Source organism: Chlorocebus sabaeus, chromosome 14 (assembly GCF_047675955.1).
Source record: "Chlorocebus sabaeus isolate Y175 chromosome 14, mChlSab1.0.hap1, whole genome shotgun sequence".
Taxonomy (NCBI): Eukaryota; Metazoa; Chordata; class Mammalia; order Primates; family Cercopithecidae; genus Chlorocebus; species Chlorocebus sabaeus.
In genome coordinates, this window is record NC_132917.1 from 65,468,764 (window position 1) to 65,612,942 (window position 144,179).

The 144,179-nt window shown below is 41.6% G+C and overlaps 1 long non-coding RNA gene across 3 annotated transcripts; it reads left to right on the forward strand.

The window, feature by feature from the left end:
* The first annotated feature begins 20,658 nt into the window (after window positions 1–20,658).
* LOC103220145 (uncharacterized) lies at window positions 20,659–105,587 on the forward strand. 3 transcript variants are annotated; one of them, XR_012095336.1, is made up of 4 exons: window positions 20,659–20,886; window positions 85,365–85,539; window positions 96,720–96,897; window positions 104,144–105,587. It is a non-coding gene; the product is annotated as an uncharacterized lncRNA (long non-coding RNA). The 3 variants fall into 3 exon arrangements; XR_012095335.1 differs by lacking the exon at window positions 104,144–105,587 and having other exon boundaries at window positions 96,720–103,328; XR_492260.3 differs by lacking the exons at window positions 20,659–20,886; window positions 104,144–105,587 and adding an exon at window positions 68,821–68,878 and having other exon boundaries at window positions 96,720–103,328.
* The last annotated feature ends 38,592 nt before the right edge of the window (window positions 105,588–144,179 follow it).

The following is a 144,179-nucleotide window of genomic DNA, read 5'->3' on the forward strand; positions in this document are numbered from 1 at the left end:
TCTCTACTAAAACTATAAAATTAGCCTGGCGTGGTGGTACATACCTGTAATCCCAGCTATCGGGAGTCTGAGGCAGGAGAATCACTTGAGCCCGGGAGGCAGAGGTTGCAGTGAGCCAAGATGGCGCCATTGTACTACTCCAACCTGGGCAACAAGAGTGAAATTCAGTTTCAAAAAAAAGAGCTGGTGGGGTGGGTCCCCTCCTATGGTAAGGGAAATCATCACTGCTGAAAATTTTTCCCTGCTCTACCAATTGTGACACTAACTATGCTCTGAGGCTTCCAGAAGTTGCCTTTTGATATAAAAACTGAGATTTTAGAATTTCAAAATTTATCTCTCAAAAAAGTGTCTGCTATGTGTCTACAATACACATTCTGAAATCAATTATATTCTTCATCCTGAACTACATAGGCCTCTCTTTAGACAGTGAGCTTAGAAGGCGATGGTCTGTTGCCCAAAGTGAGGGGAGAGAGAAGGGGATGAGGAGGATGGAGGTGAGGGGAGGATCTGATGCCATCCTGACGGTCACGTTGCCTCTGGCGCTCCATTGCAGTCTTCTCGCAGGCGGGCTCTATATCTTCATCTTATACACCAGACCTAGGCTGGCACAATAGCAGCTACTAAAAAAGTGTTTGAATCAGGAATGAGTAAACATGTGGGTGATTTGACCTCTTTGTGTCTTCCTACCTTTAAAATAAGGTTAGCAATTCCTGGGGGTGACCCCAGGCAACACTGTGAGCCAAGCCAGGTTTCCTCCATTCCCCGTGTCTTCCCTGGGGGTGGACCATTTCCCTTCCCTGCTAAACACTGCCCTCTGAAAAGCCTTCCTGCCGGCTTTGCCCCACATTACACACTGGTTGATGGATTCTCTTTCCAAAGGGTATTTGTTTCTTGAGCCTCATCTGTCTTGTGAAGTGGAAGGGTAGTTTTCGTTAAGGGGATTTTCAGGTGTAGTTTGTTGGGAGAGGTTCTCTGAGGCGGTCAGTCCCTTCCTGGGCCCCCGGGTCTGCTGGGTACATAATCTGCTCTGCTTACACTGAAGGCTGGCCCTGGAATCCCTGCCCCACCTGTATCACCAGGCTGTCAGGGGGATAAAGGGGGATGATGGATGGAAGAGGACTTTGAAAAGTTAAAAGCTCCTCACAAGCATGAGTTGTTATTGTTGTTAATCCACAGCCGTCGGGGAGGTGCTCCTCTTGAAGAGTCCCATCTCTAAGGAGACTGGGGGCAATTTGGAAAGAGGTGGCATTTATGGGTTTCTTGCTTTAAAACAAAACAAAACAAAAAACATCGCCCCCCAGTGTATACCGTGAGTGAACAAGATGAACAGTTATTCTTAAAATCAGAATGGAGAAGGGTTCCCTCTGACCCCCCACCTCCCATCCTACTCTAAAGCCTCTAAAAACGGCAAACTTTGTTTTGGCAGGTTCACTGCCAAATGACAGAAAGCCTATAGCTTTAATCTTTCTCTCTGTTCCCACATCTCCTCGCTACCCTTCCATCCCCCTTCCTTTATTTTAGAACAAGTCTCGGCTTGGAGCTGATTTTTAACTTCTGGAAACTGAATTGGTTCTGTGTGTATTTGGCTTGGCTAAGTGAGGGGAGAAAGGCTTGCTTTTGCAGGAAGAGGAGAGGGGTGCATGCTGGGGGAAGTCTGGGAGCTGGGAGGAGACGGGAGACCGAAGTCCAAGTTTGCACCCTGTCTTCTTAGGCCTGCTTCCGTGTGGGGCTCACAGCATTGTCAGCCAGTCCTGGGGGTGGTGAGAGTGCGTGGGGAGGCAGGAGGGAGGGTTTGAGGTGGTCAGGTCCTGGGTCTGATGATTATTCTCACTGCTGTTCAGATTTTGCTAAATGTGGGCCAATTGCTGGAAAATAAATCACGAAGGTGAGAGGTGGCGGTGGCTGGTGGGTGTTTATGGGGGTGATTTGTTGTCCTATAGGGAGGTGACGGTTTCCATTACTCTTTTGAAGTGGAAGGGGGATGTCCCTGGCTGCCTTTGCCTCCTTGCTGGCTATTTTCATTCTTTTCTTGGGGGAGCGTTGAATGTGCTCAAGTATTAGCTAGAGGCCACGGATTGGCCCAGATTCCCACGACTGGGTTGGGCGGCACAGGAAGACCCCTGAGCTGGGGAGTTGAAATTCCATCCTCTGCCCTCACCAACGGCTGGCATATCGAGCCCTTGTGTTCCCTGAGAGCAGCCCTGAGTGTGAAGAGCCTCTCTGAAAGCGGCCCGCGGGATGTGGCCGGGAAACAGGACTTTGTTTCTGTGTGGGGTATAGGAGAAATGATTTTGTATACTCTGGAATCTTCAAGAGCTTCACCAGACATTCCCAGAATATGGCTTCTCTCCTGTTGTTCTTCCCATTGAGTAAAAAACCCTTCCTTTCTTGCTCCTCCTGTCTAAATCCAACTCAAACTCCAGGGCACTGTTTAAATCCCACCTCCTCCTGTGTTTCTAGAATAGTCGTTTCTTCACTGCGTGAGCGCCCAGAACCCTGTTTATGCTCATCACAGGAGCAGGCATTTGATTACCTGAAATTACATATATGTTAGCACTTGGCCATTTATTTATCTTGCCAGTTTATGATGTATACCTTAAGACTTGCTCTCTGTCTGTATGTCTCATGTTCTTCTTGAGATTATTAACTTCTTCAGGACAAACAATACAGCCTAGTCCTTTGATATGCTTTTAAATTCTAAACTTTGTAAGCATTGTCTTTATTTTTTTTTAATTTTTTTTGAGACAGAGTCTGGCTCTGTTGCCCAGGCTGGAGTGCAATGGTGCAATCAGAGTTTACTGCAACCTCGACCTCCTGGGCTCAAGTGATCCTCCTGACTCACTCAGCCTCCTGAGTAGCTGGGACTACAGGTGTGCACCACCATGCCTGGCCCTTTGTAAGCATTTAAAAATCCACTACTTCTTTTCTTTTCTTTCTTTCTTTTTTTTTTTTTGTTTGTTTTTTGAGATGGAGTTTTGTTTTGTTGCCCAGGCTGGAGTGCAGTGGCACGATCTTGGATCACTGCAACCTCTGTCTCCTGGGTTCAAGTGATTCTCCTGCCTCAGCCTCTTGAGTAGCTGGGATTATAGGTGCATGCCACCACGCCTGACTAATTCTTGTATCTGTAGTAGAGACGGGGTTTCACCATGTTGGCCAGGCTGGTCTTGAACTCCTGACCTGAAGTGATCAGCCTGACTTGGCCTCCCAGGGTGCTGGGATTACAGACGTGAGCCACTGTACTCGGCCCCCATTACTTTTTGTGTGTGTGAGTATAATTTATGTGAAATGAGGAGGGCAGACATTGGAAGGGAGGTTGCATCCTCAGGAGTAGATGAGGTTCTAGCCTCATCTATACCCCAGGGATGTGCCTTTACTTCCTCCTCCTGCATTAGGCATCAAAACTAGATCATCACACTCTCCTCAGTCTGACACCTCTTTCCATCAGAGCCACTATAGATCAATCAATCACAGCAGGCTCTTGTCCTGAGGCATTCATGGGGAGCATGTGGGCTCTTGTGCAATTCCTACCCTTCATTTCTCTATCTTCCCTGAGCTGGCCAAAGTAGGTGAGATGTAGTCTACACAGGAGTCGGAAGGCAGGAGGGTGTCTTGGGCATGGGAGGCAGTCCCTTAAAATTCTGCCACACTGTGTGAGCTGGATAGTCATGCTTGCATGCTGGTCATGAGGGGAGGTGATCAGGTGGCATGTTGAAATTCCATAGGTGCTTCAGGACAAAGCACTGGGATACGCAGGTGTCCAGGTCTCACACTCTTATTTCCTGGTCCAGGTGTGACAGTCGATAAGCAGACTTTACATTTTAGTGTTTCCCTGCATAGTAGGTACAATCAGTGATGGGGTTGTTTTACTCTCCCCCATTCATGCCAGCTTCTTTAAGATTTTAATATTAAGAATTGTTTTATGAAATTAATGTTAAACTACTACAGTGTTCTCTTCCCTGGGGGTGCAGTAGACAAGTCAGTGTTCCTGGGATTCCTTCACCAGTTCAGAGTGCCCATGATCCAGCCTCACTTCCCTTTGCCTCCAGGCTAGCCCCAGTGGCCTTCTATGGAGGATGACCTTGGGCCCCTGGAGCTGCTTGGGGAAAGGTACAGAGAGCCAGAAGTGCCTGGGGGTTTACATTCGCCCTGAGGTGGCCAGTAGCAGAGAACTGAATGTGGGAGTGACAAAGGTCAGTGGCATTGCTTCAATGTGTGCCAATTTATGCTCTGGAATCTGACAGAGGCTGGGCTGGAATCTCACCTGTGCTTGGCTTTTTCCCCATTTCTGTTCTGCTCCCCTCATCCCCTTCCCGTTTTCTCCTGGGAGCACTTTATTGATATATAACTGGCAAGTGAATTGTAGTCTCCAGATCTGATTCTGGGGGACCCATTGTAAGATGGGGGTGGCAGAAGGTGGGGGGATGGCACGAGAGTGTGGATCATAGATAATCCTAATCACAGCTGAAGTAAAGCTGCCCTGTGGGCACAGGATCCCTGCATAGAGGCCCATGGGATGACTGGAGTGCCCATTTCCCCAGTAGGGCCTGGTGAGTAATACATGGGGCTGGGCTGCCCGTGTGCTCCAGAGGAGGACTGAGACGGCGTCTGAGAATCTGAGTGGGCCACAGTCATTTATGCAGCTCAGGCTAAACCACTTCTGGATGCTGGAGAGTTGGTTGTAGTTGATCTTTTCAGTTTCTGAGATTGGAAGTTGGCATCACCCATGAGACACTCATGATGGCCTCCAAGGACAGGGAGATTTTGAGTGTGCTCTCACCCCTGCTCTGCCGTTCTCCCCAGTGCCAAGGTAAAGGGATGCATTTGGCTTTTCTTTCCCTTATGGAAAAACCCAATTCGCTGCTTTTCACTGTGGTTGCAATGTGGAAGTACTCCTTCTGGGTGAACTAAACGGAAACAGAAGCAAACATTTTCCAGAAATTCTAAGTTGAAATGAAAAACCTATTGGCCTTGGCTAAGCAGTTTATCTTCTCTTTCTTTCTCCCCCCTCCTTCCACCACCCTTGTTGGATTTTTTTTTAACACTATCATATGAGTCAGAATAGGTGTATCACTTTTAATTACTGTTGATTACCATTCGTGTTGGAACAGCTACCTTGTAACGCCATCTCCTATCAGGAAATAAATGCCGACTTAGTGACCTGCATGAGATAGCTAGCGACCCATCCCACTGGGGAGATGGCGGGCAGCCGCCTGGCGCTTGTTGAATTAAGAAGTGTGACTACAGTAATTAGCAGCAAGTATCCAGCACAGGATAGAGCAGATTCAGGGCAGAGCTCAGTCGTCATACAGGTTGACCTTGGTGTGGGAGAAATGAGGGATTTGGAATTGGGGCCTGGAGGGTTGGGGCAGGGGTCACAAGAAAGAAGGTCAGTAGCAGAAACCAATTTGACATCTCTGAGCTTTTGTAATAGGATTTACCCCAGGCTTGTAGACCTGGGAAGTGTCACCTATGCAAAAGCTTGTGGCTAATTCTGCAGCCCTTTAGTGGGTATTTGGGAATGGAAGGGTTAAGTCTTGACTGCTTTGCCTCTAGTATGTGCTTAATGGAACACAAACAAAAAGGAAGAGACACAGTGTTAAAATAGAACTGGGGCACAGATTGAAATGATACGTGATTACTAGCAGTTGTACAATTTATGGAAAAAATGTGCATGCAGGTCTTTTAGGAAGTGTAAATAAAACAGATGGATTTATGGGGGAGGGAAGTACGCTTTACACACCCAGCTCCTAGATCAACAAATGTTGCCCTCAAGGTAAATTTCTGAAAAATGTTCTAAGCTTGTATTAGTCACACCCATTTATTTTTGGCATAATTTGTGCACTCTTTGGAAGTTGGCAAGAACAGGAATGTTGGGGCCAACATTTGGTCTTGCTTCAGGAGTTTCTATGAATATGAATGCCTGAAGTTTACATAGGCTTATGCCGTCTCTATAGCAACGTGTGTTTGTTGTGAAAATCTAGCCTTTTAAAGTCAAAAATCCATATGTTAACCTCAAATTCAGCACGCTATCTAATTCTGGTGTTTTAAAAACTCTTTTAGGACTGTTGCACTTTTAATATTGGATTGGATTGGAGGATGAGTTCATGGGTGTCCCTGCACACATACACACACACACAAACGCGCATGTGTGCAATGTCTGTGCAAGGTGGACCTCTTGCTTATGGAAGTTAACCTTCATGTACCTCCAAATGGAGCCAGATGAGAGGAGCTTCAGATGATCATGGAGCAGCCCAAGGGAATCTGAGAGTCACGTTTGAAGCACCAAAGGAGAAAATGACTTGATAGATTGTACATTTTCCACTGGGTGTTTAGAACTTGGGAGAGAACTTGGGAGGACCATCAGGCTGGCTCTGGTCTTCCCCACCCTAGAGAACAGAAATGAGGCTGTGGGGAAGCTGGCAAGAATGAGGCCACAGAGCCTGAGGCATGGAAACTTATCTGTGCAGCTCAGTACCTGTCAGATTTTCACAGGGTTGGAATTGTTCTTGCCCTTAATGGGATTCTTGGTTGAATTCCAGTCAGATAACAGTTGTAGGTGGGAAGCTGAATGTATTTACTGCTCTCTTCAGGGGAAAGAGCTGGCTTTTTGCAAAATTATGGTCTCTGGGTTCTGATGCCCTGCATTTTTCGGGGTTGCTCTTTCCTGAAATCCGGTGCTTCCTAGGATCCTCATGCTCTCCCCTCCCCAAACTGGCTCTGAGAATAGCATAGGCTCAATTCTTTTAGACTGATGTTTAAGAGGAAGAGTAGTGGACTTGGAACAAGGATTGTGTTTCCTGTTAGAACCTGGGGCCTACCTCTTAAGAGTGGCCATTGAACAATTTGCAGATACTCTTAAATCCTCAATTTTGGCATAAAGAACACCAGCTCAAATGAGATAATGGATGTGAGAGAGCTTTGTAAGTTCTCAGCTCCTATTCAAATGCAAGTTTATTATTACAATCAATTTAATAAGGGATGGCAAATAGTGTTCTACTCAGATCCCAGCTTTGCTCAGTGGGTTGTAGCTGCTTGCAGTGTTGTGCTGAGAAGGATTCTGAGATTCTCTCACAAGCAAGAAGTGCTGAGATTGACTAGTGATGTCTGTCATGGGCACCAGAGGCCTGGAAGGGTCCCATCCAGTGTCAAGTGTTGGCACTTCGAGATCCATTTGCTTTTTAAGAGGGATAGAGAGTATGAAATAAGGAGATAAATCTTTAACAGTAAAATTTTAGCTATCAGTGTGTGGCAAAGGCATTGTTTTGAGGAAGTGAGCTTCTTAATGCCCAGAATCAAGCTTGTATATAGTTCTGACTCTGTCATTGGAAGACAGTTCTCATATTATTTCCCAAGGCTGTTTCCCTGGTTGTCTGGTTAGGGAGGTGCTAATAATTGGGACATGTGTTTCTTTTTCTCTTTTTGTTGTCCCATTAATCATACTGTCTCTTTCATATATTTTGACCTTTGATAAGATTCAGTTTAGCACTTGGCTCATTGTTGTTCTCTGTTAGCACAGCATGTACAGATTTTATATGTACAAATGTTTTAACCATAGGTGTAGATTCATCTGTGAAACTATAAATTGCTTGAGGGAAGGAATTATGTCCCACATTTTCTCTCCCCTTGATTCCCAGTCTAGTGTAGGACATATAATAATTTGCTAAGTAAATTCTGAATTGCTCAGTAAATTTTTTTCTGATTATATGTTAGTTTTGGAAAACTTGAAAAAATATAAATAAGTAAATTTAAAAAAATGTTGAAACATTAGTACTAGAAGTAATTACCGTGACCGTTTTGGTGAGTTTCCTGCCAGCATTTTATTAAATGTACATATTTACATATAAATTTTAAAATAATTTAGAGCAGGCCGGGCGCGGTGGCTCAAGCCTGTAATCCCAGCACTTTGGGAGGCCGAGACGGGCGGATCACGAGGTCAAGAGATCGAGACCATCCTGGTTAACACAGTGAAACCCTGTCTCCACTAAAAAATACAAAAAAAAAAAAAAAACTAGCCGGGTGTGATGGCGGGCGCCTGTAGTCCCAGCTACTCGGGAGGCTGAGGCAGGAGAATGGCGTGAACCCGGAAGGTGGAGCTTGCAGTGAGCTGAGATCTGGCCACTGCACTCCAGCCTGGGCGACAGAGCGAGACTCTGCCTCAAAAAAAAAAAAAAAAAAAAAAAAAAAAAAAAAAAAAAAAAATTTAGAGCATTCTTTATAATTATATGATCTGGATTTTCCTTTTATGCTACATTATAACTACTTCTCTGGATCTTTAAAAGAGTCTTGGCAAATATTAAAATACTTGAATTTTAATTTTGAAACTTCAACTATTTTTTATTAGTTTGTGATTTCAACAGTAATGCATGTAATGGTAAAAAAAAAAGTTGAAGATATGAAGGATATGGAATGAAAAGTAAATATCCTCTCTCCTCTTCTCTCCTTTTTTTCACTCAGTTGATGTAACTCCTTTTTAGCAATTTCTTATATTTCCATTCAGACATTATTTTTGCATACATAGGCACAGAAAACATGGGTTCATATTATTCATACAGTTTTGCGACATTTTTGCACATATTATATCTTGGACATCTTTTATGTTACTCCATACAAACCCACTTTATTCTTTTAAACTACTACAAGGGTATTCCATTCCAGGAAAATCTCATCTTTAACCAAACTTCTACTGATAGCTATTTAAGTGGTTTTAAAAATTTTTTTTTTGAGACAGGGTCTCACTTTGTTGCCCAGGCTGGAGTGCAATGGTGTACTCACAGCTCACTGCAGTCCCAAATTCCTGGGCTCAAGTGATCCTTCCGCCTCAGCCTCCTGAGTAGCTGGGACTATAGGCTCATACCACCATGCCTGGCTAATTAAAAAAAAAAATTATGTATATATACACACACACACACATATGTATATATGTATATTTGTAGGGAAAGGGTTTCACTATGCTGCCTAGGCTGTTTTCAAGCTCCTGGCCTCAAGCAATCCTGCCTTGGCCCCATAATGTGTTGAGATTATAGGCATAAACCACATGCACAGGCTTTTTTTCCCCCTCTTATAAACAATGTAGCATCAGGCATCTTTGTGCATATATTTCTGTGCGCATCTTTGCACATATGTTTCAGTATGCAAGTGTTTATGTAGGATTAATGCCTGAAATGGAAATTCTGGGCTAAAGGGAGGGTTCATATGTAAAGTATTAAAAGATATGGGCAAGTTGCTCTCCAAAAGTGTTTATGCATTTACATTCTTATCAGCCATGCATAATCTTTCTGGTTTCCCATACTCGTATCAATAATGGGGACAAAAAATGAACAACAAACACATACACAAAAACCAACCAAACAATAATCTCACTGTTTAAATTTACACGTCATTCATTATGAGTGAGTCTGTGCATTTATTCACACATTTATTTAGCCACTTGTATTTTTTATTCTATAAACTGCAGTTCACATACTTTGTATATTTTTGTATCATGTTATTGATAAGTTTCTAATTGATACATTATATGTCTTTAAATATTAAGAAAATTATTTGTCGTATGTGATAGCGTAGTTCCACAATTTTTTTTTGTCTTTCTCTGACCTGTTATGGTGTTTCTACAGCAGTTAAAAAGGTTTATGTACTCAAGCTTGTTAGTCTTTTTTCTCAATTATTTTATTTCATGTTAAGAAGAGTCTAATTTGTTCCAAGATAATTTAGACAATTCAACTATCTTTCCTTTACCAGTTTAAAAAATGTTATTATTTTCATGTTATAAGATCATGTTATTTTCATGTTTAAATTAAACAAAAATGTAATATAGGGCACTGGCATAAACTTTTCCCCGAACATTTAACTAGTTATCTTACACCATTTGTTGAATAATCTATATTTTCTCTTCTGATTTGAAATGCTACCTTTATCATATACTAAATTTGTATATATGATTTGGCTTCCTTTGAACGTTCTACTCTTTCTAGTCCTACATTTGTACCTTATTGTTTTAATTACTGTAGTTCTAACGTATGTTTATAACAATGAGGTCTAGACTATACTTGTTAATCTTCCTTTTAAAAAACGTTTCTTGGCTATTTTCACATGGCCTATTTCTCCAGATGACTATGGAATCATTTTGTCAAATTTCTACTCTCCCAACAAAACAAACAAAACTGTTTTTGAGATTTTGATTGGGATTATATTGAATTTATAGACTAAGATGGAGAGAACTGACATCTTTACATTACTGAGACTTTCTATCCAAGAACACAGTTTTTATTTCATTTTATTCATATCTTTTTTGTGTTTCTCAGTAAGCATAACTTTAAAGGTTTTACAATACTTTGCCTATGAATTTACCATAATTTATATGACTCTTCCCTTATTGCTGAATCAGTTCCCATCTCTTTCTAGATTAAATGATGTAACAGGGAGCATTAGTATGCTTTGCTCTTTGACTATGTTTTGCCAATTTCCTTAGAATACATTTCCAACGGATCAAAGGATCTAGGCATTTTAAAGGCTTTTGGTAGCTATTGAGAGATGGCCTTTTAGAGAGGCTCAAATAATTGACCCTCCTACTGGCAGTGTCAGAGTACCTGTCCGGCTGAACTCTCCCCAGCATTTTGAGTATTAGTATTAATAGTATCTTTGCTAAGGTGGTGTGAATGAGTTAAGAGGTGGGTGGGACACAGCACTGGATGGCTGCCTCTGCCTGTCTGTGAATAGATTTTTAGAAATTTTCTCCTTTGCTACATGCTTTTCTCTACAGAATGCTCAGTGGGCAGTTTTCACTCCTTTTTTTACCTTTGAGCCAACTTTGAAGACGTTTACTTTAGCAATTTCTTAGGTCTTTTGGAAATTTCATTTGTCCACTGATATCTGGGAATGAAGGGTAAATTTTGAGAGGCATGTTTCCATTTTGTTGTGATAGACTTGTCTAATACTAGTCAAGACAGACGAGACCCCCCAACCCCTACCTGCCCCAACACACATACACACAAGTGACTGAGACTCTGCAAATTTCAGCTGAGCAACTTGGGGTTGACTTGGGCCAAGGTTGAGAGAAGGTGTCCAAATTTCATGCTCCAAATAGGTCTCTGGAACAGAAGAGTTCTTCTTGCTTTCCAGCTGCAAATGTCATTTGGATTTCCCAAGCTTAGGAACCAGAAGTGTTCTTTTGTAAAGAAGCAAATGCCAAATTTACTAGGAAGGCCTCAGATGGACAACCAGACAACCATACTGGTAATGCTTCTTTGCTTTGGGGTTACTATCGCTCCTGTATACTTTGGCAGGCTTTGAGCATGGGAATCAGACATTTAAAATGCTCTCCTTTCCATCCAAAAACCCCCTTTGCTGCCACCACCTTGCTGTAGAACCCGCTCCATCAAGATTTTTTGGTGGAGTGGGTCATGCTTTTATAGGGCTGTTTCTTTCAGGGTAAGCCTATTAGGCTTCTAGGATGTTTTAATTGGGGCAGTGTAATTGTAGGGTGCCATAAAGGCCCTGGCAAGGGGTACTTTATAAATCAGATTATTGTGCTTAGTTGTGTTAATGGACATTTATATGCCCTAAATCCTTCATATAGCAATGAGATAATAGCCCTTAAGGCCATAGTTACTATTTTGGGTAGGACTTACTTGTAAAACTGGATCTTTTTATTGTGAAGCTGTTTTCGGTTAGAGAGTACATAAAACCCTTTGAAAGACAGAATTTCAATTTTGTGGTTGCTGTCTTCTATAGCTTAAATGGTAAAATCATTACACACACACATGCGCGCGCGCGCGCGCGCACACACACACACACACATATATGAAAGCTTTGAACCAGTTAACATTGTGCTCCTGAAGCAGGACTTCTTAATAATGGGGAACTACAAAACCTTAGAGGAATTTGACCAAATGTCCAACCTTTCTCCTGACCAGTAATAATGTTAACTTTCGGGAGACAGGTTCTCTCTGGTTTTGTTTTGTTTGTTTCTCAGTGGTTGCAGCGGCCCAGGGAAGGTTAGGAAGCTATGTTCCAGTGACAGTCAGTGATACAGACGACAGAGGACACAGGTTATGTGGCTACGGTAGAGAGTCTGAATGCACTGGTTGCATTAACAAGGATTTTCCAGTGCATTTCCATTCCTAGGCTTGAGACTGTTGGACAGAGCACCCAACTGGCTTGACAGGAAGTCCCCTGTCCCCCGGGAGCCTGGGTACTTTGTTTGGAGGTTCATAGTAAGCAAACTGGACAGACTGTGGGTAGCTCGCTGTGCTACTTTGTGATGTGTAGATATGGCTGGAATTAGATAAGACTGAAAATTGCATGACACAGGGGCAATGATCGTTTCTGCAACAGAGAGGATCCAATGCAGTGGGGACATCCCAAATTGACTGCAAATGCTTTCCCCGCCCCTGCCATTGCCTCACTTTTCCCAGATCCTTTTCCCTTTATTTACAGCTAGAAGGCTTCCTAAGTTTCAAGAGCACACACCTGCTTGGTTCCTAGGGTGGCGACTGGGACTATTTGGAAGAAGCTACTCTGAGGGTGGAAACTTGTCCCAGACACCCCAGAGGACCAAATAATCAGATTATGGGAAAAATTCTCACATTCCAACTAGGTACTTTTGAAACTCACCCGGTGTCTACGATTTCCTTTCCTCTGTTCTCCTTTGCTCCCTGTTCTGCTTCTGGTGCCAAATCTGTTAGTCTGAAGGATGAGCCATCAATGGCAGTGACTTCCATGGAACCATTCGGGCTGCTTCCAATCTCCCCTCTTTCCCTGTATAAGCCCTGCCAGAACCCATCTCACCTTTGCTCTGACCTTTCTCTTCTAAGTGACCCTGGACCTCTCATCTGTCTTCTTCCTTCTTACTGGTCCACATCAGTCTTATTTCCTCTTTGGAACCTTTCTCGCCACTCCAGATGTTGGTAGACATTAATCGTATCTGTTGTTTGGGGTTTATACCACCCTGCTGCCCCACCTAGGGTATTCATAAAGCAAAGAGGCAGTATATATGATGGTTAAGAGTTTGGACCCTGGAGTCTTCACCTGGTTTGAGTCCTGGCTCTGACCCTTGCTGATGTATGGTTCTGACATGACAGTTCACTCCCTGAGCCTTGGTTTCTCACAGAAGACTAGAGCACACCTCATTAGGTAGTCATGAGGCTTATACACAATTCAAAGCCATTGAAAGCTCTTCTTATGGTGGTGGTGGGTAGTAAGCACTCAAGAAGTGTTAGCTGCTGTCATTGCTGTTATTATAATGATTTTGATAGATCATCACGCCCCATTGTAAGGTCTTTGACATCTTCCCAGTATCTACCAGACCTGTGTCTACAGGTAATGAGCTGTCCCAGGGGAGGATGAGGATGGCATAAGCCTCATGTCCTCCCCATGCTGACCCTTTGGCTCCCAGGACAGGATGTTTGGCAGCACAGAGGTCCTGCCAAGGCTGTTGGCGAATAAACACTAGCATGTTCTTTAGGAAGCCAATAAGGTGACCTGCAGTTTTCTGTGCAGAGGGTGGGGTGGGGAGGAGGTGAGTGTGGCAAGAGGCTTTGCAGAAGTGTGAAGAACTGGGAGTCACTTCTCCTTTGTCTATCCTGTAAACTTGCTGTTTCTGGAGGAAAGGAGTTTAGAGGAATGAGGACTGTGTTGGAGTAAGAGGCCAGGGTTTCAGGTCCTAGTTCCGTCACTTGCCAGCTATGTAAGACTGGGTACATCACCGTCTTTGGGGCTGCAGTCTCAGCATCTGTAAAGCTGGGATGATGTACTTCTCAGGAGTGCTGGGGAAATCAGAGAGCAAGTCCCTGTGTAAGTGCTGTGTGAAAAACTACACAAATATTAGTTGTCATAATCAGACACACCCTGTATTAATAGCTTTGATTTCACTATTGCACCTTACTTGTTCCCCCTTCTTTGTCCTTCTGTCCTGTTCTTCCCCTCCTATTTATTTGCCCTGTGTTTCTGTTTCCCTCTTTGGTTGCAAGGGCAGATCTTTATTTAGTCTGCAAGAAAACAGCAGAGGGGAGTAGAGTTCCAGGTTTCTGGCTAGAACCTCTGCTTTCACTTTTTTTTTTTTTTGAAACAGGGTCTCACTTTGTCACCTGCGCTGGAGTGGCACAATCATAACTCACCACAACCTTCAACTCCTGGGCTCAAGCGATCCTCCTACCTCAGCCTCCCAAGTAGCTGGGACTATAAGCATGTGCCACCATGCCCAGCTAATTTTTAAATTTTTAATTTTTGGAGAACAGGTCTCAGTATATTGCCTACGCTGATCTTGTGCCCCTGGACTCAAGAGATCCTCCCGCCTCGGCCTCCCAATGTGCTGACCTCACGTTGAACCACTTTCCTCTACAGCTTTCAGACGGGCTTAGTGCTGAGGCCAAGGTTGGGATGTTCCAAATCCCTGCTCAGAGTTCCTTCTCTGTTCACATGCACTCTTGTCTCCACAGCTGGAGACTAAACTTGTTTAGGGCAAATATTATGGTTTGTATTGCTTTGTACAAAGGCAGGTACACAGTAGGCAATCTGTAATTGTTACTCAGTGGTGCTGCTTTTTGGGAAGGGATAAGAAAAATGGGACAAATACTCTTGTAGCCTGTGGGTCAGTACCTCTTAGAGGGCACACTCGAGCAGTGGCCCAAAGGGACATGGGCTCAGGCTTCTGGCCTGAAAGAGTATAGGGCTGAAAGCTGGTCTCCAGGATGGGGTGGTGGGTGAGGTCCTGGTCATCCACATGCTCTGGGCTGAAGGTTAGTCTTGTTTCCTAGCCAGCAGAGGAGAGTTTGGGCAGGCTCATGGTCTGTGGGTTAGCTTGTTTGAAATATGCCTCCAGCTGGTGCATGGTGCCATGCACCTGTAGTCCCAGCTGCTTGGGAGGCTGAGTTGGGAGAATAGCTTGAGCCCCAGGAGTTCAAATCCAGCCTGAGCAACATAGTGAGATCTCATCTCTTAAAAAATAAAATAAAGAAAGAGATAAAGAAACGGCAACCCCAATGATAACAGAACAATGTGGTGTTATGGTCGTGGGGAACTTCATTTGTTGTTTGTGGAAAACCAACCAACTGGACCTCTATCGTGTGGCTTAGAAGCATGGAAACTTAGACAGTTGCCGAACGGGGCCTTAGATATTTTCAGACAGCAGAGGAGAGCTGTTTAGCCATAACAGAAGTCCGTGTGGTTGATTCATTCATTTATCCGTAAGTCACTTCTCAGTTAGTTGACTGTGCCCTCCTTGGTGGACTCAGGGTGACATAGGGTAGAGCATCCCAGAAACTGTCACAATTTCTTGGGAACTTATAGTCCATCAGGAAGACAGATACATTATGAATAGTTACCCAAATGTATATAATTACGGTAAGTAACATAAAGGCAAAGTATGGAGGGGTCATGACTTGCAGGGAGACCTGACCTAGTTTGGAGGGTCAGGAAAGGATTCTCCCTCCACATGACACTTAAGAGATCCAACAGATGAGCAGTGGAAGGGTGTTCAGACAGCCCTAATGCCAGCTAGCGCAAAGACTCTTTGATAATTAGAAGAACACAACTCTTTAAGCCAGTTTATTGCTGAATCATTGTAGTAATTCTGCGTCTGTGATGCCAGTGAGGCAAACGGTGTTCCCTGGAGTTGTGCAGTGCATGGCTGGTACAGTGCAAGGGAGGCTCTGGCTTCAGGAAGAGGAATGGCCCCGGGGTGAGCAGGAGCTCGGGCTGTTAGAGGAAAGCTCTGTGCAACCAGCTGAATGCAGGCAAACCAGGGGAAAAGAGAGAGTGAGGAGTGGGAAGAGGTGGGCCAGGGTTGAGACATGTAGCACATGGAAGTCTCTGTTAAGGATTTGAAGGATTTTAAGTCATTGAAGGGTTTTAAGCAAAGAAACAACTTGGTTATTTTTATATGTTAAAAAGCTTACTCTGGTTGCTGGATGGAGAATGGTTCAGAAGGCCAAAGTAGATGTGGAAAGACCAGATAGGAGGATTTTACAGTCCTGTGCTTGTGGGTAGAAGTACAAAGATTAGAGAAATATTTGGGAGGTGGAATGGATAGAATTTAGGGATGGATGATGTGCATGTGGGAGGCATGAAGGGGAAGGAGGAGTCAACCTTTAAAGACTGTCCTGAGAATCAGGAGCTGGCTAAGATGATTGCAAGGAGCATTCAGAGAGAGAGAGGACAGTGTCCTGGATGCCAAGGAAGGGTTGTCTCTAGAAGGAGGGATCCATGGGTCACTGTGTCAAAAGCCACAGATGTATCTGTGAGGGGCAACTTGGACTTGGCAAAGTCAGGCTTGGTGGATACATAAGTGTGAGAGTCAGGCTGGAACAGGCTGAGGAGTAGATGGGAGATGAGGAAGAGGAGAGAGTAAATGCAGGCAACTCATGAGATGTTTGTGAAGGAAAGAAGTAAGAGTGGGTGGTAGCCAATGGGAAATGTAGGTCTGGGGGGTCAGGTAGGGAGGATAACGTGGGAGAGAGTAGGATGGAAGGATCTAGTGGAGACAAAGAAATAGAGAGATACAGGACACAGAGAGGGCGAGTGATAATGAAACGTTCTGGAGAAGGCAGGAAAGGGTGGGAGCCAGTTATCTAAGGCAAGATTGGCTGTGGATAGGGAGTAGGTGTATCTCCATGGAAACAGCAGTGAAGGCGGAGAGGATGAAGTAGATGCAGGTAGGTCTGTCAGTTTGGTGGTGGGAAGCTGGTAGAGTTTCTTTCATGTGGGTTCTGTTGACTCTCTGGAGTAAGAGGCAAGATTGTCTGCTGAGAGGCTGAAGGTGAAATTTATGTGATGGACCAGCACCGGATGAAGCACGAGAAATTTGCAGAAAGAACAAAGGAGTGAGTGGAATCACTCACATCCACATAACATTGTATAATTTACAAATCACCCACACATAGTTTGTTTCATTTAAACCTTATTTCAAACACATGTGTTGGTTGATATTATCCTCTATCTTTAGATGAAAATAAGGTCCAAATGGGGTTCAAATTATTCTGGGACCTGTACCCTCCCAGAAGGATGCTGAGGAGCCCATTCTGCAATCCACCCTAACCAGCTTAGTGGTTTTTGTCTTTTTAGGTCTGTGCTGCATGGGAATCCCCTTCCTACATTTGAGAAACTTCCCACCATGTGATTCTTAGGGTGAGCAGAGCTAGCCTTTCAGCAGAGAAGCCTAGAAGGCCAATCAATACCTGCCCTCCTGAGCCCCCCGGGTGTCTAGGATGCAGGCAAGCACTGATGCTTCGGCAATTGCATGACACTGCCTGAGGCTCTGAATTGAGAGCTGGTGAGGCCAAGAAGTGGGGATGATCCCGCTAGGGTGATGGCAGCAGCAGCAATGGCAGTGACATCCGGTTTCCAGGGTCTGTGTCACCAAGGAAAGCACTTGCAGTGGTGACACAGGCTCAGGTGAACTCTTCAAAATGTGCCTGTAGGGAATCTGGGGCTATGGTTCCAGGACCCGGCTTTCTTTTGCACCTGCCAATTCCCTGAACCTCTTTCTCCAGGCATTCTGGAGTCTTTGAGCTGCCCTTAGTAAAGTCTTTGTTTGCTCAGTTCAGGCAGAGCCATTTCTGTTGTTTATGGCCAACAACCCTGACTGGTACACCTGCTTAAACCAAGAGCATAGTTATATGTGCAAGAAGAGCCTGCAGCTCACAGTGGTGTATTTAAGTTCTCAACATTCAAGTTATGTAGAAGACTCCAAGTTGAGGAGTGGGCATTCATACTTGTTCTTCTTGCTCAGGAAAATTAACCTCATTCAGACTCAGGAGAACAGAAACGCTTTGAGAAATCTCACAAAATAGCTGGGTACCTTATTCACATGCTAGGGGTTTTCATGTTACTGGAGGAGTTTGGGCATAGAGTGATCCTTGTGTCCAGAGCTTTGGAGCCAGTCAGAAATCAATATTGAGCCATTGGGTTGACTTTGCTACCTAGAATTCAGAGACAGTCCTCAGTTTCTTAGATATGCCTTAAGTCTCAAAAGTCAGGGTTGGTCAGGCGCAGTGGCTCATGCCTGTAATCCCAGCACTTTGGGAGGCTGAGGCGGGCAGATCATGAGGTCAGGAGTTCTAGACCAGCTTGACCGATATGGTGAATCCCTGTTTGTATTAAAAATACAAAAATTAGCTGGGTGTGATGGTGCGTGCGTGTAATCCCAGCTACTCAGGAGGCTGAGGCAGGAGAACCGCTTGAACCTGGGAGGCGGAGGTTGCAGTGAGCCAAGATTACGCCATTGCCCTCCAGCCTGGATGACACAGTGAGACTCCATCTCAAAAAAAAAAAAAAAAAAAAAAAAAAAAAAAGGCAGGGTGGCATTTATTTGCTGTTGATACAAAGGTTGCCAAAAAAGCTCATTCTGGCTTCTGGAGGGCTACCTAAAGAGTGATTGATTGGTGAGATCTACCACTGCTACAAAGATGGGGCTTGTGCCCATCCCCGATTTAGATTCAGATGTTGGAGGCACAAGCTCCTGAAGGGCACATCAAGGTTAACCCTACCTTCACATAGACTTACAGGTTTCCCTTGGGCAGATGAAGTAGCCAAGATATTATGTTGCCACTTTGGAGCCCTCAGTCCAAGCCAAGATTGAGTGAGTATGGGCCTTGAATTTCATTCATTTCCTAGTATGAAATCCCTTTGATTTTAGGGGATCTGACAAATTATTCTGTGTTACTTCTGTTGTTACTCTACAAAATATTCTTTTTAAAAGACATTTATAAATCAACAATAATAGTTATCTTAAGACACCAGGGTTAGAAACTATAACTCAAACAAAAGTAAGCAGAGGCATAGATAATTTGATGAATATAATAACAAGCTCATGCTATTAGAATTATGTAGAGCACTATGCACAACAATAGAGATACATTTTCTTTTGGAGCACGCAAGAAACATTTGTAAAAACTGGCCACATACCAGGCTGCAAAGGAAGCCTCAATAAATTCCGAGGAATGATAATTATGCAGATTATGTTCTTTGAATATAACACTAGAAGACTAAAAGTTACCTAGAAAAATCCCATCAGAATAAAATTAAAAAATGAAAAATCTCGTATGTCTGGAAACCAAATAATATTACTAAGAAATTATTCAATTAAAAGGGAGGCTTACTTGTTAAATTCCTAATGAGTATAAGAGAAATTAATAAAAATAAATAATGATTAATGCTAAATGACAATAAGAATCCTTCCTATTCAAATAAACAGGACATAGCTAAAACACAAAAAGAAAAAAATCACATAATTATCTCAGTAAATGTAGAAAATATTTGATAAAATTAAATGCCTATTTATATTGAAAAACCTAGAACACAAATCATACTTAATGGAGAAAGATGCATTACATTTTAAGACTAGTAGTAAGACAAGGATACCCATTACCCCCCATTGTTGTTAGCACAACACTGGACTTTCTAGACAACTGTAAATGAAGAACAAAAAGGATGGGAATTAGAGGGGAAGGAATGAAACTATCACTATTTGCAGATAATGTGATAATCTACATAGTAAAAATGGCAGATCCTACCATTAGAGTTAAGCAAGGTTGCCAGATGCAAGATCAGCTTATGCATTGCAATAGAATTTCTCAATACCAGCAAAAACTGATTAGAAAATATAATTTAAAAATAATATTCATGAAAGCAACAAAAACTATTACATATTTAGGAAATAAACAAGATCTCTATAGGTAAAATATTAAAACTTTTAAAAGCTATAAAAAGAAGCATGAATAAATGGAGTAATTTTTACATATTTTAGTCAGATGACAATATAAAGTTGTGTTAATTCTCCCTCAATTTTTTGATTTTTGAGACAGAGTCTAGCTTTGTTGCTCAGGCTGGAGTCCAGTGGCATGATCTTGGCTCACTGCAACCTCCTCCTCCTGGGTTCAAACGATTCTTGTGCCTCAGCCTCCTGAGTAGCTGGGATTACAGATGTGCACTACCACTGACCTGGCTAATTTTTCTAGTTTTAGCAGAGATGGGGTATCACCATATTGGCCAAGCTGGTCTCAAACTTCTGACCTCAAGTGATCTGCCTGCCTTGGCCTCCCAAAGTGCTGGGATTACAGGTGTGAACCACTGTGTCCGGCCACAATTCTCCCCAAATTAACCTATAAAGTCAAGGCAATCTCAACAAAATTCCAGTAGGATATTTTTAAGGAGCTTGATGATGTATTTTAGAAGTTGTATGGAAGATTAAGAGGTTCATGAATAACAACTTTGAGAAAGAACACAGGGAGGAATGTTGCCCTATCAGATATTAAGATATATTGTATCAAGATATTAAGACATAGCCTTGTTGTGGCAAAATAGAACAGAGTAACAGAGTAGAGCACTCAGTTGACAGACCCATGTGTGTAAGGAATTTAATGAATGATAAAGATGACCTACTAAGGGAATTGGATCCTGTGGCATATTCCATTCCCAAAGAGGATTGCAGCGTTATCTCCCTCCCATGTGTGCTTCGTTACAAAGTGACTTTGAGCCTCTTCCTATTAGAGGTGAAATGTATGTTTCCTCGCTGTGATTCTGGGCAGGTTTGTGATGACAGTGGAAGTCATGCTAAATGATTTTTGAAGTTATATATAAAGCTAATATAGCCTGAGCAAGTGATGTTAAGGTTTTATAAAGTCATACAGCTTTTGAATTTTTCTTTGTCTTGGAACTCAGCCATCATAATGTGAAGAAACCCAAGCAGCCTGTGCAGAGGCGCTAGTGGAGAGGAACTCAGGTGCTCCTGCCCTCAGTCTTAACTGAACTTTCAGCTGACAGCCATCACCAACTTGCCAGCCACAGGAGTGAGCCAACTTGAGGGTGGATCTTTCAGTCCCAGTGGAGCCATTTCAGCTGACACTCCATGGTAAAAAGATGAACCATCCTTGCTGATCCTTGCCAGTGCTGCAGGTACATGAGCCAAATAAATGTTTTTGTTGTTTTAAGCCACTACATTTTGGAGTGTTTTGTTATACTGCTGTGTTAAACAGGTCTCTGTATCATACCATATACATATATTGGTTCTAAATGTTAAAGATAATACAGTTTGTGGAATATTATATAATAGACTATCTTTGTAACATAGGAGTGGGGAAGGATTTCTTAAGCAAAATCCTAAATTCACAAATCATGTGCCCAAAATGGATGACTTTGATTAAATAGGAGGTAAGCAATTTTGCCCAGTGAGAAATTGATAAAATGAACAGAAAGATAATTGTTCGGGTGACTCTAGTTGTAAATATCAACAGTCTAATATTTGGAATTTATGAGGAACTGTTGCAAATCAAGAAAAAAAAAAAAAGCAGCCCCTATGAAAAAGCAATCAAAGACTGAAAACTTTCAGTTTACAAGGAAGCTCATATGACTAAAAAGCATATGAAGTATGCAAACTCACAAATGAGTAGAAAAAAAAATCAATATTTTATGTTACACCTAGCTGAGTGGCAGAACTTGGAGAGTAGAGGGTATTAGTTTCTTAGGGTTTCCATAGCAAAGTACCAAACACTCGGTGGCTTAAATAAGAGGAACTTATTTGCTTATAGTTTTGGAGGCTAGAAGTTCAAAATCGAGGTGTCAGCAGGGTTGGGTTCTTTTAAGAGGTGTGGGAAAGAATCAGTTCCAGGCTTCTCTCCTAGCTTACGGTGGTTTGCTGACAATCTTTGGCCTTCCTTGGCTTGTAGATGCCTCATCCCAATCTCTGCCTTCATCTTCACATGATGTTCTCCTGTGTCTGTCCATATGGTCTTCCCTCTATACATGACTGCCTTTGGATCCAAATATTTTCCTTTCTACAAAGACACCAGTCATGTTGGATCGGGACCCTTCCTAATGACCTCAACTTGACTGCATTTTAAAACGTGGTCACATTCTGAGCTACTGGGAGTTATGACTTTAACATATCTTTCTTGGGGGACATATTTCAATCCATAACACTGAGTATTGTGCAACGTTGGTGGGGATGTGAGCCTTCAAAACCCTCAGGCTATGCTGGTGGGAGGGAGAATGGGAGCAGCCTAGCAGTACTCAGTGAAGCCAAGTATACTCACACCATGTGACGCAGCTTTCCTAATCCCAGGAATACATGCTGGAGAATTTCCCATATAGATTTTTTTGTGTGTATTTTTAGTAGAGATGGGGTTTCACCATGTTGTCTAGGCTGGTCTCAAACTCCTGAGCTCAAGTGATCAGCCTGCCTTGGCCTCCCAAAGTGCTGGGATTACAGCTGTGAATATACCGCTCCCATCATAGCCTCCCATACAGATTCATAAGTACATATATGGGAAGATAATCACAGCATTGTTTGTTGGTAGTGAGGAGTTGGAAACATTCTAGTTGTTCATCCTTGTGGGGCTGGATATGTTAAATCTGATGGGTACAGATTATGGAACAGTATGCAGCATCTAGGAGAAATGACTAGATGCATGCGTGGCAATGTGGATAGATCTCAAAAACATCATGCTAGGTGAAAAAAGGAAGAGACCAGATGATATCTAAAACATGAGAACATAACATTTCTATACGATAAAATATATGCATACAAGACAATAGTCAAAGCACGTATACATATAAGCACAATACAATGCTTGTCAATATGGGGAGAGAAACTGGACTGTGGAATGGAGATGAAAGAGAATTAGTAAAAAGTGGGCATGCAGGGTTGTGTGTTGACCTCAAACAGTAATGTCCCATGAACAGAAGAATTTGTTCAAATCAACCCTGAATCCTGAAACACACACACTTTCCCATGAAATACTCCACTTCCATTGATTGACTGATTGATTGATTGAGATGGAGTCTCGCTCTGTCACTCAGGCTGGAGTGCAGTAATGTGATCTTGGCTCACTGCAACCTCCACCTCCCAGGTTCAAGTGATTCTCCTACCTCAGCCTCCCAAGTAGCTGGGATTACAGGTGGCTGCCACCATACCTGGCTAATTTTTTTTTTTTTTGTATTTTTAGTAGAGACAGGGTTTCACCATGATGGCCAGGCTGGTCTCAAACTTCTGATTTCAAGTGATCTACCTACCTTGGCCTCTCAAAGTGCTGGGATTGCAGGCGTGAGCCACCATGTCCGGCCTGAAAATACTTTTATCCAATGAGAGTTTTAAGATCTTAAGGTTGGTGGAATGGGACATCAATTTTGCAACATTAAGAATTAAAAAAACAAAAAAGGAAAAAATATCTTAAGGTTGGAAGAGACCTTCCTTTCAACAGTCCTGTCTTGCCCTGCACTGCTTGTTGAGGGAGATACAAGAGAAGCAAGATGCACTTCCCGTCCTCAGGATGATTCATCTTGATGGGGAGAAAACATGCTCAAGAAACAATTCTGTGATGATGCAAGTCAGCATGCAGCTCAGCAAAGGGAGAGGGACTGGGGAAGAGCAGGATGTCTGTTCAAAATAAAAATAGGTAGATGGAATGTATTGACTTCAGAAGAATTTGCAAAGGACTCCCCAGGCCCTCAGCTTGCTGCCCACTGCCGGAAGCCACAAATTTCACCTGTTCTACCAGGAAGCTCACCTGTGACCTGCTGATGGTGAAGAGGATTTGCAGGAGCATGGGCTCACCTCCCAGCTTCAGTCAGATTACTTTTATACCTAGGGCTCTAGATTAAGATTTTCCTTGACCAGGTGTGGTAGCTCATGCTTGTAATCATAGCACTTTGGGAGGCTGAGGGAGGTGGATCCCTGAACGAAGGAATTCAAGACCAGCCTGGGCAACAGGGCGAAACCTCATCTCTACAAAAAATACAAAAATTAGTCAGGCGTGGTGGTGTGTGCCTATAGTGCCAGCTAGTTGGGAAGCTGGGGTGGGAGGATCACTTGAGGCTGGGAGGTCAAGGGTGCAAGTGAGCCATGATTGAGAACCACAGGTCTACAGGACAAAGTCCTAGTGCCACAGCAGGGTCTTCTGGGCCCTCTCCTCCTCCCAATCTGGCTCTTGCTGACCTCTTGAACTTCCTTGGATATCAGGCACTGCCATTTTATGAATACCTCCTCACTCACTTGTGCCTCTGTCTGTTGAGTGAATTCCTCATCTCCCTCAAGCTTTATCTCCAGCATCTTTTCCTCTTTGGACTCTCTCCTCACCCATCTCCTTCCCCTACCTAGAGCTGATCCCTGGCTCCTTTATTAAAGCATTCACCACACCCTGTGCTGCAACTTTCTTGCCAGCCAGCAGTGAGCATCCCAGAGACCAGCCACACCCTTCTCCATCTTTGTCGCCTCAGCAACCCACATGGTGCCTGGCACTTAATAAGTGATAAGTGAACATTTGTGAAGGCAACATGTGAATTGCTACATGTTTGTTTTTCTGAGTTCCTGTATTTGCTCGCATAAAAACATATGACATTTATTTATTCATTTTTTTTTTTTTTTACAAAAGTTTATTTTATTTTATTTTTTGGGATGGAGTCTTGCTCTGTTGCCCAGGCTGGAGTACAGTGGTGCGGATCTCGGCTCACTGCAACCTCCACCTCCCAGGTTCAAGCAATTCTCCTGCCTCAGCCTGCCGAGTAGCTGGGACTACAGGTGCATGCCACCATACCCAGCTAACTTTTTGTATTTTTAGTAGAGACAGGGTTTCACTGTGTTAGCCAGAATGGTCTTGAGCTCCTGACCTCGTGATCCACCCGCCTCAGCCTCCCAAAGTGCTGGGATTACAGGCATGAGCCACCGTGCCCGGCCAAGTTTATTCTTAAATGTGCAAAAGACTCCAAGACAACTCTTTATTCTAGTTATAGGTGGTAAAAGATATTATGGCAGAGAATGCAGATGTTTAAATAGAAATGGAATTGACGGTCATCATCATCTCAGGCACAAGGAGCAGCTTATTTTTTGCCAGATTTCTTTTTTGTTCCCATTATAATACTTCTAAAAAAATTGGCACATTGTACATGTTTATGGGAACAGTTTGATTTTTACATACATGTATCTGTCGTATAATGATTAAACTAGGGCATTTGGCATATTCGTCACCTCATATATCTGTAATTTCTTTTTTTTTTTTTTTTTGAGATGGAGTTTTGCTCTTGTTGCCCAAGCTGAAGTGCAGTGGCACCATCTTGGATCACTGCAACCTCTGCCTCCCGGGTTCAAGCAATCCTTCTGCCTCAGCCTCCCAAGTAGCTGGGATTACAGGTGCGTGCCACCACACCCGGCTAATTTTTTGTATTTTTAGTAGAAACGGGGTTTCACCATGTTAGCCAGGCTGGTCTTGAACTCCTGACCTCAGATGATCCACTGGCCTTGCCCTCCCAAAGAGCTGAGATTACAGGCGTGAGTCACCATGCCTGGCTGCATTTGTAATTTCTTTGTGGTGAGAACTTTTAAAATCCTTGCTTCTAGCTATTTTCTTTTCTTTTTCTTTCTTTCTTTCTTTTTTTTGAGACAGGGTCTCGTTCTGTGGCTCAGGCTGGAGTGGAGTGGCACAATCAAGGCTCACTGCAGTCTCTACCTCTTAGGCTCAAGTGATCCTCCTACCTTAACCTCCCAAGCAGCTGGGACCACAGGTGTGCACCACCACATCTGGTAATTTTTAAATCTTTTTGTAGAGTTAGAGTCTCTCTGTGTTGCCCAGGCTGGTCTCAAACTCTTGGGCTTAAGTGATCTCCTGCCTTGGGCTCCAAAGTGCTGGGATTATAGGCGTGAGTTGCTGTGACCAGCCTTCTAGCTATTTTCTAATATGTAATACCTTACTGTTAACCATGGTCACCCTAGTGTACAATAGAGCAACATAACTTACTCCATCTTTCTAATTGTAACTTTGTACCCATTGACCAACCTCTCCCCATCCTCCCTTCTCCCCTCCTCTTCCCAGTCATAACCACTGTTCTGTTCTCTGCTTCTATGATATCAACTATTTTTTTTTAGAGCCCACATATGAGTGAGATCATGCCGTGTTTGCCTTTCTGTGTCTGGCTTATTTCACTTAACATGATGTCTTCCATTTCAACATTCTGTTGAAAATGACAGGATTTCATTCCTTTCTATGGCTGAATAATATTCCAGTGTGTATATATGCCACATTTTCCTTGTCCATTCGTCCATTGATGGACAATTGGTTGATTTTATGTGTTGGCTATTGTGAGAAGTGCTGCAATAAAAATGAGAGTACAGGTATCTCTCTGACATACTGGTTTCATTCCCTTTGGATACATTCCCAGTAGTGGAATTGCTGGTTCATATGGTAGTCCTAGTTTTATTTTTTTGAGGAACCTCCATACTGTTTTCTATAGTGGGTGTACTAATTTTTTTTTTTGGCAGATTTCTTAATTCCACCTGTGTCCAGGGCCCCTTCAGCTTCTGTTTGTTTCTGCTTGAAAGCCATTTCTTCCTTGTCCATCTCCTTGGCCTGTTCCTTGTGCTGTTTCGGGGGCTGCTTTTTGCCACCTTTGTGTCCAGACATGGCACCTGCTGCCTCTTTAAAAACATATGGCATTTAAAATGGGGCTCTCTCTCTCCATCTAGCATGGGGATTAGCAAACTATGGCCTGTGGACCAAATCCAGTCTGTGATCTGTTTTAGCCCACAGGTTAATAATGGTTTTTACATTTTTAAAGACATAAAAAATAAAAACTAAGAAAATTATGTGACAGAGAACTGTATGTGGCTTGCAAAGCCTAAAATACTTATCTGACCCTTTACAGAAAAAAATTGCCAGCCCAGGGGACACTATCAGAGGCCACTATGAAAAGTCATGGGATTCCATAGGCTGTGAGGAGTGGATTTGCACTGGTTAACACTAGCTGACACTTAGCTAACATAATAAATTTTTTTTTTATGTGCCAGCTACTGTTCTAAGGACTTTACATATGTTAACTCATTCAATTCTCCTCCAAACCCTGAAAGACAGGCATTATTGTTAGTCTCATTTTATAAATGAGGAAACTGAGATACAGAACTTTTGATGTGGTTAAGGTCCCACAGTGGGTTTTGTTCTGATTGACCTGAGACTCAACCGGGCATGGTGGTTGAGAACAATGGGCTCTTGTGCCACTCTGCCTGGTTTCGGTCCTGGCTCCATGATTTAAATGAGTCTCTACTTAAAGTGCTTAGCTTAGTACCTGGTATAGCATGGGAACTAGGTAAGTGTTCCCTAGTATTATTGGGGTCTGCAAAGTCACATTCACAAATAGCTTCTGTTACTATAATGGAATAGAGAAGATCACTCACTAGAACTAGAGAAAAACAGTCAGATTGGGAGAACTGTGTTTCCTAGCATACTGTGCATGATGAGGGCAGTCATGGATAGAGAGTGTGGTGTTGACATAAAGGTGTGTGAATTGAATGAGGGAGCAGAATGATGATGTAGGATGTGTGTGTCTGTGTGTGTGTGTGTGCATGTGTGCGTGTGTATATAAACGTGGGGGGACCGTGAGAGAGGGAATGTGGGAGAAACTGTGTGTGTGTTTAGCTGTTAACATAAGTATAAAACTTTGGAGACAGAATGAGAATGTCTAAGGAGGGTTGTTGATTGGGAAGGTTTTGGGGTAAAACACTTGCATAAAACTTTATAAGAAAACCCCAAGACTGATACTGTTTTTCAAAGCTTCTGGAATGTTACACATGTTTTCTTTGAACACATCTTTGAGACTGGATCACACAGAGGCCAGTATTTGTATAGATTATATTGTGTATTGACTGAACACGGGAATTAGTATTGGCCTCTCCACCCATGATCCTAGAAAGTGATTTTTAGCCCAAGAAATTGACAGGAATGTCTGAAAACATTCTAGAAACAGATGGCTGAGAGTAAACCATGAGCTCTATGAATTAGAGTGCCTCTAGAACCGTTGCCATAGGTCAAAGGTGCTGGGAACATTTAAAAATCTCTGAGATGAGTCCTAGGCATCTGGTGGTTGTGGTGGAACCGGCTTGTACCACCTTGGAGGAGTTAGTTGTCCATAGACATTCCCAACTCCATCATTCAGCAACATCCATTTGGTAGCTTGAAATTGGCCATGATAAAGGTATTTACATTATAGAAATTGACAAATGCTACACATCAGAGTTTTGTTCCCTCACTTGGAGCTGGTTGTTAAATATTTACCAGTGCACCACCACAGACATCAGGCTTACCTCTCTTATCAGTTCCAAAATCCTAAGAATAAAAGGAGCATGGTAACAGGGGCAGAATCACTAGGAGAGGAAACTTATTTTAGTGGTAACATTTTATTTTTAATAGGATAAATAGCAGTTCTTAGTTTTGAGAGGTTTTTCAATGCCAATTAATCTAATTTTGTCCTATTTTGGCATCAGACATTCTAGGAAAGCATGGTGGATGTCAAATGGTTGGGTTATGTTTAAATGGTATGTGAGTGAGTGTGTGTGTGTAAAGCTTTAAAATAATTGGGTTATGTTTAAATGGTATGTGTGTGTGAGTGTGTGTGTGAGAGAGAGAGGAGAGGGAGGGAGGAAGGACGTTTGTGTGGTGGGTGGGTAAGAGTTTTGAGCAGATGCAAGACAAAAACATAGTATATGTTACATGAAATATAACATATTTTAAGATAGTTATATGAAATATGTATATAAATTTTTTGGTCAATTGCTTGTTTCATTCAGGTTTATTTTTCTTTGTTTTCTGGTCTTTTTTATAATTGTGCATTGACTTACTGTCTTTCCACTAGGATATTACAGAGAGAGAAGTGGATTTTTAAAAGTATATTTATTTAATGCAAGTCATACCCTAGGAGAATAAAAGATTACTGAGTCATTGTCCATGCAAAGTTGAGTATTTTGTTGAGAATTTGAGTTTTCAACAATAGCTAATTTTCAATGAAGAGATTATGCTGTAAAATTGAAATGGATTTGGAAAGGAGTCAATTAAAGTTTCACACAGTTATGATGTAGAAGTTTGTTATTATCAGTGGTTAGCTCTAATTAACACAAGAATGTGATTTCAGATGACATTGAAGGGGTGTGTAAGTGCCTTTTTTGTGTTTCTTACTGTTTATGGAAGAACCAACTCTTGTGGAAAATGTAGACTTTGCAGCCATTGGAATATAATTATGTGTGTTTTGTTTGTTTTTATAGAACAGATGCAAGACAAAGAACATAGTATGAGATATTGGAATGTAATTTCAAAACATATGTTTCCAAAATTATGGAAACGTTCTGGATGATAAATAAATCCTTTCAGCCTCAGAGGGTACAGGCTGCGAGGCTGAGGGAGAGCCGAGTGTTGGATGGGGAAGAACGTGGTTTAAGTAACAGGCTGAATAGTAAGCACATCAAAGCCATTAAAGCATAAACCCCCAGATTTAAAAACGTGAGAGGCGAAAGATTATGTAGCGTGGTCTGGCGGCTTTATAGAACCCGTTTCAAATGAGGGATAGAACAAAAGAATGTGTGATTGAAGCTCTTGAAGAGATTTATTTCAGGAGAGAGGCAAACATTTTGCTCTGATACCAATTAACCAGGAGAAAGCACCACGTCATAAATGCCAATATTAAAAATGTAAATCCTACACCCGAGGGTGTACTGAAGACAGGTCAAAATTCTTTGAAGATGGAATGCATAAAGAGATAACAGGAAGAGAGCCTTCCAGCTGCTCAGCCTACCTGTTTAGTTTAGTTCTGTGTCCTGTCCGCTGATGAGATTTTCCATGGGGAAGCAGGCTCTTGTTTGGGGTGGTTTGGCTACTTGACCTATTATGCGGGATTTAGATCTCCTTCAAGAGAATTTATTATGGGAACTCTAGAAAATGTTGTTTATTATACTCTTTTATCTGTAATGACTTGGAGATGCGCCAAGGTTTTTCTAGCATAGTTTGGATAGCAGTGTTATCACATAATGGATGTGTAAAGGTATTTACAAAATGCAGAGTGAAAACCATCAAGTGCTATGTATAGCACTTTTATGCCTTTTAAAGTATGTTTGTTTCCATTAACTTGGTTGTTCCTCTCCATAATTGTGTGCAAAAGGAAAGGCATACAGAGTCATAGTCTTTAGAGCTTGGGATGAATTTAGGATGATTTAACCCAACCCTTTCATAGTAGAGAAGAGGCCCAGGGAAGTTGAGAGATTTCATCCCCATTAGTCTCTTGGGGAAATGAAGCAAGGAGAGATTTGAGCTTCTCGGCCACCAAAAGCATTGCATGTTGAATCCTGGATTTCTGTCATTGGTAATAAGGCAACCCAGTCTTCTGGGAAAGGAAATACACAACAAAGTCAAGCAAAAAGTGTTGTCTGCAATAGAGATGTCTGTTGCTACAAAAATATTCACCTCCTCTTCATTGAACCAGGATAATAAATCTCTTTACCTTCTGTATTTTGGTGCATTGAAACATTATCTTTTATGATCATAGGTGTTGCTTCATTATTTAAAGCATACTTGTTATTGCAGGAAAGACAAGCTTGCATTTGATTTATAATGGAACCATTGTGCTTTGAGTTAAATGAAAGTTCAAAGGAAAATGAATTCTAAATAAGAATAATTGAAGAGATTCAAGGTTCATTTGAGTTTATATTCATCAAGGCAATTGTCTCCGAAATCCTCTTATTTAAAGCAATAGGACAGATCGTAACTTACAAACTTCGCCTTTATGACATCACTTTATTCTATATATCATAATCAGAAATGTTAAGCCTCAGCCGTAATTTATACAAAATGTATTGTTACAGAGTTGTAAATGTCATTAAGTGGTAGACTTATGCCTCAGTGTCATGCAAGTTGAACCTTGGATTTAAAAAATTACCCATAATGCAAGTATTCTATAAAAATATTCTTAGTACTCTCTCCTCTACTGCAGCCTCATATTAAAAGTTCAGTTCCATTTTCCACCTGTACTCTGCTCTGGAAAGTGCAACCTTTATTTCTCCTTCATGTTTTTAAAGTCACCTTCTTAATTCTGGTAGAACATAACTCAAACAACTGAAAATGTTAGGAATGGATTTACAGTCCCTCTGGCTACTCTCTATCTGGGATGGAAAAGAAAGTGAAGCTGGAGATAACTTTTCCTGCCATCAAGGGACATCTAGAGAAGAGAGGCGATTAATTGTAATGTGCCAACTAGTTTTGATTATTCAGGGACTTGGGATGGAATTTGTGGATTATTCAGGTCCCAGGTTTTCTGTTTTGGTTAATTTCACTGCTCAGTGGCACCTCCGGAGGTCAGGGACAACTGTTCCCCCATGGAGTGTCCCCAAAGAGACAGTGGCAAAGGAACCACCTCCTTTTGAGCAACTACTCTGTGTCAGACACAGGGAGGATTTATTATTTTTTTAACATGTGTATTCTTTTATTAATTTCACAACAAACCTACATTCTATTTTATAGACAGTGAAAGCTCAGTGTAATTCATTCATTTCTCAAATCTCTATCAAGTGTATTCTATGTGCTAGTCCCTGGGGTAAAACAGTGAATGAAGGAGATGGGTCCCGGCTTTCTCTGAGCTTAGGATGCAGGAAGGAAATAAAATAAAGTAGATCAATCATCAAATATATAAAATTACAAACAGTGATATATGTAATGAATGAAAATTTAAAGGGATCACAAGATTTGTAAACAGGGGATCTGATCCAGTTTGTGGAGTCAGAGATGGCCTCCCTGAGGGCATAAGCCTTTGCCCTGATGATTGAAGAATGGAGTAGAAGCTGTCAAAACTTGCATGGCGAGCCCGCAGCAGAGCTGGGATTCAAACTCAGGTCTGCCTGATACCAGACTCTCTCCATATTGCACTACTACAGACAGTTGAAACTATGCCCTGACATGGAGACCTTTGACTCCCAGCCCCTAGCCATGCTCCATCAGCTGCCCCAGAGATGCCGTGTCCGTGGGAGTTGGTGATGGTGGATTGGAAGCTGAGAGCTCCTGTGGTTTCTCAGCAAGTTTAACTGGCAATATGAAGGAACCCTCACTCTCTGTGCATTCTTTCCATTTTCTTCATGGTTCTGTCTAGATTGGATTTAGGCACTGGCAGGAGGGGTGTCCCTCTGGCATGACTCCTGATGGGGTTGTGTGGCTAATTTCAAACATTGGGAGGGGCTTGATTAATGACCAGCTCAAACCAGAGTTTAGAAACATTGCCTGGAGCCTCTGTAAAACTCCCCAGATCCTGCCTCCTTGTCTACCTCCCTTTACTCAACCCTGACTCCCCTGATCTAAAGCCATCTTGGAGATTGGCTACCTGCCTGAAAAACTCCCTGACCTGCTGAGGAACTGCAGCAGGGAGTCCTGTTAGCAGCTGTGGGAGGGTTGGAGTCTGACCAGAACATTCCTGGCTCATGTTTCCACCCACTCCGTGTCTGCAGGGTGAAATGCCCCATTGGATGCGGTGGCCACCCCAGAGCTGCACCTTCTAGCTGGATACAGGGATGGGAGTGAAGGCGAGAAGTCTGGGAAATGAACCATTTTCTTAAGTCTTCTGCTGATTTCCACCCCTCTGACTAATTATAGCAGGGGCAATGATTGACCAAAAGGAGGCATTGTATGACTTTTTAAAGACACCTTCCCAAAAAACAAGCAAAAATTCTCCAAACAAAACCAACCGCCGCCCCCGCCCCTGCCAAAAAACCTAAAAGCCAAACAACTCAAAAGTCCTTCTCTTTAAGCCTAAATTTCCACCATTTGTGACTTACTCTTTAAATATTTTTTATTTATTTATTTTTAAAATTTTATTTATTTATTTGTTTATTTTTGAGACGGAGTCTCCCTCTGTCGCCAGGCTGAATTGCAGTGGCGCGATCTCGGCTCACTGCAACCTCCACCTCCCAGATTCAAGCGATTCTCCTGCCTCAGCCTCCTGAGTAGCTGGGACTACAGGCGCGCAGCACCACGCCCAGCTAATTTTTGTATTTTTAGTAGAGACGGAGTTTCACCATGTTGGCTAGGATACTCTCGATCTCTTGACCTCGTGATCCGCCCACCTTGACCTCCCAAGGTGCTGGGATCACAGGCGTGAACCACTGCGCCTGGCCTGTGACTTACTTTTTTGAGTTACACAGCATAACTTTCTTGCTTCAATGTTTTTGTGCAAATGCACGCAGTCTGGGGAGAAGCAAAGTTCTTGAAGTTGAAACCACCTAAATGTGAACGAATTTATCATATCCCTTGTTTGTATCTGGTGAACGGGTAGCTAGAGGGCCTGGGGTATCTTGGGGAACAGGTTGCTGAAGTGGGGACAGGATGGGGGCAGCCACTTTAATCGTTGGTCCCAGCTCTCCAGCCTCCGTTTTGCAAAAAGCGAAAATACGTTATCGTCACTAGGGGGCGGAAGTAGGCCAGCAATTGGCCTCTAGTACTTGTTATCAGTTCTGAAAACCAAAGTTGGCAAATTTGCATTATTAGTGTTTTATTTTTGTTAGGAATCCCAAGTCTCTCTGAGATGGTATGAGTGTGAGAGTTAGGCTACTATAGTGTAAAGAAGCCACTCCCCAGTAAAAGCCCTGTGTAGGTAAAGCAGATACCCAACAGATTCTATCAATGGACTTTGAAATTGTTCACATTTTTGTTATGAAAATTCACTGAAATTTCTCAGATCTAAAATTCAAATAAGAATGTTTGAAACCAAACTGGTTTGTCAGACGCATAACAGCGCCCTCGATTTCACAAAAGGATGAAAACTTACATGCAGATGTATTTTTTTTCTGATTATAAAGAACAAATTCTCTTCAGGAATGGTTAAAAATAAAAAAAAATCCGCCCCCCCTCAGTAAAATTCATACTGTACTGTTACGGGTGGCTCTGTTCTTACTGAATAAATCTTGCTTAGCAGCTTACCTCCAGAGTAAATAATAAATCACTGCTGAAAGCTTCAGGCATTTAGCTCTGTCTGGGCAGTAAAACTTTGTGATGGTCTTGACAGCATTTTGTAAAATCATAATTGCTTAGGGAAAGTGATTCTGGATGTCTTAAAATGTTCAGAATTAAGGAGTAGCTGTTCCTTTGAGGGAAGTTATTCTAATGCTGTGTGTGTGTGTGTGTTATTCTTTATACGAATTCTAGATTATAATTTACACACTCTCATCATTTCTCTTAAAAATATGTAAAAATTCGATTAGAAGCACAGCCACACGTATCATACCCAGGTTTTATTAAAAAAAAAAAATCTTGTGACAATTAGGGCCAAGATGCTCAGTTATCTGTGCACAGTATACTATATGCAGGCTTACCTTTATATATATAGAGAGTCATGGATTGAATTGTGAGCCTCCCCAAGATTCACAGGTTGAAGCCCTAACCCTCAGTATCTCAGAATATGACTGTAATTGGATATAGGGTCTTTAAAGGGGCAAAAGTGAGGCTGGGATTAGAGCCTCTTTAAAGAGGTGAAAATTAGTGGCTTATCCCTGCAATCCCAGCACTTTGGGAGGCCAAGGAGGGAGGACTGCTTGAGCCCTGGAGTTTGAGGCCAGCCTGAGTAACATAGCAAGACCCTATCTCCCTTAAAAAAAATTAGCTCAGTGTGGTGGTATGCCTGTAGTCCCAGTTATTTGGGAGGCTGAGGTGGGAGGATTGCTTGAGCCCAGAGGTTGATGCTATGGTAAGCTGTGATTGCACCACTGCACTCCAGCCTGGGCGACAGGGTGAGACTCCATCTCGAATAAATAAATAAAAAAAAATTTTTTTTTTCTTAAAAAGTGGCTGACTAGGCACGGTGGCTTATGCCTGTAATCCCAACACTTTGGGAGGCCGAGGTGGGTGGATCATGAGGTCAGAGATTGAGATCATCCTGGCTAACATGGTGAAACCCTGTCTCTACTAAAAAATACAACAACAACAAAAAAATTAGCTGGGCATGGTGGCGGGCACCTGTAGTCCCAGCTACTCGGGAGGCTGAGACAGGAGAATGGCGTGAACCTGGGAGGTGGAGCTTGCAGTGAGCCGAGTTTGCGCCACTGCACCCCAGCCTGGGCGACAGAGCAAGACTCCATCTCAGGAAAAAAAAAAAAAAAGATGGTAAAATGAGGTCATTAGGGTGGGCCCTAATCCAGTGTGACTGGTGTCCTCCTGAAAGGAAATGATGCCCCAGACATACACAGAGGGAAGACCATATGGAGACACAGGGACCAGGCAGCCTTATACAATTACAAGCCCAAAAACAAAGCCTCAGAAGGAACCAACCCTGCTGACATCGTGGACTTCCAGCCTCCAGAGCTGTTTGATGTGAAATTGTTTTCAGAATAACAAATACAACATTGTTTTCAAAACTCAATGTGTGAAAATGATATATTGGCATGTTTGAAATAGAGCTTGTGATTTGGTTGTAACAATTTTAATATCAATTTTTTTTTTTTTGAGACAGGGTCTCATTCTGTCACCCACGCTGGAGCGCAGTGGTGCCATCCTGGCTCACTTCAACCTCTACCTCCCGGGTTCGAGTGATTCTTGTGCCTCAGCCTCATGAGTAGCTGGGACTACAGTCACGTGCTACCGCGCCCAGCTAATTTTTTGTATTTTTAGGGCATCACCATATTGGCCAGGCTGGTCTCAAACTCCTGGCCTCAAGTGATCCACCCACCTCGGCCTCCTAAAGTGCTGGGATTACAGGCATGAGCCACTGCGCCTGGCCTAATATCAGTAATTTTTAGGTAGAATTGTTGAAAATGAAATAAAATATTTATTGTTTGTTTGTTTATTTATTTATTTATTTATTATCATACTTGAAGTTCTAGGGTACATGTGCACAACGCAGGTTTGTTATATATGTATACATGTGCCATGTTGGTGTGCTGCACCCATTAACTTGTCATTTACATTAGGTATATCTCCTAATGCTATCCCTCACCCCTTCCCCCGCCCCACGACAGGCCCCAGTATGTGATGTTCCCCTTCCTCTGTCCAAGTGTCCTCATTGTTCATTTCCCACCTATGAGTGAGAACATGTGGTGTTTGGTTTTCTGTTCTTGCGACAGTTTGCTGAGAATGATGGTTTCCAGCTGCATCCATGTCCCTACAAAGGACATTAACTCATCCTTTTTTATGACTGCATGTTCTTAATCCAGTCTGTCATTGATGGCCATTTGAGTTGGTTCCAAGTCTTTGCTATTGTGAATAGTGCCACAATAAACATACGTGTGCATGTGTCTTTATAGCAGCATGATTTATAATCCTTTGGGTATATACCCATAATGGGATGGCTGGGTCAAATGGTATTTCTAGTTCTAGATCCTTGAGGAATTGCCACAGTTTTCCACAATGGTTGAACAGTTTATAGTCCTGCCAACAGTGTAAAAGTGTTCCTGTTTCTCCACATCCTCTCCAGCATCTGTTGTTTCCTGACTTTTGAATGATCGCCATTCTAACTGGTGTGAGCTGGTATCTCATTGTGGTTTTCATTTGCATTTCTTTGTTGGCGAGTGATGATGAGCATTTTTTCATGTGTCTGTTGGCTGCATAAATGTCTTCTTTTGAGAATTGTCTGTTCATATCCTTTGCCCACTTTTTGATGGGGTTGTTTGTTTTCTTCTTGTAAATTTGTTTGAGTTTTTTATGGGTTCTGGATATTAGCCCTTTGTCAGATGAGTAGATTGCAAAAATTTTCTCCCATTCTGTAGGTTGCCTGTTCACTCTGATGGTAGTTTCTTTTGCTGTGCAGAAGTTCTTTAGTTTAATTAGATCCCATTTGTCTATTTTGGCTTTTGTTGCCATTGCTTTTGGCAACGAAGTCCTTGCCCATACCTATGTCCTGAATGGTATTGCCTAGCTTTTCTTCTACGGTTTGTTTTTTTTTTTAAATTTATTTATTATTATTATACTTTAAGTTGTAGGGTACATGTGCACAACGTGCAGGTTTGTTACATATGTATACTTGTGCCATGTTGGTGTGCTGCACCCATCAACTCGTCATTTACATCAGGTATAACTCCCAATGCAATCCCTCCCCCCTCCCCCCTCCCCATGATAGGCCCCGGTGTGTGATGTTCCCCTTCCCGAGTCCAAGTGATCTCATTGTTCAGTTCCCACCTACGAGTGAGAACATGCGGTGTTTGGTTTTCTGTTCTTGTGATAGTTTGCTAAGAATGATGGTTTCCAGCTGCATCCATGTCCCTACAAAGGACACAAACTCATCCTTTTTTATGGCTGCATAGTATTCCATGGTGTATATGTGCCACATTTTCTTAATCCAATCTGTCACTGATGGACATTTGGATTGATTCCAAGTCTTTGCTATTGTGAATAGTGCTGCAATAAACATACGTGTACATGTGTCTTTATAGCAGCATGATTTATAATCCTTTGGGTATATACCCAGTAATGGGATGGCTGGGTCATATGGTACCTCTAGTTCTAGATCCTTGAGGAATCGCCATACTGTTTTCCATAATGGTTGAACTAGTTTACAATCCCACCAACAGTGTAAAAGTGTTCCTATTTCTCCACATCCTCTCCAGCACCTGTTGTTTCCTGACTTTTGAATGATCGCCATTCTAACTGGTGTGAGATGGTATCTCATTGTGGTTTTGATTTGCATTTCTCTGATGGCCAGTGATGATGAGCATTTTTTCATGTGTCTGTTGGCTGTATGAATGTCTTCTTTTGAGAAATGTCTGTTCATATCCTTTGCCCACTTTTGGATGGGGTTGTTTGTTTTTTTCTTGTAAATTTGTTTGAGTTCTTTGTAGGTTCTGGATATTAGCCCTTTGTCAGATGAGTAGATTGCAAAAATTTTCTCCCATTCTGTAGGTTGCCTGTTCATCTTCTACGGTTTTTATGGTTTTGGGTCTAACATTTAAGCCTCTAATCCATCTTAAATAAATTTTTGTGTAAGGTGTAAGGAAGTATTCCAGTTTCAGCTTTCTACTTATTTCTAGCCAGTTTTGCCAGCACCATTTATTAAATAGGGAATCCTTTCCCCATTTCTTGTTTTTATCAGGTTTGTCAAAGATCAGATGGTTGTAGATGTGTGATATTATTTCTGAGGGCTCTGTTCTGTTCCATTGGTCTATCTCTCTGTTTTGGTACCAGTACCATGCTGCTTTGGTTACTGTAGCCTTGTAGTATAGTTTGAAGTCAGGTAGTGTGATGTCTCCAGCTTTGTTCTTTTGGCTTAGGATTGTCTTGGCAATGTGGGCTCTTTTTGGTGCCATATGAACTTTAAAGTAGTTTTTTCCAATTCTGTGAAGAAAGTCATTGGTAGCTTAGTGGGGATGGCATTGAATCTATAAATTACCTTGGGCAGTATGGCCATTTTCATGATATTGATTCTTCCTATCCATGAGCATGGAATGTTCTTCCATTTGTTTGTGTCCTCTTTTATTTTGTTGAGCGTGGTTTGTTGTTCTCCTTGAAGAGGTCCTTCGCATCCCTTGTAAATTGGATTCCTAGGTATTTTATTCCATTTGAAGCAATTGTGAATGGGAGTTCACTCATGATTTGGCTCTCTGTTTGTCTGTTATTGGTGTATAAGAATGCTTGTGATTTTTGCACATTGATTTTGTATCCCGAGACTTTGCTGAAGTTGCTTATCAGCTTAAGGAGATTTTGGGCTGAGATGATGGGGTTTTCTAAATATACAATCATGTCATCTGCAAACAGGGACAATTTGACTTCCTCTTTTCTTAATTGAATACCCTTTATTTCTTTCTCTTGCCTGATTGCCCTGGCCAGAACTTCCAACACTATGTTGAATAGGAGTGGTGAGAGAGAGCATCCCTGTCTTGTGCCAGTTTTCAAAGGGAATGCTTCCAGTTTTTGCCCATTCAGTATGATATTGGCTGTGGGTTTGTCATAAATAGCTCTTATTATTTTGAGATACGTTCCATCAATACCGAATTTATTGAGAGTTTTTATCATGAAGGACGGTTGAATTTTGTCAAAAAGGCCTTTTCTGTATCTATTGAGATAATCATGTGGTTTTTGTCTTTGGTTCTGTTTATATGCTGGATTGCGTTTATTGATTTGCATATGTCGAACCAGCCTTGCATCCCAGGAATGAAGCCCACTTGATCATGGTGGATAAGCTTTTTGATGTGCTGCTGGATTCGATTTGCCAGTATTTTATTGAGGACTTTTGCATTGATGTTCATCAGGGATATTGGTTTAAAATTCTCTTTTTTTGTTGTGTCTCTGCCAGGCTTTGGTATCAGGATGATGTTGGTCTTATAACATGAGTTAGGGAGGATTTCCTTTTTCTATTGATTGGAATAGTTTCAGAAGGAATGATATCAGCTTCTCCTTGTGCTTCTGGTAGAATTCGGCTGTGAATCCATCTGGTCCTGGACTTTTTTTGGTTGGTTATTAATTATCATTAATTATTAATTAATTATTACCTCAATTTCAGAGACTGTTATTGGCTATTAATTATTGCCTCAATTTCAGAGCCTGTTATTGGTCTATTCAGGGATTCAACTTATTCCTAGTTTAGTCTTGGGGGAGTGTATAAGTCCAGGAATTTATCCATGTCTTCTAGGTTTTCTAGTTTATTTGCGTAGAAGTGTTTCTAATATTCTCTAATGGTAGTTTGTATTTCTGTGGGGTCAGTGGTGATATCCCCTTAATCATTTTTTATTGTGTCTATTTGATTCTTCTCTCTTTTCTTCTTTATTAGTCTTGCTAGTGGTCTGTCAATTTTGTTGATCTTTTCAAAAAACCAGCTCCTGGATTCATTGATTTTTTGAAGAGTTTTTTGTGTCTCTATCTCCTTCAGTTCTGCTCTGATCTTAGTTATTTCTCACCTTCTGCTAGCTTTTGAATGTGTTTGCTCTTGCTGCTCTAGTTCATTTAACTGTGATGTTAGGGTGTCAATTTTAGATCTTTCCTGCTTTCTCTTGTGGGCATTTAATGCTATAAATTTCCCTCTACTCACTGCTTTAAATGTGTCCCAGAGATTCTGGTATGTTGTGTCTTTGTTCTCATTGGTTTCAAAGAACATCTTTATTTCTGCCTTCATTTTGTTATGTACCCAGTAGTTATTCCGGAACAGGTTTTTCAGTTTCCATGTAGTTGAGTGGTGTTGAGTGAGTTTCTTACTCCTGAGTTCTAGTTTGATTGCACTGTGGTCTGAGAGGCAGTTTGTTATAATTTCTGTTCTTGTACATTTGTTGAGGAGTGCTTTACTTCCAACTATGTGGTCAATTTTGGAATAAGTGCGATGTGGTGCTGAGAAGAATGTATATTCTGTTGATTTGGGGTGGAGAGTTCTGTAGATGTCTATTAGGTCTGCTTGCTGCAGAGCTGAGTTCAGTTCCTGGATATCCTTGTTAACTTTCTGTCTCGTTGATCTGTCTAATGTTGACAATGGAGTGTTAGAGTCTCCCATGATTATTGTGTAGGAGTCTAAGTCTCTTTTTAAGTCTCTAAGAACTTGCTTTATGAATCTGGGTGCTCCTATATTGGGTGCATATATATTTAGGATAGTTAGCTCTTCTTGTTGAATTGATTCCTTTACCATTATATAATGGCCTTCTTTGTCTCTTTTGATCTTTGTTGGTTTAAAATCTGTTTTATCAGAGACCAGGATTGCAACCCCTGCCTTTTTTTGTTTTCCATTGCTTGGTAGATCTTCCTCTATCCCTTTTTTTTTGAGGCTATGTGTGTCTCTGAACGTGAGATGGGTCTCCTGAATATAGCACACTAATGGGTCTTGACTCTTTATCCAATTTGCCAGTCTGTGTCTTTTAATTGGAGCATTTAGCCCATTTACATTTAAGGTTAGTATTGTTTTGTGTGAATTTGATCCTGTCATTATGATGTTAGCTGGTTATTTTGCTTGTTAGTTGATGCAGTTTCTTCCTAGTATCGATGGTCTTTACAATTTGGCATGTTTTTGCAGTAGCTGGTACCGGTTGTTCCTTTCTATGTTTAGTGCTTCCTTCAGGATCTCTTGTAGGGCAGGCCTGGTGGTGACAAAATCTCTCAGCATTTGCTTGTCTGTAAAAGATTTTATTTCTCCTTCACTTATGAAACTTAGTTTGGCTGGATATGAAATTCTGGGTTGAAAATTCTTTTCTTTAAGAATGTTGAATATTGGCCCCCACTCTCTTCTGGCTTGTAGAGTTTCTGCTCAGAGATCCGCTGAGAAACCGCCATGGTTTTAAGCTCCATCAGGTCATTTAAGGACTTCTCTACATTGGTTATTCTAGTTAGCCATTCATCTAATCTTTTTTTCAAGATTTTTAGCTTCTTTGTGATGGGTTTGAAAGATCTCATGGGCTTTCCTTTGTGGGTAATCTGACCTTTCTCTCTGGATGCCCTTAACATTTTTTGCTTCATTTCAACTTCAGTGAATCTGACAATTATGTGTCTTGGAGATGCTCTTCCTGAGCAGTACCTTTGTGGCATTCTCTGTATTTCCTGAATTTTAATGTTGGCCTTCCTTGCTAGGTTGGGGAAGTTCTCCTGGATAGTATCCTGCCGAGTGTTTTCCAACTTGGTTCCATTCTCCCCATCACTTTCAGGTACACCAGTAAGACATAGATTTGGTCTTTTCACATAAGTCCCATATTTCTTGGAGGCTTTGTACATTTCTTTTTACTCTTTTTCCTCTAAACTTCTCTTCTCACTTCATTTCATTCATTTGATCTTCAATCACTGATACTCTTTCTTCCAGTTGATCGAATCGGTTACTGAGGCTCGTGCATGCGTCATGTAGTTCTTGTGCCATGGTTTTCAGCTCCACTGGGTCATTTAAGGACTTCTCTACACTGTTTATTCTAGTTAACCATTTGTCTAATCTTTTTTCAAGGTTTTTAGCTTCTTTGTGATGGGTTCAAACTTCCTCCTTTAGCTCGGAGAGGTTCGATCATCTGAAGCCTTCTTCTCTCAACTTGTCAAAGTCATTCTCCATCCAGCTTTGTTCCATTGCTGGCAAGGAGCTGTTCCTTTGGAGAAGGGGAAGGCGCTCTGATTTTTAGAATTTTCAGCTTTTCTGCTCTGTTTTTTCCCCATCTTTGTGGTTTTATCTACCTTTGGTCTTTGATGATGGTGACGTACAGATGGGGTTTTGGTGTGGATGTCCTTTCTGTTTGTTAGTCTTCCTTCTAACAGTCAGGACCCTCAGCTGCAGGTCTGTTGGAGTTTGCTTGAGGTCCACTCCATAACCTTTTTGCCTGGGTATCAGCAGTGGAGGCTGCAGAGGAGTGAATATTGCTGAACAGCAAATGCTGCTGCCTGATCGTTCCTCTGGAAGCTTCATCTCAGAGGGGTACCCAGCTGTGTGAGGTGTCAGTCTGCCCCTACTGGGGGGTGCCTCCCAGTTAGGCTACTCGGGTGTCAGTGATCCACTTGGGGAGGCAGTCTGTCCGTTCTCAGATCTCAAACTCTGTGCTGGGAGAACCACTACTCTTTTCAAAGCTGTCAGACACGGACATTTAAATCTGCAGAGGTTTCTGCTGCCTTTTGTTTGGCTATGCCCTGTCCCCGGAGGTGGAGTCTACAGCGGCAGGTGGGCCTCTTTGAACTGTGGTGGGGCTCCACCCAGTTCGAGCTTCCCAGCTGCTTTGTTTACCTACTCAAGCCTCAGCAATGGTGGGCGCCCCTCCCCCAGCCTCGTTGCTGCCTTGCAGTTAGATCTCAGACTGCTGTGCTAGCAATGAGGGAGGCTCCGTGGGCATGGGACCCTCCGAGCCAGGTGTGGGATATAATCTCCTGGTGTGCTGTTTGCTAAGACCCTTGGAATCCAGGTGCTGTGTGTCAGGGTTTCCCTTGGCTAGGAAAGGCAATTCCCTCACCCCTTGTGCTTCCTGGGTGAGGTGATGCCTCTCCCTGCTTCGGCTCTCCCTCGGTGGGCTACACCCACTGTCCTGCACCCACTGTCCAACAAGACCCAGTGAGATGAACCTGGTACCTCAGTTGGAAATGCAGAAATCACCCTTCTTCTGTGCCGCTCACACTGGGAGCTGTAACCTGGAGCTGTTCCTATTTGGCCATCTTGGAACTGCCCCGAAATAAAACATTTAAAGAGACTCATATGATTGAACTGATCACCCCCCTGTAAGTTGCCAGTGAACTTAGTATGTGTGTCTGGATTCAACACAATTACATGGCTGTTTCAATTTCTCATCCTTTGGAAGTAGGAAGGCACCTTTTTAGATGATGTTCTTTTCTATCATTCCCCAAAATTGTCACAGGACATTTAACCGCAAGTCTTGCATAGTAAGTGAAGTCTCTTTGTTTGTCTTATTTTACCCAACAAAACAACAGTTTGTTGTTTCCAGGCTCACCTCTGGAGTGGGACGTGACCAGGGAGGCTCAGGTCTAGCCAGACAGAGTCATGGTAACCTTCTGGAATCTCAGCATCTTCCCGTAATGTGTAGGCACCTCTCTGAGTTTCTTTATAGCACTAACTTTCTCTATAGTAACTAAGTTTTTGAGGCCAGTGAGTAAGTGCAGGGCTGGAAATAGTGCTGTACTTGACAAAACTGCAGAGTTCAACATTCCCACCCTGGCCCATGGCCTGGTGACTCCTTTCCAAGGCTGTTTCTGCATCTAGGAGACCCACTAACTTCACCTGTAGGTATTGTAGGCTGATACTCTGGTTTGCTCTTCTTTTCCATCTCTCTCCTCTATCAAAACTGGTCCTCCAGAGAGTGTTGGATAGGAGTCATTTACAATGTAGTGCAAATTCCTTAATAGGTTCCCTGGCCCCATGGCAAGGACACTTAAAATCACATCTCTTATCTTCAGGACTTCCTCCTTCTGAGAGGAGTTCCAAACATTTAGGAGCAGGTGGAGAGGCGTCTTTCAGGGGCAGGAGATTTTTCCTATGCATCACATCTGGAAGGCAGTTCCCTTCTTTGCTGGTGGAAAAATCCAGGTGTGAATAAAAGAGCCATGTTAAGTAGTTGCTCTGAACTCAGAGTGAACAAACACACATTTGTGACCAGGATTAGCAGCCCCGGTCTGGCTGACCTCTTTCGTCTTTGTCCTCTTAGGAGGGGGTGTGTATTTGGATGTATGTTGCTCACTCTGGGCATGGGAGAAGCACCTGGTGTTATACTCTGGCTGCCTGAGTCCTATGGGTAGTGAGACAGGACAAGCATGGCAAACCTCTGAAAGATGCTTTCTACACCACGTCGGCCTGATGTAGTTTGGGCAACAGAGCCTGGTATACACAAGGAGATCAATAAAAATATTTTTTGGATGGGTCAATGAATGGATGGATGAATGAATGAATGAATGAATGAATGAATGAGTTCTAGGAGCTCACAGCTAAGACCCCACTTTGGATCTTCCCTTTTGCTTTCTTGCTGTCCACTCTAGTTAGCCATCAGTATGATGCCTTGGTACCATCACTGCCATGCTGCTAGGCTCCATACTGGACCTCCTACACTATGTAGTATGTTATACTGTGGAGTATATATTACAAATATACATACAAATGCTGTAACCACCATGAGACCTATACAAAAAATTAGAACATTTAAAAGAATGAGAAAATTAGGTGTAAACAAGTTCTAATATTTTTTCCCACACCCCAGTGGATATAAATGCACACCTGGGTGCGAGTTGGGCATTACTTTGGAAAGCACTTGCTGAGGGCAGTGGTTTTATGTCTGGCTAGAATCTACATTACATCTGCTAGATGGAGAGAAAGCAGGATTCAATTGAAATATTCATGGAGGGCCTGCCTGGTGGTGGATAGTCTGCTAAATGCTGAGGGTGATAGTGATACCATGCTCTGGATTATTCTAGGCAGATCTGATTTAAAATACTCTCTCTCACTTTCCCACAAATACACTCATACTGGCTGGTTGCATGCCCAGATTTTTTATTTATTTATTTATTTATTTATTTATTTATTTATTTATTATTTTTTTTAAATTTATTTATTATTATTAAACTTCAAGTTGTAGGGTACATGTGCACAACGTGCAGGTTTGCTACATATGTATACTTGTGCCATGTTGGTGTGCTGCACCCATCAACTCGTCATTTACATCAGGTATAACTCCCAATGCAATCCCTCCCCCCTCCCCCCTCCCCATGATAGGCCCCGGTGTGTGATGTTCCCCTTCCCGAGTCCAAGTGATCTCATTGTTCAGTTCCCACCTACGAGTGAGAACATGCGGTGTTTGGTTTTCTGTTCTTGTGATAGTTTGCTAAGAATGATGGTTTCCAGCTGCATCCATGTCCCTACAAAGGACACAAACTCATCCTTTTTTATGCCTGCATAGTATTCCATGGTGTATATGTGCCACATTTTCTTAATCCAATCTGTCACTGATGGACATTTGGGTTGATTCCAAGTCTTTGCTATTGTGAATAGTGCTGCAATAAACATACGTGTGCATGTGTCCTTATAGCAGCATAATTTATAATCCTTTGGGTATATACCCAGTAATGGGATGGCTGGGTCATATGGTACCTCTAGTTCTAGATCCTTGAGGAATCGCCATACTGTTTTCCATAATGGTTGAACTAGTTTACAATCCCACCAACAGTGTAAAAGTGTTCCTATTTCTCCACATCCTCTCCAGCACCTGTTGTTTCCTGACTTTTGAATGATCGCCATTCTAACTGGTGTGAGATGGTATCTCATTGTGGTTTTGATTTGCATTTCTCTGATGGCCAGTGATGATGAGCATTTTTTCATGTGTCTGTTGGCTGTATGAATGTCTTCTTTTGAGAAATGTCTGTTCATATCCTTTGCCCACTTTTGGATGGGGTTGTTTGTTTTTTTCTTGTAAATTTGTTTGAGTTCTTTGTAGGTTCTGGATATTAGCCCTTTGTCAGATGAGTAGATTGCAAAAATTTTCTCCCATTCTGTAGGTTGCCTGCTCACTCTGATGGTAGTTTCTTTTGCTGTGCAGAAGCTCTTTAGTTTGATGAGATCCCATTTGTCAATTTTGGCTTTTGCTGCCGTTGCTTTTGGTGTTTTAGACATGAAGTCTTTGCCCATGCCTATGTCCTGAATGGTACTACCTAGGTTTTCCTCTAGGATTTTTATGGTATTAGGTCTAACATTTAAGTCTCTAATCCATCTTGAATTAATTTTCGTATAAGGAGTAAGGAAAGGATCCAGTTTCAGCTTTCTACTTATGGCTAGCCAGTTTTCCCAGCACCATTTATTAAATAGGGAATCCTTTCCCCATTTCTTGTTTCTCTCAGGTTTGTCAAAGATCAGATGGCTGCAGATGTGTGGTATTATTTCTGAGGACTCTGTTCTGTTCCATTGGTCTATATCTCTGTTTTGGTACCAGTACCATGCTGTTTTGGTTACTGTAGCCTTGTAGTATAGTTTGAAGTCAGGTAGCGTGATGCCTCCAGCTTTGTTCTTTTGACTTAGGATTGTCTTGGAGATGCGGGCTCTTTTTTGGTTCCATATGAACTTTAAAGCAGTTTTTTCCAATTCTGTGAAGAAGCTCATTGGTAGCTTGATGGGGATGGCATTGAATCTATAAATTACCTTGGGCAGTATGGCCATTTTCACGATATTGATTCTTCCTATCCATGAGCATGGTATGTTCTTCCATTTGTTTGTGTCCTCTTTGATTTCACTGAGCAGTGGTTTGTAGTTCTCCTTGAAGAGGTCCTTTACATCCCTTGTAAGTTGGATTCCTAGGTATTTTATTCTCTTTGAAGCAATTGTGAATGGAAGTTCATTCCTGATTTGGCTCTCTGTTTGACTGTCACTGGTGTATAAGAATGCTTGTGATTTTTGCACATTAATTTTGTATCCTGAGACTTTGCTGAAGTTGCTGATCAGCTTAAGGAGATTTTGGGCTGAGACAATGGGGTTTTCTAAATATACAATCATGTCGTCTGCAAACAGGGACAATTTGACTTCTTCTTTTCCTAACTGAATCCCCTTGATTTCTTTCTCTTGCCTGATTGCCCTAGCCAGAACTTCCAACACTATGTTGAATAGGAGTGGTGAGAGAGGGCATCCCTGTCTTGTGCCAGTTTTCAAAGGGAATTTTTCCAGTTTTTGCCCATTCAGTATGATATTGGCTGTGGGTTTGTCATAAATAGCTCTTATGATTTTGAGGTACGTTCCATCAATACCGAATTTATTGAGCGTTTTTAGCATGAAGGGCTGTTGAATTTTGTCAAAAGCCTTTTCTGCATCTATTGAGATAATGATGTGGTTCTTGTCTTTGGTTCTGTTTATATGCTGGATTATGTTTATTGATTTGCATATGTCGAACCAGCCTTGCATCCCAGGGATGAAGCCCACTTGATCATGGTGGATAAGCTTTTTGATGTGCTGCTGAATCCGGTTTGCCAGTATTTTATTGAGGATTTTTGCATCGATGTTCATCAGGGATATTGGTCTAAAATTCTCTTTTTTTGTTGTGTCTCTGCCAGGCTTTGGTATCAGGATGATGTTGGCCTCATAAAATGAGTTAGGGAGGATTCCCTCTTTTTCTATTGATTGGAATAGTTTCAGAAGGAATGGTACCAGCTCCTCCTTGTACCTCTGGTAGAATTCAGCTGTGAATCCATCTGGTCCTGGACTTTTTTTGGTTGGTAGGCTATTAATTATTGCCTCAATTTCAGAGCCTACTATTGGTCTATTCAGGGATTCAACTTCTTCCTGGTTTAGTCTTGGAAGAGTGTAAGTGTCCAGGAAATTATCCATTTCTTCTAGATTTTCCAGTTTATTTGCGTAGAGGTGTTTATAGTATTCTCTGATGGTAGTTTGTATTTCTGTGGGGTCGGTGGTGATATCCCCTTTATCATTTTTAATTGCGTCGATTTGATTCTTCTCTCTTTTCTTCTTTATTAGTCTTGCTAGTGGTCTGTCAATTTTGTTGATCTTTTCAAAAAACCAACTCCTGGATTCATTGATTTTTTGGAGGGTTTTTTGTGTCTCTATCTCCTTCAGTTCTGCTCTGATCTTAGTTATTTCTTGCCTTCTGCTAGCTTTCGAATGTGTTTGCTCTTGCTTCTCTAGTTCTTTTAATTGCGATGTTAGAGTGTCAATTTTAGATCTTTCCTGCTTTCTCTTGTGGGCATTTAGTGCTATAAATTTCCCTCTACACACTGCTTTAAATGTGTCCCAGAGATTCTGGTATGTTGTATCTTTGTTCTCATTGGTTTCAAAGAACATCTTTATTTCTGCCTTCATTTCGTTATGTACCCAGTAGTCATTCAGGAGCAGGTTGTTCAGTTTCCATGTAGTTGAGCGGTTTTGATTGAATTTCTTAGTCCTGAGTTCTAATTTGATTGCACTGTGGTCTGAGAGACAGTTTGTTATAATTTCTGTTCTTGTACATTTGCTGAGGAGTGCTTTACTTCCGATTACGTGGTCAATTTTGGAGTAAGTACGATGTGGTGCTGAGAAGAATGTATATTCTGTTGATTTGGGGTGGAGAGTTCTATAGATGTCTATTAGGTCTGCTTGCTGCAGAGATGAGTTCAATTCCTGGATATCCTTGTTAACTTTCTGTCTCGTTGATCTGTCTAATGTTGACAGTGGAGTGTTGAAGTCTCCCATGATTATTGTATGGGAGTCTAAGTCTCTTTGTAAGTCTCTAAGGACTTGCTTTATGAATCTGGGTGCTCCTGTATTGGGTGCATATATATTTAGGATAGTTAGCTCTTCCTGTTGAATTGATCCCTTTACCATTATGTAATGGCCTTCTTTGTCTCTTTTGATCTTTGATGGTTTAAAGTCTGTTTTATCAGAGACTAGTATTGCAACCCCCGCTTTTTTGTGTTCTCCATTTGCTTGGTAAATCTTCCTCCATCCCTTTATTTTGAGCCTATGTATGTCTCTGCGTGTGAGATGGGTCTCCTGAATACAGCAGACTGATGGGTCTTGACTCTTTATCCAGTTTGCCAGTCTGTGTCTTTTAATTGGAGCATTTAGTCCATTTACATTTAAGGTTAAGATTGTTATGTGTGAACTTGATCCTGCCATTATGATATTAACTGGTTATTTTGCTCGTTAGTTGATGCAGTTTCTTCCTAGCCTTGATGGTCTTTACATTTTGGCATGTTTTTGCAATGGCTGGTACCGGTTGTTCCTTTCCATGTTTAGTGCTTCCTTCAGGGTCTCTTGTAAGGCAGGCCTAGTGGTGACAAAATCTCTAAGCATTTGCTTATCTGTAAAGGATTTTATTTCTCCTTCACTTATGAAACTTAGTTTGGCTGGATATAAAATTCTGGGTTTAAAATTCTTTTCTTTAAGAATGTTGAATATTGGCCCCCACTCTCTTCTGGCTTGAAGAGTTTCTGCCGAGAGATCTGCTGTTAGTCTGATGGGCTTCCCTTTGTGGGTAACCCGACCTTTCTCTCTGGCTGCCCTTAAGATTTTTTCCTTCATTTCAACTTTGGTGAATCTGGCAATTATGTGTCTTGGAGTTGCTCTTCTCGAGGAGTATCTTTGTGGCGTTCTCTGTATTTCCTGGATTTGAATATTGGCCTGCCCTACTAGGTTGGGGAAGTTCTCCTGGATGATATCCTGAAGAGTGTTTTCCAACTTGGTTCCATTTTCCCCCTCACTTTCAGGCACCCCAATCAGACGTAGATTTGGTCTTTTTACATAATCCCATACTTCTTGCAGGCTTTGTTCATTTCTTTTTCTTCTTTTTTCTTTTGGTTTCTCTTCTCGCTTCATTTCATTCATTTGATCCTCCATCGCTGACATTCTTTCTTCCAGTTGATCGAGACGGTTACTGAAGCTTGTGCATTTGTCACGTATTTCTCGTGCCATGGTTTTCGTCTCTTTCATTTCGTTTGTGAGCTTCTCTGCATTAATTATTCTAGCCATCAATTCTTCCACTTTTTTTTCAAGATTTTTAGTTTCTTTGCGCTGGGTACGTAATTCCTCCTTTAGCTCTGAGAAATTTGATGGACTGAAGCCTTCTTCTCTCATCTCGTCGAAGTCATTCTCCGTCCAGCTTTGATCCGTTGCTGGCGATGAGCTGCGCTCCTTTGCCAGGGGAGATGCGCTCTTATTTTTTGAATTTCCAGCTTTTCTGCCCTGCTTTTTCCCCATCTTTGTGGTTTTATCTGCCTCTGGTCTTTGATGATGGTGATGTACTGATGGGGTTTTGGTGTAGGTGTCCTTCCTGTTTGATAGCTTTCCTTCTAACAGTCAGGATCCTCAGCTGTAGGTTGTAGCTGTAGGAGATTGCTTGAGGTCCACTCCAGACCCTGTTTGCCTGGGTATCAGCAGCAGAGGCTCAGTTGAAAATGCAGAAATCGCCGGTCTTCTGTGTCGCTCCCACTGGGAGTTGGAGCGCATGCCCAGATTTTAAGTATAGAAAGTGCTGGCCAGGCACAGTGCCTCATGCCTGTAATCTCAGCACTTTGGGACGCCAAGGCAGGCAGATTACATGAAGTCAGGAGTTTGAGACCAGCCTGGTCGACATGGTGAAACCCTGTCTCTACTGAAAAAACAAAAATTAGCTGGGTGTGGTGGCTCATGCCTGTAATCCCAGCTACTCAGGAGGCTGAGGCAGGAGAATATCTTGAACCTGGGAGGTGGAGGTTGCAGTGAGCCGAGATCATGCCACTGCACTCCAGCCTGGGTGACAGAGTGAGACTCTGTCTCTTTCACAAAAAAAAAAAAGTGTTGTGACAAGAGCTTTGGAAGAAACAAAAGATGTAGAAGACTGCTCTTGTTTCTCAGGTCTTATTTTAGGTTATGTTGTTAGGAGAGGCCCCCAAGAAGGGGCACACAGGAACCTCAAATATCTTGGTAACGCCTGTTTCTGAACCCAAAAGGAAGGTGCTCAGGTTTTCTTTTATTCTTTATTTTTATTTTTTGAGACAGGGTCTTGCTCTGTCACCCAGGCTGGAATTCAGTGGTATGATCTTAGCTCACTGCAGCCTTGACTTCTTGAGTTCAAGTGATCCTCCTGCCTCAGCCTCCCGAGTAGCTGGGATTATAGGTGTGTGTCACCACACCCAGCTTTTTTTTTTTTTTTTTTTTTTTTTTTTTTTTTTTTTTGTATTTTTTGTAGAGATGGGGTTTTGCTAGTTGCTCAGGCTGGTATCAAACTCCTAGGCTTAAGCGATGGTCCCGCCTCAGCCTCCCGAGGTGCTGGGATTACAGGGGTGAGCCACTGCACCTGGCTTCCTTTTATTATTCATATCTAATTTACACATATATGCCATAGGTACACTTCTGAAAGATGAAGTATTTTATGAAAAGCAAAAGGAAATAAAAAAGGCATTTAAAAGCATGGGGCCCTCTGGGACCAAGTGCAAATAGAATGAAGCAGACAGTACATTACACAGATCAATGGGGCTGGGATGGTCTGGGGAAGCTTTGCCAATGTGGTTGTCAACTGCGGAGCCGAGCAGCACAGTGAAACGTGGGCAGGCAGAGAGGCACTGGGGACACTTGGGTGACTTGAGCAGTGAGAGTTAAGCGTGGAGGTGGAGCCTGGCCTGGAAGGTAACATCAGCAGGAGGGCAGCAGCCAGGTGGTCACATTGGGTTACAGTGGGGATCCAGTAGAGAGATGGGCTAAAACTGGTTGGAGCATATTTCGAAAACCATATTAAAAGGTTTCAAAATTGTATTGAGGGCACTGAAGAGCCCTTAACCAAAGTGAATGAACTTTTGGGAAGGCAAATTTGAAGCTATGGGGAAAGGACACCCGTTGATGGTGTCTACTTGATACCTCCTGATTCCATTTATTTATCTGTTTGTACTGCAACAATAGCTTCCTTACTGGCCTCTTTCTCTCCCATCTTAATCACTGCTCATCTATTTCCTATACTTTTGGCTGACAGAGCTTTAAAAAATGCTGTCTGAATATAATATATCAGTTCCCAGCTCAAAAGTCTTTTGATGGTCCCTGCTGTCTTTTGAATGAATCTAAATGCCATCGCAGGACATACAAGGCCCTGTGTGCCTTTGTCCTTGTCCTCCTCTCCAGCATTGCCACAACTTCCCACTCTAACCAATGGAAGCACCCGTGCTTCCCTGAACTCTCTACATACTCCCCTTTGTACCTGGGTCAGAAGGCTGCTCCCCAACCCCAACTTCCTCTTACCCTGACTTCTAGTCATCCTTCAAGAGTCAGCTCAGGTATCACGTCCTCTAAGACCTTTCCTACTCGAGGGGTGGCCTGTGTATCAGCAGCATCTTAGCATCTCCTGGAAGCTTGTTGGATGTGCAGAATTCCAGGCCTACCTCAGACTTACTGAGCCAGGAATCTTCATTTAACAAGAACTCCAGGAGATTTAGATGATGATCCAGAAGCCCTGCTGTGGGCAGCCTGGTCTATCCCTCTGCACCACCCACAAGGTCAGATAGTTGAGCCCATGTACTCTCTTGAAACCTTAGTGGAAGGCATTGTTGTCTTCTGTTTACTTCCCTGTCTTCCTTGCTAGGTCCTGAATTCTGAGGGCTGTGACCACATTTTATTCATCTTTGATGACTCAGTGACTATTCTAGTGCTAGCATACAGTAGGTGCTCAATAAATGCCTGTTGCCCATGTGAACAATCAGTAATTGACTTTGGTGACCCAGTAACTATTCTAGTGCTAGCATATAGTAGGTGCTCAATAAATGCCTGTTGCCCATGTGAACAATCAGTAACTGACTTTGGTGACTCAGTGACTATACTAGTTAGCATACAGTAGGTGCTCAATAAATGCCTGTTGCCCATGTGAACAATCAGTAACTGACTTTGGTGACCCAGTGACTATACTAGTTAGCATACAGTAGGTGCTCAATAAATGCCTGTTGCCCATGTGAACAATCAGTAACTGACTTTGGTGACTCAGTGACTATACTAGTTAGCATACAGTAGGTGCTCAATAAATGTCTGTTGCCAATGTGAACAATCAGTAATTGAACTTTGGTGACTCAATGACTAGTCTATTGCTAGCATACAGAAGGTGCTCAATAAATGCTTCTTGTCCATGTGAACAATCAGAATAACAGTGGTCTGTTACTCTTGCACTATCGATGACCAGCTTAAGGAGGAACCTGTTTTAGATCCTTTGTTGAGACTTGGTTTAACTTCCTCTTTTCAAGCATCTTTTTACTTCTAAGTGAGCTGCAAGGCCAGTCAGGCCCTTGGTACCTGCCAGAGCCCCGAACTAGTACTGGTGATGCTGATGCTTAAGACCAAGAGACTCTCATGTCTGGGAATGCTTTAAAATGGGGCATGCACCAACTAACTGTGCCTGAAAAGCAGCTTTTTCAATTAAACATTTTCCTTCTGATCAGAGATCTACTTTGAAGACTTAAATTTGGCTTAAAGTGAGGATTAAGGGACTAAGTGGCATGGGGTACCACCTTTGCCTCTGTACTGTGGAGAGCCCTCATCAGGACCCTTGACTCTGTGAGAAGAATGGGGAAGCCACTCCAGCCCCAGAAATTTTTTTTTTTTTTTCCTTTTATCTGGGAAAGGGAGATGAGTGACCCTCATGCCAAAACTTCAGCAGAGAGAAACCTTCTGTTCAGCTTTGGATTCGAAGGGACATATTCATGGTCCAGTTAAAAGAGCCTAAAGCACCATCCCAAATGGAGGCAGGGAAGAGAGGACTTGAAGGTGGAGGCTTGGCTCAGACATCCTTGGAAGGCTTCTTTACTCTCTGCAGTAGAACAGATTTTTGATTCCTTTCCTTCCTGCCCTACCCTTATGGATTTCCTATCATATTTGGACTCAGGAAAGTGTACTGTATTTGTGACAAAAACTAATGCCTTGCATTGCTAAGGACTTAACTCTTCAATGTGCTTCCCAATCTTTGATTTCACTTGCCTGTCATGAGAGGTGGCAGGACAGTTCTGCTGACCTCGTTGTAGACACATAGGAATGATGACACAAGGAGGGGAAGAGACGAACATAAAGTCATGCCGGTAGCTGGGGACAGAGCTCAGGTTGGGATTCAGGCTTCTGACTCTTGGTCCAGAGATTTTTGCAGCCTGTTTCAGATTTTATAACGTGGGTTCCTGCACATACATACCATGTGCCAGGCTTTAAATACATACTCTCTAATTCTCACTTCTCGGAGAGATAGGTGCTCTATCTTTCCCACTCGACAGACAAGGGAGTCAAGTAGACATCCCTGTCTTAATCAGGCGAACTTTCTCTCCTGCAAGACCAAGCTCAAATGTGACTCCTTAAGATTCTCTCTCCTGATTTTCCCCACAGTGATGGCAGCTCCTCCTTCATTCTTCTTTTGAACGTCTTTGTCTCTCCTCAATTGCATCCATCCTATGGGATCGTAATTGTTTGGCCTATGAGTGGTTTCAGGGTATCATTTCTTTTTGTGACAGGATTCAACACTGGGTAATAATATTCTTTCTCTTTCCTTCGCAATTTCATCTAAAGTTTTGTTTCCTTGGGGTCCTCTGGAGTAAAAGAAAGCATATTATACATCACGGCACATTTGACAGATGTAAGTGATTATACTAATAATGGGATTATTTCCCAACGTGTCTAATGTATTCAGACTTATTTCAAATGAATTGAGTTTAAAACCCATCCCTAAAAATGAAATGAGATCTTTAAGTTGTTCCTACCTACCTACTTCTTTTATCTGGATTTTAAAACTTTTTTGTTTTTAAGATGAAAATGTTGTATTGCCTGTAATTTACTTTAAAATACTTTGCCACAGACAGCCTGATATATATATATAGTATATTTTTATATGCATATATATTATATGCATATATATACACACATATATTTTTTATATATATACACACACACATACACAATTCTGTGCATGTACAAATGCAACTCATGTTGGCATATGTGATGTGTGTGTGTTTGTGTGTAGATTTATTTTGCTGTATATCCTAGGGGAAATCTGTTGTCCTAAAAGGGAACATACACTTTTGGGGTAGGTATTTAGTGTTTTGAAAGCTTCTAATCAGAAACTCACACTCCAGAGACAGACTTTAGCTTTCTTTATATCTAACCAATACCAGAGGCTTTGTTATTTTTCACAGGTGAAAAAAGTGGTGTTCAAATCTATTGATTGGCCAGAAATATTGCAGAGGTCCTCTACCCTTGTATATATGGGCCATAGAAATCTAGTCTAGTAGTCTATACCTTTCAGGTATGGTGCCTGAGGCTTCATTCTGAAATGACCTTATGCCCAGTCATTGATCAGATAATTTTGGTCTCCTAAATCTAATTGTAAGGTCAGTTGAAACCTGCTGCTAGATGATTGTTATGTTTGCCTTTGGTGAACTTCAGACTTCCTACAAGGGCAGAAAGCTGGAACTTCTTCAAACTTGCAGACTAGATTGTATGATTGTTTGGGGGCCTGCTTGCTAAATGAATAAATGTGTATGTGGCAGAATTAAGCCTTGACTTAATTACATTGTTATCAAATGGTGAGGGGAGGGATCTGTAGACTCCAACCACTTTTAACTCTTAGATGCCATCCATGTTTACTAGGAAGAACATAATAATTGCTAACAGTTATGCACCAAATTGGCTTAGGTACAATCACAACTGAAGATTATGGAGTAACTGAGTTCCCTCTTTTAGAGTGGGCTTTGACCCGTTAGATTACTTTAGTTCCATTTTTATGATATTCAAGGATCAGTCTTCTCAATTTTGCAATGGGGGCTAATAAAGTATCTTCTAAGCAAACAACAATAAGAGCATAATACCTTTAATAATGTCTTCGCTTACTCTTATCATACCTCCTAAATTTAGTTTTTAAAATGCAGTGGGGCCACAGATGAAATGGATGTCCATGTGACAAGCACCTTTCTTTCCAGAGAGGCGGGATCACTAGGCAGTGTGCAAAAAGATGGTAACCATGGCGGCGCTACTATCAATCCAGGACCACGGGGGAGACTCTTCAACATTTTTTAATTTTTTAATTTTTTATTTTAGCACATTTTGCCACATGGGGCCTGTTAGGATCGAGGGGAAAATGATTGCTACAGATATTGTGGGACTCATGAGAATCCATGGAGGCTCAGGATGGGACGGTCAATTGAGCAAAGCCTACCTTGCCAAGATGGGGTTTTCTCTCATTTCTGGTATTGGAAGACACAGTTTTAAAAACACAGTACAATAACAACTTGACAAAAAGAGCTTATACATAGAAGGGAACTCTGGAATGAAATACCCTAACTGTTAATTGTGTTCATCTTTGGATGATGGAAATACGGACCATATTTTTCACTCAATTTTTGTTTTTTTCCCAAATCATTTTAGTGTCTGATGCTATTATTTTGGGACATTCAGTATAGAGTTCTTCACCTTTGAGTGGGTTCAGAGTCCTCTATCTGAGCTCTGATCTGACCACAGGATGAGAGCAACCCAGGCTGACCCCTTGGGTATTGGAGGACCTTTTATAGGAGGAAAGAGCCCAGAGGAAGAAGAAATAGATTTTCTCAGAGAGATGGAGGCTTGAATCATCTTAATTTCCTATTGGAAGTGATGTGATCTTATTTTATATCTGAAGCTTCTAAAACAGGTCATGTTGGTCACAGAGGCATTTTTCCATGTCATTATATACTTTTCATGAAAAAAATACATATATACACACACACACACGCACACATATATATATGTTTAAGTTCCATTGTGTAAGCACAATCACTAAAGTTAAATGTTACATACTGTGTCATTTAATGGCTATGTTATTGTTTAATTAATTATACTCCTGTAGCTGGAAACTGAAATCCCTCTTTTTTATTATATATTATGATGAAGATGATTATTCATACAGCTTTTTTGTTTTTGATAATAATAATGTTGGTTAGTACTTATAGAGACCTTTCCATGTGTTGGGTTTTGTGCTAAGCATTTTGCATTTTTTTATTTAATCCTTACCACCACTCTATGATTAGATTCAATTATTCTAGCCATTGTACAGATGAGAAAATAAAAACTTACCCCAGGGTTGTAGCCAGCCTTCTTACACTGTAGGCAGCACTACACGGCCACTTATCCAGTCTACTGACACTGGACGTTGTCTATGTTTTTACTTTTGCCTTTTATCAAATATTTTCGCATCTCAACTAGCAGAAGTCCACAAAAGTATTCCTAATGGAAACACACTATTGTAAAATGTGGTCAACCACTCTCTCATCAGATGTTTAGATCATTTCAACAGTTTGTCATTTAGTCCTTCACAAAACTTAGTTTTATTACTATTTTTCCTCAGTTGCTTTTAGGGAAGCAGCATCAGTGTCAACTCCCACCAGCAGTCTAGGAGAACACAGCTTCTCTGCAATTACAATTTTTAAGAATTGACTGCCAGTATGATAGGTGGAAAATGAGATTTCATAATTTAAACAGCATTTCTTTGAGCATCAGAAAAGCAGCATGTTTTTCACAGTGTATTGACCTCGTGTACTTCTTTGTGAATTGCCTCCATGAAGTTTGTTCTTTTGCTATTAGTGTGATCATCTTTTTCTTATTGACACATAAGAACTTTTTATATATGAAGAACACATATTTAATTTTAAATAAGTTTATATTTAAAAGGAAACATGATTAACATGCAAAGAAAGTACAAACAACAGTGTCTTGGCTGGTCTCTAGTCTTGTTCTTCTCTAACTCCCTGTCTGTGTGGAAGAAAAAAATGCAAGTCTGATTAAGCCATTCTCCCTTTAATAGCTCCCAGTTGCATTTAGGAGCAACTCCCAAAAGGAGAGTGTGGAGCTTTTATGATGATCCTGCTTGACTCTTCAGACTCGGTTTTCTAATCCCCTGTATCTAATTCTAAGAGCCATTCATACTGAATTACTTTTAGTTTTCAGGAAGTGCCAAGCTCTCTCTTTGGGGACTTTAGCATGTGCTGTATCCTCTGCCTGGAACTCTCTTCCAATTCTTCTTTCTTATAATGACTACTCATAATTCAGGTCTGGATTGGATACCACTTTCTTTAAACCAGTGGTTCTCAACCAGGGATGATTTTTGTTCCCAGGGGGCATTTGGCAATGTCTAGAGACGTTTTTAGTCATCATGCTGGAGGGGAGTTATGCTACGAACAGCTGGTAGAGGCCAGGGATGGTGCTGGATGTTCCTCAGCCCCCGGGACAGCCCTCCACAACAAAGAATTATCTGGCCCCAAATGTCAAGAGTGTGAGTTTGAAGGACCCTGGTCTAGATCTTAATGGTCTTTACCAACCCTTCCATCCACTCCCCACTATGTATACACACACATATTACATATGCTATAACCACATAGATCCATATGCTATTCTAAGACTGGTTGGATGTCTCTCCTGGGGCCTCCCAGGTCTATCCTGTGCTTACTGCTTTCACAGCTCTACCACACTGTGTTATAACTGTCTTCTAGGCTAGAAGCTTCCTGAGAGAAGGAGCATGTTTTGTAACACCAGAGCCCAGATTAGGGTCAGAATATATGATTGTCAGAAGCAGTATAGCATAGTATGGACTAGGGAGACAGAGGGCTGAGATTTGAATCCCAGACTCTGCTACTTACTAGCTGTGTGACATTGGACAAATTACTAACCTCTCTGTGCCTCCTTTTCCTCTTCTGTAAAATGAGGATATTAATAGTACCTACCACATAGCATTATTAGGAAGAATACATGGGCTAATATTCATAAGCTGCTTAGAGAACTAAGCTCTATGTAAGAGTTAAATAAAGGAATGATAATGGAAAAAGCATTTAATCCATGCTTGTTGATAAATGACAGGTGTAGGCCTCACTCTGCGTTCAGCCCTGTCTCACTCAGCATGTGGCAATTTTTGCCCACCATTTAAAAAGTTTCTTCGTAGTTCTTAATTTTCCTTGGCTCACATTATATCTTTAACTATCTCCGTAGTCACGAGCTGCTAATTTTCCTAAAAATATGTCCCTGTTTCTATCGTGTAAAGAGACAAATGAGAGTGAGCCACCCATCCGATCACAAATACACACCCCCCACCTTGGAAACAACTTTCTTTTCAATAGAATGTACTTCTAGTTCCTAGTTTTGTGTGTGGCATATACCATGGAGACACCTGTACAAATGAATGTCTTTAGAAAGAGAGAGATTTATGCCAGGTACGTGGAACACAGTCTGAGCAGCACTGCATACCATATCAAATCAGTGTGTGCTGTTACATATTTGAGGTTAATTTGACGTTGGAGCAAACAAAGTATGTCTATAGAATAGTTAGGCCTTATTCTCAATGCTGTGGCTAAAAAGTTTTATCACAACTACTGATCAGTGGTTTTCTTGTTTTTGAAATTCCATAGCAACACACAAAAATAAAGCTGTTGTGAATATACCAGTACTTATGTAATTCCAGTATCTTGTAGGAAGAGTACCTGGGGGCGAAGTCAACAAATTCTTAGTGGAATCTTCTCATTTCTTAGAATGTAATGTGGTTGGATGTTTGGAAATTGGTACGAAAGGGGAGAATCTTTTGTAAGTGTGGTCCAGTCTTCCAAAATAGCTGTAAAATGTATGCTCCTGCTCATCCTTTGTGTGTACATGCATCTGCCTTACATGGTGTGGCTTTGTTTCCTTGCCATGGCGGGGAGTTGGTTCAAGGTCTTGTGAAATGAATGCTTCCATCCGGATCAGCAACAGGAAACTTGACGTGAGAAAACACACTGTGGGCATGCCATACTTAGTCAATTTTTTAAAAGAATTTTTTTTCTTTCAAGGAAGCTCATTAAGCTCCCTAAAATAGTGTACTTCATCATATATACAATAGAGGGGCCCTTTCATGGGGGTGCCACTCAATGCCTGGAAGGTATGTCTAGGAGAGGGGTCTTCAAGAGGCTGAAGGTATGCTGCAGGGGTAGACATGGAGACCCCCTCTGAGCAAATCTTCCTCAAGTCATTCCCATCCACTGGACAGGCCTTTTTCTTTTTTGAAATTTAACTTTCATTTTGGAAACCACAAAAGTAATTACATCGTGCTCTTTTGAAGTTCATGAGCATACGTGTTGGATCTTTCTCTTGCACCTTGCATGTCGTTCCTCCTCCTCCTTGTCAAGGCAAAACCTCCCAGCTGTGGTGGTGCAGACCTAGGACCCCATTCTCAACACCTGCCGTGCTATTAACACAGGTGGGGGCAGAGCAGATGGGTGCCAGGATGTCAGAGTCAAAGTGAGGACAAAGGGAGAAGAGCATCGCTGTCGAAGGGATGGAGCAGGATTGGGGTTGGGTACAGGGAGGCAGTGCAGCAGACACCAGGTGTCATCGCTGGTATCAGGTGTTGCTCTTGTAGGAAGCCAGACTGTGCCTGATTCTCCAAGGCAGGAGCCAGTGCAGGGCCTGGGCAACTCAGAGCATACAGGGGAGAGTAGTCAAGTGGCTGCCCAGAAGAGTTAGGAGGGCAGGGCCACCACCTGCCAGCCCATAGTGTTCCCACTGAAGAGGTCTTAAGGCTAATCTAACTCTTCTCCTGGAACCCCGTCTCCTCAGTTACTTTCTTAGGATATTCTGGTGTTTTTGCTGGGTGCTTCTACAAAGAACTTGTGTCCCTCCTGGTCTCCTTTAGAGTGAGGTGTGGATCACAGTCCTCAATTCTTAGAATTAGTGTCAGTTTCGTCTCTCCTCCACCTAATCCCAATCCCCCTTGACCTTGGCATAGAGCATCCTGTTTCCCTGTGGTGTCTTGGTATCCTGAACCTCTCACTACTCATTTGATAACCTTGGGTGATTGTGGGCTCTGTGTGGCTGTCAAACTCTGGTGTCTGCTGCTAAGTATTATTTTAATTTATCTTCATCTAAATTCCTCGTAGCGCAGCTTTTGAAACATAAGATTGTCTTATGAAGAGGTACTTATTGTAAAGTAGAGTGAGCTGCACCTTTGATGAAGACAGAAGAGTCCAAGTTTGATGGGTTGGACATCGCTAGACAAAGACGGTAATTAATGACTTAATTGCCTCTTCACCCTTTCCTTAAAAAAAAAAAAAAAAAAAAAAGAAGATTTTCTTCTTTTCCTTTAAAACTCTCCAGGCTGAAAACTAGAATTCCCAATGCTATCTTATAGTTTGTTTTTTTTTTTTTTTTTTTAAAGACAAATGAAAAATAAATCAGAACACAATTTTTCTATTACATTTTCCTGTAACATCTTCCTCACTTTCTAGAATCATTTTCTATTGATTTTACCTTTAGTGGCTTTGGAAGTTGCAGCTATCTGTTTGTGGAGAGTTCAGTACCTTGTATGGATTTCCTTGTGTTAGTTTAAATGCTGATAAGATACGTGGCAAATTAATGAAATAAAAATAGCTTTGTCAATAAACAGAAGCGAAACCACTTTCAACATTTGTTCAGTACTCATTGCTTTTCAGGGCCTAGACAAAATTAGTGGGTAGGATTAAAGAATATATTCGTCTTTTATCCCATGTTTGAGTACTTGATCACAGAGGCATGGTTTAATCCAAACATCAATAGCACCTTGTCAATTCCGTCAGAGACAGCTGTCAAAGTGGACTTCGGGTTTGTTAGAGCTTTGTGTTTTATCCTTTTTTAAGGTCATGGAGTATTTTCTTTGATTTTTGATGCTGAAATCTTTCTTAATCTTCTAAACTTGGGAAACATCTGTTAAGATTTAATGGGATGGCTTTTGTCTTAAAATTAGAGCCCATCTTGCAAATCTCTCCACCTCCCTTCTCTTCCCAGCCCCCAATTAGGAAAATGGGGAGTGGGGGCAGAGGAAATGAAGCCCAGGTTCTTCATCGGACGGAAGTTCTCCAGTCAGTGTGTGAGTGTTAGAATGAATCTCAGGCCAGGAATGACGCTTTTGAGGGCTGAATGCTGTAAACCCAGTGTTCAGTTTTATTTTGTTTCCTAGTGACATTAGCAATTTCCCTGTAGCGTGTCACTTAGTCTGGGATCTGATTGGCAGATTTATGGGTCCTATTGAATAATGAAACAAAAATGATGTAAGGAAGAGAAACAGCTGGAAATAGGAATTTTAACCTTTCCCCGTAAACCTCCTTGTTACTGGATTGCATGGTGTCAACAAAATTTAGTAGTTAAAATAGCTGGAGGTACAGTAACAGCCTCTAAAAATACACGCCTCCAAATATGTACAGACAGCTGTCATGTCTGTTGACAGAATATATTAGTCATTATCCTCATCAGTAGATACAAAATCATTGCCGTTTTCCTAATGTAGGTGCTTCATACCACATAATTGCTAGTGATTTTGGAGGTCCTTGGATAAAGTCACCGCCATTGTAATCATGGTGTTTTCATTTAGCTTGATTTTTATATTCTTAACCTGGATGTTAACACCTCAGCCAGAGCTCTTCATAGGGAAGTATTAAAGTATTCCCACTTATTGCTTCAGACACATTCCCACCTACCGTTGGCATGAAAGTCTGCACTAGAAACTTCTGTTCTGAATAAAGAAGGTGATCAAGGCCAGGCACGGTAGTTCAAGCCTGTAATCCCAGCACTTTGGGAGGCTGAGGTGGGTGGATCACCTGAGGTGAGAAGTTCGAAACCAACCTGACCAATATGATGAAACCCTGTCTCTACTAAAAATACAAAAATTAGCTGGGCTGCGGTGGTGCATGCCTGTAATCCCAGCTACTGGGGAGGCTAAGGTAGGAGAATCACCTGAACCCAGGAGACGGAGGTTGCAGTGAGCCCACTCCAGCCTGGGCAACAGAGGGAGACCCTGTCTCAAAAAAAAAAAAAAAAAAAAAGTGATCAAGACCTTTCACACTAGAGGTGCCCATATTCCAATCTGAACCTTCTGTAAATGCAGTATTAGAAAACCGTGTCTAATTCCTGAAAACTGGATGAATGCCACCATCTGAGGATTTCTTGCCCCTTTTAAAAGGCAGGAAGAAGCCCCCATTGCACAGCATGTGGGAGGTGGAGCCTGGATAGGGGTTTTGGGATTCAAAGCCAATTCAGTGCCACATTTAGGAGCCAAGCATTTTCTGAGCCTCAAATTTTTAGTGGAAAATGGGAGTGATCATAACTACCTTATAGCATTGTGCAGACATGTCATGAAAGCACTGAAAATGTGCCTGTTATACAATAGATGATTGAAAAACCTTAGCTGATTCATTGCTTTCCTTCCCCTATTCTCTTTGTATTCTTCCCTCCACTGAAGTCTTACCACCCTCCTCTCCCCACCTTCACACAAACATGCATCCTTGTCTGTTTTCATTTAAAGGCTTCCAGATTTAGTTACGGTACCAGGTCAATCTGGTACCAGATTTACTTATGAAATGGAAATAGAATGACAACCTCAGCTCCCTCTCCCCGGCTGTTCTCCAATTTGGTAAGATCAAGAATTCTCATTGTTATAAATAAGAATAAAACATTAAAAGTTATGAATACTGTATCAGGCACTGTATGAAGTGTTTATATGTATAATCGCATTTAATCCTCACAATGACCCTCTGAAATAGGTACAATTCTCATCCACATTTCATAGGGGAAGAAACTGAGGCTCAGAAAGGTTGAGTCACTTGCCCAAGATCACACAGCTGAGAGTAGTGGAGCCAGGCCTTGACCCAGGCAGCCTGTCCCCAGAAGCAGCAGGAACAGCATGCTCAGAGAGCAAGGCAGCCCCAGGGTCAGGCAGGGGCTGGAGGCCCCTTAGCTGCATCCTTTCCGATGTGGTAGGCAGCATCTACCACAGACTCAGTCCTCCAGCCCAGGAGGAAGGCCTCCCATGCAGCCGAGGTGGAGCAGGGACCGCCCTTCTGGGAGGGCGTGCTGCTGTTCATAATATGAGAGTGGGGTCCTGTCAAGGGTTGTTGTTTTTCCCCCTCTGCCTCTTCCTCCCACTTCTGACAAGGTTTTCAATTAGCAGCTTGTAGAGGCCCAGCCTGTGGTCCCCATTTCAAGCTATATGCATAACTGAATTCCCCAAGAGGGGATTAAAGGGCAGAGGAAGGTAGGAGGCTGAGGCCCTTTGAACGGGAGGACCGAAATGTGCTGTGGGTATGGGCTGAAAGTAACACCTCGCCTCGTTTAAACTTGAGTGGGGCCAGGGGTCACCTGGGAGGTGACTCTTACAGAGATGAAAGGGGAGATGACTGGCGGCAGGATACGGGGCCCCTGGGCTGGTGGTTGGGCCTCCCTGCCTCGTGTCTGGTTTCTGGTGGGATGGATACAGAAACTGGTGCAGGGAACTGCTCAAGCTTGTTGGTGCTTAGAAGGAAGGAACTTGCTCTCCGTTTTGGGAGGTGAATGAAGCTCCCAGCTTCCTGGTGGCTCTGCCCCATGGGAGGCCTTGGTCATCTTGAGCCTAGGCTGTGTGTTTAATGCCTGGGCTACTTTGAGCCAGTGCCCTCCTCTCTGTCCAGGGCAGAGAGGACACCACTGTTCTGCAGGTGTTTCTGATGGCTGCTTCCTCTTCACTGCCAGGCTAGGTCTACACTTCATCCGGTAGCCACATTGACTTTCTTTTTACCTTTTGAAAGCAGGATCATTGTTTTAAGGAAGGAAAAAGTCAAGATGCACGTGCTTCCCAACACACATAATATGCATTTGCCACCTCCAGCACAGAGCTTGTGATCCACCTGAAAATGAGGGCTTGTCCTGTGGAATGCCAGCAACGTGCTGTGGTCCACGCTGAAAGGAATGTCTCTTTGGAACTTATATGGGGCCAACAGTCATCTGAAAAATATGATGGATCAAAGCCAAATGCTGTGTTCTATCATAGAGGGGTAAAGAGGATTTCTAAAAGAGGTTGTGAGTGGCCTTTAAATTCCCAGTATGGGGTTGATGTCCCTTTCTTGTGATCCCCAGACAGTTTGCTCTTGAAGAGGAATGAGGGCCTGGGATATGTCATTGATGGTCCTGAAAGGGATCTGCGTTTGAGTAGGTCAGAGAAGATGTTCTGGAAGTCTGGAGGCTGGGACACACGGCCTTCTCTACAGGCTCGAGAGGGCTCTAAGGAGCAGTTCAAGACGTGTAATGAGGATCCAGGCCCCGGACCTGTTCTGTGGGGAAAAAAAGTGAGGAAAGTAAGTTTCTGGATAAATCATGGTGATCCTTGAATTTGAAGTTGTCCTCAAAGTTTATCCTCCTCATCAGAGCATATGGTCATAGTTTCTGTTTTTTCTGTATTTTCCTTTTCTTCCCCTGCCTTTTTTCCCTCCCAGCTCACCACCCACCCCCTCTGCAGCCTCCCCCCCGCCCCCCAGCAAACACATTCTTTTCCCCAGCCAACTGCTTGTTGAAGGCTGTGTGGGGGAACTAGTTCCCCACAAGACAGAGGAACATGTGAAAACAGGTCCTTGATGAAGCTGGACTCAGGGCCACCCACTGCCAACATTTTCTAGGTGAACAAGAATGAATTACAAACGCAGGCTGGACCTCGGTGCTCGGAGCCAAGCCAGCAAGAATTGCCTGTGTTGAGGACAGCGAGGGGGACACACACACACACACACACACACACACACACACACACACAGAGAAACCTGCCTTCCAGGGAAGACTGTGAATCTCAATGGTGTTTCCCTACACATGGTTTCAGCATTTAGAACATCCTGCAAATGAGGCTTTTCCTGTTCTGCACGAGTGGGCTCTCCCCTTCTGCATCTGACCTCCCTGCCACCACCCACTGACTGGGCAGAATGATTTGATGGGGCATTCATCAGGAGGTTTGGGTGTCCCCGATGAGCAAATCCACTTGCTGGTATGAGTCCCATACATAAAAGGGAAAGTATCACATTTTCCTCTGAATTCTTGAGGAAATTGCTCTCATATACAACACCAACCTTTGGCTGCGCGACAGAGACGGAGTGTCGTTTGCATGCCATTGCCAGGCTGTAAAGTCTGGTCAGGGCTGCCTTTTCGGAGTTTCCAATCTTTTGGGATCCTGGGAGGGTCACCCTGCGGGTCAGGTTTGTTTAGTCTGGTCCGTAATGGTGTAAAGTGGCCTTGACTGTTGAGCCTCCCTAAATAATGCCCTATCTGTTTGATACTTCAACAGTCCCTCCGAGTTGTATATATGTTTCACTTTCTAATATTCGAGGCTGAATTGGATTTCATTGTTCATAGAAGGGAAATTGTTTCTAAAAACAACCTCATCTTGCTTTGAAAGTTAGCCAGAGTTCAGAGGGCCCCTGCATTTTAAGGGGTGATCTACGTTTTCTCTGGGAAAATCATAGCACACTTCTGTGTTTTTGTATGTGTGTTACTCACTCTTTGCAGCTTTTTAAAGGGATTCATCTGAACATATGTCACTTTAAAAAGCTGTGTATTAAAGTATAATGTGCATAGATAAGACAGCACATATAATAAGCATACAGTGAGTTTTAACAAACCCAATACACTGTAGCAACTGGCCCCAGATTAAGAAACAGAACATCGTCAGCACCCCAAAAGCCCCCTCATGCCTCTCCATGGGAACATATACTATTCTAAATTTCTCTTATCTATAATTTATTCAAGGTTTTCTATATTGCACCTTATTCTGTTTTTCTCAATGGTGTAACATTCCCTGAATCATCATATACAAATAAGGGAAAAGAACTTGTCTGATCTGCTGGGTCATAATAAACAGCACCTATCTAGAATCCTTGAATATGGCATTGTAATGTCCTATGGAGCTTTGTAAATGCATCCATATCTTGCCAAAGTGGGGTTCATTTTTATAGGAATCCTTTTAGGTGCTCAGAGCTTGCTTCTTTATCTGTTGTACACAAGAAAAGCCTGGTTTCACAGATGAGTCTAAATAGCATCGGTCTATCTAGCTCACATCCTAGTTTTGTGAAATACTATCTTTATTTAATTTATTTTATTTTATTTTTTTGAGACAGGGTCTTACTCTGTCACCCAGACTGGAGTGCAGTGGTGCAATCTTGGCTCACTGCAGGCTCCACCTCCTGGTTTTAAGCAATTCTTATGCCTCAGCTTCCTGAATATCTGGGACTACAGGCGTGCACCACCACGCCTGGCTAATTTTTATATTTTTAGTGAATTCGGGGTTTGGCCATGTTGGCCAGGCTGGTTTCAAATTCCTGACCTCAAGTGATCTGCCTGCTTTGGCCTCCCAAAGTGCTGGGATTACAGGCATGGGCCACTGTGCCCAGCCCTTGTTTTGTGAAATACTATCAAACCCACTTTATGAATGTTAAGTAATTAAGTCCTTCAGGGTAGAGAGAATAGTGGTGGAAGAAAGTTATTCATTGCAAACATTTTTGCTTGGAGGCTTTTAGAAGTAAATAGGTTCTCCTCCCCAATCCCACTATATTTCAAAAGGAATCTTGTTCGAAGCCCTGTAAATGGACTTCTCCCCTCCTTTTTAAAAGTAGTTCAATTTCTTTCTTCCCAAGCTCCTCAGCTCCCAGAGCAGCTTTCATTACGGCAACATAAATAAAAAGTGACATAAAATTATACAGCCCTGTGTAAAGTAGTTTAAGGAAAATGTCTTTTATGGCAGCTTTTATGGTTTCACCAATTAGTTATTAGATTTTCTCCATTTTTAATTCGCTGTCCTGCATGTGCGTTCTGAAAGATTTCTTCCCCCCTTTCATCTCTTAGTAGTAACAGGGCTGGGGGGCATTGAGCCCCTGTTTAGCTGACTTTCTTGTTTCATGAAGGCTTGCATGACAGCCTGTTGCTAGATGTGGGCAGAGCAAGTCCCTTGGGAGGGAAGCCAGTGTTGAGCCATTCTGTGAAGTGAGCAGAGTTTCACCCCCCTTCCTGTATGAATACTCAGTGTCCTGTCTCCCGCTGAGGGTAGCAGCAGGCCGGCTACAGGATCCCATCACAGCAGGTGGACCTTAAGCTGATAAATCCTGAATTTTTAGTAACTTTCCAAACATTCCTGGGGAGTGAGAATAACAGAGATTTACTCCTGCCAAAATTTAATCATGCAGAAAAAGCAAAATTTAGATCAGCATATAGATTATTTTTTAATGCGACCGCTCAACAGCGGAGAACAAGGAAGTTGAATACTCAGCACAGCCAAGTCTAGACCGCTGCAATTTGATTCATTTAGGGGAATTGTATTAGGCTTTCGCTTTGGCTTGGGCTGGGCTGTATCTGTTTGGAAGTGCATGATGTCATCGTGTCAAGCGTGTCACAGCCAAAGCATTCTGGTATTTATGTTGACTTCAGATCTAGCCCAGAGTACATGGCAGGCTCAATTTATTGCTACTTTAACTTTGTTTAGTCATGGAGAGGCTTTATTTATGTTGGTAAATTTCAAACAGTGGCCAAAAGTAACCGCACAATGAAAAGGCCTGCCAGATTCATCATCGATAAATCACCTTGTTGCTGAGTTTCTTTAATTAAGGAAAAACTCCGTCTGTGGATCCCTGTGGTTGCTGGAAGGAAAGGAGGGTGGGGAGTACTTTGATTAATCCATCTATCAGCCTGGCTTTGGAAAGTGAGTCTCCTGTTTCTGATTGTAGCTGGGCAAAGACCTAAATAAAAATTTATCTTGTCAAAACCTATGGGCTAACTGAAAGCAAATAAAGAAGTTTTATGGCATCCACATAAAGTTAAATAAATAACGAGAAAGCGCAGTACGTCCTACGGACATTTTTCAGTACAGTACGTGGCTCTGTTCTTTGGGGAGAACTCATTAACTTAAAAAAAATTACCTTTAATGGGCCACTCGTTATTGTCATCATCAAATGCTTCGCTTATCTAACGTTCCAGTGTTTAATACCTGATTAAAACCAAAGACGGGGGCTCATGGCTTGGTGCTGTTGGAACTACCCAGGATAGAATGCATGGCAGGTGGGGCTTCTAAAGGGTAAAATATGGACGTTGCAGACAGCACTGCAAGTATCGGGCGGAGCTTTTAAAATGGATCCCTCTAGAAGTTAACTGACCTTCCTGAGGATGACATAGTGTTGCAGGGGGAGGGCAACAGGGTGAAGCTTTTTGTGTCTGAATGAACAAGGGACTTCATCTCTGGTTGAACTTACCTTTCATGTGGGGGCTTCTCTCTGCTAGAAAAAGTCTAGAAAAATATGTTGGGATTGGAAGCCTCTTTTCACCAAATGCAGTTTAAGCAGACTTCTGTCTGGGTTTGGGCTCATGGTGGAGTCCATTTTATTTCTAGGTTAAAAAAAGTCCTTGAATTAGACAAAAGACAGCAGGTAGTGATGGAGAAGGCCAATTCTCATCCTAGCACATACTTCAAAGTATTTGCTTTTCCTTTTTAGGTTATGGAAAGGAGGCTGTCTTGATACCAAGCTTCAGGATCCACCCACAGGAAAAGGTGATTTCTCAAGTGTCGCGTCTTGGCGCACGATGCATTAGGCAATCAGCCCCTGTCTGTTTGATGGAGTTGTACAATAAACATGAGCTTGGGGGAATCAGGAACATTTCGAGAGGCATCTCTGGTGGAATCCTGATGCTGGAGGCCTCTACTTTGGGATGTGACATTTTTGGGTTGACTGACTAAAGCTATTCCTGGAGGTCAGCTGGTGGTTTTTCAAGTTTTTGGCTTTTTCCTGCATTCTGTCATTGTGCCTTGACTGTTTTAGTGGGGCAGGATTCCCCATGACTGCGGATGGTGGTCGTGGTGATGGTGTGAACAGTAAGACTGTCCTCTGCATCAGGTTAGGAGATGTGGGAATGAGACAGAGATGGAGGGGTAAGTTCTGACTTAATCAACCGGATCAGCTTCACTAAACCGGGTAGGTTTCAAGCATTCCCAGACACTAAGCCTACTCCTTAAATCTGTAATGCAATGTTGGTGATTTTAGCCTTCTGGAAGACCTTTCCTTATGTTAATGCGACAACAATTTGCTTAAATGTGGGACAATGTAAGGTTCTCTTGGAGTCACCTTAGTTTGCCTTTAGTGCATCAGAAAGGACACTTTGATTTATCCCAGCATGGAGGTCAGAGATTAACAACAGGACAACAAGCATATACTAAACTCTTGCCATGAATGTAGCAAGTGCAGTGCAGTGTGTAGACGCCATAGAATCCTGTCATGGCCTTTGCCCTGAAGAGGCTTCTGATTTGAAGAGGTAGGATTTATATAACTGTTAGATTGAAAGTGAGGACTCCTGCAGATGCAGTTGTAAAATGTTGTCATCCTTTCTGTCTAAGCCTGGATTGTGGGGTTAGCTCTCCATTCCTTGGGTCGGATCTAGAGAAAGTTCCATCACTTTTCTGGCCACTCCAGGATCTTGTGTTTGCAAAAATGTTCTTAATTTAATATTATCACAGTGGTTTTCAACCCGGCCCATCAGAATTGCCCAGGCAGCTCTTAAAAAAAAAAAAAAATCTTTGAGGATGAAGCCCAGACATTAGTATTTTTTTTTTTTGAAATGGAGTCTTTCTCTGTCACCCAGGCTGGAGTGCTGTGGCCGGATCTCAGCTCACTGCAAGCTCCGCCTCCCGGGTTTACGCCATTCTCCTGCCTCAGCCTCCCAAGTAGCTGGGACTACAGGCGCCTGCTACCTCGCCCGGCTAGTTTTTTGTATTTTTTTAGTAGGATGGTCTCGATCTCCTGACCTCGTGATCCGCCTGTCTCAGCCTCCCAAAGTGCTGGGATTACAGGCTTGAGCCACCGCGCCCGGCAGTATTTTTAAACCTTCCCAGGAATTCCAGATGGATAGCCAGGGTTGAGAACCACAGAAAGGAAATGTGCAATTCTAGATAAATCATGAAAAATTCCAATTTTATTTAAAATGAAAAGCTCTCCTGTTCTCTTTCTCTGGCCTACAATTCTGAGTTAGGGAGGAAGGCTTGAGAAGCCTTGACTTCTCACCTGACCTTACGAGTGTTTTCCTCCTAGCCAGCTTGCTCACTGATATTGCTGACTGCTCTGAGGTTGGGGTGGGCAGGAGAGGAGGACAGCTAATGGCTGGGAGAGTCTCATGTGACTGGTATCAGTGCCACCTGACATGGCTTCTTCTGGCTGTGGGAGAAGTTTGAAGTTGATTTGCTTTGGGGACAGAAGCAAAAATTTCTTCTGTCTGTATTCTTCTTCTGTATTCTTCGGAGATTGCCTTTCCTCTCTGGGAGTCTCTTCTCTGCAGTTTCTTTGGTTTTCCAGTGATCTGACGACTCACACAGGGAGACTCTGCTGTGTTCCAGTGGCCCCCAGGAGGTCATCTTAGACAAAGTCCCTTAAGAGGGTGCCAGGCCAGCTCTCCCTCAGTCATGCAGGCCCTCCTCTCCTCTCTCTGCTTTCAGCCCTGGTACCCACCCTTTCCCTTTAGGCTCATTCATCCAGCGTTCTGGCGCCACCCTCCGGTACCCCACAGACTTCAGGGGACCTTGAACAAGCTCGATTTTTTCTCCTGGAAGCTCATTCTACCAGGTTTGAGGTGAGGGGAAATACCACTTTGGCAGAAAACACTAGTTGTCCCCCAATTTTTTTTCCATTTGTTTTCCTACAATGATAGAGTGAGTTTCATCTGCAAACGTGGCTTTTCAGAATAAAGACAACATTTCTCAGTTTCCCTAGCAGCTAACCACCATGGCACTAAACTCTGATCAATGGCGTATTGAGTCCCATTGTCATGGTACTAAATTCTGATCAATGGCATATTGGGTACATGCAGTGTAGGCAACTTCTAGGAAATATCTTCAAAAGGAGATGGCATGGCCTTCTCCTCAACCTGCTTTTCCACTGGATGGAAGGCAGTTGGCCGAGATCTTGGTCGCAGAAGTGGTAGCAGCATGTTGAGGAGGTCGGGCAGTAGGCAGGAAGCAGCCTGGGCCCCTGATGAGTCATACACACACTGACTACTGAAATGTGCATGTGTGAGAGAAAAAAACTTCCATCTTTTAAAACCCACTGTTCATCATTGGTAAAGCCTGAGTCCTGTCCCCTCTCTCTCTCTCCCCACCGGACAGCATGAGCTTCACCACTCGCTCCACCTTCTCCACCAACTGCTGGTCCCTGGCCTCTGTCCAGGCACCCAGCTAAGACGCCCGGCCAGTCAGCAGCGTGGCCAGCATCTATGCAGGTGTTGGGGGCTCTGGTTCCCAGACCTCTGTGTCTCCCTCCACCAGTTTCCGGGGTGGCATGGGGTCTGGGGCCCTGGCTGTGGGGATGACCGGGGGTCTGGCAGGAAGGGAGACATCCAGAACAAGAAGGAGACCATGCAAAGCCTGAATAACTGCCTGGCCTCCTACCTAGACAGAGTGAGGAGCCTGGAGACCAAGAATCAGAAGCTGAAGAGCAAAATCTGGGAGCACCTGGAGCAGAAGGGAGCCCAGGTCAGAGACTGGCCATGCGCCAGTCTGTGGAGAGCAACATCCATGGGCTCCGCAAGGTCATTGATGACACCAGTGTCACTCAGCTACAGCTGGAGACAGAGATCGAGGCTCTCAAGGAGGAGCTGCTCTTCATGAAGAAGAACCAAGAAGGGAAAATAAAAGGCCTACAAGCCCAGGTTGCCAACTCTGGGTTGACTGTGGGGGTAGATGTCCCCAAATCTCAGGACCTTACCAAGATCATTGCAGACATCTGGGCCCGATATGGTAAGCTGGCTCAGAAGAGCCAAGAGGAGCTGGACAAGTACTGGTCTCAGCAGATTGAGGAGAGCGTCACAGTAGCCACCATGCAGTCCACCAAGGTTGGAGCTGCTGAGATGACACTCATGGAGGTGCTTGGAGATCAACTTGGACTCCATGAGAAATCTGAAGGCCAGCTTGGAGAACGGCCTAAGGAGGGTGGAGGCCTGCTACGCCCTGCAGATGGAGCAGTTCAACAGGATCCTGCTGTACATGGAGTCAGAGCTGGCACAGACCTGGGCCAGGGCAACAGTGCCACGCCTAGAAGTACGAGGCCCTGCTGAGCATCAAGGTCAAGCTGGAGGCTGTGATTGCCATCTACCACTGCCTGCTGGAAGATGGCAAGGACTTCAATCTTGGTGATGCCCTGGACAGCAGCAACTCCATGCAAACCATCCAAAAGACCACCACCTGCTGGATAGTGGATGGCAAAGTGGGGTCCAAGACCAACAACACCAAAGTTCTGAGACATTAAGTCAGCAGAACTAGGGGACCCTTTGGGGAGCAGGAGGCCAGTGAAAAGTTCAGAGGTTAAAAAAAAAAAAAAAAAAAGCCAGGCACAGTGGCTCATGCCTGTAATCCCAGCACTTTGGGAGGCCGAGGTGGGTGGATCATGAGGTCAGGAGATTGAGACCATCCTGGCTAACACAGTGAAACCCCGTCTCTACTAAAAATACAAAAAATTAGCTGGGTGTGGCAGCATAGTGCGCCTGTAGTCCCAGCTACCTGGGAGGCTGAGGCAAGAGAATCGCTTGAACCAGGGAGGCAGAGGTTGCAGTGAGCCGGGATTGCACCACTGCATTCCAGCCTGGGCCACAGACTGAGACTCCATCTCAAAACAAACAAACAAACAAACAACCCACAAGCAAATCCACTATTGTTATGGGTTGTCTGACACAACTGAACCTAATGCTAAGTAATTCAGAATTTTGTCTTGAAATGGAGTGCTAAGCATTAGCTTGGGAAGGTGATAGGCTGCAGAAACATAGATGTTGCAGAATAGGAAGAGGGTCATCCCCATTAGATGGTAGCAAAAATCATTGGGTAAAATTGCATCTGCTACACCTCAAAAGGCAGACCATGTGTTAGTGAAAATGGTAGAAAAAGCCTAGAATGTTGGTGGTCAGGCAGCTTTTTGCTGCTTTTAGCAAAGTCCTACAGGAGAGAGTTGAATTCAGCTGAGAGCTATTTAGTCTACAAGCGGATGTGGAAGGAAATGTCGCTTTGCTAAGGGAGGCGCTCTGGGATGCAGCCTGCACTCTAACTTGACTGAAAGTCTAGCAATTTGGAGGTGTTTGAAGTGTTAATTAAGCTGACTGTGTCTGTACCCCAACTTGAACCTGCCCCAAGAGGTGGCTGCAAAATGACAGCCTCGCTAACATGTAGCACTGTGGCCCCAAACCCTCTTCAAGCAACTTACTTTACGAGTTCTCTGCCATCATGGGAATCAGCTTAGCTGGCTGCAAAAATGAAATCTTACCAAATCTTTTGTTTCAGTAGCTACTATGTTAAGAGAGAGAGAGACAGGTGTGGCCAAACACTGGCCAGTAAGTAAAAAGCCTGAGACTTTAGGCTTAAAAGCTGTGTCTAGATGACATTGTTGTCTGTGGTTTTTCACACATGGAAACAGATAAACTGGAAGCCTACTAAAATTTTGAGAGAATCATATTGGAAACAAAAAAACCTGTGAGCAGCATTCTGTAGAGTAATGCCTGTGTTCCAGAGACTGCATTAGCAGGAAGAGTGTGTGAAAGGAGATTGTGTGTGCCCTCCAAGGCCCATTTCAGATGTGGTCAAGAGGATGATGGATAAAGGAGAAACTTCCAGAAGGAAAAGCCAGGGTCAGTGGATAAGGGAATTATTCTCAGAAAGGAGAGTGAGAAGCTGCCAGAGTGTCCAACCAAGGAAATGACTTCACTATCAAGGACAGGAGCCTTTGCTATTCCTGCCCAGTGGGATATGATAATAGTTATGGGCCAGTGACTTCTGGGCATTTCCCCTTCTCCCCATTTTCAAATGGGAGTCTTTAGAAATTGTTGCTATCTTGTTTCTTCTCTACCATTTTAATTTTAGGTATGTGATGGGAAGATAACTCACTATTAGCATATAGATCACCTGACCACTGAGAGCTGCATCTGGGCCTGATGGAGAGGACTGGGCACCAGTCATACACTCTGGATTTAAGCTGAATGCAGTTACTGATTGGGTTATTGCCTTCTTTTATGGAAAGGATGGGTATGTTCTATGTATTTCAACATGGGTGCACATGGGCATTTTTAAGGTTAAAGAGGTGGATTGTGGGGCTAGGCCCAGTGGCTCATATCTGTAATCTCAGAACTTTGGGAGGCCAAGGAGAGAGGATTGCTTGAGTCCAGGAGTTTGAGACCAGCTTGGGCAACATAGTGAGATCCCCTCTCTACAAAAAATTAAAAAAATTAGCCGAGCATGGTGATGTGCACCTGTAGTTCCAGCTACTTGGGAGTCTGAGGTGGGAGGATTGTTTGAGTCTGAGAGGTTGAGGCTGAGGTGAGCAATGATTGTGCCACTGCACTTCAGCCTGGGTAACAGAGCAAGATCTTATCTCAAGGAAAACAAAAAAAAAAAGAGGTGGATTTTGGAAGAAATACCTAGTTTCCTCACTGTGTCTTCTGCAGTGATGTAGCCTTAGACTTTTGACTGGGCATAGGGCTTTTCAGAATAAAGATGACATTTCCCAGTCTTCCTTGTAACTAGGGTTAGTTATGTCACTCAGTTCTGGCCAATGGGCTATAAAGACTGTGTGTGTGCTGTTTTCAGGAAGTGTCCTTAAAAGGACTTAGACCTTTCTCCTTTCTTACTGGTGGGAATGTGGATAGATTCACCATATCAGCCTTGAGCCATTACTTTAGATATTTACATGAGAGAGGAATACAGTTCTTTCTTTTAGAAGTCATTTGCTTTGTGTTTTCTTTCACTTGCAGTTGAATCCAATCCTGTAAGGGGATGTTAAGACAGAAAGCACACTAATAGGAGAATGAAAATGTCTATTTCCCAGGTTGCTCAATTTCAACATTTTATACCATTAAGGACTATGGTCACAAAACTGTTTCTCAGACCATTTTTTCCCCCATTTTTAAAAAGTTTTATTTCGTTTTTAATTGACAATGGGGCACAGTGTGATGTTTTGATACATGTATACATTGTGTAATGATCAAATCAGGAGAATTACCCAATCCATCACCTCAAACATGTCATTTCTTTGTGGTGAGAACATTCAAAATTGTGAGACCTTTTCCTTGGAATTCTTGCATAGATGGTTTGACATCTTGCTTTGGAAAGGAGGATAGCTGACACCTATTTTCTAGGTGCTCTAGAGGAGTCAGAAAGAGTTCCATTTTTACATCCTGTTATAATCATGTATAAAAACTAATAGTTCCAGAAAATGCACACTATAGTTAAATGACAGAGTGTGTTATAGACTACAAATGCTCAAGGAATACAGAGAATGGATAAATTATTGTAGGCTGGATTCGTTAGAGAAGTTTCTGAAGTGTGACAGACTTGAAATGGAGGGAATGAAGGTCTGTGATAAAAGACAAGAGAGTGTGCCAGGTAGGTGTGTGTGTAGGGGTGAGGCAGTTCAGACTGCATAGGTAAAAGCACTGAAGTAGGAATGTGCACAGTTCACATGGGGCCCTTTGTTTGGATCTTTATAGTTCTTGGTGAAACTTGATCTCTATCCACTTCCTTAATTTTTCTTTTCCTTTGTCTTCCAGGGTTGATTTATGACTGTAGGATGGTGTCTTGACCACCTACCACCTTTATTGACGGAAAGTAACACCCCTCAAAGAACCTTCCATATATTTATGGGTGTTTTCAGGAATGGAAGACACCACTGTCTGCTTTTCCCAAATTCATTCTCCCATCCAACCCCAACACCAGTACATGTCCCCAGTCCAGGTATTTCCCTGCTCACAGACCACAGTTTTGTTCGGCAATCAGGCAGCTGCATTGTTAAGGAAGCTTAGACCCCACTCACATAAAGAGAGATCATCTTATTCCTGTAAGCCAAGCAAGGGAATCTTGTTCCCCTGTTCTGTGGTTGGTAGAGGAACTTGGCATGTAGTGCAATTCTGGCTCTTGAGTTGCAAGGAGGACTGGAGAAAGAGGGTGCTGCTTCTGGGAAAGTTATCTTTGCCAGGGATACAAGGAAGGGGTGTTCTGTCTTACGTGTTGTGTGACCTTGTGATGCCTAAACCATCCACAGTCATCTGGCCACTATGAAGGGACAGCCTGAGACAAAAGCCAACATGCCTGGGAGGGCAGAGCAGAAAGACAGAAAGTCCCTGGGTCTTTAATGGTGTCGCTGGATTGAGAACCACCCAACCCTGAAATTGCTTGACTTCCAGACTCTTTGTTAAATGAGAAAATAACCCCTTTTTGTTGCTCAAGCCATTTTAGCTTGGTTCATTTTTATTTGGTGGATATGCCAGAGTGCTGCTCCCTGTTCAGAAACGGCCTCAGTTCTTCTCCCATCAAGGGTGCTATTTGGCAGCTTCTGCTCCTCATACCACCTGGACAGAGGCTACCAGGGCTCCTCCTGCTGGGGAGCCCTTTGCAACCACTACATTGACCTCAGGGGAAACAGACCCAGCTGTTACTGTTGACACTTCATCATAAGCATGGGATCAGTCTTTCCAGGAATTATCACTTGTAATTCCTGACAATGCAGCAGGGCCTGGGATGTAACTTTTAACAAGACTTCACAGAAGGTTTGAGGTTGATGGAGGGGGAGTGCATATGCACAGTAGCTTGCAACTGAGGCATGCATGGCTCAGGCCATCTTCAGAGTGTCTTGGTAGCCCAGCTCCCGGTCTTATTCCTGCTTTGTCTGGGGCAACTTAGCTAACACCTCGCTCCCTGCTCCCTGTATTCTGCTTCTACCCCCAGAGAGAGTAGAAAGATTTCCCTCACACTAGTCCTTGGGCTGTGCAAAGTGTGGTCCAAGGACTGGCAGTATCAGCATCACCTAGAAAGTTATGAGAAATGCAGAATCATAGGCCCTGCCCTAGACCCACTGAAATATAATCTGTATTTTAATAAGGCTTCTAGGCAATTTGTAAGAACATTAAAGTTTAATAAGTTATTCTAGTCTAAGACTTGCCTCTCGCACCTTCATTTCCTATTTCAGATTTGAACTCTACCTGGGAGGACTGACTATGGGGACTTTTTTTTTTTTTTTTTTTCGGGGAAAACTCCACCCTCATAGTGCTTGTGGACTTTTGGGCTCGACAAGACACTGACACAACCCCAACACCACTACATAGTCTCAAATCCAAGCTGATCAGTTTAGAAAAATGGTCATTATGTGGCATAAAAAGCCCAATCCAGGTAGGGGTTAAGCCTGTTCCTTTTTTTTTTCAATTTTTTTAAAATTATAAAAGTAACATTAAAATATTAACATTTAAGACAAAAGTGAATTTTATATAAGTTGGTATTACCTTCTCATCCTTCTCTACATACATATATATTTAATTTTTACATATTTGATTTAATATTTAATGATTCAATTTTATATTCTACATTTGTATTCAATATTACACTGAGATAGGCTTCCATTCTGCTATTCTTTTTTTCTTTCCCATAGCCTGTATTTGCTCATTCTTATATCACTGAGATAATTAATGTTAAAAACTTGATTCACATTTTTGCATACCTTTCTCCATCCTCATGCAAATATATGCACACATGTATATGCCATTTTTTTTGGGTCAGTTTCTCTTTTCTTACAAAATAAATTATATTAAGCATTTGTATCAGGTTGTTTTTTTTCCCCCTTAACCATTATGGTAGTCTCTCCAGGTCAGTAGGCACAGAGATAACTCCTAATAGCTGCATAATATTCCTTAGTATGGATGTATTATAACTGATGCAACTCTTTTCTCTTACTAATGAACATTCAGGTTGCTCTGGTCATATGTTTCCTTACACAAAGGGTCTTATGTATTCCATAATTTTACCTCTAAAGACAGATGCCTGTAAGTAATATTGTTGGGTCAAAGGATATATAGGTTACAGTAAGCTAACTGCTGTAATAAATAGACCCTAGAATATATCGTCTTTCAAACATAATAAAAGTAAAATAGTCCACATTAGTTCCAGGTACTCAGAGGTCTCTGCTACACATAATCACTCCGGGGTTCAGGCCACAGGAGCTTGCTACCTTTGACAAGTGAATGTAGTGTCATAACTGAGCTAGGACTCAGTTGTCTCCTACAGAAGAATCTGGAAAATGTAGTGTAGGTGTGCCCAGAACAAGAGGAAACAATTTTTTTGAATAGTTAGTTTCTGCTACAAAGGGTCAATGAATACTTAATTTAAATATCTATTACCAAGTTGCTTTTGCAAATGGTGGTGACAGTTTACATTCCCACTAGCAATATGTGAAAGAGTCCGTAATCTGGAATCCTTGCCAGTGCTGGATGGTATCATTCTTTAAATCTTTCCAAATCTATTGGATGAATAATTGTATTGCTTTAATTTGCATTTTCTTGATTATTACTGGTTGTCTTTTCATAAGTTTAACAGTCATCTGGTTAATTCATTTCTTTCCTACCTGTTCTGTGTTCCCTTTTGTCTCCTTTCTTGCCTTCTTTTGGATGATGGTGATGATGATGATTGTTATTTTTGAGACAGAGTCTCTGTTCTGTTGCCCAGGCTGGAGTGCAGTGGAATGATCTCAGCTCAGTGAAACCTTGTCTTCTCAGATTTAAGCAATTCTTGTGCCTTGGCCTCCCGAGTAGCTGGAATTACAGGCATGTACCACCCACGCCTTGCTAATTTTTATATTTTTAGTAGAGACGGGGTTTTGCCATGTTGGCCAGGCTGGTCTTGAACTCCTGGCCTCAAGTGATCTACCCACCTCAGTCTCCCAAAGTGCTGGGATTACAGGCGTGAACCACCACACCCAGCCTGGATTATTTTTTGTTATTCTTTTTACCTCTTTTAGTTTGCTAATCTTACATTTCGTTTTTGTACTCTTTTAGAGGTTATCCTAGAATTTAAACATAGCTCCTAGACTTTTGAAAGTCGAATGTAATGTTTCAGGTTGGGTCTCCCAGGAGACAGACTTTGAGGTGTAGTTATTGTTCAGAAGGTTTACTGGGGAAATGTTCTTGGCTTAACACCAGTGGAAGGGAAGGAAAGGAAGCGGGTTTGTTAAAGGGAGAAGTTGGGTTGTGCTGCAATTAGAATGAAAGACTAAAGCGCTCTCCAGGGAAGCTTGGAAGTGGGGATGGCTTTTCAGCATTGTCTTGAGTTTGGGTGAGGGGCCAGGCTTTTATATCCACACATTAAGCAGTTATTGGATGTAGGCTGCCTTGGGAAGGAGGCATGTCACTGGGCAAGGTGGCCCTTTTCAGCTGATGGCAACTCATAAGGAGAGGTGACAGCTGAGGGAGTAAGTCCCTAAGTCTTGAAGGGGAGGTCTGACTGGCATGGGTTAGATTACACTACATGTAAAACAGTACTTTTACCTCCACCCAAGCGATTCAAAGACCTTAGAACACTTTAACTTCATTTGACTTCTGATTTGTATTACTGTTGTCATTTATATTTTTTCTGTGTATATTTTAACTCCCTTGACATGATTATTATAGTTTTTACATTATATATTCTTTTATGTTTACCCACATACCTTTTCTGTGGCTCTTAATTCTTTCTGCATTTCTAAGCTCCATTTGAGATCCTTTTCATCTTCTCAAAGAACCTGCTTTAGAATTTCCTTTGGTACAGATCTACTGGCAATACATTATTTCAATGTTTCTTTATCTTAAAACATCTTTATTTTACTCTTTCTTTAGGGATATTTTCACCGGTATAGACTTCCAGGCTGGCAATTATTTCCTTTCCTCTGAAAATGACATTATATTGCCTTGATTCTTGAAGTTTATTTTCTCTGGATGTAGAATTCTTGGTTGATAGCTTTCTATTCCAGCACTTTCAGTGTTTTACCAATGTCTCTGGTATCTTAGTTTCAAGTGAGAAGTTCATGATATTTTGAATCACGTTTAGCCATGTGTTTTGTATTCTTTTCTCTGGTTGTTATCAAGATTTTCTCTTTATCTTTGGTATTCAGCAGTTTGAGTCTGATGATATTGATGTCATTTTATGTGTGTATGTCCTGCTCATGAATCACTGAGTTTCTTGAGTCTGTAAATGTATGTGTGTCACTAAATTTGGAAAAAAATTGGAAATTATTTCTTCATTTTTTATGTCCTATTGTCTCTTCTTCTTCTTCTGGGATCCAGTTATATGTATGTTGGACATTTTGATATCATCCCACAGGTATTCAAAGCTCTTAGCTAGAATCTGCCTTGTGGTTTTGTGCTTTGGGTGTTAGCCAGAGATTTGTGCTGTTTAAACACAGACGTTGTGACTGTATCCTTTCTGAGACTTCCCTCTCCCTTCCAGTGGCTGATTATCGTAAACTCTGTCTTCTGCTTTTTTCAAGCCAGTGCGGTAGAGGTGTGCTGTTGGAGTTCTATCAGAACCACAGTGTGCAGCACCGACTTTGGCCTACACTCAGGCAAAATGCTGTAAAAATGGGCAACTCACCCCGTACTGTTCCTTTTTTCCAAGTGTCTACTTTCTTTCACAATTTACCTGTGTTTGTTCACTTTCCAATGTCATCAGGTTTTTATTTTTTCTAATTTTGTCCAGAGTTTATAGTTGTGATATGTGGGAAATCTGGGTATGGTAGCAGCTACTTTACCATATTGGAAGTGGAAACTCAGCTGTTCTTTTTTTCAGCAGTTTGCAAGCATCATTCCATTGTCTCCTGGCTTTGTGAAGCATGTTCACTATGTACTGGTTTCAATCTCAAGGAAGGACTCTAAACACTGCACTAGTTTCAATTCACTTGCATGAATCTGGTAACACAAGAAATTAAGTGAAGCAACTTTTTTACTCACAGATAGGCAGCAGAGGACAATAGAAACCTAGGATTCACGATGAGCTGGTTCCCTAAGGCTCAGGAAATCTGCCCAGGGAGGATGGATTTATCCCACTTTTCGCCACAGCTGAGGGTCCCTGAAAATGTGTTCCACTTTGAGTTTTATACCAGAGGAAACTGGACTCACTGTGCTACAGTGTTGCAGGAGATCTTGTTCCAGGAGGGACTGGAACAGAGCCCAGGCTGTTCTGGCTAGTTCTTCCTTATCTCAGACCATTGCATTCCCAGCATATTCTATAGTTATTCTAGAGAATTGTAAGCGAAAAAAGAAAGTAAGAATTGGTCACCAATGTCATCTGGGGGCATGTCCAGTAAGCTTCAGTTATTTCTGTTGGGAATTCAGCTGTCAGTCTTATTGTCACTCTATTAAAGGTAATGTGTCCCTCCACCGCTGTCCCATCTGCTTTTAGGATTTTCTCTTTTTTTTTGACCTTCAAAATTTTACTGTGTTTATTAAGATTTGGATTTCCCACAGCCTGGCTATTTTCTTCTGGCCTATCTTCCATATAACCATTATCTTTTTAACTGCTGCTAAGCCCCACTCTTGAATTTTTAATTCCAATTGTTGTATTTTTCTGTTCTAGCATTTATACTTGATCCTTTTTAAAAAGTTTACAGTTTGATATTTTTCATTTCATCATAAAATATCTTGAACAAATTAATCTCAATTACTTTATAATCTGTGAAACTCAAATGTCTTGATTTTGTGTTAGTCTGTTTCTATTGTCTATTCTTTTCTGTTGGTTTTTGGTTATTTGATCTCATCTCCTAGCATGCTTAGACATGCATATAAGAACTGTAGAGCTAATTTGAAGTTATGTATGATGTTACATTTTTCCAGAGGACCTGTTTTGTGTCTGGCATGAAGTTAACCCAGGGGCAGATCACCTTGATCAGACCTGGGATTGAGATGATTTGAAGGTAGGCTTCAGATTCTGTGAGGTTGGATTAATTTTTGTTCAACATTATGCCTAGGGTATAGCCAGTGGGAGTCCCAACTGAAAGCATAATGTGGTTACCAGGGCACCTTCTCTTTGGTGATCTCGGAACTCCAATTTTTGCTTCCCTCCCCACCTGAGACCATCAATGCTCTGTCTAGTCTTTCAGCTGCCACTTTCTGCTCAGGCTTTCAACCTTTTAGCTATTGCTTTGAAACCTGTGAACACCAAGAGGGCAAAAGCAGTGGTGAATATTGGACTCAATTCTCTGCAGTTTTCTCTCCAGGAATGTGGCTCCTCAAGTCTTCCTCAGCTTGGTAGGTCTCTGAAGCCAACAAATACATTTTACAAAGTATCTAGTCCAGGTGTTCTAGTTGTTTTCAGTGGGAAGGTGAGCATTTAACAAGCATTGCCACCATTGCCAGAAGTGGAGATCATCAGTTTTTTTTTTTTTTTTTCTCATGAAGGGATTTAGTGTCATGAAGGGAATTTTATTTTCTCGTGAGGGATTTTTACATGAGAAAAAAAATTTGTTAATGTTCAAAGCTTATTATGAGAACAAAAGAGAATAAAAAGGAGAAGATACAGGATGACTGTTCCTCGGTATCCTTGGACAATTGGTCCCAGGATCCCTGCAGATACCAAAATCTGTATGTGCTTAACTCCCCTACATAAAATGGCATAGTATTTGCATGTAGCCTGTGTACGAACATCTTCCTGTTTACTTTAAATCATCTCTAGGTTATTTAGGATACCGAGTATAATGTAAATGCTGTATATATAGCTATTATACTATATTATTTTACAGTTTGTATTTTAAACAATTATTTTTCTTGAATTTTTTTTTGAGCCTTGATTGGTTAAATGCACAGATGCAGAACTCATGAATATGGAGGGCTGACTGTGTACCTTCAGTGTCCATGAATTGCATCAACATTTTATTTTATGAAAATATACCTCTGCTTTATATTATTTCTCTGTCAGCAAGGTATTGCTGTTTTTATGTGATCCTTTATAGCATAGGGGAAGGCTCTAGAATCTTACTGTTGTATATAAAAGGGGAACAGTTCTCACTGCAGGGTTCTCGTGTGGGAAGAATAAAGTAGCCATCAGGCTAACAGCTTTCCTAGCACAGGCTGCCATAACTGCATAACCAGATCTAATCTGTCATAACAACTCAAGTCATAATGCATCTCCTACAATGGCTGAGTTGTTTACAGGATTGTAGTTTGAGGTAGCAGAGGTTGTGTTCACGGCAGAGGAAAAGGTCATATGTATTCCCAGCCCAAGTGGCCTAATTCCTTATCACCAGGCATGAGACTCAGTGATCACGGCGGAGCCACCACCTTCGCTGTGACACTCCTGTTATACCCTGTCTGCTCATCCTATCCATCCATAATCCTGGACTCCCCTGCTTTTGGCTTCATCTACCTATTTCTTCACCGTTTCATTCTCCCACCTGTTGCCTTTTGCTGCTAAACCCACATCTTCATCCCCTTAGTTCCACTGCCTATGTCAGGGAGAGAGAAGGGAGCAGGGTCTCAAGAAAAACAGTGTGTGATAATGAGGTACACAGAGCGCTTGTGCCTGTGATGTCTTCATTAGAAGGAACATAGGGGAAGACCTGGGGGCATAACAAATCTTGGGCTTCCTCACTGCAGCCTGCAACTGACATGACAGTGATCTTGTCGATTGCATCAGCAGCCTTTAGGAAAAGTATAAAAATGTTCTCACCAGCAGATTAATAGCTTCTTCAGCTTCTCTATCCCTCCTCCTGTTTAGAGGTTAACTGTGAAAAGTTAAGAACCCTTTAGCAGGCTTTTTGGAAAATCCAGACTCTGGGATACTCGGAACAGTTTGGTTTCTTTAACAAATAAATTGCAAGGGAAAATATTGAGGAAGATCTATAGATGGAAAAAAGACAGAAAAGAAATAAATCAGTTATTAGGCATTATTTGGATTCTTATTGAAACAAATATATGGTTAAAGTAGTATGACATTTATTAGACAAATTAGAAATTTAAACATTAGCTGGACATTTGATATTAAAGAATTGATATTAAGCTTTTAAATGTGATAGTGATATATAGTTAGATCTTACAAATGTGAATCCTTTGAGAAACACATAGAAAATATTGATGGATGAAATGAAATAATTTTGGGGATGGACTTTGAAATAATAGGATTGGGAAGAGTGGGTGGGGGTCTAGGTGAAACAAAATTGTCCACGAATTGATAGTTGTAGAATCTGAATAAAGAGAACATAGGGGTTTATTATACTATTTTGTCTACTTTTGCATATCTTTGAAGTTTTTCATAATAAAAAAAATCTCTGTATTTCTGGACAACTTTGCAGAAAGAATCCCCAACAACTAATAATACAATTCAAAACCCTGTCCATCCCATTTGCATAAGAGTCCCCAAATGAGGTCTCTAGCATAAAGAAGCTTCCAGGTCTAAAGAACATAGCACATATTGTGGGGTGGATCTTCAATTTTGCAGAAAATGTGTGTTGGCCTGGAGCCTATTCTCTTTTAGGTTTAGTGCTTGCAAGAGATCATCCAGATTATTCTATTTGTGTGTGTGTGTGTGTGTGTGTGTGTGTGTGTCTGTCTAATACCTACTTTAGTGCCTTTGAAATGGGGTTTCACCACATGCTACAAGATTATCCCCCTTGTTTATAGAAGAGTCCTGGTCCCGAATATTCCAGACAGAGCATGAGTGGATGAAATGGAGTTTCATAGGATTTGTCTTCACATAGATAATATTAGCTGAATCCATACTTGGTGTCAGGTGTTAAACTTAGTATTTTACATGCAGTATTTCCTGAAATGTTCACAATTACTCTATAGAGAATTATACATTTTTTTTTTTTTTTGAGAAAAGAAAATGGAAGCTTAGAGAGTTGACATAACTTCTCCAAGGTCACAAAAATAGAAATTAAGATACAGAACCAGCTGGGGCTTGAAATCTAGGTTGCTTGACCCCTAAGGCTGAACTCTGCCATGAATTTTATAGTTCTTCAGTTTATTGCAGATTAAATTAACTGATCCTGGGAAACATAGGCAAAGGTTAAAAAAAAAGGTTAAAATAAAAACAAATGAAAAGCCAAATGCCAAAGCTCTAAAGACATCTTCAGGTTTGCTAGAATTTAAAGGTATCTTATGGGGATGGGCCAAATGAAGTGGTTGCCATTCTGGGAGTGACCTTCCATAAAGCTTTCTGGAATCTGCTTCAGAGGACCTCACAACTGCATGTGATACAAATATTTTCTTCTCTTTCTTGGCCATTGAAGGCACAGGACAGATGGACTTTCCTGAGCCACAGGAGTTTGCAACCCTGGTGATGACCTGAGATCTTGTTTTCCACGGGTGCTGTTACACTGCTATTGGAAGAACACCAGGAGAGGCTCAGCTTCTTGACAGACTGTCAGCGTAAGGCTTTCTCCTGGGCATGAGACAGTGGCCAAGGTGAGTTTAGGAGGGAAATAGAGCAGCCTTTTGTGAAGGGCTCCAGTGTCTCCTAGGTTAGCTTCATTTTCCAGATGGTTGGGGAAACATAAAGCCTGGGAAAGACAAACTGCCCTCCATGGTGGAGGTGGGAGGAATTTTGTAATGCAAATAAAGCCCCAAGATGGAGAATAATTTAAATGCATCCCATCCTAGAAAATTCTCTAAGGCTTATTTCACAGTGCTCCAAGTATGCTCATTATTTTTGAATTATTTCCAAGGGACCTGGTAGAAGACTAAAAGAAGCCTGTAATTATGTGACTATTGCCGTAGGATGTTGGTTTGTCTATGAACTTGCAGTCTTGGATAGTGATACCATTGAGAGGAACTCTAAAACTGGAGCTTGCCAAGGTCAAAATCACTTGGAAATATGCACCATGCTGGAGTGGCTGCAGAATAGACTTCAGAAGGAGATATCCATTCCAAAGACCTAGTATGTGAAATACTTGCCATAAAGCATATCAGCTGTTTGTTGCTGTCTTGAGGTCACTGGACTAAAGTCAAGCACCGGGGGTAAAGAGAAGGTCATTTTCTAAGAAATGCTCAGATCTCTATGAGGAGCAACACACATCAGCAAATGAAATTCTATTGCCCCGTAAACTATTTGTTGGCAGAGGCTCTTCCTCCAAGGGGTGGAACTAGAGACTCAGAACTAATACTCACTCTCCTCCCTGCTCTTGGTATCCAGCTGTTTGGCAGGGCACCTGTTCACAGGAACCCCAGTGATTTCACTAGAGAGCAAACATTAGGAGGGCAATGGGATTTGCTCTTTTTTTTCCCCACCAGAGAGAGGGAGATAAAAAATCTCCTAGGGATTCTTTCAGGATTATTAAGGCGAAAGTTTTAAGCACTGCCTTTACAAGATGGGACTCTCTACAAAATAATTCTGTTGTTAACAGTGATTCTGGGTGCTTCTTGGTTCTCTGACTCCTCCATTAATGTGTTTACTCAGAGGAAAATTCAGAGAGCATATTTCTTCCTTCTTGCCACCTTTTCGTTTTAGTTCAATTGCTTATTTTGCCCAATGACTGATACCACAGAAGAGTTATTTATTTATTTATTTATTTTTATTAAGATCTTTAAAAAATTTATTATTATACTTTAAGTTCTAGGGTACATGTGCACAACATGCAGGTTTGTTACATATGTATACATGTGCCATGTTGGTGTGCTGCACCCATTAACTTGTCATTTACATTAGATATATCTCCTAATGCTATCCCTCCCCCTTCCCCCACTCCATGACAGGCCCTAGTGTGTGATGTTCCCCACCCTGTGTCCAAGTGTTCTCATTTTTCAGTTCCCACCTATGAGTGAGAACATGTGGTGTTTGGTCTGTCCTTGCAATAGTTTGTTCAGAATGATGATTTCCAGCTTCATTCATGTCCCTACAAAGGACACAAACTCATCCTTTTTTATGGCTGCATAGTATTCCTTGTACATATGTGCCACATTTTCTTAATCCAGTCTGTCATTGATAGACATTTGGGTTGGTTCCAAGTCTTTGCTATTGTGAATAGTGCTGCAATAAACATATGTGTGCATGTGTCTTTATAGCAGCATGATTTATAATCCTTTGGGTAGATGCCCAGTAATGGGATGGCTGGGTCAAATGGTATTTCTAGTTCTAGATCCTTGAGGAATCGCCACACCGTATTCCACAATGGTTGAACTAGTTTACAGTCCCACCAACAGTGTAAAAGTGTTCCTATTTCTCCACATCCTCTTCAGCACCTGTTGTTTCCTGACTTTTTAATGATCACCATTCTAACTGATATGAGATGGTATCTCATTGTGGCTTTGATTTGCAGAAGAATACAGTTTTAATGAAAACAGAGCTTTTAAGAGAAGTTGTGAATTTCTCTGTTCGTGTGGACTATCCCATAACTCTGCCTGGGTCTCTTGAATTCATATGCAAATAATTTATTGAGACAGTGCTCTCGGGAGAACAGGTAAGGAAGGGGAAGAACCAGGACAGGGAACAGGAAGAAGCCATTCACATTGCTGTGGCTGTATAACAAATTACCACAAAACTTAATGGCTTAAAACTATGGCATCACTTACTTTGCCTGCAAATCTATAATTTGGGCAGAAATCCATGTGTACAGCTTGTTTCTGCTCTAGTTGGCATCAGCTGGAGCAGCTCAAGGAATAGGGGTGGGATTGTATAAGAGACTCATGCACTCTTATGTCTGGTGGTGGAGTCTGGCTGTAGGGTGATGCCTCAGCTGGGGCTGTCAGCAGGAACATCTAAATGTGGCCTCTCCACAGAACATAATATTGAGAGAAAACAAATGTGGTAAAATGATACCATTTTCAATATGATACTGCATATAGAAATTTAATAAACAGCCCACTGTTATTTATTTATAAATCCATGTATAAGTAGTAAAAGTATGAAACTATGACTAGATACACAATAACCTCAAAATAATTATATATGGGTGATATGGTTTGGGTGTGTCCCCACTCAAATCTCATCTTGAATTGTAACTCCAACAATTTCCATGTGTTGTGGGAGGAACCCAATGGGAGGTGATTGAATTATGGGGGTGGGGCTTTCCCATATTATTCTCGTGAGATTGAATATGTCTCACGAGATCTGATGGTTTTATAAAGGGGAGTTCCCCTGAACAAGCTCCCTTCTCTTGTCTGCCATCATGTGAGATGTGCCTTTCACCTTCTGCCATGATTGTGAGGCCTCTCCAGCCATGTGGAACTGTAAGTCCAGTAAACCTCTTTCTTTTGTGAATTGCCCAGCCATGGGTATGTCTTTTATCAGAAGCATGAAAACAAATACACTGGAGGATTATAGAGGCTTGAACTTCATCTGTGATATTTTATGTGTCTAAGAAAGATCAGAATCAAATATGATAAACTATTAACATCTGTTATGTGTGGATGAAGACTCTTTCTACATACTATTTTTTTCTTTTTTTATTATTTTTTAATATACAGACAGGGTCTTGCTTTGTTACCCAGGCTGGTTTTGAACTCCTGAACTCAAGCGATCCTCCTGCCTCTGCCTCCCAAAATGCTGGGATTACAGGTTTGAGCCACCATGCTTGGATCAAATTTTTCTTCTTATAAAGGAAAAATTGGCGGAAGTAAGAACATCTTTTCAATTAGAGATGTTTACATTTGTACCACCTTAAAAAAGGCGGTAGTGTTGATGTAAAAACAAAACAATGTAGAATGAATTAAAAAATATGAAATAATGGAATGTATGGAAGTTAGAAATGAGTCGGAGGTTAGAAATTTGTAATGAAGTTACGCAGGGTGGTGCACAGATACTACAAAATACAACTTTTCTCGGATATGGAGGGAAATAAGATAAAGATTAAAACGATGTGGGGTAGGGTAGAGATGGAGGCCAGAGGAATGAGAAGAGCGAACATGATCATTGGTGCTGTTGAGGAAGAGCTCACCCTCCATGTTGCACAAAAGGGGCCATCAGAGATGTAATAAGCAGAAAGTTTCCTGAGGCAAAGAAAGTCTTGAATGTAGATGGAAAGGACTCACAGAGGTCCTGATATGGTCCAAGAAAAGAGGTCTACCCTTAGACTCCCCCTTTGTCTTTTGAATTGTGAGGCTAAAGAAAGCTCTTTAAGCATCTGGGTTCAAAATTAGTCTACAAAGGAACAAAAATCAGGCTGGCCTCAGAGTTCCCCCTAGAGAACTAAAGAAGCTGATGCCCACCTACAGAGTTTTGAAGATTAAGAATTGGGGACGTCACAACCCAAGAATTGCGTTGATTTGTGAAGACAATATTACAAATTCTGCAATATGCCAAGCTGTACACAACTGGAAAAATTACTCAAAGTTTTACTCCAGCCAACTGAAGGATTAAGGACTTGGAAACCATGATGTAAAAAGATTTACAAACAGCTTTTTATTCTGTTTAGATTCCATAATAAAAAAAATCTAATTATATTAGGTATTTTCAAATGGATTTATAACCCAGGGGCAAAAAAAGCTAGGGTCTGTAACCCTTCCATTAGTTGTTGTTGTTGGTTTTTGCTCTTTTCCATCAGTTGTTATTGTTGGGTTTTGCTATTTTTTCAGAATCAGGAAATACTTTTTTTTGGGTAATATTCGTTACCCCATGGGTCAGATGGAATCACCTTCTACTTAAAACAATACAACCTACTTCTTTTCTAGTACAAAAAAAGGGCCTGCAATATTTAAATGACAGGGCATTGTGTTTGTAGAATTACTAAACCCAGAAAGTATTTTTTTTATCCCTCCATTGAAACTGATTTTTATTCAGCAATACAAAAAAATTGCATTGACAAAGAACTTGAGTAATAATTTTATGCTTCTAAGAACTCATTTTGAATGACCTGAGTATATAGGGTTTTTTGTAATTATGAAAAATGAATAACCTACCAGTGGCAGATATAATCTGTGATTAAAACCTCTTTATAACATCTTCCAACTAGGAATTGTGAATGACTCTTCTTGGGTTAATTGTACTTAAAATCAGAATATGTAATATAATCTTAACCATGTTAAATTATGCATAGAAAAAAAATTTAAAGAAATAAAATAGTAAATGAGGATATCTGAGTCATGAGATTCTGGGTGATTTTAATTTCTTTGTGTATTTGTATATTTATAATAAACTGTATATTTCTTGTCACAAAAATGAACGCTATTATGAAAATCAGCATGTACAATTTTACCTATGCCATATGATAAAATTATGTGAATATTACACATGAGGAGAAGATTGAGGGGTTCACTGTTGTGTTAAATGAACAAGACAAGTCTTTGGATGTTAGAGCTACAAATGATTTATCTTCTTTTTTTTTTTTTTTAAGATTTTATGTGTGGCAAGACTATATATTTCTTTCCAACTGAAAAAATTATTTTATGAATATACTAAAATAAAATATATTTTATCCAACATAGCAATGCTAAATGGGCATATATAGGAAAGGTATACCATATTTTCTATTTTAAACTCTTTAAAACTCCAGCTGGGCATGGTGGCTCACACCTGTAATCCCAGCATTTTGGGAGGCTGAGGCGGGTGGATTGCCTGGGGTCAGGAGTTCGAAACCAGCCTGGCCAACATAGTGAAACCCCGTCTCTACTAAAAATACAAAAATTAGCTGGGCGTGGTGGCAGGCACCTGTAATCTCAGCTACTAGGGAGGCTGAGGCAGGAGAATCACTTGAGCCCGGGAGGCAGAGGTTGCAGTGAGCCACGATTGTGCCATTGCACTCCGGCCTGGGCGACAACAGCAAAACTCCGTCTAAAAATACCAAAAAACTGTAGCCCTCTCCTCTTGCCAATAAGTTGCTTTTAAAATGAATGGCAGTCCAAACAGTGGGCTAATACAATAATTTTAACACAAATAATTATAATAAAGATAACAATATAAATAAATAATAAAGCTCATTTTAATAAACATTATTATTTTAAGTGAAATAACTACAATGAAGTTAGTACTTTTAAATACAAGTATTACAATGAAACAGAAGATCTGAATTTTGGACTTGAAATTCTAAACCACAGGGTTTTAGAGAAGAAAAGACTTCTGAGTTGATATTGTATTTAACTTCCTTATTTGATGGATAAGGAAACTGAGTGGGGAGAGGCGAAATGAGTAGCTCTGAGTTTCACATTAATTTGCACTGGAACTCAGTTCCAGATTCCCTGCACAGTAATTTCTTTTCCCATAACCATGCTTCTAGTGAGGACTGCCTTTGAGTGTGGATACAGAGGAGAGTGACATATGCAAAGGTGAACAGAGACTGTTCACCTGCCCATCTTCCTATGCAAAATAAAATGTGGAGTATTTTTGTGTTTGCAATTATGTGAGGCACCATTTGATTCTCATGTCATAGCTCCATGGCTAAAGCTGCTTGGTGATCATCTTGAAAGGAGGCAGAAAGTCTCCAATGCTGTCCTTGCTCAGAATAATACTACAGAATTTCACTGGAGGAAAATCTATGAACATTCTGCTGAAAGTTAAGTAGCTTCCAGTATTAAACTATCAACATGTATTTAGCTTTCCTTAACTACTTTCTAGATTAAAATCAGTGCAAAATTTACTTCAAAAGATATTTCAGGTTTTACGGAACCCACTAGACTTGCAAAATGATTTTTAAAAATTGACCAAAGAACCCATCTCTGGATTCTAGGATCTGGAAGACAAGAAAGAGAAGAATGATGAAGAAAATGATCTTACGGGCATGGCAGTGGTGGCCTGCTGCTAATAATGATTTCATTTGCAGTGGGCAGGCATCCAAGGGTATTCTGGGCAAGTCTCATTTCCCAAGGCAATGTATTCTAGTCTTATGAGAGCACTGTAGCAATTTTTTTTGAGATACGTTTGAGATTGGACTCTGGCACAAAGTTTTTCTCAATATGAAGCAACGTAATGATATATTTTCTGAAATTTGAGGCTCTCCTTTGATGCAGAAATGATCAGATTTACCGTTTCCACTAGATGGCATTAGAAACTTCTGAAGCCATGAACTAATTACTAGTCACCTTTGTTAGGCTGTAAATTACACCTGCAGGTTTTAAGAGGTAATTGGCAATCGACTATCTGGTGTGTTTTAACTTTGATGCCAGGTACATGGTTAAGACATTGGTATCAGATCTCACCCTTGACATAAATAGCTTCTGGGATTATCGGAATGTCATTCCACATCTCACGTTCCAAGCAAGAGTTTTGAAAGCAACATATACCCTCCCTCACTGTAAATCAAAACCAAGTAATACCAGCTCCTCTTATCCTAGCTAGGCAATCAGTTTAGGGCAAACATATTAGGTAGAAAGGGTAAACGAAAATTTGTTTTCCCAGCATGCAGAGAATTTTTTTTTGTTGGTTTCTTTTGCCATATTTCAAACATGAGGGAGCAAAAACAACAACAGAATCTGAAGATTTATCAGCTTCTCTTAGTGGTGGTTTTAAGAAAACTGGGTCGGTTTTTAAATTATACATGAAAACGTCCGGGATCTAGAATGGATACATGTCCCAGTGTTTCTGAAAAGTCTTTGCCCCTTCAGATGCTCTGTGTAGCTAAACCAGGAAACGGTAGGTTCGGTGTGTGCATGTGCGAATCTTTTTCTTTTCTCAGTGGTGTGTTTCCACGCCTGCCACTGTCGCCACTACCACCATTGCCTGTTCCCTAGCCTGGCTTTCATCATTTCTTCCTGTTGATTGGTGTCACCTCACATGCTTAGAATGTCTGCCTGTCTGTTCAGAGTGTGAACACATTCCTCAGAATGCTGATCTGTTCGTTTCACACCAGTGTCAAAATGACTTATTAAATTCGGCACCTCCTGATACTCAGTGGCTGATGTGTTGCTGTCCAAACAGTAAATGACAATAAGCATATGCAGCTGGTGGGCCTAGCAAACTCATTTAATTTGATAAAAATGTCACTGCAACATGCTTTAAATCGCTGTCCTTTTCATCATTGCTAATTGCTAGCTATAGACCTTTTTTCCTATGCTTAATACAAGTGTTAGAATACTACTCCTTCCAGCCTGATTAAGAATTAAAAAAAAATGTAGAATTCCTTTTCAGTGGCAGCATTATTTCATCAAGAGATGGATTTTGCTCTTAATTAGCCAACATGCCACTAGGGAAGCTTCAGAGTCATGGGTGTGAAACAGCCTCAAGCAGGAGATCAATCTAAAGGAAAAAAATGGTAGCTGGGGAATAATTGGCAGCTCCGGTGAACGTGGGCTGGTTATAACAGTGACAATATGTTCCAGTGGAATATCACAAACCTCTGTCTCCTATTTCCAACTTGGCACATTTCAAGCTCAACAAAAGCTGAACAATATATCCCATGGTTATTTATCTATTGTTTTATATTTTTTTCTTGCTGCTTCACTGAGGTTTTTTCATGTGTTGGCCTGACAATCTGGACATTTCTCCGGAAAGGATTAGGGGATTAAGAAGGAATACAAATTCAAAAAATAATAATCCTTCAGTAGCTTAGTGCTTAAAAACAGATCTGGAACTGATCCATACACCAGAATCAGGCAAACCTGCATTAATTTTCTAAACCCAAAGTTGATTTAACACCCCCACCCCCCGCCACCCACATACCCATACATTGAACTCAAACTTTTTAAAAGGACGTGCACCAGATTGAACAGGGACTGTTTTATTATACAGGCAAAATGGAAAAAAATTGCAACACAATCCCCCTCCCCTCCAAACGAACTGGTACTTAAGTTGGTTAAAACCTACATTTTTTTTCTCTTAAAATAAGCTTTGTGGGTGGAGTCTGACTTCTGGAGCAGGTAAGCTTGTAGCCACACAGGCCATCAGCCTCTCTGCCCACCTATTTGCACCTCCTCCCAGCAGGAGGCTTTATCTGGGATTTGACTTATGCAAAATGGAATGAACAAAGGAGGGGAAATTTGCCTCTCCTCCTGATATTCTTGTATTTCAGAGCTTGACAGCCTTTGCTAGAAATGGAGCATGGATTCTGGATTAATGTCTACTTTATTTATGTGGTTGAATGTATATTTTTCAAGTTGCTCATTGAAGAAAACGTAATCATTTTGGTGCAGATTCCAAGTGATGTCCCCAGTCATCTTCTGTAGTCTTCCTGCTGTGATTGGCCCATCTAAATAAAATAGTTAACCTACATTTAAATACAATTTTGCTTTGACTCCCAGTCTATATCTAAAGTAAGGAGGGACATTTTGAGCACTAGACAATCGCAGGCTGCCAGAGGTCATTTCATTTTCTCCTGCTTGTGTGCTAGTGATACCTTTACCTCTGGTGTATAATAAAGAAATGTCTTTGTGGTATTTCCAGGAAGGCCCATGGAAGCTCTTTTTGCTTAAACTGAGTAATGCTACAGAGCTCATCAAAATGAAGAGGGCAATGGGAAGTCTGGGTCCTGGCTCTGAACTCTTCCAGATCAACATGTCTCCACCTGGGCAGTCCCAAGTGAGAAGAACCAAAAATTCTGTGCCTTGGTCAATATGGGGGCGGGGTAGAGGTACCATCAATCATATTAGTGCTCTCAGTAACTGGTTTGGGGTGTTGATGAGAGTGTGTGTCCCATGCCTGGCAGGTACATAGTGGATGGCTCACCAAGAGGCCCTCTGATTGACATACTGGGATAGAGGGGATCCCCCCAGGCTTTCCTCCCACCCAGGGCTCCCCCAGTCTCAACTGCAACTCCATTTTTCATATCATGCTTTACAAGGTCCATTTCAAGTAGGTTTTGAGCCCAGCTTAGTAAGGTAGCATATTTACATCATCCTGAACCCAGGGGTTCTCCAAGTTTTGGCCTCATTGTAACCCCAGCTCTCATTTAGTGACTGCAGAGACTTTTCTAGAATTACTATATTTATTCCTGAAACAAGCTGGATGATGTTTTTACTGACCACATAAAAGTTTTCTTCTCTCTTGCATAAGCAATATATAAATATATTCTCTTCACTTGCCCTGACCTAGTTTAAACCTGCTTCCAGAAGAGTCCACCCTTGTGCCTTGGCCTGTGTGCCTCAGTCTACAGTTTTGTGTACCCTTACACACACAGCCAGGGGCCTGTAGAAATCATCCAGAGTTGTCAGGGTGGGTTCTTTTTCCCAAATGTGAATGGTATTACCCAGTGGGTGTCATTCCATGGCTTGCTCTTTTAACTGAATGCTGTGTCTGAGAGCTGGCCATGTTGTTCTGTGGAGAGATGGTCATTCCTCTGAAGAACTGCATGGGCTTCCATAAAATAAAAAGAGCAGAGTTTGCTTAGCACTTTCTCTTCATTTCAGAGACGATAAAACAGGGGCCAGGAAGGTTCAGTGACTTATCCAAGGTGTTCTAGCTACTAAGCATTAGAGCGTGGGTGAGAGCCCAGGCTGGGCTGACTTTCCTGCATGCCTGGCTCCCCCCATATCATCAGGTTTCCTTGCCATACTGCCTTCTTTCTCCTCTCTGCGCTATTTTCTCACCTGCTTTACTCTTGAAGCTTCATTGGGCTTGAGGTCCACATTTCTGCCACGAGTGTCCTAATTCCTGGGGCCAGATCTATACTGACCTAGAAAGTACTTGAGGATGAACATTTTGAACAACATTTTACATACAGGCAGGGGTTGTCTTTCAGCATTTTAAATATTTTATTTCATTTTGCTAACCAGGTAGTTTTCTAAACGCTTGTGCTGTTGTAACCTTACAAATCTTTTAAAGATTTTTTTCCCCAGCAGGATCTGCTTCCCATATTTAACAGGAAAGCATGTAGGAGGGATGTGGGAAGCAATTGCTTGGGGGAAATATTGCCCTCACAAACATGAATATGGCAGTCACAGTGGTTCCTAAACAAAGGTTTATGGTGGTATCGTGGGTCAACAGGAATTTCTGTTTGTGAAATGGCTGCAACATCAGAATGGGAGGATAGGCTGAGTAACTCAGCTACTTTATAAATGAAAGAGCTTTTATCCTCTCCAAAGCCTTTCATAGTATTTGAGACTCAGTGGCTAGTTCTAAAGAGGACCCGTTCTTAAAAATGGTCCATTTAGCAGCAGTTTGAGAAGTCATCAGCGAGTAATCATGGATGGACTATCTCAGAAAAAAAGAATATTGTTAAAAAAGCCCTGTTTGTAAATTCCGTTTACCCATGGAATGAACTCATTTTTACATCTCAGTACCAAGATTTGGAACTTCACATAGATGTGTTTGAACATAAAATTTTAAAGCCATTGTTGCCCCAGCTATGTGCTACAGACCCCCCCACCGACCACCTGGTTAGTTTTCTGAGAGTTTCTGCGGGAAAGGTTTACAATGGCTGGTTCCTGGTTTGATGTCATATCGATAAATTATGGTGCTTTAAACAGATGTGATCTCACAGCATAGAATTCTTCAGGGTAAAGCTCGTGAAAAGGTTTTTTCCCCCTCTTGGTTTCACCGTAGTTTTGTTGTTTGGAGGTTTTATGTTGTTCATTTAGTTCCCTGGCTATTGGGGTTTTATAGTCGTATTTCCTTTGTTTAATATAATTTCTTTTTCTCTTTTAGCTGTTTTTGTTAGGGTGCCCAGAGGCTTCAGTTATGAGTGGCTGTAAAGTAAAATATATTATGATTATTACAATGATAAAGTATACGCTTTTAAGAGTCTGCTTATATTGACCCATATATTCTCTTTTTTCCTCTCTCCAAGATACATACAGAGGCACATTGGAAATGCAGTAGAAAATGGCTGCGGATTTAAAACCAGAAGTTAAGAAGAGCGAACTCGAATGTAGAGCAAGAGAGCTTCAGGCTGGACTGGCTTCCAGCAGAAGTGGGACTGGAAACCTTGGATTCTGTTGCCTCTTCTCTGTGACGTGGGAAAACATGTCAGTATCTGAACTTGAACTTGGTAATTACTGCTAATTTCCCAACCTTTTCCAAGCCACGTAACTCCCCTGAGGCTTAGTTTTCTCATCTGTGAATTGAGAGATGGTATGTTTTTCATCATGAGGTTGCTATAAAGAGATAATGTGTGTGGAAACACCAAGCACGGTCCCTGGCATACAGTAGGTGCTCAATAAATATGAACTGGAGTACACATGCACTCTGCTCCCTCTTGCCCCCTCATAGTGCCTGGTCTGGCTCTGGGCTCCCTGGGATATGATAGGTTACCAAAGCGGGCACTAAGGCATGTCTACCTGTGGTACCTTATTACCTAGGTTTCCCATGCTACCTGCTTCATTCTAGTCACAGATTTCAGGCTCCATTCGAACAGAACCTCACTTCTGCTAGCTGTCATGCTCAAAAAGGGACTGATGACCACTCAAGCATGATATGATAGTGATTTATGAATGTCATTCCTCCAGACAGCATTTGGATTATTACAGGTTTTGCTTTTATTTTATTTGGCACTAAAAAGGCATTGAGAGCCAAAGGAAAGTCTCTTTAATGGTGGGATTTAGGCGCTATAGCACATTTCTTTATGGAAGGGAGAAAGATTTTCATCCTGAAACCCTCTATGTCATACCCCATAGGTCGATGCTGAGTCTCTCTACTCATACTGATCTCTTTTTGCACTGGGTTGAAATAGTGTCCTCCCCAAATTCATGCTGGAACCTGTAAATGTGACCTTATTTGGAAATAGGGCTGCTGCAGATATAAGCAAGTTAAGATGAGATCATATTGGATTAGGGTGAACCTTAACTTCAATATGACTGATATCCTTATAAGAAGGACATTAGGCCACAGACGTAGGCTTAGAAGGAATCAGGCTATTTGGAGACAGCAGCAGCACTAGGAGTGAAGCATCTATAAGCCAAGGAATGACAAAGTTTGCTGGCAACCACTAGAAGCTGGAGGAGGCAAGGGGGGATTCTCCCCTAGAGCCTTCAGAGGAGGCATGGCCTGGGCAACACCTTGAGTTTGAACTTCTAGCCTTTAGGATTTGGAGAGAATACACTTCTGCTATTTTAAGACACCTAGTTTGTGGTCTTTTTTTTTTTTTTTGAGAGAGTCTTTCTCTGTTGCCCAGGCTGGAGTGCAGTGGCGTGGTATGGGCTCACTGCAACCTCCACCTCTCAGGTTCAAGTGATTCTCCTGCCTCAGCCTCCCGAGTAGCTGGGATTACAGGCGTGTACTACCATGCCCGGCTAATTTTTTGTATTTTTAGTAGAGACAGGTTTTTGCCATGTTGGCCAGGCTGGTCTCAAACTCCTGACTGCAAATGATCTGCCCACTTCAATCTCCCAAAGTTCTGGGATTACAGGAATGAGACACTGTGCCCAACCTAGTTTGTGTTGCTTTCTTACAGTGGTCTTTGGAAACTAACACACTTGACTGAGCAGGATGCTTGCTGATGGGCTAGTGGGCCCAGTCACAGGGAGGGGTGGAAGGGAGATTTTGGTGGCAGTAAGTTGATGCTGGCTGGGACTGTGCTTGGCGTGGATAGCAGGAGGAATGCGCTCTTCAGATGGGGCAAAGACATGTGTAGGTTGTGTGGTGGACAGTGTTACAGGGATTTCTGAGAGCCCAGAAAGTGCTGTGGGAAACAAACTGGGTTCAACAGGAGTGTGCCTCATTTTACAAAAGGAATGCACTCCCGAAGTATTTCAGGGGAGCTAAATTTTTCTTGAACTTCTCTAGGAGAAAGTGAAGTTTGAAGAGATCACTGACATTTCAAGAAAGTAGAAATCTCCTTGTAAAGTGAAAATCCACCCCTGTCCCAACCTGGGCATTGTTTATTTTGGAAGTTCCATCCCTCTACTTGTGAAAGTGAGGCCTTCCTGACATGCCAGGTCTCTCCTTCTGAGAGTCCAAGAAGATTTGGGAGAGGGAAGGGAGGCCGACTTTCACTCATTTTCTAGAGACAAGAAAAAAAAATACCATACAACTCTTCTAATTTAAGAATTCGAGAATGATCTCTTTAGGTACTTGATAATTAATTTCTGAATGTTAAGGAGTAGAATTTAGCAAGAAGAGGATATTGTGCATCAAAATAGAGGAGGGCCGTGCTTGATCATTTGAAATAGTGGAGAAAACCAGTGCTGTTGAACCATCCATTCAACAAACATTTCCAAGGCATTCAGTTGGGCACCTGGGGAGAAAGATATTAATAAACTTGATCCCTGGCCTCGATGACATGGTTAATGAGATGGTGTGTGGGAGGATAGACAGATTTGTAAATATGTAGTAATAGCAATAGCTAACATGTTTGAACACCTACAAACTACTAGGCCCCATGCCAAGTTCTATACATGCAAGACAGCATCATTTATCCCTTCATAACCATATGAAGTGGTTCTATTACTCATCCCGTTTTGCAGATGAGGGCACTGAAGCTTGGAGAGAATGAGTAACTTGCCTAGTGTCATTTCACCTAAGTAAGTGGCGGAGCTGAGATTCACACTCTGGTCTGGGGCCCTGAAGACTCTATTCTTCATCATGACAAGTGGTTAAGATGTATCTGCTGTATGGGTCCAAGAGCCAGACTCTGTATTCAAATAGCACATACCTACCTGCTGTTAATTTGCCCTTGAACAGATTATTACTAGGTTTCTCCGATGAGGTTATAGAGGTGTTGCGAGAATGAAATGGCCTAACACAGACCAGGTGCTTAATGCAGCACCTGACACGGCAAAGACAGTCACAAAATAGCAGCTTTTGTTATTATAGGGGCAGGGGCTACTGCAGATGATACCCAGAGAGCTGTGAAGAGTGAGGGGCTCCAGCCGCTCTCAGTTGGGACAGCAGGACACAGCTTGCAGATGAGGGTCTGCCCCCTTCTGCATTGTACTTTGGCTCTTCTTTAGGCATGGATGAGGACAAAAAGACATCACAAGGGAAGTTAAAAGAGAGACTTGTGTGTGTGTGTGTGTGTGCTTTGGAATGGTGGGTGGGGGGTGCATAGTGAGGTGAGGAAACAAACATCTGTAGGTTGACTTTTATAGAACCCCATTTAAAAAGTGATATTTAATGACTTCTGTGGGTCTGTTTAAATGTATTCCACCATATTATTTGGTAGATAGGCCAAATAATGGGATGGGGGATGCAGGTATGCTAGTTAAGTTCCCCTAGCAGAAGTACTTTCAGCCTAGGTGGGTTAAGGGAGTTAAGAACTTGTTGAAGATGAAGTGCTGTATGGTAGCTGCCAACAGTTGGAAACACTTTACCTAAAATCATTTGAATGCAAGAATACTAAAACAAAGTTAGTTCTTTGAAAACAGCAATGGTTTCTGAAACGGTTCTGAGAAAATGGCAGGTAAATTTACATGATAGGACATTTTGCTTGAGACTGAGAATAGGCTAAAGCTGCTGGTTCTGGTGGCATTTTGAAGTGCAGAGTCTTGAACTTGAAGCCAGTATTTGGCTAACTCCTAATATAACCTTAAAAATTGGGCTCAAACATCACCTCCTCTAGGAAGCCTTCCCTGATCTTCCCAGAGCCCCCATCTATGCTCTCAAAGCACAGTCTGAACACCTGTATTGTATTGTTCACCGTATTTTGTTGGAGTGATCTTTTTAGATTTTTTTCCCCCTAATTTCCACTACCATCTTATTTCTAGCACTATGGACTAAGGACCCAGTAGGTGCCCAAGCTAGTCAAACTGACGTAGATATTATTAGGTTACCAAGAGAAGAGAAAGGGGAATAAAGACAGAAAGGGAGGAATCTAAGACCGCCGACAATAGTCTCTCATTTAATCATCTTATATCAAACAGACCCTGGCTCTACGTATTTGAATTTAAAATCCAATGTATTGTCAATCTGGGCCCCTTTTATAGAATAATTCTTTATTCCCCATCCAGACCTGGAAAAACCGCAAACCTCAGGCAGTTCGTGTTACTTTCTTGGAAGCAAAGTGAGCATGGCTGGCTTGGGTTCAAGAGAATGGAGGGAAATTGATCCGTCTTTCCCTTCCTACCCTCCAAGAGAAAAAGGAGACCAGTTCAGCTTAGGCAAGATCCCCTGTCAGGCAGGGACCAACAACTTAGGAAGAGTTTCTACACTGTCCAGGTCAGTGGTGCCACCCTTTGTCTCTGAACCTGCTTCTCCAACATGGTGGGCAATGGGGGAATTTTGCATAAACACTTTCTGATCAGCTGTGTCATCTCGGGGGCAGCTCTACCATCTGTGCCTGAGATGTCAAAAATAATTCTTCTAAGTATCTTCTCAGGCAGCTTTGGGATGATTTCAAACTTGAGAAAATAAGCTGAGGGTAAAAAATTACATACCATTCCAAATCAGAGCAGACAGGCTATAAAGTTCTAGATTTTGTTTGAAATTTCTCTTCGGTGTAGAACAGCATCTTTGTATTGACAGAAGCAGCCCCTTCCTTAATATAAGCCAAGACACAGCCATAAACCAGGTCGACAGGTATAATGTGTTTGGCATGTATTGTTATTTGTTACCAAGAGGGTTTATAGCCCACAACTCACCCTAAACAGATGAGTTCTAAATGCTTGGATTACAAATGGCTGTAAATTTAAATGTACCCAACTTGTCTTTGTTAGAGTGAACCCAGAGCACATGGCTTTCCACCCGGACTGGTTGGTTACTGCTGCCCTATTCTTTGATGGAGATTAAAAAACAAACAAACAAACATACCTGATTGCAATGGTGCTTTGAAACCCCTAGATCCTGAACTCCTTTGGGGGAGCTCTGAGAGTGGGAGCAGGGCCCTCTGCAGCCAATTCAGCCTCCCAAGCTGGCTAACATCTGGTGAGTTTCTTCCCTAAGTTTTGGTGGAGGTGACCACTATGGTGTCAAGACTATGGACTTGGGAACAGATGGACTTGGGTTCAAATTTCAGCTCTACCACTTACTAGTTGAGGGACTTCAGCCCTCATCCAGTTCCCTTTTTCATTATTTATTTTCTCTTCTTGAATGGGGAATACTTTGACATGTTTGAAGACTTAAACAATATAAGGATATGTGTGCTCGGAATCTGTTCTGTCCTGTCCTTATTCATCGTGCTCACCTCTACCCTGACCATTGTCCTTAGATTCTTAGTGTTTCTTCTGGTGCTTTTTATGCAAACAAAAGCAAATTTATTATATATATTATTAGTTTTCTTCCTTCCTTACCCAAAAAGCATCCTATTATGTATACACTGTCCTGAACATTGTCTTGTTTTTTTTTTCATTCATAGTGTCAGAACACAAAGATGTTCCTTATCTTTAAACATTTAAAAATTATTATTTTGTTTTGAGATAGGGTCTCATTCTGTCACCCGTGACAGTGAGCGAACATGGCTGTCTGCAGCCTCCACCTCCTGGGCTCAAGTGATCTTCCTGCCTCAGCCTCCAGAGTATCTGAGACCACAAGGGGTACACCACCATGACTGGCTAATTAAATAATTTTTTTTTTTTTTTATAGAGACAAGATCTTGCCATGTTGCCCAGACTGTCTTCTTTGTTTCATAGATGTATATTATGCTATAGCATGGATATATCATAGTTTATTCAACCAGTACCCCATTGCATGGTTTCTAGTCTTTTGCTATTAGACATAATGCTACAATGAACATCCTGGGTTGTATGTCCTATGTTTACTGGTATGCCTGTAGGAATACCTCTGCTGGGAGAAAGGATAAATGCATCTGTAGTTTAAGTAGAGCTGGAATCATGTGGTTCTAACTTCTTGAAGATTTGTTTTAAGAATGGTGGCTGAAATGATGCTATTATCTCATATTAAAGCATATTGTGACAACAAGTCATCCAAAACTTATTGTATTTACTCCCAGGTAGTACCATGCTACTTGCTAATGGAGTGAGCATGGACTTGAGTCTGATAGTCCTGTGTTTTGAATCTTAGCTCCACCACCTACCAGACATGCTATGTTGGACGCACACCACAGGTTTTAAGTCCGTCTGTTTATCTGGAACCGAGTTGACCTCACAGTGGGTGCGTAATAAATATTCCTTGATTGAATACTATAGGGACACTGTTGAAGATGCTGCTGCTTGGTTCATTCCATGTCTTCTTCATGAGGACCCCCAGCCAATCTCTTACTGTCTGTCTCAGGGTTGACTGTATTTCTAAACAAGTGGGGTTTGATTTTATCCCATGAACACTGTGGATCATGCAATGGATTATGTTTTTTTCTTTTCACTTTGGCTGCTAGGAGGCTCAGAGCCAAGTTTGCTGCTCTCCTCTAGCCAGCATCCAGTCTTTTAGGGCAGACATTTTATAAACCAGTGTTTCCCAAACTTGGCTGTACAGCTTAATCACCTGGGACACTTGGAAAAATCCCAATGGCTAGAACACACCCCATATTAATTAAGTCAGGACCTCTGGGGGCAGGACTTAGGCATCAGTACTTCTTCTTTTTTTTTTTTTTTTTTTTTTTTTTTGAGATGGAGTTTTGCTCTTGTTGCCCAGGCTGGAGTGCAATGGCATGATGTCGGCTCACTGCAACCTCTGCCTCCTGGGTTCAAACGATTCTCCTGTCTCAGCCTCCCAAGTAGCTGGAATTATAGGCACCTGCCACCAAACTTGGCTAATTTTTGTATTTTTAGTAGAGACAGGGTTTCACCATGTTGGCCAGGCTGGTCTCAAACTCCTGACTTCAGGTGATCCTCCCACCTAGGCCTCCCAAGGTGCTGGGATTACAGGTGTGAGCCATTGTGCCTGGTCGGCATCAGTACTTTTTAAAGCTCCCCAGGAGATTCTCATGCACAGACAAGGTTGAGAACAGGTATTCTAAGATGAACATACCCCTGCTTTTTCTCGGTTTTCCTGTTCTTATTTTTCTTTTATAGTAATGTATATTAGTTCTCTTATCTCCTGCACCGTTCCCATCACCTTCCATGTAGAAAATAAAACATGACTTCTTAGAAATCAATGGCAACCAGATGCTTGAGAATAAAGCAAGCAAGGGAACAGGGAAGGAAATCAGGTATGCCACTAGGGGAAAAATCATTTATTCATCTATGCATGCATCATTCATTTATATTCAACAAATATTTATGACATACTGTGGGCTCAGCTCCATGTTATTGGGGGTGGGAATTACCTCTCTGTTGAAAATCATGTCTAGGAGAGATTCTTTCTAGATAATATGTTTTTTAGGTATGTGATAATTTCAGATTGTTTAATAGGAGTGGTGTTTCTGACATTTCTTTTCCCCTCCAGGAAGAACCTTGGCATTTACCCAGAGAAACATCCTAATGTGTACCGCAGCAGGGCGTGGTAAAGAACCTAGAAACATGTCAGTCAGTAGAAGGTGTGTTGGCCCCCAGAAAGCCAAGCATTTGTCTGATGAAGCATAGAGTGGATTCTGGCTTATATCTTTCATCACTCGGCTGGGTCCTTCGTCAGCTGAAAAGGTAGCAGCTGAGAGCATTAGCAGACACAGTTGATGGGCTAAGCTCTCTGTGAGAGCTGCAGACTCAATCAACGAGGGCTGGGAGCCCAGGTGTGGGCTGTCATGAGCAGTCCACTTGCGGCAGCAGCAGTGGCAGTGATCTTCATAAACACAGGCTCACTGTGCTCAGGGCCCCATTTTCCCACTGACACTGGCCAAGATGCATCCTGGCTGTGCGCAGACCCTGGAGAGAACTAACCGATAGTGGCAACACTGGCACAGTGGCCAGCCAAGGAGGGAAAAGCAAAGCAAAGAGGACTGAGGCAAAGCAAAAAGGACTGAAGATATGAAGACACATATCTCTACTGAGAAGAGCTCTTCATAGAACAAGGACAAATGGCCAGCAAGGTGCCATGCCTGAAAGTATTCAAACACCAAGTCCAGCTTCCTGGTCTCACCTATGTCATCGGAAGTGTGTAGATTCTAGGCTAGAGGGCTACTTTTGTTCAATAGGTGGAAACAAACATTCATTAAGCATCCTGAAATTATTGCTGAACTCAGGGATGAGGGCAGCTTCGATTTCTTCTCTGAACATGGAATTGTTTGCTGGATTTTGCAGGCTTGACTCCTTGACTTCAGCAGTGCAGTTGTAGAAACAAGCCAGCAGCAGTGGCCACACCTAAGCTGGGTCGCACCTTCCAGGCAAGTGTCCCTGCCAAGGTGGGAAAGCCTGAGATGCTCCCCAGTGGGTGCAAATATGTGGGAGAAAATTGAATAAAATTTCCCCTGGGGCGCCCCCCCAGGAAGCATGCTTCCTTCTCCACTCTCCATTTGGCTCTCATTTTCAGTTCCTCTGTGCCCAGGCAAAACCTTTATGTTGTTAAAAATGAAATTAGAACCGAAAGGAAGCAGGGAGCAGTTGTGGCCAAAGATGACACTGAAGAAAGGTGGAAATTAGTGGCAGCATCAGGTTTTCCCTGCTGGAGTTCGCACCCCTAAAATAAGCAGGCAGAAAGTTGGGAGGAAAGCAGAGCTCAGTCACTGGGTCCCACCACGGGATACCCAGTGCCGTGCTGACCCCAGAGGAGATCCAGACTCTCCTCCCGACTCCCTCACCACTTCCTCTCCTTCGGGGGGCCTCACAGCACCCCCTACCCCCAGCTCTTACCCATGCAATGCACAGGCCCTTCCCCAGTTCTGAAGGGATTTATGCCTTTTGGAGAAGCAGGTTTTAAAGCCAAAAGGGCTTTTTGGTGATGTGCAAGAGCCCAAAGGCTGGCACCACGGCCTGGCCACTGGGTGCAGGCCAGTGAGGCTCATACTCGCTGGCCCCAGGGGTTGGGGGTTGGGCGTGGGGTGGGGGCTTTCCCTGGGTCCTAGGTGGACCAAGTCATCTCAGAGGAGTGAGGACCGGAGCGGGATGCTCATGCTTCCGTCCTCAAGGGGCAAGCGCTGCAGGGAGAGGCTCCCGGCTGACACCCTTTAGGAGGCCTGGAATTGGGGCGGCTTTTCCTGACAGAGGGCTGTCTGGCTTGCTGAGCTGGGCTCTGCCAAAAAGTCATCTGAGCCCTGGCTTTCATGCTAACGTAAGGAAGTGATTATGACTGGAAACTTGAACTTGGAATGTGGTCTCTCCAGGCCCAGGGTACTTCTAGTGTGCCTCGTTGGGTAAAACAGGCTTTTTCAGCTGCCTGGGCTGCCTTGCCATGGAGCGGGAAGAGCCCGTAGCTGCGAGGTGTAAGCTGTGGGTCTGGCCTGGCCTGTCACCCTCAGTGTGAGGGGATAGCACCCTTAGCATCTCTGGGCCTCACAGGAGGATCTCAGCCCCTTTCTACCTCAATAAATTGTATGTAATCAAGTGTGTTATTCATTTGGTGTCTTTCTTTCCCTGTAGTTTGTGTAGAAAGGAAGTGGAGTTGTGGTAAAAAGAAACCCAGCGCAGCCAAAACACACATACACAAACCCCCGGGCATCTCTCGGTTGAGTTTCACTTGTCAGAAAGTGCCGCGAAAAGACAGCTTGATTTTTCTTTATGCAGCTTGTCTGCAAATGGCACTTGAACTGAAATATTCCCTTTCATCTTTGTGACAGAAATATGATTCAGTAATTCTTTGTGAAAATGTAGATGATACGCTGCCGTAGTTATAGTGAGTTAGGTTTAAGTGGCAAATGCCTACTGATAAAGACTTAATTAAAGACACAATAGCAGTGGGAGGTCATTATAGTAATTACAGTCCCGGCTTTATTGTTGGGGTCCAGTACTGAACTGTAGCAGCACATTACCACCACATAGTGTCTTGGTCTGATGAGGCAGTGATCCGGCTCAGTGTACTTAGACTTTCACTTGCTATGGGATCGGGACTTTCTGCAGTTGCCCCGGTTTCACTTTATTTTCGTGTAGACTTGGTGCCTCATTTAAAATATGTGATAAAATAAATTGGTAATCTCCTAAGGGTGCATTCTGTTTCATCTTTTTCTGGATACATATTAGACTGGCACCAGTGGCATGTGAAGGATTATGAAGGTACCCTGGAACTTCTTTTACAGATGCACTCCTGTATGCCTGATCTTGGGGAATTCTGAAACCTTGGAGAGAAAAATCTTGTGAGGCCAGCAACTTTCTCGTTGCCTGGGATAGGACAATGGGTGGTGTCCTGTGGAGGTCTGCAAGGGATTGACTTTGGTTGATTGTGAAGTACATGAAGCTGTTGTCTCTCATTTCTGAGCAAAGAGGTACAGCTCTCGGCACCTCCTGAGGGCCTCTGCTTCCAGGTCTGTCACATCACTTTGAGGGCACTGCTCTGGGCCAGACCGCAGGCAGAGTGCCTTTGTGGATTTAAGGACAAACCTCATGCTTGCAGGATGGGGGCAGGGCCTTGAACTGGGTTGTCATGCAGGTTGGAATGTTGGTATCAAAGAATAAGAGTCATTAACAGTTTGCTAATGTAGTTGAGAACATTGTCAGCATCATTATAGATGATAGGAACAGTAGTCACTGGGGACTCCAAAAGGAGGGAGGGAGAGAGGGGAGGCAAGGGTTAAAAACTACCTATCTACTATGCTCACTACTTGGGTGGCAGGGTCATTCATACCCCAAACCTCAGCATTATCCAAGATACCCATGCAACTAACCTGCATATGTATTCCTTGCATCTAAAATAAAAATTAAAAAAGAATATTGTCAGTATAATTTCAGAGCTATCCCCAATTGAATACCGTAAGGTAGGGGTGGGTTAATCATGAAGGTGCATCTAAATGGCGCCTTCTGCCTCTTAGAAATCTGGGATAAGTAGTTTGTGGGTTATTAGACATCTTGCTTATCAGTTGAAGTTGTGGAAGTCTTACCCCTTTTTCCTAAAATCACTGCCCCTAGACATCACCTTGCCTAATGACGCTTCAACAGGCATTTCTGCTCCTGACCAGGGCTAATGAGATGTCAGATGAGACTCATTTAGAGTGATTTTAGAATATTCAGAAAATATACCTCAAAGATATCTTCCTCGCTGTTTTATTGCTATGACAGAAATCATCCCAATAGCAATCCTTTGGGTTGTGTTAGAAGTTATGAACACCTTTAAGGTGAATAACAGTATGGCCCAGAAGGTGTTCCTTGACCCTATCATAGGAGTGCTAGGCCATCAAGGATCAGATAAAATTAAATAACACCCTCACATGTCCTCCCAGGTCCTGGATCCTGACACTTCTTGAGCTTCTTGGCTGGTTTCTGACTTCATTGCTGATTGAGACTCTGGCTTTTGGCTACTCTATTTGGCTCTTGGCCTCTCCCAGCCTACTGGTTGGAATTAATTTTGGCTTTGCTTGATTGACTCATCTGCTGTCTCCTGGACTGACTTTGATGTGTGGCTGCGTCTCTTCTGGCACCTACCTTCAGCAAGTCTCAGCCTTGGGTTTTACCACATCTCACCAGTGCTCAGGGCCTTGGTGTAAAGTGCCAATAATCCTTAAGGGGGTGGCTCCCCTACTTAAAACCCTTTAAAGGGGTTGGCTTCCAAAAGGCAAAGTATTAGATCCTTGGGTGGAGAGTGGGATTGAGATGATAGATGGGGGAGAGGATATTGAATAGTTGGGGACTTCAACATTTTGCTTTTAGCAATTGATAGAACTAGTAGACAGAAGATCAGCAAGGATACAGTAGAATTGAAAAATGTCGTCAAACAATAGGATCAAACTGACATTTATAGAATACTTCACCCAACAGGAGTAGAATCTGCATTCTTTTGAAGTACCCACAAAACAGTCACCAAGACTATATCCTGGATCATAAAACCAGCTAAAATGTTTTAAAGGATTGAAATTGTACAGAATATATTCTTGGAGCATAATGAAATCAAACTAGAAATTGATAGTGGAAAGACAATGGGAATCTGTAGATCAAAGAAGAAACCTTAAAGGAAATAAAACAAAAATACAACCAAATAACAATGAAAAAAAGCGTAATCAATATTTGTGAGATGTAGTGTTGAGAGGAAAATTTATAACACCAACTGCTTATGTAAAAAAGATAAAAGATTTCAAATCAATAACCTAAGTTCTCATCCCAAGAAACTGGAAAAAGAAGAGCAAAACAAGCCCAAAGCAAATCGAAGGAATGAAATAATAAAGAACAGAAGTCAGTAACACTGCAAACTGGAAAACAATACAAAAAAGTAATGAAACAAACTAGTTATTCAAAAGAAATTAATGAAATTGATAAATCTCAAGCGAGATTGACAGAGATTAAAAAAGAGAAAATATACAAATAACCAATATCAGGCATGAAACAGAGGCTATCACAACAGATCCTGTAGCTGTTGAAGGGATAATAGGGGAATATTATGAACAAATTTATGCTCAGAAATGAGAAACTTAGAAGAAATAGACCAATTCCTTAAAAACCACAAGTTACTGAAACTCAGCCAAGATTAAATGGGTAACATAAATAGTTGTATAACTATTTAAAAATTAAATTTGTAATTAAATAGCTACTGAAAAAAATTTCCAGGCCTAGATGGAAGGATTTTACTAGAGGATTTTTATCAAATGTTCAAGGAAAAATTAATACCAATTTTATACAGTCTCCCACAGAAAATAGAAGAGGGAGAAACATCATTCAACTAATTTTATGAGGTGAGTATTACTGTTGCTCCAAAACCAGGCAAACACAACAGAAAAAAAGAAAACTATAGACTATTATCTTTCAGAAACTTAAATGCAAAAATATTCAACATAATTTTAGCAAATCAAATCCAGCAATGATTAAAAATGATAATAGACTATGACCAAGTGGGATTTATTTCAGGTATACAAGGCTGATTCAATATTTAAAAATGAATCAACATAATTTACCATTCCAGCATCATTGATAATGTCACTTGGGGCAGAAAACAAATTTAACACAATTTTATTCCTATTTATAACAAAGACTCTCAGTACATTATGAATAGATGAGAACTTCCTCAAGCTCATAAAAAGCTTCTAGAAAAAATGCAGCTAACATTGTATTTAATGGTGAAGAACTAAATGCTTTCCCTCTGAGACTGGGAACAAAGCAAGAATGTCTGCACTCGCTAGTCTTATTTAACATAGTATTAGTACTTCTAGCCACTGTAACAAGGCAAGAAAAAGAAAGAAAAGGCATTCAGATTGGAAAAGAAGAGAGAAAATTGCCTCTACACACACACACACACACACACAGAGGCACACACACAGACACAATGCAGGTGTAACTGGTGAAATTTGAATAAGCTCTATGATTTGTGTTGTGTCAGTTTCCTGGGTTTGATATTGTACTATAGTACAATAGTTCAGCAAGAAGTTAACATTGGAATGGCAGCGTCGGGGCTAGGTGAAGGGTGTCCAAGACCTGCTTGTACATTTCTTCTGTTTTCAGATAACATAATTGTGTATATAGAAAAATCCACCCAAATCTATGAAAAAACTTCTAGAAATAAATGAGTTTAACAACGTTGAAGGATACAAGATCAACACACAAAACTCAATTGCATTTTTATGTACTGACAATGAACTAAAATTTAAAAAAGCTATTTACAAATGCTGCAAAAAGAGAAATACTTAGGCACAAAATATGTGTAAAGTCTGTATACTGAAAATGACAAAGTGCTGATGAAAGAAATGAAAGACCTAAATATTTGCAGAGACATGTCACAGATTAGAAGACTCAACATAGTAAAGATGTCAGTTCTCTCTAAATTGATCTATAGGTATAATGTTATTTCTATTAAAGCCTGCTAAAATTCACATGAAAAAGGAGAGGCACTATTATAGCCAGAATAAATTTGAGAAAAAAGAAGAAAGTGGGAGAAATTATTCTTTTAATGTTAAGGTTTATTATATAGTTCTAATAATCAAGGCAGTGTGGCATTTACAGAAGGCTAAACACATGAATCAATGCAACAGAATAGGGAACTCAAACAAATCCACACAAATATGCCCAGTTAATTGTTGACAAAGGGGCCGAAGCAATTCAATGGAGGAGGAATAGTCTTCAGTAAATGGTGCTGGGGCAATTGGATATCCATAGGCAAAAAACTGGATGTCAACCAAAATCTCACACCTTATGCAAAATTAACTCAAAATGGATCATGGACTTAAATGTGAAACACTGAACTATAAAATTTCTGGAAAAAAATAAGAGGAAATCCTTGTGAACTTAGAGTAGACAAAAAGTTTATAGACTTGACACCAAAAGTATAGTCCAGAAAATAAAATATTGATAAATTGAACCTCATTGAAATTTAAAACTTTTTGCTTTGCAAAAGACCATATTAAGAGGATAAAAAGGCAAATGACAGACTGGGAAGACATTTGCAAATTGTGTATCTGACAAAGGACTTGTCTCTAGAATATATAAAGAACTCTCAAAATTGAACATTAAAAAACTAACAATCCATTTAGAAAATGGGAAAAAGACATGAACAGACATTTTTGAAGAGGATGTACAGATGATAAGCACATGAAAAAATGTTCGTCATCATTAGGCATTAGAGAAATGCAATTTTAAATGACAATGAGTTATACCTCTCAGATGTCTAAAATAAAAAAATAGTAATAACTTCAAATGCTGGCAAAGTTTTGGAGAAATTGAATCATTCATATATTGTTAATGGAAATGTAAGACTATACAATCATTCTGGAAAATAGTTTGGCAGTGGCTTAAGAAACTAAACATGCAACTACCATGCAACTCAGCAATTCTTCTCCTTGGGCATTTATCCCAGAGAAAGGAAACTTATGTTCACTCAGAAACTTGTACAGTAATGTTCACAACAGCTTTATTAATAGCCCCAAATGGGAAGCCACACAAATGTCCTTCAATGGGTGGTTGGTAAAACAAACTGTGGTACATTATACCACAGAATTCAACTTAAAAAGAAAAGAGCTATTGACACATGCAACAACTTGGTTAAATCTCAAGGAAATTATGCTCAAGGAAAAAAGCCATTTGCAAAAGGATACATACTGCATGATTCCATTTATAAAACATTTATGAATTAACGTAATTATAGAGATGGAGTGGTTGCCAAGAATTAGAGAGGTAGTAGGGTCGGGGGGGTACAGTAGACATGGATATAAAGGGGTAGCACAAGGGAGTCTTGTGGTGATGCAATAATTCTGTATCTTCATTGCGCTGGTGGTTATACAAAGCTACCATATGATAAAATTGCACAGAGCTACACACACACAGACACAGACACAGACACGTACAAACACAGGTATAACTGGTGAAATCTGAATAAGCTCTATGATTTGTGTTGTCAATTTCCTGGTTTTGATATTGTACTGTAGTACAATAGTTCAGCAAGATGTTAACATTGGAATGGAGGCATGGGGGGCTAGGTGAAGGGTGCCCAAGACCTGCTTGTACATTTCTCTACAACTTCCTGTGAATCTATAATTATCTCAAAATAAAACATAATAAAAATCCAATAATCCTTGAAGGAGTGACTTCTAAGCCCTAGATGGGAAAGTACTGATTCTTGACTGGAGGGTGAGGCTGTCATGGTAGGTAGGGGAGATAATATTGAAAAGGGAGCAGAAAAGTTTCCATTTATTTCGGGGCCAGGGATTGCCAGGATGTTATACTGAAATAGTTTTGGGGTTAGGGTGGGTGGGAACAGAGCATTGAAATGCATAGGGCATGTTTTAAATTTTTATTTATCTAAAAAATTATTTTTTAAACAACTGAAAAATACAAGAGAGTAAAACGAAGAAAATTAAAGCCTATTTGTATTCTTAGTACCCAGAATTGTCCATTGTTAACAGATGGCATCTTTGTTTCTAGTCTTCTGTTTTTTTTTTTTTTTTTTTTTTTTTCTGTTTGCATTTTAAAGAAAAATCACTCTTGTTTTTTTCCAGGGAAGTTGTATTTTATGGTGAGAAGCAAGGAAATGGGCTAGAGAGATGGGAAGAAGTAAAGAGATAACAAAAGCCAAAGAGACTTTTTGCATCTTCTTGCTTTGTTTCTTCACGTCGATCTTTTCTTTTCTGCCTGAGCAAGGGAGGCTGAATTACTTGAAGTGTTGAAGGGCTCTTTAATCGCACTTGGTTTTCAAGCGGATGTTTTATGGCACCACGATGATCTGGTTTACTGCTAAGGAGCAGATGCCCATGGCACAAAACTCAGGTAATAACTGAGTTTGGAGGCTCAGGAAGGCAGATAATTTTGAATGAATGTAGTATTTAGAAATGATTAACCACCAGAAAGTGGGGAAATCATTTATTATGAGTATAGTCTGGGAGGTTAATTTTTTTCTGTTTTCTTTCTGGCTCCTTAGATATTTTCCACTTCAGTAATTACTTTTTAATTCCAGTTAAGTGAATTTGGAATTCCAAACATTCCTGGAATTATAAATTTTAGTATCTGAAAATCAAATAAGAGTGAGTGTTGTACATTCTTTGTGCAACATACATTCCATCTGCGGCTGGGACATCTCTCTGCTTGGAACAAAAGTTTTAAGATGAAAGTTTGATCTCTTAACCTTTTCATCCTTGTCCTTTTGGAAGCAGAGTTGCCATCTATCCTTAAGATACTGTAATTTATAAAGGAAAGAGGTTTAATTGATTCACAGTTCCACATGACTGGGGAGGCCTCACAATCATGGTGGAAGGTAAGTGAGGAGCAAAGTCATGCCTTACATGGTTGCAGGTAAGAGAGCATGTGCAGGGGAACTCCCCTTTATAAAACCATCAGATTTCATGAGACTTATTCACTATCACAAATCCAGCATGGGAAAGACCCACCCCCATGATTCAGTTACCTCCCACTGGGTCCCTTCCACAACACATGGGAATAATGAGCGCTACAATTCAAGATGAGATTTGGGTGGGGACACAGCCAAACCATATCAGATACCAAAAAGTGATCTTGGAAAAAATGATGGAATTCTGGAAAATAAAACGTGTCTTAATGAGAAATGTTAGGGAGAACTGTGCATATACAGGGAATTTGAAAGACCAAAGGCACAAGGTTGCCAATGTGAGCTTGACCTGGAAGGTCACACAGAGTTCTTTCTTGAAGGTAGAAGTGAATTCTTTCTTGAAGAGGCACATCTCCAGGTCTGTCACTGACTCCTTGTCCACAGGAGAACAAAGGTCACCTATTAATGCCCAGGCATGATGCTGGTTTCAGAAGGTGGTCACTCTATGGGAAGAGGGAGAGAGTAGAATAGACACATTGGATTTGGGAAGTATACTTGTGGTTGTTGGGATGGGGGTATTTTTTGAGTGCATTGTGATAAATCTGAGTTCCTTCAGATGAATGTCAGAGACTTTGGGGAAATAGAGCATAATGAATGGAGAGCAAATTAGAAATTACAGTACTAGGTGAAACTTGAGTCTTGAGAAAAAGCCAGGCTGTAAAAGACCAGGGGAAGAGTGTTCTAGGAAGAGGGAACAGTGTGTACAAAGCTCTTGAGGCAGGAATGAACTTTGTGTGTTCAAGGAACAGAAAGAATGTCAGTGTGCTGGAGAACAGTGAGCAATGGGGATAATAACATACAATTAGGTCAAAGACTGTAGTTGTTCATACTATCTGCTCTGTGACCTAGCAATTTTACTTGTAGGTATTTATCTAAGAGAGATGAGTGAATATGCCCACCAAAAGACCTGTACAAAAATGTTCACATAATTTTATTTATAATACCCTCAAGCTGGAAACTACCCAAATGTCCATTAACAATGGAATGAAAAATTTAATGTGGAACATTCATACGATGGATACTATCTAGTACTGAAAAAGACTGAACTCATGCTGTATGCAGTGATATGGATGAATCCCACAGGTATAATACTAAGAAAAAAGAGTCAGACATAAAAGAATACATACTGTGTAATTTCATTTATACGAAGTCCAAGGACAGGTAAAATACTCTATAGTGATAGAAAGAATCATGGTATCTGTGGGGAGATATTACCTGGGAGAGGACACCAGAGAGCTTTTTGGCGTACTAAAAGTGTTTTATATCTTGATCTGGGTGGTGGTTATATGAGTGTACACATATAGGTAAAAATTCGGCAAGCTGTATACTGAAGACTTGTGCATTTAGAAAATGTATGTTATTCTTCAATTAACAAAAGTAGAAAACATTTAAGTCATTGATTAGGCAGACACCAGACTATGTAGGACCTTGTAAGCCATGGCAAGAATTTGGGATTTCATTCTAAGTACAATGGGAAGTCACTGGACGGTTTCAGCAGGGTAGGAACATGGCTGGATTGCGTTTTAAAAAGATACTCTGCTGCCATATCAGGAGTGATAGCACGAAGAAAAGTTAGAGACCTTTGTGGAGTTCAGGCAAGAGAGGATGACATTGTGAACTAGCATCCCTATTTATCACCTACTTATCTACCTGCTTCTACAAACTTGACTTATTTCTCCCTCCTTCCTTCCTTCCTTCCTTCCTTCCTTCCTTCCTTCCTTCCTTCCTTCCTTCCTTCCTTCCTTCCTTCATTCCTTCCTTCCTTCCTTCTTTCCCTTCCCCTTCTTTCCCTTTTCCCTTCCCTTCCCTTCCCTTCCCTTTTCCCTTCCCTTTTCCCTTCCCTTTTCCCTTCCCTTTTCCCTTCCCTCATCTCTTCTCTTCTCTTCTCTTCTCTTCTCTTCTCTTCTCTTCTCTTCTCTTCTCTTCTCTTCTCTTCTCTTCTCTTCTCTTCTCTTCTCTTCTCTTCTCTTCTCTTCTCTTCTCTTCTCTTCTCTTCTCTTCTCTTCTCTTCTCTTCTCTTCTCTTCCTTCCTCTTTTTCAGAGCCTCAGCCTGTCAGCCAGGCTGGAGTGCAGTGGTGGAGTCTCGGCTCACTGCAACCTCTGCCTCTCAGGTTCAAGCTATTTTTGTGTCAGCCTCCCAAGTAGCTGGGATTACAGGTGTGCACCACCACCCCGGCTAATTTTTGTATTTTTAGTAGAGATGGGGTTTCGTCATATTGGCCACACTGGTCTCAGTGTGGCCTTCCTTGTGTGTGTGATCTGCCTTCCTTGACTTTCTATGTTTTCTTGAATAATAGCTTGGCCTCTCTTAACAGGCAAGGAACCAGTGTTTTTGTATAATAGAGCAAACAGGAAATCTGGGGCAATAATGTGGGAGGGAGAACTGATGGAACAAGCATGGAGGCTGTGTCCCCATTCTGCACCGTCACAGTTGGCAGTGTGACTTGGGCCAGATAATAACGATGGTGACTATGCTAATTTTCTAGAGCTTTCATAATAAATTCCAGATGGCTTAAACAGCAGAAATTTATTTTCTCACAGTTTTGGAGGCTGGAAGTCCAAGATCAAGGTGTTGGCAGATTTGGTTTCTCCTGAAGCATTTCTCCTTGACTCATCTTTTTGCTGTGTCCTCACATGGCCTTTTCTCTGTGCACCAGCTTCCCTGGTGTCTCCTCCTCTTCTTGCAAGGACACCAGTCATTTTGGATCGGGGCTCTACCCTTATGACCTCACTTAACCTCAATTACCTCTTTAAAGGCTCTATCTCTAAATACAGTCACATTCTGAGGTATACTAGGGGTTAGGACTTTTAACGTATGAATTTAGGGGGACACAATTCAGTTCATAATGGTGATAGTAATAATAATAATAATATAATATTAATAGAAGGCTGCTGGAAATCCCAAGACATAAAATGATAATAATAACTAATAACTAGTAATAATAATATAATGATAGAAAGCTTCATTTATTGAGTTCTTACTTAGTCCAGACACTATTACAATTGCTGTCTATGAATTTTCTCACTTAATTCTTAAAGCAACCCTATGAAATAGTTACTATTATTATCTTTCACATGAGCACAAAAGCTGTCCAAAGAAACACATTCAGTGAATTATAGGGTTAGGATTTTGACTCCAGAGTCTCAGGTCTTATCTCCTAAGCTATACTAATTCCAAACATCTGGGGGCTTCATGTTATCTGTGTGTACAAAGGAATAGATATCGCTTAGAATCTTTTTCAGTTCTAACATTCAAGGCTTTATTTGACTACATTTTTCTTGTTTATTGAACATGCTACTTTGAAGGAAGGCCTGGTTTTAGGTGTTTTGGAAGATGATGAAGCAGGACTGGTTTTGCTCTAAATTTTCAAGGACTCGCCCATTGCTTGGTCTCTTGCATTATTGCTTATGATCAAATCACCTGCTTGGATCCTGGTCTGTGTGTGGGTGTCCATTCCCCCTTACCTGAGTTTCGTTTTGTTTCCTCATCTCACCATATTCGATGGTTTCTAAGAGATTCGAGTTCTGTGTTGCTTTCAGCAGGGTTTCCAGGAGCAGGGGACCTGCTCTTGCACCCAAGTCCCTAGTCCTAGTGCCAGGGTCTCTGTTGCCACCTGTCTGCCTGTGCCTCTACCATTCACCTGCCTTAGGCCCCAGAACCCCACTTTCTCAGGTAGGGTACTAGTTGGTGACCTGCTTTGCTCCACAAAGCCTATGCAATGCCTGAACCCCATTTCTCCCAGCCTGACCCCTTCTTGGCAGCTGTATTGCCCCTTCCTGGGGCTTGTAAGAAATGAGAAAGAGAAACTTGGTAAGAAGGGGGCCAAATACTTGGCTTTAAACCCACAATACCCTGAGTCATGAAAATAATGGTATTACAATCTAACTTTCAGCTTGTTGCAGGATTACATTTCAGGAGGTGTCCCAGTTGCCTGCCAGTTACCATTTTTATGTCTTGGGATTTCCAGCAGCCTTCAAACACATGCTGGCATTTCAGATTCACTTGGTGCAATTAAAGAAATTGCATGACTGCCAGTTTCTCCTCTTTTTTTTTTTTCTCCCCTCAGATAAATTGTAGAATTCAACTTGATTAAAACATTTATTAAGTGAGATTTAATAGATTCCAGTAATGCTCTGTGTGTGTGTGTGCCCTCATTATCCATTTCTTCCACGTGTGCCAAGAATGGCCATGTGCATAGAGAATTGTTCATGGAACTCACTTTATTCTGCAATTTACCAGCAATGTCAAATTACGGGGTTTAATGGATTCCTACACAAAAATTCCTAGTGTGGTTGTATTAGCAGCAAGTTTCATTAAAAAGGGCTATTTCTCTCTACCGAGATTTCAGTAAAGAGACAATGTTTATTTTTTCGGTGGAAAATTGATTGTAACTAAGAGGATACTTGGCTTGAAAGTGGGGAATTATCATATCATATGATTAAATGAAAGCTTACCTTGTTATAAGGTAACTAGACATATCCCAGTAGAATTGAGACAATGTTTGATTAAGCCAGATTTTCCTACTTTATATTCAAGGAACAAATTAAAGAATAATTGAGATCCTTTTCAGATCTTTTATAAGCTGCATATATAAAGCTTCAGCTCCAGGTGGCAAAGCAATTAGCTGATGAATAAAATCAACCCCACTGTCATTTGTCAGATGTTTAAATTCTATAAACCAGATAAATTAATGTGTTCCTTAAGCCAAATAAACGGTCATGCTCTCCATGTTACCACTCAATTCCCGTGGGGGAAAGGTTGGACGCATGCTCATGGAGAGTCTAGAATCTACTTAATCAGAAAGGTTGAAATTAAGTTGCCCATTTGATTTTCTGAAATAATGTCCATCTGGCACAAAATGTATTTTCCAGGCAAAGTTGTTAGACATGGTGGTTTGGTTTGTTTAGTAAACTAAGGATAAAGCTGGACTCAGTGCTGCACGCCGCTGGCTTCGTTAAAGATCTTTTCATTTCCTTGTACTTGGCGTTGAAGTTATTTATAAGCAACTGAAAGTGCTCTGGTTTCATTTATTCCTTGCTCCTGCATATTAATACAGAGAATTAGAATTTTTGTTGCCTTTCTGCTTCCAGATTTATTTCTCTGAGGTGAGTTTCCTGAACAAGTACAACATACTGCCATTGCATGTTGACATGAGCTTTTCTGACGTTGACATCTAGATAAGGTAGACTTAGGTTTCAGAGGACATTATTTAATTAGCTGGTGACTAATTTTTGTTGGCTGGTTCTGCCCTGCTATTTTCATTATAAGCATTGCTTTTAGGGGCTGTTGACTGGGCTTTTACTCCTAGTCACCTGCTTTGGTTTGCACGGCTTTGATACTTTGGTCACTGTGAGTGGTCCTTTAGAGTCTTGCTACTCAAAGTGTGGTCCTGTGACAAGCAGCATTAGAATCACCTGGGAGCTTATTGGAAATGCAGATCACTGCTCCACTCTGACCTATTTGATGATTGCATGCATTTTGTCAGTGATATGGTTTGGCTGTGTGTCCCCACCCAAATCTCACCTTAAACTGTAATTCCCATAATCCCTATGGGTCAAGAGCCAGACCAGGTGGAGGTAATTGAATCATGGGGGTGGTTTCCTCCATGCTGTTCTTGTAATAATGAGTGAGTCTCGTGAGATCTGACAGTTTTATAAGCGTCTGGCATTTCCCCTGCTTGCACTCATTCTCTCTCCTGCTGCCCTGGGAAGAGGTGCCTTCTGCCATGATTGTAAGTTTCCTGAGGCCTCCCCAGCTGTGTGGAACTGTGAGTCAATTAAACCTCTTTTCTTTATAAATTACCCAGTCTCAGGCATTTCTAAATAGCAGCATGAGAACAGACTAATACAGTTACATTCATATAATAATCAAGTTTGAGAAGCATTGTGTTAGAGGCATTCCCTCTTTGACTGTGGCTAGGGTTGGAGTTATGAAGTAAAAGCATGTAGCCAGTGGGAATATCCACTTTGTAGATTTTCTAAACCTCAAAGCGTCTTTTCTTTTTCATATTTTATTCCCATTAGCCACTAGCACTTAAAAAAAGGATAACAAAAAAGAAGAGCTAGAACTCATTCATTATAATATTGATTATTGGAGCACAGCATTCTTTAGGAACTGTAACAAAAATTGGCAATTATTTATAGAAATTGAATTTAGATCTTGAAGTCATTACCAAGAAGACTCTAGATGAATTTTCTTGTTGAACTGCCAGCTTGCTATCTATTAAGTGCAAAATATTGGTCCCCCTGTGGCATAGTAGAGAGACAACTGGATTGAATACTGAAGCACCAACTCATCATCTGATTATGGGCAAGCAGTTTCACTTTGAGCTTGATTCCCCTGTCTGTAAAATGAGGAATTTGGAAGCAGATGATTCTGGGGTCTCCTCAATATCTGAATGTTTATAATTTGATGTGACTATGTGGAAGTCTGAGCAAGACATTCTGAATAAATCAACCCAGAACTATTCCAGTGTCTGGAAACCAACCCCACACATAGGTTCTCCTGATGCTGTTTGACTAGTATCTTCCCTAGTTTTCATTTCACAGAAGTTTGGAAATCAGCTCATCACATGAGTTCCCAGGGATCAAGAGGCTGATCTTTGGGTGTGATGCAGGCATGTGCATGAGTGCACATTTGTTGCCTATAGTCTAAGTTATTGTTTATGCTACAAAGGGACTGGAGAGAATGAAGCAGCAGCATAAATAGATTTTAATGTAAGGAAGAATATGAAACTCATGAATAGCAGAATGAAGCAAAACTCAACACAATCTTTGCTATAAATGAATATTTGAAATTTTTCCAACCCCTGGTGTGTTGTATGCTGTTATTATTTTTTTAAACCACAATCTGTCTCTTATTTCTTTCTTTTTCTTCCTCAGTGCATTTTATTCTGGTTTTCATCTGAAGGTTCACTTTGGGTTGTATGTGTGTACTGAAAATGTTAAGGTGATTATTTTTTGATGCAAATGGGCATGGTTTCAAGATTTAAAGAAGTGCTACTGAGAGAAGTCAGGCAGTTGAAGAAAAACCTTTTCTGTTCTCTTGTATTTGGAGAGCAATCCTATTCAAGGGCTGTGTGGGGAAGAGATGGCCTGGGAAGCTCCTTCTCATTGGGCAAATGATTTGCTCACTAACTCCTCCTTCAAAGTTTCCTTTCCTCTTTTCTTCTTTCTTAACTCAAAACTGAATTTATTCAGGTTCAAAACTAGAGATACAGAGAGGAAAAAAGACACCATCCCAGCCCTTAAAGGCTCAGATCTAGCCAAGGAATGCATAGTCTATAATTTCTGTCTCTACTGATAGCTCTCACTCCAAATGTTATTGTACTGTGAGCATATAAGAAAAGTCATAGTGGTTATTTGAGAGCAATTTTATTTTCAGGTTACACAGTGTTTATTCAAATTCTTGTAGGAATGTGTGTGTGCAGGAGCATGTGTGTTGAGGGCTTTGAGTAACGGCTTAAGTGATATTAATAAAGCAGATTTCCAGTCTCCAGAGGAAGGCACATTCTCAAGGCAAAGTATGACATATTCTGGTAAGTGAGTTTATGTCTAAAATTGAATACTTTAATATCCAGGGATCTTTTAGGGATCTTCCTGGGAATCTTCTGGCTCTTAACAGCAATCTTTGTAGTTTCTCTGTGTTGTAATTTTGGAGAGGCAAATTTTCTCTTGTCAAATTTTGCAGGCATAAGGCTGTGCTCTGTGGATACAAAAGTGTGCCAGTCCTAAGGAAGTAGTTCTCAAGCCTTGGTGGGAGAAAAGTCTCCCAGGGAGCTTGTTCACAATTCAGATGAGCCCCCTGGCTGCTGCTTCACACCCCAAATTCTGATGTGGTAGGTATGAGATGGGACCCAAGAACCTGCATTTAGAAAAGCTTCCCTCAAGTGTTTCTGATTTAGGAGGGCTGAAGACACACTTTGAGAACACTGGCATGGAATTCCTTCATTTGAATCACAGCTAGGGATAAGCCTGTATACGATATACTTTAAAAAGCATTTTAAAATTCTTGATGGAAAGAATGTTATGCAAATTTATTCATTTCACAATCTGACAAATTAATAGAAGACCCATGAGGCTATCTTACATAATGTTCAAGAATTTAGGCTCTGCTGTCATACATTTTATTTCCCATTCCTGTGCTTGCTGGAAACATGGCCTTGGGTAAGTCACTTAACCTCTCTAAGCCTCAGGTTCCTCAGCTGTAAAATTGGGATAATAACAACAATCTGATCAGGCTGTTGTGAGGATTAAATGAAATAATTTATATATGAAATGCTTAGCACAGGACCTGGCACAGAGTAAGTGCTAAATAAACTCTGGCTGACACTGCTATTAGTTTGTAACAGGAATAAAAAATTACAGTAAATAAGAGTGTATCCTTTTATTGCACAACTTTCTTCTTAGGTAACTGTGAGCACTTTGCAGAGTCCCAAGTTAATCAGCACAGAATCCCCAAGAAACAGTCCAGGATTCTGTAGTTACTTTATACTGGCCCCTTTGACCTGCTTATGCCATTTTTGTGTTAAGTCCGGTTGGTAGTGGCTTTGCTTCATGGGTTTGATGTCTAAGCCTCTTCCAAGCCTGAGCACATGGACTGATTTTATTCAGAAATGAGTCTAAGAAAGTGTATCTTCCTCTTCCCAAGAGTGCACACATTTTCTTTTGATGTGATTGTTATTTACTTGATAAACTGTCATTTACTTGATAATCCTCTCCAACAAGATGATCTCTTGCTGGAAAGGATTAATGCAATTGACAGTCATGGTTTGGAGACCATGGCTGGCATGGTCTCAGGTCAATAACTACAGAGGACAGACAATTCTCGGGAGGACCAGTGGTGCCTCCTCCAGAGACTTAGCGTTTCGATTTTGTTTAGGTATCCACATGCTCATATAATTCTCCGGGAAGTGCATCTAGGTTTCACTTCAACCTAAAGCTTGAGATTTGCCTGATTTAACGTGGTCTGTTTCCCAGTGCTTTGCAAAATCCTAGCACAGTCTGGGCTTTTGGTTTTCTTGTTGATTGAAATACTAAAGTATTATCAGAATCATAAGAGATAAACAGACTCATTGTTACTTCTGTCTCACACTAAGCTCTCCTGCAGTGGCCGGCAAACTGCTGGAAACTGGAATCACCTGGAGAACTCTGCTGAAACCCTAAGGTTCTGATTCAATTGGTCAGGGGGTTCACTTTGAGAATGGGACTTTGAAAGGCTCCTCAGGTGATTCTAAAACTCAGCCAAGATTGAGAACTTCTGCTTTACAGGGTGATTTCACACGCTGTCATCTTTGGCTTTTTTATATACATGTTCTCTGATATGTCAAACTCATCCTTCCAACTTCTCCATAATTTGTGAATTTTCACAAATAGAATTTCAGAATAACCCTTGAGTAGTGGTTCTCAACTAGGGGTGATTTTGCCCCTTCAAGGACATTTGGCAGTGTCTGGAGACATTTTTGATTGCCCCAGCCAGGGGTGTGCTACTGGCAACTAGTGGGTAGGGGACAGGGATGCTGCTAAATATCCTACAACATACAGTATAGCCCCTACAACAACGAAGCATTCTACCCCAAATGTCAATAGCACTGAGGTTGAGAAGCACTGCCTTAGCTTAGCCACTCTCATTTTACAAGTGGGAAAATGTGGTCCAGAGATGATAGCTTGATTTTCCCAAGGATTCATGTGTAATTATCAGCAGAATAAAATTTCTAACAATTGCAACATTATGGTGGAGCCCTGCCATTATTCTCCAACCCTCTCCCTTTTAACCTACTGCCCTAGGGACATTAGTTATTCATCTTGTTTCTTTTCCCTCCTCAAATATCCCTAGGCTCTCAACAGTAGTGATTTGTTTTCTGTATTTTAGTATTTCAAATTTCTTGACTAAAAAACAGAAGCCAAGTCTACTTAAGCTAACTTGCATAGCCTACTAAGCATCACTTTTCTTTGCTCTAGGATGGCATTGTTGCGACTTGTTGCTAGGTCTGGTTTGTTTTGTGCTGATCAGCACCTCTGATTGGAAGTTATATAAATCTTGGTTAATTTAAAAAATGGGCAAATGAGGTAAGTGTTACTTCATAAATCTAGTTTGGCGAGCAAAATGTTTCTAATTTAAGGACCCACAAAATGAAATTATAAAGGGGCTTCTTGGTGATGAAAAGAACGTCAGAGTCTCCCCAGGCCTTCTCTACTTCTCTAGTGCGGGGGGTGTGTGTGTGTGTGTGTGTGTGTGTGTGTGTGTAATGCAACCTCTCAGCCCCCAGATGCTTGGACAGAGTTTAGGAAGGTGATGGAGATTTTGAGTTAAAGACCTTTGAGTCCACCTTTCTTCATTTACATGTTCCTTGAATACCTCTCGTCTTAACCCCAGGAAAGTAATTAACTGGTTATTTCTGGAAAGTAGGATTTGGGATCATGCATGGCTAAAATGTATTTTTTTTTAACTTCTTTATTCTGTGTTTTTTTTTTTCCTGTGAACACATTTTTGTAATAAAAAGAAGCCATTTAATCAAGTAATGTAATTTTATTCTCAACATTCAGTGCACCAAAATCTCTTGGGAGCTTAACAGATCGCTTGGGTACCATCTCCAGAGACTGATTGAGTTGGTTTGGGGGTGTGGTGGGGGCGTGGGAATGAGTAGCATTTAGTGACTTCCCAGCTGATTCTTAGGTGCGGTTAGAATGAAAAACTCCTGTCTCAGAGAGCAGTTCTCAAACTTGTCTGCATACTGCAATGCCCCGAAGAACTTCAGAACACCTATGCCTGGGACCACCAGAGAGGTTCTGATTTAATTGGTTTGGGAGTGCAGACTGGGGTTTGGGAGTGTTAAGATTTCCCCAGGTAATTCCGACATTGGAAGGGCTGGGTAGTATCTCTGAAGATTTTTTGGGGGGGAGTTCTTAATGTTGCTGTCTTACTAAGGAGGTGCACCAACCTGCCCCTGCTTTCTGTTAAATGAGAGTTAATAAGGTGGGATTGCTCTAAACCTTGCGCACAACTGATTATAATGCTAGAAGCAATAGTCCCTCCTCCTCAGGGTGAAATAACAATGTTACAGGAACACCAATTATAAAGATAGGTTGTGTTTTTAATTGTTGAGAAAAGGATGAGCTTGAAGGAGATTTTACTTATTAAGACTGCTTTACCTTTATAAACGACTGTAAGTAGATTCATCAAGAATTGGGAGCTGCCTTGAGCTACAAACAAGCCTATGCAGTAGGTACTAATAATTGTTTTTAGCCTCCAGTTATTTTTGTCTTTTCTTTTTGCCTTTTTAAAAAGAGGGTAGGGGTGAAGAGGGCTCCCTATACTTCTGTCTTAACAGACTCTCACTATGATGATGTCCAAGTTGAATTCTGAATTTTCTTTGGTTAGAATAGCCCTGTAGCTTTTTAGAATTATTTAAAAGGGCTGCCTTCTTTGTTACAACAAAAAGTCTTCTTGGAGGTGTGAGCGGTCGAGCTCCCCCAGTGTAGTGGTGCTAGGAAGGGCCTCTGGGCTGAGGTCTGCAGGTGGGCTCCATAGCAGTGAGACTGCAGCAAGGCAGGACCCTGGGTCTAGAGAGCGTTCCAGCTCTAGCCACGTCTGGCTTCCTACTTCTCCACAGAAGCCACTTGGGAGCAGTATGGCCTTGCCTATGAGGGAGGCTCAGGGAACCTTCCTGGAACTGACCGGCACAGCCAGGGAGCCTGGAGCACCCGGCTGATGACAAGTGAAATATTTCACAGAATATAAATCTTTCATCTTGCAAATGCTCCTTTGGTGAGAAATCAGACAGCGGGCAAGAATTGGGCAGCATCCTTGTCCCAGCAAATAAAATGAAAGGATGGAGCCTCCCATCTTTGTTCTGTGATATGATAGTATGAAGTTTGTGGAAAAGATTTCCTGCTTACGATGAGTCCATTGATCATAATGGAATCCTGAATAGGAGACAATAGTATCTCCCTTTATCTCACTGACAATAGAAAGAGGTGCAGGGAGAGGCGGAAGGACAGAGAAACAGAGAGAGGCTCCCATCAGCCTGATGTGATGATATTTCACCCTGTGACTGTTTCCAGGTTGTAAGCTCTTCTGACAAAAGCCAAACAGAAGAACACATGACTAAGGCCTTTTCAGTCTGGTTCTTGTAAGCAACTGTATGAACTTTGCAATGTTATGCTCGTTCTGGGTCTTTGAATTAGACCCTTTACAACATGCGCACTTCTCACATCCAAGAAGACCATATATAAAGTATTATTTTGCAGCATTATTACGACATATCTGTGACTGTGCGATTAGCATTGTATCCACGTTTTTGGCCCTCTACTTTTTCAGGCTTTTAAGATTTACTTAGAAAGGGAACGAAGAAAGGATATACAGGGAGCTGGGGGTAAAAGTCAAGGGAGCAGTTGGGAAGAGACACAGGAAAGGGAGAAGAATGAGATGACTAGAGGATCCTCTTCCAATTTGCCAAGGTCATAGGGAAGCAGAAGTTGAAGTGTAAGCCTTGTAACTTGATTTTTTGGTAAGCTGTGAACTACCTCTCAGGTAACACCCTTTTCTGGGTATTATCTAATGACAATATTTGCTCAATTTCATTGTAGTCATCAATCCCTTGCTGAGAATAAACCCAACTTTGGGAGGAGAGTAGGAGGAGTTGTCAGATGGGAGAACAAACAGATCCCACTGGCAGCTTCAGCTTCTCCCTAAAAGCAGGAGGAGATAAGGACCCCTCACTGCCATTTTTACTGTCCTGCATCTGGGGTGGATTTCCAGTTTCTGAGATACACCCAGATCCTGGCAATTCGAGGCTCATGGCTAGCTTGGACCCAGCACACAAGCTTGCCTATCTCCTCTGCTGTCCCTCCCTCTGAAGATTAGAACCAGCCAGTGCCAGGTGGGCCAACCGAGATGTGTCCTTCTTGGTGCTCTTGGGAGCTTCCCACACCCCAGGCTAGGGGGTGCCCCTTTGGTCCTAGGGGTGATCTGGTATCTTTCTTGCTTTTGGGATTCTGAGGGGTCCTGGCATCTCTGGGGGCAAAATGGAGATTTCTAATCATGTGCTATCTGAATTTAACCTAAAAGTCAGTAAGCCACCATGCCAGCTATTTCTTCAGTGAATCCCTAGTGAGACATAGAAGCAAACAAACTTGGGCTCTGTAACTTTGGCTAATGAAGGTCAAAAGTCAACTGAAACCAGACTTGCAAGAAAGTGCTTCATCATAGGGGTGAGATTCAGGACTTCCATGTCAAACTTTCAGGGGCTCTACAAAAACCATGAAACAAGAGCTTGTCCTGGGAACACAGGTTATACATAAATAACCTATTATATATTATGACACAGAAAGTTCAGGTAAACAGACGGAAGCCAGTAGGGTTGGCACAGTGTCTTTGTCCATCGCTTGGTATGGCAGGATTTATAGCGATTCCATCCTTGAGCATGGAGTGATAACGGAACCCATGATAAACATGCAAGGCACAGTGCTAAGTGCCTTAGGTATATTTTCCCATTTAATCCTCACAACAACCTTATGAAGTAGGTACTATTACATCTCTATTATGCAGAAAACACTTTGCTCAGAGAGGTTAAGTCATGTGTGCAGGCTCAGCTGGATGGAAGGTGGAGGAGCTTCCAGAGCTCGTGTTCTTAGTGCTCTCCCCTTTAGAGGTTCTTTGCTACTACTGAGGGGGTGGAGGGGATGTTTCAAGGTGTTGAGCCTCATGGATTTTCCTGCTACAGGTTAATGGATGTGAGAATAAAATCCTCCCTTTCATTTAGATTAACTGTGCCAACCAATTAATTGTGAGAACATGAGGCTGAGAGACTCCAACTCTTCAAATGTGCTAGGTGAAATGAAAAACTCCTTCTTGACTTAATTGTAGTTGCTTTAAATAGCAATGTTGAATCTTCATGTGGGACTTTCAGTCATGGCTTTGGACCACCTTCCTCTTGAAAGTAAGTTGAGAAATCTACAATTCCTAGGTAGATGAACAAAAAAATATCCCCTGTCCCTGACAAACAATCATTTACAAAACCAACAAAATTGCAGTAAGATTTTCTCATTTTGTAGGGGATTTTTTTTTGTTTTTGAGACAGAGTCTTGCTCTTTCGCCCAGGCTGGAGTGCAGTGGCTGGATCTCGGCTCATGGCAAGCTCCGCCTCTGTAGGGGAATATTTTAAGGACTGTTTCTCTACTTACCTTGAAAATTATGGACATCTTCACCTGGGACTTGGGCAACAAGGTCCTCAGTGGCACCATCGCTGAATGACCAGACTTGAAGGCAGGGCAGCTTGAAAGGTGGTGTAGGGAACAGCACAGTGGTGTGGAAAATTTGGCTATCTATCCCATGACTTGAACTAGTCCCCATCACCTTCCCTCAGCTTGCTTCACTGACTTGAGATGGGAAGAAGAATACCTGCTCTCCCCACCTTGCTGGTCATAGGCGTTCCTGGAGAACATGTCAAATAATGAAGGTCCACATGCAACTTGTATGTTGTATGACTCATTTTGCTCATTGTAAATACTTGACTCACACTTTCTAGATGCCAGGTACTGTGCTTTATTTTAACTCATTTAATCCTTACAACAGTCCCACAAGGAGATATTACTTTTATCTGGATTTTGCAGATGAGAAAATGAAGGCACATAGGAAGCAATTTGCTCAGGGTCACTTACAACTAGCACATTGTGTGATATTGTAATATAATGAGAAATATATTTTTAGTCTTTGTCTCTAGTTCCTAGCAGAGAGCTTCTGAAACTCTTGTGCTTTCCTGAGTGATGGGGTGAAAGGCGAATCCTTTGTTATTCATCATAAGCCATTTTCAAACATACCTGAGTTATATAATGCTAATAAGGTAACTCTCGGTGAGCCTCAAGATAGTCTCAGAATAGGGGCTGGTTGCTAGAGGAACAAATCACTTGATTAGAGAATTGGAATTTTCAGTCCCTCACCCTGACATCTGGAGAGGGAGAGGGATGAGATTGAATTCAATCACCAATGGCCAATGCTTTAATCAACCATGCCTATGTAATGGGACATATGAACCCTAAACAACATAAAAATCCTTAACAGGGTTTGGTGAGCTTTTGGATTGATGAACACATTGAGGTGGTAGAAGGCTAGAGTTCAGAAGATGACATGGGAAGACATGGAAGCTTTGTGTCCCTTCCCATATACTTTGCTCTGTGCATCTCTTCCATTTGGCTTTTCCTGAGTTGTATCCTTTTATAAAAAACCAGTATTAGTCACTAAACTGTTTTCCTGAATCCTACGAGCTGTTCTTTCAATTTATCAAATCTGAGAAGGTTTCATAGAAACCCCCAGCTTATAGCTGGTTGGTCAGAAGTATGGGAAGCTTGGGACCTGTGATTAGCATCTGATATGGGGGCTGTCTTATGGGACTGCGCCCTTATAGGATCTGATGCTAATCACATAGATAGCATCAGAGAATTGAATTAAATTGTAGGACACCTAGTTGGTGTCTGGAGAGTTGAAAATTAGTCGTTGGTGTGGAAAAATCCACACACTTGGTGTCAGAAGTGTTGTGAGTATAAACAGATCGTAGTAACATGGTATAGCCAGACTAAAACCCAGGCTGTCTGAACACAGTATGTTTCTAATAATTGCTATAGTCCTCTATCTGACTTCCTTCAAAGTATATTTAGTTTTGACATATCTTTTTTCTTCTGGTGGTAGTGAGGGTTCTAATATTTCTGAATAAAGAGGTAATATGTTTGTGCAGCCTAAAGGAGGCCAGAACTACAGCTTAACTGTTGTGAGACCCTGTGGCCTTCAGATTTCAGAATCTTGCCTTGTGGAAGATCATGGATCAGTTTGAGGACTCTGATGTTTTTATTTTATTAGGTATTTCAAATGCACTACTGTTTTTTTTCCCCTAGAGAATATAATATTGTGTCTATATTGTATTTTTGTAAATTGTAAAATTACTTCTGTAGTCACATCATTCATTTATATCATTGATATGTGACTTATAGTTGAGTTTGTGCCTCCTTGACAACAGTGATTATTGGTGTGCCTCTCAACATCCAGCAGAATGTGGGAATGCAAGTCACCCAGCAAAAATCTATTGATTTTATTTGCTTTTTATTAATTTAAAAAATTACAACAACCTGTGTTCAGTGTGGAACAAATAAAATAATGCCAAAATGCCAATGAAAAGAAAGATAAAACCTCCTATAATCACACCACTCTGTGATAGTTATATAAAAGCAATATCTGCAGAGTTTTGTTTATAAAAGGCTGTGATTCAAGAATTTTATACCCAGCCAGGTTGTCTTTTATGTGTGAAAGTGACAGAAATATATTCTCTGTAGACCACGTTTCAAAAAAATTCTATGATAGGCAATTTTCCTGGGCAAGATTTAACATGAGTCTCTGTTGAAAAAAGTGCATGAAGATAAATTCCAGGTGACCAAGGGTAATAGATGCTAGAGTGAATGGTTAAAATAGGAAAGCTAGAGTATAAAAAAGGTTGGGAGCAAACACTGAAGCCAGTTAATGTACATTTATTTATATATCTAGTTAATTATACATATTAATTAATATTGTGTTTGTGACTATATATAAATGCTTTAATTGTATTTCTCTTTATAAAATAAAAGCAAATATAAACATATCACCTAGAACATATATAGTACAATAATAATTATGTGGTAATCTGAATCTATACCTCCAACTAGTATCATCAAAATCTAAGATGGAAGCTCTGGGAATGGGTGGGTTGAAGGAATGGGCAGAAACAGTATGAGTGGAAATGGGGGCTGGGGTGGATTTCAAGGCATGTGACTTGGACTACTAATCATTTGAACCTGGGGTTTGTTTATGCCCTGAAAATGAAATGTTATTAGTCAAGTGAGGATGATGATTATTTTAAGTAATGCTATTCCTTAAAATATTTAGCTAAGTGATTTCTTATTTTTTTTTTTTTTTTGAGACGGAGTCTCGCTCTGTCGCCCAGGATGGAGTGCAGTGGCCGGATCTCGGCTCACTGCAAGCTCCGCCTCCCGAGTTCACGCCATTCTCCTGCCTCAGCCTCCGGAGTAGCTGGGACTACAGGCGCCCGCCACCTCGCCCGGCTAGTTTTTTGTATTTTTTAGTAGAGACGGGGTTTCACCGTGTTAGCCAAGATGGTCTCGATCTCCTGACCTCGTGATCCACCCGTCTCGGCCTCCCAAAGTGTAGCTAAGTGATTTCATGGCTTTTAGGCAATTACATAATTTCTGCATTTTGTTTGTTTTTGAGCCTTGTTTTCTCTGAGTTCCTGTTTTGCTGCTAATCTTCAGTGTGTGTTTCTGAAAGTAACCATGATGACGGGAAGCATATTTTTCTGTATGCTTATGACTGGTGTCTGACTACCCTACTGGTACTAGAGATTAAGAGACACTTTCCTGTAATTAATATTTTCCCCTGTGTTTCGTCTGAAAGTTGTTAAATTGAAGCTGGAATTATAGATGTGTGTACATCTCTCTTTAAGGAAACATACAAAACAAATGTGGGGGCACACTTGCATTGGAAATAGCTTCTTTGAGAAATGTTGGATGTTGCAATTTGATAATATCTTATGTGTGTGTTTGTGTGTAGGGGGGTTGGGAAGGAAGGGAGGGTAAGGAAGGATTCACAGTGTTCAGAAGAGGACTGATGAGGCTCCCTCCACGAGCAGGCTAGTAGCGCAAGCCTAATCAACACTTCTGCGAGGAAGTTAGCAGCCTTCCTCCTGACCTGACTGCTTCCACTTCTGGTGGTGGCAATGCTGTCAAGCCTCATTACTGGAAAGTTCATCTTGTTAAATTTCCACTTAGAGCAGGGGATGTGTTAGGAGATAGCTCAGACTCTGTGGCCATTATGACATCAAATTCAGACAGAGACAGTCCAAGTGGTAGTCAAGGAGTTTTGTTTATAGCCTCATTGAAAAATGTGAACATTGGCTGAGCACGGTGGCTCACAACTGTAATCCCAGCACTTTGGGAGGCTGAGGTGGGTGGATCATTTGAGGTCAGGAGTTTGGGACCAGCCTGGCCAACATGGTAAAGCCCTGTCTCCACTAAAAATACCAAAAAATATTTAGCTGGGCGTGGTGGTACATGCCTGTATTCCAGCTACTTGGGAGACTGAGGCAGGAGAATTGCTTGAACCTGGAAGGTGGAGGTTGCAGTGAGTTGAGATTGCACCACTGTACTCCAGCCTGGGTGATGGAGTAAGACTCCATCTCAAAAAAGTAAAAAAATGTGAACATTAATAAATGACTTAAGAAGTCATCGTATCTGCATACTACTGGATTAGATTTAACAGATTCAATCTTGGCTGAATAATGAAGGGAGTTTGGCATGAGTTCCAGGGTCAAAACAGAAGTAAAAACAAAACCAGTGATGGGCAGAGGCTTGAAATATATTAGTACATCCACCAGGTAGTGCTGCATTAATAAATAAAGTCAGAAATCTTAGAGGGTGAAGGCAAAAAAGGCTTATTTCTTGCTCGCATAAAGTCCTATATAGGTTAGGCGATCCTCTGGGCAGCACTCCCTCTGTCTTGTTATGCTGCCATCTCAACAGGTGGCCTCAAGGGTTGCCAAGGCAAAGGACTAGAGGTCACTTCCTTATGCTGTGGACCAGGAGAAACACATATGACTTCTGCATACATTTCACTGGCTATAGAGAGCTGGGGAGTGGAGACTTCCTGAGTGACAGGAGGAGGGAAGGGTACAGGTGAGCACTAGAAGCCTCTACCACACATGGGAAGCGAGTGTGTATGGTCAGCGTGGAATCGGGAATGGCCAGAGTCTGATGTTATGAATATTCAGCATGGGATTAATATATATTGAACCTAATAATATCTTCATAAATTTTAAAATAATCAGCCTCTTTGGATACCTTCCTTGGCCACTGGCATACCTTAGTAGGATTACCTACTATTAACATGCGGTCTGGTCCATCTGCCTAACGTTCTGGTATCCTCCCTGCCTTGCAAGAGTCGTCCCTCACTCTGTGAGACCCATAGCTGCATGACATAGGCAGTAAGGGTGTGGTGAGACCTTACCAGGGCATGCTCTCGACACCTCCAAGTGCTCTCCTGCTGCTGCTGTTCCAGACATGCCGACACAGGCCCTGCAAAGCACTTTCCTGTCTGGTGAACTTCTATTGCTTCTCTGTATAGTGTGGTTGGTTGAAAGAGTGGTTTTAGGAGATAGACTGTCTAGGTCTAAATTTTGTCTCTGTCATTAGCGAATGAGACCCTGAGCAAGGGACTTAACTTCACTGTACCTCAGTTTCCTCATCTGTGGATATAATAATAACACCTTCCTGTTAGAGTTGTTGTGATAATTGAGTTAATACACAAAAAGCACTTAGAATAGTGCCTGGCGAGTGGAAAGTGATTAAAAAACATCAGCTGTGATCACTCTTCTTCAAGACTCAGTTCAAATGTAACTGAAACTTCCCTGAACTTGCTTCTTTTCTGGGTGCCTTCAGATTCTGCAAATGTCTCTGTTATAACATTTATCATGGTATATAATAATTATTAATTTACCCATTCTTCTTTCCGTTAGACTGTGATTACTCAAGGGCAGTGTACTGCTCACCATTTACTCTAGTCCCTGACAGAGTGTCTAACATGTAAAATAGATTACCAAGTATTTTCTGAATTGATGGGCAGAGCCAGGGTGGTAGAAATTGCTACAATTCACCAGTATACAGTTCTCCTCTCCTTCCTGTGCACAAAGCAAAGCTACGTTTCCCAGCTCCCTATGCATCTAGAAGAACCATATAACTGAGTTCTGGAATGTGGGCAGAAATGATGTGTGCCACTTTTCATAAACTCAATGCACAATTTTCCATAGCTCCTTCTCTTCCTGTCATTCAATTGGCTGGATATGGTAGCATTTTAAGATAGAACAAGCCCAAATCTCTGAGTCACCACTTGGAAGAGAGGGACCTAGACTTTAAAATTGTGTCAAGCTTTTGAAATCTGAACCTGTTTGTTATAGCAGTCAGTGTATTTTACCTAGCTAATAAAACAAGAATCTGGACACAACAACATTTTTTTCTGCAGGTTTCATGGCATGATATGACTCAATCCACAGACAAAAGCTGCTGAGCCCGGGACAGCTTATTGGACCAGCCCATATGAGAAGCACAAATGTATAGAAACAAACTGAACCCAAGGAAAGATTGGTGATACTTTGGGAGGGATGACAGAGGAAGGGGAAACACATTGTCCATCCCTGTCCCAGCAAGGAGCCAGCTCCCATTCAGCAGTCTCTGTGAACATCTAGGTAGCTTCCCCGTTCTTTCTGTCCAGTTGTGAGCAGCCACCAACTATGATTCCCCTCTTCCAGCAGGCTTTGCTTTCACATCACAAAGCATCATCCTGAGAAACAATTACAGTTATTTTTAGAGTTCTATTTCCTTCATAGGTACCTATTGTCCTAATAAATGGAATTCCTTGGAACACAAAAGCATTTATTTCTTCTTTTAGCTAATTTAATTTTTACAGCTCTGGTGAAAAATATTTTATGTTTTTACTCAATGTGATTTTAAGACAGTTTATTCTTGGATTCAATTTTGTTTTCATTTTCTAGAAAATCAATTTGATTCACAGAAGGTTCATTCATTTAGTGGCTTTCCTTGCACATGGTTAATGCTTAAGCATTTGATCAAGCATACCTCTTAGCAATATCTTTACAAGGTTCAACCGGAGAAGGTGTTAGATGGGGGAAATCCTCTACATTTGGGCAAAGCCTCTTTCCTCTGGACTAATTGAAATGGAAAATCAGTCTGAATTGGTGAAATTGAATTGCAAACTATTTTTCAAGGAGATTCCTGTGTGATTTCAAGTTGCTCAAACTAAACTTAGTAAAGGGCACACTAACAAAGCTTTTTAGGTCATCTCCATCTAGCTTCCTAATGAAGAGGCTACATTGGGTAAATACCCGGGGTTCGTCATTTCACGCCAAGAAAATTTAGGACACGGACACACAGGAGTTTAGGAACGGAGATTTAATAGGCAAAAGAAAGGGAAAGGGAAACAGCTCGCTTTCTAGAGAGAGAGAGGAGACTTCTGAGAGGAAAAGGCCAGCTGGTGGCAGATGGCGCCAGATTTTATAGTCCGGCTTGAGGAGGCGTTATCTGATTTATGTAGGGCTCACACATTGGTTCAATCAGGTGTGACGTATACAAAGCATGTGGGGAAGGCTGGCCACCTCACCCTAATCTTATTATGCAAATGAGCATTCCCTTTGGCTGGGCCTTCATTTTGTCTGCTCCTTACTGTACACGTGGCTGGCAGAGAAGGGAAGAGGCAGTCGCCATTTTCTAGTCATTGTGTCTAGTCCCAGGTAGTAGTTCTTTCCTGCTGGCATTCATCGTGAAAGCTCCCAGCGTGCTTGTCTATGTCTGCAGCTTGACTTCACAGGCTGCTCTTTGTTAGAAAATGATTTGGGGCAGCTTTTCTTTAAAAGATAAACCTTACCGAGGACTTCTGGACTATCTGCCTAAGTAATTTCTCTTAACTCCTGTATCACTAGTAGTTGGAATCTATATCTGTAGCTATATCTATCTTACAAAATTTTCCTGGGTTCTTGAAAACTCTTTGCTCTCAAGTCCTTTAAACATTCCTCTTGTACTTTTGTTTACTAAATTATGAAGAAAGACTATTAGCAAAAGGAAGTCCTTGTCTGTATAATTGTATTTTGTGAATTATAGGCTTTTATATTTAAAGTCAGGTGACAATTCATGCTTGGAAAGAAATTTCTTGACTAATTGATCATGGTTTTTTTGAGACAGGGTCTCACTGTGCTGTCCAGGCTGGAGTGCAACGGTGTGATATCGGCTCACTGCAGCCTCTGCCTCCGGGATTCAAGCAATTCTCCCACCTCAGCCTCCTGAGTAGCTGGAACTACAGGCTCATGCCACTATGCCTGTCTAAGTTTTGTATTTTTTGGTAGAGACAGGGTTTCGCCATGTTGGCCAGGCTGGTATCAAACTCCTGACCTCAAGTGATCCACCAGCCTTAGCCTCCCAAAGTGCTGGGATGACAGGTGTGAGCCACTGCGTCTGGCCTAATTGATCATGTTTTTAGTGTTATAACTAACGGATTTTTGGATTGAATGATAGGTGTTTTTGATTTGTTGGTGTGGCTTTGGAAAGGAAAACTGGCCCTTCTAAAGATATCAGTTCTTTCCTGGAAAGCAATGTCAGAGATAGCTATAAGGCAAGACTTGTGTTTTTCAGTGTGAGACATTGCTCCTTTATGTTTAGGGCACTGCTTGTGCTATAGCCTAGAGGAGGCATATTCTGGAAGAATGTGTTTCTCTGAAGTGAACTTTAAAGTTCAATGAACAGATTTTACTGACACATAGGAAAGTAGATGGTGGTCATGTAAAATGGAATATGCCACTCTTGATGTTTCCTTCTTTGTGTTATATTCTGTGCCCTCAGATTGGTCTTCAGTTACCCATGGTGAAACATGTAAGCCTTGAAAAACTTTTTGGTGAGCTCATAGATTATCTATAAGATGGTTTATGGTCATCTATATTATAGGGTAACAACATAAGTTTATCCTCCAAGTTTGGACACTTTTGAGAGTAAAAGGTGGAGTTATTAATATGTCAAGGAAATAAGCAAAAATGGGACTTTTCTAAGCAACCTAGACATATGGTCATTCTACTTATGAGAAATGTGTGTCTTTTATAGGTTAGATATCAGGTCCCATAAGAGCATGTGGCCAGATGGCCAGCTCCACCAAAGATTCATACTCTCCCTTCCATAGCATGGAGTTGTGTTGGGAAGCACTTTTCCCACCAGGGACAACATCTTCTAGTCCCTTTACATCGAAGTAGTACCATGAGACTGGATCATGCCAAAGAAATGTTTTGGAAGTGAAATGTTTCACTTTGGAACCAAGGAACTGAAAAAAACAAGTATGCCTCTACCTTCCTCACCTTCCTCTCCACCCATCTCTATCTCCCTCTGCAGACTGAATACAGAAGTCTCCAGGACCCTAGTGGAGGAAAGACCTACAAGATGGAATGATTCTGGGTCCCAAATGACCGTGTGAAACACTGCCCGCTGGTCAGAAACATCCATATTGCAGTCTTTAGGGCACACAAAATTAAAATATATTAAGCCTCTTAGGTTGTCACATTTGTTATAGCAGCTAGCATTACCATAGCTAATACTGAATACTTTAATTCAATACATCCAACCGCTATTGAGAATCTACTATCTTTCCATTGGAAATACAAAGACATGTAAGATCTGGTCACTGTCCTCAAGAAGCTTAGAGTCTGGGGGAGGTACACATGCATATACGTAATGGTAATTTAAAGTTCTGAATAAAAGGAAATTAATTTAATTTTGAATGCTATTTGAGTTGTCTGCAGCATATTCAAATGGCACTATCTTCTATGTAGATAGAAGGAGCCCAAGCCAAGAAGAGAAGTCTGGTATCAAAGATTTGCTGAATTCAAAATTGCAGAGGCTTATGTCAGCCCCTTAGAAAGAATTTGAGGACTCCTTGGAAAGTAAGAGAACTTCCCTCCACATTCCTAAGGATTACTTATTTATTTTTATTTAAAAATGTTTTTTCTTTATTCTTTTTTTAAACTTTTAAGTTTGGGGTACATGTGCAGGTTTGTTACATAGGTAAACCTGTGTCATTGGGTTTGTTGTGCAGATTATTTTATCACACAGGTATTAAGCCTAGTATCCATTAGTTATTTCTCCTGATCCTCTTTCTTCTCCCACCCTCCACCCTCCAATAGGCCCCAGTGTGTGGTGTTTCCCTCTGTGTATCCATGTGCTCTCATCATTTAGTTCCCACTTATAAGTGAGAACATGTGGTATTTGGTTTTCTGTTCCTGTGTTAGTTTGCTAAGGATAATCACCTCCAGCTCCATCCGTATTCCTGTAAAAACATGATTTCATTCTTTTTAATGGCTGCCTAGTATTCTGTGGTGTATATTTACCACATTTTATTTATCCAGTCTATCATTGATGGGCATTTAGGTTGATTCCATATCTTTGTGATTGTGAATAGTGCTACAGTGAACATGTGGACATGTGTCTTTATGGTAGAATGATTTATATTCCTTTCAGTGTATACCTAGTAATGGGATTGCTGGGTTGAATGGCATTTCTGTCTTTAGGTCTTTGAGGAATCGCCATACTGTCTCCCAAATAGTTGAACTAATTTACACTCCCACTACAGGACATAAGCATTCCTTTTTCTCCATAATCACACCAATATCTTTTTTTTTTTTTTTTTAATTATAGCCATTCTGACTGGTGTTAGATGGGATTTCATTGTGGTTTTGATTTGCATTTCTCAAATGATAATTGCTGTTGAGCTTTTTTTCTTATTATTGTTGGCTGTATGTATATCTTCTTTTGAAACATGTCTGTTCATGTCCTTTGCCCACTTTTTAAAGGGGTTATTTTTTTCTTGTAAATTTGTTTAAGTTCCTTACAGATGCTGGATATTAGACCTTTGTCAGATGCATAGTTTGCAAAAATTTTCTCCCCTTCTGTAGGTTGTCCGTTTACTCTGTTGATAGTTTCTTTTGCTGTGCAGAAGCTCTTTAGTTTAATTCGATCCCATTGATCAATTTTTGCTTTTGTTGCAATTGCTTTTGTTGTCTTTGTCATGAAGTCTTTTCCTGTGCCTATGGCCTGAATGGTATTGCCCAGGTTGTCTTTCAGGGTTTTTATAGTTTTGGGTTTTACATTTAAGTCTTTAATCCATCTTGTGTTAATTTTTGTATATGGTGTAGGGAAGAGGTCCAGTTTTAATCTTCTGCATATGGCTGGCCAGGTAGGTATTCCAGCACCATTTATTGAATGGGGAATCCTTTCTGCATTGCTTGTTTTTGTCAGGTTGTCAAAGATCAGATAGTTGTAGGTGTGAGGTCTTATTTCTAGGTTCTCTATTCTGTTCCATTGGTCTATATGTCTGTTCTTTTATCAGTACCATGCTGTTTTGGTTAGTGTAGCTCTGTAGTATAGTTTGAAATTGGGTAGTGTGATGTCTATAGTTTTGTTCTTTTTGCTTAGGATAGCCTTGGCTATTTAGACCTTTTTTGGTTCCATGTGAACTTTAAAAATAGTTTTATCTTGTTATGTGAAGAATATCAATGGCAGTTTAATGGGAATAGCGTTGAATCTATAAATTGCTTTGGGAAGTATGGCCATTTTAACGATACTGATTCTTCCTATCCATGAGCATGGAATGTTTTTCCATTTGTTTGTATGATAAAGATGCTTTAGATGCAGCTGCACCGTACCCTATTAGAGCTCACTCCACCAGTGGGATCTGTGCTCTAAAGATCTCTTGGCCACTGACTTCATATTGAGAAAGAAAAGGAAGCCAGAACTTCCTTGTATCTGTAGATCCTTTTTGTAGTTTACACATTACTTTCATGAACATTACTTAGTTTGAATCTCATATTCACCCTGTGGTGTTGGCAGGGGAGTTCCCTTTCCCACTGAATGTCCCCAGGTCTTGCCCACTAGCAAGTAGGGGAGATATTTCCTATGGCCTAATGGCTCAACTCTGAAGGCAGTCAGCCCATTCTTCACCTACTGTGGGACTTCTTGAACTCTCTTCGGGATTCATCTATTGTTTCTGGGGTCCCCCAAGGATGCCTCACTTGGGCTCAGGAGCCAGGACTCACATATTCTGTCACATTGTGCTGGCAAATAGTTTTCCACCCATATTCAGGCTGATGATGGGGCTGCTCCCAGTGAGACTAAAGGAACCTTCTACTCTTCTGTTTCTTCTATCAGACCCATGTTCGCCAACTCCTCCTTTTCTAGCAAAGGAACATCTATCAACACCCGCAAATAGATGTCTGGAGGCATGGGTGTCACTACCACAGTGGATGTGTCAAGCCTCAGTTTTGAAGGTACTAGTTTACCCTTGAATGTACACATAATACACACACACACACACACACACACACACACACACACACACACACATAAATGCACACACTCTGGGACTCAGAGACATGAACTAACACATTCTAGGCCATCCCATTTTTGTTTTCATAAACTGGATATAGAACCCAGGACTTTTTACTCCAAATCTATTGTTCTTCCCTTTGCCTATCCTGATTTAAAGAAAAAACGTTCCGTAAAAAAGTTGCTCAGATACGCAGAACTATCTGCTAGAAGGTTGAACCAGTGCCACAGTGGAAACTCTGCTTTTTGCCTCATTCTGTAGAGTTTAGGGAGGCTGCTGTGCCCATCCCTGGGAATTCTCAGGATAGTTGGGTGAATAGTGGGGGCTTTGTCATAGGAGCACCCTGAAATCTTCCCCCAGAGTGAGTGGTGTCAATGTTTTCATTATTTTTGACTGTGGTTTGTAACTTGTCATAAGAATTAGTTCCGGCTTAATTGAGGGCCTCATGTTGGGGTGAGAGAAGGAAGTGTTCTTCTCTCTCAAAATGAATAAAAAAATATAAAATGGAAGACTCTCAAAATGCCTTTTATAAGATCCTGACACCCTAGGGCTTGGCAGATACAGCTGGGAGCAGCAGCACATGGGAAGGGATGATCCCCTAAGTGTTCCCAGTTCAGCCCCCGGTCTGACTTGGAGATTGTTTAAAGGTCTCTTGGGGAGTAGAAACAGTCCGTTTGTTCCCGCTTCTTTTCTTTACCTCTTAAAAAAAATCTCTTTATTCTGGGGTTGTACTGCTTGAAAGCAAGAAGGCCTCTGGGCAGCATGTGATATGTTTCTTCCCCAATTCCCTTGGAAAAGGGTATTCAGTCCTCGGGTAAAATCTAAACTCTGTTCTGGACCTTTCACGTCTCTTTGATCAAATCATGCCAGTCTCATGTCCATTCTTTCTTCTCTATGCTAATCAGATGCACTAATTCATACTGAACTGTTAGTAGGTTAAAGTGTGATGCTATGTCAAGTACACTAAAAACATTCTCACATTTTTCCAAGGACTTTTATTGTCTCAATGTAAAACTTTCTCCAACCAAGTCATGGAATCCTCCCTTTCCTCTGATTCCCTGGGCAGATTCTCAAATTTTAGTGAGCAGCAGAGCCACCTGGGCAGATTGCTAGGCCTGCCCCAGAGACACTAGCCCACACATAGGTGAAGCCGTTGAAGCATGCCACAGTATCATGTGAGAAGTAAGTAGTGAACTCTGCAGCTCTTTCTCAATACCCCTCCCACCATGCCTGGAAATCTCCCTATTAATGCCTTCAAAAAATATGAACTTCATACTTGCTATGTGGAAGGCTGTAGGCTTGGGGCCAGGAGCCAAGCTTGTACTGTAGTGGAGGAATCAGGACACACATTTACAACACACTCTGATAATTACCAATAGGTGACAGCTGAGAAGAGAAGTGCGAAGAAGAACCCTAGGGCGGTGTTACTCTAAGTGTGGTTCCTGCACTGACAGCCGCAGCATTACCTAGAAGCTAGTTAGTAATGCAAATTCTTAGGTTCCACCCCAGAGGCTTTTACCTGTGGAAGTCAAGTTAACCTGTGAATACCCTCCATCCTTTGCTTATACCTCAGGTTGCCCCTTTCTGTCGTGGGTACTGACAGGTCACAGCTTGCTGTCATTTCTCTTAAAGAGAAAATGAATGACCTGTAATTCTGTTATCCAGAGATAACCACTCTCACTATTTAGTGTATCTTTTCAGACTTATTTCCATACAATGTAGATATACATAATGAAAAACAACATAGAAACAAAATTCTATTGTATCACAATACTGCTTTTTGAATTTCTTTTTACCGCAATTAACACTATGGCAGACTATCTTTTCATGTAAATAAAGTTATGTTTGCCACCTTAATTTTAATAACAGCATAATATTTTCTTGTATGGACATATTATAAATCATTTAGCTATTCCCTGTGGTGCAAGTCTTCCCACATTTTTAGAATCTCTAAACAACTTTCAGGAGAATATCCATGCACATACATCTTTGTGCGTATCTGAAATAATTCCATGAAAATGAAGTAGGTTCTTTTCTGTAATGTGTACTTTAGATGTAATTTGCAGAACATTTGTGTCAGAGAGACTCATTTAAGAGATGAAGACTTCCCGTTTAATAAGTACTATTAATCACGATGCCAGTCTTCCATTTTATAATCAAAAGTACACGAAGATAGAACAAGTTATGCTGAAGTATTTTTATTTTACATAATTAATGGACTTAAGGCCATTGGTAAAGGACCTTGTCAGTTATCATGGGACAAATACGCTCCAGCAAATGTGAGCAGTGAGATAAGACTCTAATGTGTGTTTCTCAGATTGCTGCTTGCTGGAATGCTTCTTGAATTTTTGGAAACAAGAGTGAGTTTTTGATGTAATTGGAAGATCTGCTTATACAACTCTGATTTTAAAATAAGTCTATACACAGTATCGGCAGATTGGTTAAGAAGTCTGCTGGTGGTGATATTAAAAAGGTTGGCAGATTTTCAATTCAGATTGACACTATTCAAGACAGAGGCATAGCTGATGTTTATTTAAGAATCCTAAGACATGTCACAGATTCTGTGGAGAACATCTGATATCTATAGAGAGCTTGAAGTAAAGTCCTGGGAAAAATGTGTTCCAGACGGTTACAGATGTTCTCATATCAAATCATATTTCTATGAAAAGTTATGTAGCATGTTCAACTGATGGCACAGCCAATGTGAAGGAACAATTTAAGGTTTTCTTCCTGTTAAAAAATAATTGATTCTATCAACTTTATGGGTAGTGTTAATCACATATTTTGAGGGTTGCAATGGTAGATTTAGAAGATGTCTGAACCTCCAGTTAATCCCACAAAATTTGAGTCTATGGTATCCATTTAGAACAATTTGCATGCTGCAAGCCGTGTAGAAACTCCCTGAATCTTAACTGAATGTGTTACCAAATTAAGCACGTTTTGTAAGTCATCAGGTATCACATCACACCAGTGCATATATGAGTGTTTCAGATGTTGGTTCTGAGGCATTAGACATGGTAGAAGGCTACAAAGAGGGCCCTGAAAAGGATTAAAAGGGCTTTGTCATTCCCTTGTGGGAACTAATGGAAACTCAGGAGAACATATTCCCACATTGGAGATTTTGATGTAAACACCAGACCAATGATAAAGACATCCAAATAATTACCATGCAGGCTCCTTTTTAGATTAACTTGTCTGCAGAAAAATTTGACCTGGAAATGCCACAGTTCAGAATATGGATTCTGAAACCATCAAAATGAGATGAAGTCAAGAAGACAGAAAAGGGTTAAGTATTTTATGAGTAAGAGGGGTTCTTAAAGGCAGATGTGAACTGTAAATAATACTCTAGAAGGTTCTTCACCTCAACTGTGTTTGTATGTGATTTGAGGATGAATTGAGAAAATAAGTTGCCATTCAATGATATTTTCAGGGTATTTACAGAATCTCAGTGTAGTTACCCACCTGCCTTATGTTTTGCTGAAGCAAACATCTTTTTAAAAAGTATGCCTAATCTGCTGAAATAATTTCTACCGAGATCTAAAACATCCACTTTGCAAAGCAGAGCTCAATTTGACACTGAGAAATTTAAGGAATTATCCAAGTTTGGTGTGGCTTAGGCTATGATAAATTGATGTGTTTACCCTGTGACTGTGCTGGTGAATGGACAGTGATCTAAGGAGTCAGGAAAGGGAGACAAGGAGGTGGCCTTAGTGCTAAAATTAAGCCTGGTGCTAGGGTGATCAACCATCCAGGTTTGCATGGGATTAGGGGTGGTGGGTTTCCTAGGATGCAGAACTTTCAGTGCTAGAACCAGGTCAGTGCAACAATAATCTCTTTGTGGGTCATCAAGACTGTGACTTTGTGGGAATGGACCCACCTCTCTGTTTCTTTTAATACCTGTTTCTCCTTCAGAGATGCCACTGAGACCCATTTAAACTTAACTTCATCTGGATATCACCATGGGGGGCAGGTACATGCATGTGTCTGCACACAAAAAACATGCCCATCTCTCTCTCTCTTTCTCTCTTTGATTGTGTTTGCCTCAGACTCTGCCTTCAACATCCATGTTAGGAATCACAGAAAAACAGAGAGACTCAAAGATTCTTACAACAAGGGCTTGCAATGTATAAAGCACTCCACTGGTTTCTGAGGGCACATGGGATGATGTAATATAGAGATTAGGAGACTAAGCCCACCCTCAAGGAGTTTGTCCTATATTAAGAAAAATAAAACACACCAGCAAACAGTTACATCAGCAGAAAGAATGTGATAAATGCCCTAAGAAAGATACCAACAAAGTGCTATGGGAGTTCATAGTCATTAGAGTTTTCATTTAGTTCACAGGTGGGTGATATTTGTATTGAGTCTTGAAGAGGGTGGTGATGGGCAAAGATTAGGGAAGTCAGGCTTCTGGGGCATGCAGATTGCTTAAGATTTGGGGGGTCCCTGCCCTCAAATCACTTACATTCCAAGTGGGAGATGGAACAGTGAACAGTAGAGTCTTGAGAGTTCAGGGAAAGGAAAACATTGATCTGTGTCAGGTAGAGAGGAAAGATGTAATGGTGGGTTGTGCTGTGAAAAAGGACTAGGTTTTTAGTGAGCAGAGGCAAGCTGGAGGACACCCAGGTAGAGTCTTGGAATGTAAGCAGAAGGCCAGAGGAAGGAATGAGCACCGCCATATTT